Genomic DNA, 141,663 nt, shown 5'->3' with positions numbered 1-141,663 from the left:
TCCTTTGTTCACAAGGTATGTTTTCAGCAGCTTAGTGCCCAAAAACATCTAGACATCCATAATTCTTTGCTTTTTATTGTCTTGCAATTGTCCTAACTCTAAATATGTATTACTCTAATTGTATTAATATTTTTATAACCGTTTTTTATTATTAAACTTTTAACATTTCTAAAAACAAGTGACTGTGTTTTTCACAGCTGCCCCACGGGAACAGCACAATGTTGTCATTCCCATGTTGGAATAGATAAAGTTCACCCCTAAATGCTCTTAAACCTCAGTCTGGTGTCTGGTTTATTGAAACTAAGAGGAAATAAAAAACATGGATAAATTCTAATTCATAGGATCAGCCACAGAATGGTCTGGGTTGGAAGGACAAGCAAAACCAGATAAGCAATATGGGGGCAACAAACACATTGTGGAACATATTCCATCTAAAACAGCAAAAAAAGTAAGTGACAAAAGACAGATGTTGAATAAAAGCCCTGGGCAAAGAAAAGAACTGGATCAAAGTTAGCATTCTGAGGATTAGAGGGCACATCTGACAGACGTGGAGTTGAAAGAGTCCAATTGTACTCAAAGTCCTCTCTCCTTCCTTTTTAACCTTAATTTACACATACATGCTGTGTTCCATCAGGCCCACACCACACTCCCTGCTCCCTCAGAGGACACCTTCTCCCACTAAGAATAAAGATTTATCACCGTAATATATGATTCAGAATAAATTTGTGCTCAGGATACAGCATCCTTTTAAATGGATAATACAGTATCCTTTTAAATGGAACCAAGTGATGGGAAAGAGCAATATGCACAGGATGAATTCTTGTCTCAAAAGATGGTTATTCTGAAGGATTATTCTGTCTAGAAGATGTGCCTTGAAACCACCAGAAGAGGATATTCTAGGGGATTACAGTCTAACAGGATTTCAGCAGAGTATTCCTGGAAAACCTCTGTTTAGAAGCACCAGAAGAAAAGAACATGCACTGACATGTGAAAAAGGACAAAAGGAAGCAGGAGGGCCACCTCAGAATCTCGTTAACTCTAGAAACATATAAAAACAGGATAAAAAACCCCTGTGAAACCAGCACCCTGTGAACTGCCAGGGTTCGGTGCTGCACAGTCCAGGCCCAGTTCACCCAGCACCCATCGCCTGGCTCTTACAACTTCACTTTGATTTAATAAATTCTTTTCATTATTAAATTGACTGATTCATTTATAACAATCACTTACATATTTCTTTTACAAGATGCCCTGCCGTTGCTTCTCTTTTATTCCTTCTCCTCAGACCCCTCTCTGTATCTCTACGTTCATCCCGAGATGTTACCGCTCTGAAACAGAAAAATCCTCAGCAGGACTCAACATTTACAGTGCCTAGAGAAGGAAAGAATTTCTTCTCAATGCTTTGTTTAAATCTTTCACTTTCAAGCCATTCCCACTTGTCGTGTTGTGCAAGAAACAGATTCTTCACCCTGAGAAAAACTGATACCTCAAATATTGTAACTTCATAATATATAGAATTATATATGTATACAATCTTTTGTCTTCATATTAAGATGCCACCTAAGACTTTCAAGCCACGAGGCATGTGGTCATTAGACCAACAAATAGGAAGTTCTGGGAATAACAACATGGTTTTGGATCTGGGGTCAGCAATGATTGCACCCTTTTTCACAGTCATAAAATAACATTTATCAAATTCAAATTAGCAGTCCAGTGTCAGCCAGAAAAATTCATTCTTAAGGCCATTCTCTCCTGGATTTTCTGTGTGCAGTAGTTGATATTCCTTAGGATTGACTAAGCACTGCTCTTAAGGTTTTATGAGCTCAAAGCAACAAAATTATAGACAAGCCCTGAAACACTGAACTCCTCTACATACCTGGGGAAAATTTAGGTGGAAATTACTTTTTCCATCACCACTGTAAATGTTGCAGAAGTGGGTTTTTGTGCCTGGCAGGTTTTGATGACATCAGTGCAAGGCTGATTTAAAGTGCTTCGGTCAGGTTGTGCCTGCCCTATTTAAACCCGAGTGGTTTTAATAAGAACTTAAAAATCCCTCAGTCTGCTGATTCACCCCTTATGGCACCTCTGGTGTTGAAGGTGCTGATGCTTCTTTGTGAGCCAAAGTGGGTCCCATTTCCTGCAAACTGGCTTCTATTTACCCTTGTGCCATCAATTCCATCTGTGCTTGAAATCTCCCACTGGAATTGTCAGCAATTCTGATCCGATTCCTGCAGATCCTCATGTGAATCAAAATATGGGGGTTTTGAGAGTAATGTGTCAAAGGACCTTCAGAAAAGTATCTTTCATGAACAGTTTTGTTATAAACAAGAATAAATTATGGAAATAAGCATTCACACACAGAGCTGGAAGGTGTTCCTGCCCATGGCAGGAGGTGTTCACCAATAAATAAATTTCCAAGACCTCTTTCTGTGTTAAAGAGGCAAAAATGGACTTGTGCATGTGTATGTTCCAAGCAAAGACATCCAGAACCCTCCCTTCCAGTGAATTTAACCCTAAAGAGGTGAACATACTTTTGAAAAATATGCAGTGAACCTGCCAAAAATTCATTGTAAGTTGCAAGTATTGAAATAATAGTGCAAAGGACAAACAGGCCACAGCAAGACATTTGCCTCCACTTTAATGTGTTCTTCTTATGCCTCTGTTTCCCCTCTGAAGGGATAAGAGCCTGTAAAAGTGATTAGGGCCTGTGCTGAAGTGAAGCATTAATTTGGATTTCAGCAGAAGGAAAATGGCCTGCAAGAGAATTGATTTGCTTCTGCTGTGGTTTAACTCAGCCAGCAGCTGCTCAGGGGTGGGGAGGTGTGAAGGGCACAAAAGGTGCTGTGCAAACCCTGCCCAGCAATAAAACACCCTGGAATGGTCAGCACTGCCTCCAGCCCAAACCCAACACACAGCCCCAGACTAACGATGAGAAAAATTAACTCTACCACAACCCAAACCGGCACATTTCATTTAATAATATTTTAAAATAATTATTTATAATGCAAATACTCATCACACAGCCAAATTTCCTTCAAGTAGGCTAACAGTGTGGATTTGACATTTTCAGTGAACCTGAAATTTCTCTAGCGTTACATTTAATTAATAAAGTGCATTCAAAACCTTGACAAGAGGAATTAGCATGAAATTATTTTGGTGCAAGTTTTAACCATTTCAAGAGAGAAGACTTCCACCCAAACCTTTTGCCCTCTTCCCCACTGCTTTCCTTCCTGTCTGAATCAGAAACCTTTTCCACGACAGCCTCGTAAATCTTTCGTGCTCGGAGCATTTCCTTGTCGGTGCTGAAATGCACCATCTGCCTGCTCAGGATGGGCACCACCAGGTTGAAGTTGTCAACTCTCTTGTTTAATTTCCTGATGTCTTCTGCGAACTGCTCGCAAATCCGACCCCATTGCTTCTGCTCCGACAGCGTCATCGGCTGCCCCAGCTTCCTCCTGGAGGCCACGATGCTCTTCCTCAGCCGCTCGATGGTCTCCCGGATCTCCTTCTGCAGCAGGATCCACTCGGGCTGGTAGCCGTTGTCGATGAGGATCCTGTTCAGGTTGTGGGTCATGGGGTCGATGTGGGGGCTGTCCGAGAACTTCTGCAAAGGCTTCCCTTTGCCGCTGAGGTTGTCGAAGTCTCCTTTGGCCATGGACTCCTGGATGAGGTCCTCCACCAGCCGCTCCACCGCCTGAGTTATCTTCACCTTCTTGCTCTGCCGCACGTCCTTGGCCCTGCTGAGGTCGCTGCCGGCGTAGCGGCTCTCCAGCCGCTGCTGCCGGTACTCCAGCACCTGCTCGGTGGCGCGGTCCACGCGGAACTGCATGTACTGCTTCTCCCGCTGGCTCGGCGTGCCGATGCCCACGCCCTCGAAGCTCAGGTAGTGTCTGTGCTGCAGGGACTTGGATTTGAACTGGTCTTCCTCCTCCTCGCCGGGGTCTGCCTTCTGTTTGCCTGCCAGGTCGCTGAGCACGACCCTGTAGGCCTCCTCCACCCTTATGAAGGCACCGGAATCGGCCATGCCAGAGCTGCTGTCCGGGTGGTATTTTTTGGCAAGATTGCAGTAGGAGTTTCTGACGTCATCGAGGGAACATCCTTCCTCCAGCTCCAGAATTTTGTAAGAGTCCTGGACATCGTTTTTGGGTTTGTAACCCGACAACATCCTGCAGAGAAATGGCTTCAGCTTCCTTGGAATCATGGCTCTCCATCCCACGAAACAATGTCCCATGTTGTTACTCAGCATGACACAGGCCACCGGGGATTTCTTCAGATGCAGCTACCTTACAAAGAACCTAGGCATATTTGGACAAAAATCACGGTAAATATCCTTTTTTTATGAGAACTTCCATGGCATTGGTCTTATCTTTAGCCTGATAGATGAAAGAAATCCCTACTAAAATTCAGCAGAATTTTTTTCTTTTACAGACTAATATTGAAATCACAGAATCCCAGCATGGTTTGAGTTGGGAGGGACCTTAAACACCCCACCCAGTGCCACCCCTGCCATGGCAGGGACACCTCTCACTGTCCCAGGGGGCTCCAGCCCCAGTGTCCAACCTGGCCCTGGGCACTGCCAGGGATCCAGGGGCAGCCACAGCTGCTCTGGGCACCCTGTGCCAGGGCCTGCCCACCCTGCCAGGGAACAATTCTTAATTCCCAATATCCCATCTAACCGTGCCTTCCTTAAGCTTAAAGTCATTAATTTACATTTCTAATTAAATACTATTGAAGTTCACAATTTACTTTTTTCTGGAATCACAACAGGAACACAGGTTTGTTTTGCACTGCAGAATTCCCTGAAAGCACTTTTATCACCTTTATTCTTCTATTATTCTTCTATTTTTTTAATTTTATTTTTTATTTACTTTATTTTAGTATGAAATATTTATTATTTTATTAATATTTATATTATTGCCTTTATTGCTTTTCAGCAAACTCATGCCAGTGTAAGCTGGAAATAAGCTTGATGCTGAGCAATAACTGATGAAACAAATCCCTTCCTTTTCCTCTGTACCTATATTTAGCAACAGCTCAATGTCCTACTCCCCTGGATCAATGCCTCAAGACCTGTGACCTGGTACGTTGGCAAAGGACGTCATCACAGCATATTTTGGGTATTTCACAGCGACATCTGGATCAGCACTCATGTTATAGATTCACTAGGTTAGCCCTTCTATCCCAGCAGTGGCCAACTTCCTTCGCTGGTGCCAGGTGGGGACATAAACCTGGAATTAGAACAGATCGATAGCAGTCAGTCACTCCGTCAGCAATTCCAGTGATTCTGGGTTATTTGGGGACACAGCCAGGGTAAAGGTGACAGCAGGTGACAGAGTCAGTCCTTATGAAAAAAATCAAAGTAGAAGTATGTAACACTAATTGGACACACCAGTTACACATCAGCCAAATCCTCTTCATTCATGGAAATCCTTAGGGAAATGCTGGATCAGTGGAGCTAAAGACACAGAGAAGGAAAGATCACTCTATTTTCAAACAAAAAACTAGGTCAAATCAACTCCTCAAGGTTAATCAAAGAATAAGCAGCATTTACATCTTCTGCCCAAATCAAACTGCCCTTCTGCCCTAACCCAGAGAAGGAAAAGAACAAATACTTAGGACTGGATCAGCCCTCCGTGTTTTCAGCTGGCTTTGATCTATGTAAGGCATTAAATCATCAGCTTGTAATAACGGAGCTCATTAACACGTTTTATTTATGATCCAGTGATTTCGCTCCATCTGGGTGGCGGACAAAGATAACTGATTTTCATATGGCCATAAAACCCCATCAAACTACTTAAAGAGAATTATCAATAAACACACTTTAAAAATTAAATTATTGCTCCGACAGTGACTTTCTCCTAAGTCGGCAGCCCCGATTTAAATAAACCTGGTCTTAAAGAACCGCGCTTTGAACCCTCACCCCCCGAGGGGACCGGCTGGGAAAGAAGGGCAGTGGGAACGGAGCGATCCCCGCTGGGGTTTGGGAAGGGGGGATGGAGGGGACCCCAGGACCGGCCCCGCTCCGTCGGGTCCCGGCCCCGGCCCCCGGCCCGCCCTGCCTCACCTGGAGCCGCCGGCAGCCGCGGCACCGCGCCGGTAACGGACCGCAGGAAGAGGAGGGGCGGCAGGAAGGGGAGGGCCGGGCCGCCGCCGTGACCCGCGCTCAAGGACGGGGAGAGCGAGAGCGGGGAAGGAACGGGCGGGGAGGCGAACGGAGGGGGCGAGACAGAGAGAGAGAGGGACGGGGGAATGGGGAAGGAGGGCAGCGCCGTGCCAACATGGGTCCCGCTTGTCTCGGCTCTCCGCCAGGGGGAGCCCGAGCGGCGCCGCGGCCGTGAGGGGAGGGGGCCGTGAGGGGAGAGGTGCCAGGGTGAGGGGAGAGGTGCCATGATGGGGCTGTGAGGGGAGGTGTGCCATGGCGGGGCAGTGAGGGGAGAGGTGCCATGGTGAGGGGAGAGGTGCCATGATGAGGGGAGAGGTGCCAGGGTGAGGGGAGAGGTGCCATGGTGAGGGGAGAGGTGCCAGGGTGAGGGGAGAGGTGCCATGATGGGGCTGTGAGGGGAGAGGTGCCATGGTGAGGGGAGGGAGCCGTGAGGGGAGAGGTGCCATGATGGGGCTGTGAGGGGAGGTGTGCCATGGCGGGGCAGTGAGGGGAGAGGTGCCATGGTGAGGGAAGAGGTGCCGTGGTGAGGGGAGGGAGCCGTGAGAGGGGAGAGGTGCCATGGTGAGGGGAGAGGTGCCACAGTGAAGGGAGATGTGCCATGATGGGGCTGTGAGGGGAGAGGTGCCATGGTGAGGGGAGAGGTGCCATGGTGAGGGGAGAGGTGCCATGGTGAGGGGAGAGGTGCCACAGTGAAGGGAGATGTGCCATGATGGGGCTGTGAGGGGAGAGGTGCCATGGTGAGGGGAGAGGTGCCATGGTGAGGGGAGAGGTGCCATGGTGAGGGGAGAGGTGCCATGGGGAGGGGAGGGAGCCGTGAGGGAAGAGGTGCCATGGGGAGGGGAGAGGTGCCATGGTGAGGGGAGAGGTGCCATGGTGAGGGGAGAGGTGCCATGGTGCGGGGAGGGAGCCGTGAGGGAAGAGGTGCCATGGGGAGGGGAGAGGTGCCACAGTGAAGGGAGATGTGCCATGATGGGGCTGTGAGGGGAGAGGTGCCGTGGTGAGGGGAGAGGTGCCATGGGGAGGGGAGAGAGCCGTGGTGGGCAGTGAGGGGAGAGGTGCCATGATGGGATTGTGAGGGGAGAGGTGCCATGGTGGGGGGAGATGTGCCATGGTGGGGCTATGAGGGGACAGGTGTCATGGTGGGGCTGTGAGGACAGGTGCCATGGTGAAGGAAGATGTGCCATGGTGGGACTGTGCACAGTCACCACGGCTCAGGTGGGCTGGGGAGCTGTGCATCCAGGCAGCAGGGAGTGGGAAAGGACAGACCTCTCCCAGTTCAGGCTGCGCTCTGAGATTGAAGTAGCTGCTGTGAGAGCAGTGAGAGTGTCTCACCTCTGCCAAGCTGAACAAACTGCTGCAAAGAGAGCGCTGATACCCCGCAGTTCCTGTTCCAAAATGAAAACTCTTCACCCCATTGCAATTCAGCAGCTCACGGTTTTCCTTCCTGTGTGTGAACCCAGGGGCTGACAAAAGTCAGGCTGGTCTGCATAGAGCTGCCCCTGTTCTTTTTTCTAACATGAAAAAGTTTCATGCAATCAGGAGAGCACAAAGTGGTTGTTGTTCCTGTGCTGTCCTTGGCTTATCCCTGTTCCAGAACACTGCTGTGTGCACCTTCCTGCTGGAGGTGTCTCTCTTCAATGTCCCAGTGGGAAGAGAACAAATAGTGGGAAGGTGAACTAAAGAAACAGGTGTGCCCAGGAGAGACGACACTGAGCTCTCCCCAGGGGATAACAAGAGTGCCTTGGAGCTGTCCCAAAGGGAAAGGCCACCAAGGTGTCCCCAGGAGCCAAGCAGAGTGACTGGGAGGCATCCCAGGGCCAAGACTACCATGAGAAGAGCTGTCCCAAGAGGAGAGTGACAGTGACAAAGAGGATAACAACAGCAACAGGATAACAGCAGCAACAATAAGCGTTCCCAAGAAGAAGGCAAGTATGACAAAGAGCTGTCTTTGGGGAAGGCTGTAATGTTCAAGTCCCTGTCCCCATGGGAAGCGGATGAGGACAAAAGACTCTTCCAGTGGTACTGAACTGTCCCAAAGGACGGCAAACAGAGTCCAGAGAGCTGCTGCCTGTCTGGGGAAAGCAGCACTTCTGGATCCATCTGTGCTGGAGGAATGACAAAAATTATTGAGAAGATGGACAAGGAGAAGGGGACCCCAATTCTCCTTTCTTTCTCTTCCCCACCAAAGTAGACTCCTGCAATGGGAAAAGGAATTGTTCATGCTGAAGCTGCCCCGTGGGGCTCCAGCCCACAGGAGAGGCCTGCGGGATATCAGGTGTGCTCCCACCTGCAGCTCAGCACTTCATAGCTGTGCCAGGAGTGGAAAAATTGGAGAGAAAACAGATTGTCCAGAACCACACTTGATCTGTCTCCTCTCACTCCCTGCACTTGGAGAAGGTGCTGGAAAAATGATGGAGGGCAAGTGCAGGAAATCAGGAGGAACTCTGATTTTACTCCCCGTGTGCTGCCGTGCAGCCTCGGAAAGGAGAGGAGCTTTTGTGCACGGCTGAAGCGTGCGAGTCCTCCGGGAGTTCCACAGCCATTGTGGAGCCTTGGACCCAGCTGTTGGTTCTTCCCTGATGCTGCTCAGTTTTGCTTCAGTGTGCCCAAAATAAAGAAGAGCACGGGAAACAGATTTAAAAGTTTAAAAATATGATAACAACAGGTAACAAAACTGTGTAAGTATTTTATAGTATAGTTTTTATTTTCTTAATTATTTTCTCAGTAGAGATGTTGCTCCTAACTACTCCTTTATGCCTTTTGAGCCACGTGTATTTCTAATTATACCTTTCTAGTATTTCTTATGATTTTGAGCTCCATGTACAATAGCTTATTGCCATGGAAAGTAGTTTTCTCTCCCGAGTAGCCCAAAGCACTCGTTTCTTGCTCCCAGAGTGAGCGAGCCCCGTGTGTTCGGGGTCCCGGGGCTCAGCCCGGCCCCGGTATCTGCACGGGGGATCCGGCCCGGGGCAGGCGAGCGGCGCTGCTGCCGCGGCCGAGCGCAGCCCCGGGGCCGCTGTGCGGGTGCATTGGAAGGGCACGGACACAATGGCAGCGCCGTGTGTCTTTGTGCTCCAGGTTTGCGCTGCCCGTGCGGGCGGAGCGGGGCTGGCGGGAGCCGCGCTCCCCTCAGAGCCCCTGAGGGCGGCAGCGATGGCGGCGCCGCTCCCTCAGCGCCCGGCCCCGGCCCCGGCGGGCGGGGAGCCCTCGGCAGCGCCCGGCCGGCAGCAGGGAGCGAGCCCCGGCCCGGCCGCTGTGCCCTGGCGCCGCAGGGCCGAGGGGAGAGCCGCAGGAGCCGCTGCCTCGGGCCCTGCCCCGGGCCGGGGGCAGCGGCCGGGCCCCGGCCCCGCGGCAGCGCAGGAGGCTCTGGCGGTGCCGCTTCTCCAGCTCGGCCCGGTGCCCGGGCACGGCCCCGGCCTCGGGGCTGCCCCTGCCCCGCTCGGCTGCCCGCGCCCTGCCCGGCCGCCGAGGCCGCGCTCGCTGCCCCCGGGTGCCGCTGCTGCGGGCAGGGCCGAGCCCCGGGGCCCGGGCACAGCCCTGAGGGACACCCCTGCTCCCCGGGCTGCCGCGGCTCCTGGAGCCGCTGCCCACGAGCCCCCGGCACGGCCGTGCGGCCAATTCCTCGTGCCCTGGGCAGCGCAGCCCGCACGGCCAGGGCTCGGCACTGCGGGGCCGGGCTGCCGTGGGCCAGCGGGGCCAAAGCCTCGCAGGGCTCGGGGCACAGCAGGGCCCGCCAGGACACCGCTCCGGGGATGCTCCCGGCCAGCTCCTGCCCGAGCCCCCGGAACCCGGGCTGGCTCTGTGCGCTCCGGCAGCCACGGCGGGACCGGCCAACAGCCGGGGACTGGGCTTTGCCCACGGCTGAACCTGCAGAGCTGCAAGCTCTGCCCTGCACGCTGTTACAGCCACGGCAGGGACCAGGCCAGGGAGGAAGGAGGAGCCTCTTTTCCTTGAGCTTCCATGGGGAAAGTTTATTCGAGGTGCAGGGAGCAGGATAAAAAAGAGCCCCTCACCCTCGTTTGCAAGGGGTTTTGCTCAGATCCAAGTCAGGCGGTGGGCACAAACAGAAAAGCAACAGGGAATCCTCAGGGCAGGAGTGAGGGGATTACATCAACACTGTGGGACCATCAAGATTGGGGGAGCAGAGGGAAAGGCACAGGGGCCAATGGGGCATCCTGGATTAGGGGATTTCCAAGTGGGAGTTTCAATCAGGGGTTGGCCCTGGGGCTGAGTGGCAGGGAACATTCAGGAAAAAGGGTCAGGGTTGCCTGGACAGGCAGGGAAGGAACTGGGACAAAGGGAGGGGAATAATTGAGGGACACCTTTAAAGGGAGTATACAACTTAGGGAAAAAAAACAACTTGGTGGAAACATGGGCAGTCAACAGAATGTACCACTTAACAATAACTTAATGAAATAAACATAAACCGAGACAGGTTCGGGTGCTGGGGGTGGCCCTTTGTGACACGGCACATGGTGTCACGGCCCTTTGTGATGTGGGCCGTGATGGTGGCCAGAGACCCTTGTGACATCAGGGAGCCCCGCCCGGGCTGAGGGTCTCCAAGGGGCGCAGAGCCCTGGGGTGCCCAGTCCCAGGAGAGCCGCTCTCTGAGGAGGACGCAGCTCCCTGGCTCTGTCTGCGCCAGACGCCGACAGCGACAGCGGCCGACAGCGACAGACAGAGACAGCAGAGAGGAGAAAGCCAACTCCACCTCCCGGTCCCACAGCACCTTGCCCAGCTGGCTGGAAGCCACCAGCGAGCCGTGGTCAGGGGCAGTGGGCAGCTCAGTCCTGCCACTGTCACAGACTGAGGAGGAGGAGAGGACCTTTGCTGACATGGACCGAGAGCTTTCCCGGAGGGAAGATGTGGAAGAGACCCGCCCAAGAGGAGTTCCAGGAGACCACGGAATGTCCCGGGGGGGAGCCAGGAGCAGCCAAGAGCTGTACCAAGGCCAGGTACGTGTGGGAGTTTGGGAAGTTTCCCCATACAGAGGGGGGACACACCAAGAGCTCTATGAAGGGGAAGAAACCATCAGAGCTCAGGAGCTGTCCAGTGGGAGGAGGACAGTGAGATGTACCAAGAGGGGTGGGAGAGGGAAGAACGTGTGACAACCCAAGAGATTTCCCAGTGGGAAATAGATGTGAGTGGGCGGCAGGAGATGGGATGGGGAGAAGACGAGAGGTGCCACGAGCTGTCCCTGCAGAGAGATCTGAGTGTCCCAGAGGATTCCCAAGGGGATGATGCCCAAGAGCATTCCCAGAGGGAAGGTGAGAGGTACCAAGACCTCTCAGCATGGGGACAAGGTGTGCACTCCCACATGTCCCAATGGGAAGACAGGAGAGATCTGGAATTGTCCCAAGTGAGAGTCAGCAGTGGCAGGGAGCTGTGCCAAGGACCAGATGCTGCAGCCCAAGAGCTGCCCCGGTGGGACGATGTGAGTGAGCGAAAGCTGTCCCAAAGGGAGGAAGATGTGAGCAGGCAGGAGCTGTCCCAATGGGGACACAACATCAGCTCTGAGATCTGGGACAGACCCTTGTGCCCAGGGAGGGACGAGGAGCCTCAGCCTTGTCCCCCAGAGGGGCCCAGCTCTGCCGGACCCGTGGGCACAGAGGTGGCAGCAGAGGCAGTGCCTGCCCTGACCAGCTCCTCTCCTTCCCTGCAGAGTCCCACGGAGGCCGAGCCGGCAGCTGCTGCCCCGGCTGGAGCTGCTGAGGAGGAGGAGGAGCCCCCTGAGCCTGTTGTCCCTCAGGCAGAAAAGGCAGCGGAGCCTCCTGCCCCCAGGGAGGAGCTGCCATCAGCAGGGACACAGAGCTCGGTCCCTGCCCCTCCCAGCGCCCCGGGCTGCAGCCAGGCTCTGCTGGACTTGGCCTGGAGCATCAGCGGTAGGATCCTGAGCTGGGCACTGCTGCACATCCAGGGATGGAGGCAGCAGGAACAGAGGCAGCTGGGGGAAAGGGAGGATCCAGCAGGGGCAGCAAGAGGCCCGGCAGAGAGGGCAGAGAGCCCGGTGCCTGCCCCGCACAGCCCCCCCAGCCCCTTGTCTGCCCAGCTGGGAGCCCTGGACCCTGGGGAGGAGCCGGAGTGGTCAGTGTTGGCACTTCAAGGGCCAGTGCTGGCAAAGCAATTCAGCCTGGAGTCCTTGGCTTCATACTGTGTCTGGGCATCTGATAGTGAGGAAGAGAGTCCAGTGCCTGCCCCACAGAGTCTCCCCAGACCCTCATCTGCCCCACTGGGAGCCCTGACTCCTGTGGAAGAGCCGGAGTGGTCAGTGTTGGCACTGGCAGGGCCAGTGCTGGCAAAGCAATACAGCCTGGAGTCCTTGGCTTCGTACTGTGTCTGGAAATCCGATAGTGAGGAAGACGAAGGAGAAATAGAGCCAGAGCTGTCCCAGGGGACATTCTGTCTTGCCCAAGAGCTGTCCCAGGAGGAGGAAGATGTGAGCTCCAGCTCTGGGGAGAAGTCTGTGGGCCCATTGAAGGAGGGGGACACCCAGCCTTCTCCCCCTGAGGGGCCCAGCTCTGCCAGCCCCATGGGCACAGAGGTGACAGCAGAGGCAGCCCCTGCCCTGCCCAGCGCCTCTCCTGCCCCAGGCAGTCCCACAGAGGCCGAGCCGGGAGCTGCTGCCTCGTCCAGAGCTGCTGAGGAGGCAGCAGTGGGGTCAGGGATGGCAGTGCAGGACAGCATAGATGACGAGGATTGGGATATGAAATTTTGGCAATTCATGGATGACCTGGAGCCTTTCCTGCTTGGAGACCCTGAGCTGTCCCACGAAACGTCCTATTGTGCACAATGCACAGAGAAAGATCTGCCCCACGGGGAAGTCACAAGTTATCACCAACTCTTTGACTGGGAAAAATATTTCGACCAAGACCTGTCCCAGGGAGAAGTCAGCAGCTCCCAAAACCGCTCGGACTGGGAAGACTGCATGGAGCAAGTGCTGTGTGGAGGAGATGTCTTCAGCTGTGAAGAACTTTCAGACTGGGAAGAATACATTGGCCAGAAGGTGTCCAGAGGGAATGGCAGCAGACACTCAGGAGTCTCCAGCTGGGAAGACGACAGTGACACGGGGCTCATGCAGGAGAACTGGCCCGAGCACGTCATCTTGGCCAAGCACTTGTGCCCAGAGGACGACGAGTGGGACGATGTGAGCCTCCTGGAGCTGCCCCCAGAAGACAAGAAGGATCAAAAATCGACAGTTTGTGTGTCAGAGGGGCTGGCAGTGCCCGTCCCTCGGGAGGCCTGGGCTGAGTGCCCGGCACAGGAGCCGTGCAGCCGAGGGTCGGCGCCTGCCCCGCACAGCCCCCCCAGCCCCCGGCCTGCCCGGCTGGGAGCCCAGGCCCTCCGCGGGCAGCCGGCTGCCCCCAGGAAACGTCCCTCCCGCTTCAGGCGGGCGCTGCGGGCGCTGCGGGGGCTGCTCTGCTGTTCCTGCCTCAGGCCACGCTCTGAGGAGTGAAACAGACATGGAGAAAGGTGAAGAACAGGAAGAGAAGGAAGGGGAAGAACAGGAAGAAGATGAAGATCACCGCTCCTGACAATCCCGCTCCCCTGTGTAAGGGCAGCAGCTGTCCAGTTCGGCTCTAGGGGCTCAGAGATTGCTGCTGCAGCTCCTCCAAGCCAGGGAAGAGAAAAGCCTTTGGATGGGCCAAGCAAGCCAAGCAAAACCCAACCAGGCAGAGCCACGAAGGCCTGGGCAGTGGGGCTTGGAAAATGCCCACCCAAAGAGCCCAAAGCTCCCCCATCCCTGCCCCGCACACACCCGGCCCCGGGCTGGAAGGTGCAGCAACCATTTCTGGGGCACAAAGCAGAGGCTCCTGGAACAGACTCTCAGCACAAACCGCTCCAGGACAATGGCAAAGAAAAGACAAAGTTGAAGACAGAGACACAGAAAAAAAATGAAGATGAAGACGACCTATCAGATGAAGAAGATGAAGACAGTGAAGAAGATGAAGACAAATAGGATGGAGAAGATAGCAAAGAGGAAGAAGACAAAGATGAAGACAAAGACACAGAAAAAGAGGACAAAGACGACACAGCACATGAAAATGACGACAGTGAAGAAGATGAAGACAAATAGGATGAAGAAGACAGCAAAGAGAAAGAAGACAAAGATGAAGACTAAAAGGACAAGACAGAGAATGTTTATTTAAGAATAGATAGGAGTATAGTAATAAGAATTGAGAAATACTTAGAAGAAGAAGAGTACTAGGAATAGGAATAAGAATTTCAAAATACGTAGAAGAAGAATAGGAATAGGAATAAGGATTTTGAAATATGTAGAAGAAAAAGAAGAATAGGAATAGGAATAAGAATTTCAAAATATGTGGAAGAAGAAGAAAAATAAGAATAGTAAGAAAGAGTCGGAAGAAGAACCATAAGAAGAATAAGAATAGAAAAATTAAGAGAAAATTGAAGGAATAAGTAAAACTAGCAAATAATTTATTTTTATTACATATTGTATATTTCTTTCACAGTTATGAAATAAAAAAATTAATGTACCATGTGTTGTGATCACAATGCATTCTAATGTCCCCACGCTGTTCCCGTGATTGAAGAACCTGTGTGTTTCTAATAAAGTCTGTAGGGCACCAGAGCAGAGTGCCCGGATCCCATGTCCTGTCTCCCCGAGGTGCCGATGGATTGTCCCAGCCCGAGCCCCGGAGCGCCCCGCGAGCAGCGCGGGCTCAGCCCCGGCGGCAGCGGGAGAGTTCCCGGCCGGGCCGGCGGGGCAGGGCTGTCGCTGCTCTCTGCAGGCAAACGGGAGGCGCAGGCTGAGCCCGGCTGGCAGAGAGCTGTGCCGGGCAGCCCTTTGCAGCAGGGCTGTGCAGCCGTGCCTGGAGCCCGCTCCTGGCTCCTCCAGCCAGGGGACTGCAGCACTGACCCAGAACTGCCTCAAGTGACAGAGGACATTGAGGTCTCTCCAGGGGACAGCACAAGTGACCAGAAGCTGTCCAAAGTTGAAGAGGATATTGAGGTTGTTCCAGAGGACAGCACGAGTGACTGTGAGCTCTCCAAATTGGAAGAGGCCATCAAGCTCTTCCCAGAGGAAAACAACAGTGATGAGAGGCTGTCCCCAGTGGAAGATGACAATGAGCTCTTTCCAGTGGACAGCACAAGTGAGCAGGAGCTGTCAGAAGTTGAAGAGGACATTGAGGTTGTTCCAGAGGACAGCACAAGTGACCAGCAGCTGTCCCCAGAGGAAGAGGCCATCATGGTGGTTTCAGGGGACACCCTGACTGATGCGGAGCTGTCCAAAGTGTAAGAAGCCATTGAGGTTGGTCCAGACAACAGCTCGAGTGATCATGAGCTGTCCAAATTGGAAGAGGCCATCAAACTCTTCCCAGGGGAAAACAGCAGTGATGAGAAGCTGTCCCCAGCAGACATCAAACACGAGACAGAGCTGTGGTTTGGGGAAGACTATGATGTCCAAGACATGTCCCTATGGGAAGCAGATGACAACAAGCAGCTGTCCCATTGGGAAGAACAGGATGAAGAGCTCTGCAATTGGGAACAAGATGAGGATGAAGAGATTTCCCAATGAGAAGAACAAGAGGATGAAGAACTCTCCAATCAGAAACAAGATGAGGATGAAAAGATTTCCCAATGGGAAGAACAAGAGGATGAAGAACTCTCCAATCAGAAATAAGATGAGGATGAAGAGATTTCCCAATGGGAAGAACACAAGGATGAAGAGGTCTCCTACTGGGAGGAATGTGAGGATGAAGAGCTGACAAGGAGAGCACTGCTCAGTGGTATGGACAGAGATTGAAGCTCGTCACCTGAACTGCCAGAACTGGAGGAAATGTCAAGGCATCAGCTGGTGCTGGAATGGCTGGAAGCCAATTTCCCCAACCATTATGGTGCTGAGGAGAAGGAAAAGAACGAAGCTGACAGACACCAAGAACTGACCCATCTGAAATCATGCAAGGAGAAGGTGGAGGCTGCATGGGAAGAGCTGTTGGCTGATGACTCCATGCCCTCTCTTGATTTCAATGTTGGTGACAATGTGCTTTCCAAAGGAGTCCCAGTAGTGTGTCAAAGGGATGAAGTCATCCAGGACAACATCTGGAACAAACCCTTGGGCTTGATGGATGACAAGGGTTCCCTTGGAGGGAACCAGCTTTTCCAGGAGGGACCCAGCTCCTCCAGGCACGTGGGCACAGATGTGCCAGCAGAGGCAGCTGGTGCTGATGAGCCCAGCACCTCTCCTGCCCTGTGGAGTCCCACAGGTGCCAAGCCAGCAGCTGCTGAGGAGGAGGAGCCTCCTGAGCCTCTTGGTCTGGAGGTGACAGAGGCACAGAGCCAGGTCTCTGAGAAATGTCCCTCCTGCTTTAGGGGGGTGCTGCGGGGGCCATTCCGGTGTCCCTCTCTTGTGCAGGGCCTGTTCTGGTGTTGCAGTCTGGTGCGGGGCCCATTCCAGTGTCCCTTGCTGGTGTGAGGCCAGTTTTGGTGTCCCTCTCTGGTGCGGGGGCTGTTCTGGTGTCCCTCTCTGGTGCGGGGGCTGTTCTGGTGTCCCTCTCTGGTGCAGAGGCTGTTCTGGTGTCCCTGCCTGGTGGCACAGCTGGAGGAGTAGTGCCCACACCGGCACCAGGCTGGGCCTGGAGGTGGAGGCAGAGCAGCGCTCGCGTGGGACAAACGTCCTGGTTGTGGCTCCTGGAGATCAGCACAACCCAGCACTGCAGGCGCAGGACTCAGGCCAAGAGGTGGCCATGGACCACGAGCAGCAGGGAGCCCCAAAGCTGCCGACCCTTTTCCAGAAGGCTCTGAAGTGACAGACTGTACAAGAGACCCAGTTTGCATAGACGTGTGAAACCCAGTTCAGGGTGGGGAACCCAGCCCATAAAAGGATACTCCCACCAAGCCCCTGACCCTGGACATCCCAAGAGCTGGATCATTGCTGGAACTAGGAGTGATGTCCCCTCTTCTGGATCACTGCTGGAACCAGGAGTGACACACATCAGCTGGATCAAACTGGAACCGGGACTGATGGCCCATCAGCCGGAACCATGCTGGAGCCAGGAGTAATGATCTCTTTTCCCCTTTCTTTCCTTGTCTTTCTGTCTGTTGTCCCTTTTTAATTCATCTTTTCCTTTCTCTCTGCCCTTTCACCCTTCCTCTTATGCCAAACTCACTGCTATGTGTTTTTATTGTAGGTCAGGCATTAATGTAGGGATTGTGTAGTAATAAATCAAATTAACAAAATATTAATACATTGATAAAAATCATCATAAATGTTTAACAAAAGTTTTTTATTATTTTGTAGGTGTTCCAGCTTTTATCATTGCTTTTGTCTCTGAGCATTTATGCTTCTTGGGTGCTTCCTTCCCCTTATGGGTGGGTGATCACAACACTAATAAAAAATGCTATTTTTTCCAATTGTCTGTGCCTGGTCCACCTCAAGAGCAAGGCAGGTGCTGGCAGCATAAATAGTCATGGAATCATGGAATATCCTGAGCTGGGAGGGTCCCCCAGGGATCCCCCAGTGCCAGCCCTGCCCTGCCCAGACCCACCAACCCCACCCTGGGCATCCCTGGCAGCGCTGGCCAAAGGCTCCTGCAGCTCTGGCAGCCTCGGGGCCGTGCCCATTCCCTGGGCAGTGCCAGCACCTCTGGGGAAGAGCCTTTCCCTAAAACCCACCCTAAATCCCTCCAGGCCCAGCTCCAGCTGCTCCCCGGGTGCTGTCAGGTCACAGGAGAGAGATCGAAGCTTGAGGGAAGAGCGACTCATCTGCAGATTTCCTGACTCCACCTCCCTCTTCTCCAGCACTTCTCAGAAATGTGACAGCACAGAGGTAAACTTTAAAAAGTTATTCTTGCATCATTTGCATTTATTCTTGCATCGTTTGCATTTATCCTTGCATCATTCACTTGCACAAGGCCAGTCTCAGCTGTGTCTGACATTGTACAGCCCCACACCAGCACCAGGCCTCACACAGGGGGGCACAGTTTAAGGACTCTTGTTTAATTATACTTTGCCTGTAAACAGAATTGTTTAACCAGGAGTGACTGAGGAAACAAGACATTCAGAGCAACTGAAATAAGTTAAAATTGCATTATGAGAAACAGTACTGCCTGATGCATACCTATTACAAATGCTTTAAAAACCAAAAGGAGTCATCTTCATAGTACAGATATTTTACTGAGGAATAATGAAATGTGCTATAAATGAACAATACAAGTAAATTGCATTTTCTTGAAAGAAAAGGTAACTTTATCTTCTATTGCCAGACAAGTTTTTATATTGCCTTCATAATTTTTAGGATCGTATGAATTCTACAGACAGTAGATTTTTTCTCTGGAGCTGGGATGGATTTCCCTTCCCATCCATCCCCCTTCAGACAGCCAGCCACTTCTGGGGGATGGAGGGAGGGCAGAGCTCCTGCTGCTCACCAAGCTCTGACCTTGCAGCCCTGTCCCTATTTCTTCTTTCTCCCCCTCTCCTGTGCTCAGGGCAGGCAGGAGCTGGACCCAGGCGGGGGCTTGCAGGGAGCCCCAGTTCCCTCTGCGTGCACAGCACTGTCAGATCCCAGAACTGGCCCCTAAATCCAGGGACAGTGACACTTTGGCAGCTTTACAGGCAGCCCCGTGGTCACAGCAGAGCCTTTGACAACTCTATCAAGTAATTAGGGCCATTTGACAGACTCTCACTGCAGTTCTTTATTTTTTTTTAATGAGATCCTAAATACATCCTCCTACATACAGAAAAATAATTTCCTGAGGACACTCCCTCTTTTAAAATATTTAAATGAACAAACAAAACCAGGTGCCTTTAAACACTTTTCTGTGAGATTTACTTGATATTTGACAATGACAACAGAGCTGTATTTTTATACTGTATGTACAATAATCACATATATATCTATAAGCATGTACTGAACTCTGGATACAGCAATGTGCATGTAGGACAGGAGTGGAGAGGCTGAACAAAGCAAGGGCAGATGTGGAATGTATGCACAGAGCAAGCCCTCAAAGCAATTTCTCCTGATTCCCAGCTTCTCCCTGTTTCAAGGGCTTTGAGTGCTGGGTTTGAATGAACTGAGATCTCACCGTGACAAGCAGAGCAGTCTGGAACCAGGCACTGCTGTTGGAGTCAGAGTCTGGACTTGTCACATCTCAATTTTGAGAATATATGAGAGGAAAAACTCCATTACCCACAATGTTTCCCACCCTAATCCTCCTCACACGTAACAAAAAGTGACTGAATTGTTTTTAAAGGATAAAAAAAATTGTAAAATGAGCATTGAAAAAATGCCCTCATAAAAACTCACATTGTGAAAATACTGAATAACTAAGTGCATCTAGGAAAAACCTGCTGCAATCACTCAGCTCTTTGGCTCAGTGTCAGCTCAGAGCTGGGCTCTGGCTCCCAGGTGCCCAAGTCCCTTCCCCAGCTCTGAGCAGCCTCTCCTGGCTTTACAGCCCAGCTCTCCATCAGCTTTGCCCCAGGCAGGCTCTCAGCAGCTCTGAGCCAAGGCCAGCCTGGGGATGGTTTTATTTTACAGCATTTCCAAGTGCTCAGGCCCTGGCAGGGGCTGCCCAGGGAGCTTTGCAGTGCCCATCCCTGCAGGTGTCCCCTGGAGGTGGCACTGAGTGCTCTGGGCTGGGGACAAGGTGGGCATGGGGCCCAGCTGGGACTCCCTGGGCTGGGAGGGCTTTGCCAGCCCCAGGGATTTGGGATTGTGTGACTCCAGGAAGCACAGTTGTGTCTGGGAAGCTGGCAGTGCTGATGTGCCACCGAGCTCCAAGCTGTCCAGGGCATGGACACAGCCTGTCCCCCGTGCACAGGCACAGGATGAGCTTCCCCTTCAGCACTGCATGAGGGATTCCTTGGATACCTGTGAGCCAAACTCCAGCCTTTCCTCATCAGTGTTTGAGTAACCCTGCTGGCACTGGTGGGAGTTCATCCAGGGAGAGTGGGACATCCCAAGCAATGGGGCTGGCAAGGGGCTCCTTCTGTCACAATTCCCCAAGCAGGGCAATCCTACAGGCTGCTACAGCACTTCCCTGGCAGTGCCCAAGGTTGGATGGGGCTTGGAGCAGCCTGGCACAGTGGGAGGTGTCCCTGCCATAGCAGGGGTGGCACTGGGTGGGATTTAGGTCCCTTCCAAGCCAAACCTGTCTGGGATTCTCTGATGTCCATGACACAGGTTGCAATCTGAGCGGGGCCCCTGAGTGAAGGGTCCCCCACTTCCAGCACCTCCAAAACCATGCCCAAGGTTTCTGCATTCCAGCCACGAGACTTTTTTGTCCTGTTGGCCAGTTCAGCTGTCTCTGGAGTTGATGCTGGTGAAATGACACTATTAACAAACAAAGTGATGCTACTTGTGAAACACTGAAGTGACTGTTCACCCTGTTGGCAGCACTGAGTAAAATTAGGACAGCAGTAAAAGGTTAGACAATGACATTTAATGGTACTCCAGTAATAGATTTTATCACTTTTTTTATCCTACCACAACAATGTGTATTTTCATATACATTATATTTAATAAAATGTATTGATATGCAATTAGGAAAGCATGGGTTTAGTACTATTTACATATTTTAATTGAAACAATTTTCTTAACAACATTGAAAAATAGAAACTTAAAGTTCTCTTGATCGTGTTTTCAGCCAGTTAGTGGTAAACAAATGCATGCCTAGGAAGTCACACTCCCTCTAAAACGTGGTCAGTTGAAAGTTTCTAACTAAAGTGTGTATCTCTGTTTTGTTTCAAAAAATACATAAGTATGTCTGTCATTTCTGATACAAAATTCTACACTATCTTCAATAAATAAATAATAAAGCGATTCTGAAAAGTATGAAATGTAAACTTTGTTGTCCCTCCAACATACATTTTTTTTCCTTCCCATTGCTTGAAACATTACAGTGGTCTTTTAGGAAATTATAATACACAGACACTTCCCAGCACAGTTTACACTTATTACCATACTGATCTACCTACCTGTTATGGATATATCCTAATTTCCTAATGGAAACCAATAAGACTTGGAGTGCTAGAGAACACCGCCGACACAGGAGAGGTGGGAACCAGTACTGAAAGGACATGCAAGGAACACCAAAACCTAACAACAGCTCCACGAGAACGTTCACATGCGAATGACACGGGCTGGCACCTCCCATCCGGAATGAAGTCCTTACAAAAATACCAGTGGATGCATGGCAGGGCATGGACGAAAGGAATCCAAGCAGAACAAAGAGGAATTTGACTCTCAGGGATCTTTTGTCCCCCCCCACCCCGAGTCCGGACTCGGCAGGGCCTCACACGTGTGCCTGAGGGAGAGCAGACGTGGAGCCCACCTGGAGCCAGAGCTTTGCCAAACAGGGACTGGGCCTGGACTTATCCATGGAGTGAAAGGGATGCAGAGCCCTGGCACTGCCCCGATGGCTTTGGGTTCCTACTCGGCAGCACCAGCAGGAGCTCTGTGGTGACATCCAGCTCCCCGTGGGAGCGGCAGGACGGGGCTGAGGCTGTGGCAGTGCCCTGTGCCCGGCTCACACAGGGCAGCTCAGCTCAGCTCCACACCTGGGCACCGACACCGCTGTGCACGCCAGGCCCTGCAGGCTGGAGCTCCGCTTCCTGAGCTGCAGCCACGATTGTTTCCTCTTCCCCACGGCGGGTGACGCTCCGCCTGGGAGCGGCAGCCGTGAAGGAGCACCTGGGAGGTACACACGACACCCAGCAGGGCTCTGTGCCTCACCCTTGCCTTCCTGCCCCAGCACTTACAGCCCTGGGGACAGCAGCAACCTCCAAAGGGACCGAGGGCTGGACTCTTCTGGAGTGCAATTCATCTCTGTGCAGAAGGCCTGGACAGCTTTTATCTTTAGGGGCGACACGAGTCATGAAGTGGTATGATAATAGAATCTTCTCTGTTTATAGATATAGACTATTTATTTTCTAAGTCTTTTCAGTACCATCATGAAGATCTTCAAAGATCTTCTTGCTGCAAAACTGCTCCTTCCATTCACTCACATTTACACACCACTCTGCTAGGCAATAGGCACAGAACTCCTGAAGGGGAAAACCCTCAGAAAGCCTCCAAACACACCCACACCGCCTCCTCCACGGGAACCACCGAGCAGGGCAGCTGGAGCAAGCACAGCCACCCATGTGTTTTGCCAGCCATCCCCACTGCAGCACAAGGAACAACAGGGTTGTTTCACCAGCCCAGGAAACCAACGCCAGGTTCCACACAGAGAGATTGAGGGAGATCTCCTCACTAAATTGGGACTCATGTGTTCAGTGAGAATTATCAAGGCACAAAGATGCTCCTGTTTGCTTTGATAACCCTCTGACGTGTGAAGGGCGAGCAGTAGTTTCATGCCACACCAGCAAGGACTCGGTGACACTTCTGCAGACGCCTCCTGCAGTGAACTCTGGCTGAATTCTGACACGGGCCCCTCTCTCCTAAGGCTCATCAAACAGCTGCAGGTCCAGGCGCACCACGATCTCCCCCGTGGGGACTTCGTGCAGAAGGAGACACTTCGTAACTGGTCCCTTGGAGCCCTGATCCTTCTTGATGTCTGCCACACGGATCTCTGTCCTGCCCAAAAAGTCTGGAATGCAGAAACACAGCGTGCTCAGGACAGGGAAACCAGAGCCTGCAGAAGGACCTGAACTTCCACCCACACACAACAAAAGAGAAAACGAGCCTTCGGTCCAACTTTAGTTATGCACTTGAAGAGGGCCAAAGGCTGCCAAGCTGCAAAGAAGGGCATTTAGCCAGACCATGTTAAACAGTAGCAGCATTAAAACTAAATTGGCCCATGAGTGGAAAAACCCACTATGCAATTCACAGCTGCCTTGCTTCAGGGACTTCTTGATTTTATGGCATGTTAGCAGAAGGCCAAAGTCCTCAGTTGAACCTGAGAGTGAACCTGCTGGAGATGACAGAGCCAAGCAGGTCATCAGCCCAGCAACGAGGTCAATGAGCCAGTACTAGTCCTGTCCAAACACTGCCTGAGAGATTGTGACTCCAAAATACACCCTGTGATCCTCCACAAGTTCATCCCAGGTCATGAAATAAGAATGAGAGAGGATGTGGAATCCCCACCCCTGCAAGTGTTGAAGGCCACTCTGGCTGGGGCTTGGAGCAGTGTGGGATAGTGGAAGGTGTCCCTGCCCATGGAAGGAGCTGGAACTGGATAATCTTTAAGGTCCTTTCCAAGCCAAACTGTTCCATGACTCTACTGGGTTGGGAATCCTGGGCTCGTTTTTGCTACTGTTACTGTGTATAAGAGGAGCTCAAAGACATTTCTCTTCCTCCTGCCTGAACCCCTCTGTGTGCAAGCAGCATCCAGAGCTTTCTGGACTCTTAGAATCACAAGTCACATTTTAGTTGTTGTCAACTGCACAAGAAAAGGAACTCTCAAAACCCAGAGGGAGCTGCAGCCTTTTTGTGCCGATACTGGGTGGAGCAAGGTTGACTCCTAAATATGCAAAGAAAGTCAAATCTGGGGTATCTTTAAAGATCATCTCCCAGCCCAGCCCGTTCCCTCTGATTTCCCTTCGCAGGAATGCTGCTCCTCAAAAAAGAGCTTGGCAGGGGCAGCCCCGTACGCACCGTCCGGGGAGAACTGGTCCCGCTCGAACACCGTGATGCACAGCACGTCCTGCTCCAGGTCCTTGATGAAGAACTGGCAGTTGGAATTCCACTTGGGATTGAGGGTGTCCTGGATGGTCTTGGTGATGTGGCACTGGGAGCCCATGGTCACCTCGCAGTAGGGGTTGCTCTTGCCTGGGAAGATGGGAACAAACAGAAACGAGTGGGGCTTTTTTAGCTGCGTGCTCCTGCTCCCGGAGCTTCCTTCTGCTCCAACAGCCAGCTGGGCTGGGAAAGGCTTTGGATCCACCAGGCCTCTGGCCCCATCCAGGCTCTGGCCCCATCCCAGGCTCTGTAATGGGCTACATTAACATTGCAGTGAATAAATACTCTGCTGGGTGCTGAGCACCCTCCACTCTTCCCTTCAGGACTTCATGGCTTGTGTGGTGGAAACAGAGCCAGTCTGAAACAAAGCCTCACGCAGGACAACTGCAGGACCACGGCTCAGCTGCACAAAGTCACCCCTGCCTGTTTCACCTTCATTAAACCCAAAATCATGTCTGGGACAGAACCCCTGCACAGCTAGGCTGGCAAATGGGAATGTCCTGTGGATGGAGCAGAGAAAGCCAAGGCACTCACCATGGGACCTGCAGGGTTTCAGCTCAATGCCTTCAACAACATTCACCATCAGCCTCCCGATGCCTGTTGCTCTCTGAGATCGAACTGTGGTGGAACAGAAGAGCAGAGAGAAATGTCACCAATGGCTTTTCCTGCCCAGGGACTTTTCCACGGAAGATGAGACCCCCACATCCTATGCTGTACCTAAGTAAGCCTTTTCCCTCTTCTTCTTTTCAGTCTCTATGTAAAGTTCTGAGGCAGCTTTGATCTTCTGAACCCAGGCAGTCCTTCAGAAGGAAAGGAGAAAAAAAAAAAAGTTGCAAAATGCCATTTCTGTTTTTCCTTGCTGGAGCACAGCAGGCAAAACTAAAGCTGTCCCTCCTTCCCAGCCAAGGCTCTGGCCCCATCCCAGGCTCTGCCATGCCACAGATGTCTGCCTGGAAGGGATCGTATTGGAATTTCAGCACCTGTAGAATGTAACCACCCCAAGGCAGCAAACCCCAGCACACAGAGAAAGCTCAAGAGAGCCACGAGCAGGAGATGCTTGGTGAGAAAACAAAAGAGGTTTCTAAAGAAGAGGTTTGTTTTCATCCAGCCCCTTGTTTTCCTGAAATAAACTGATTTCTTGGAGCCAGGAGGTACAAGACACTGCTGCTGCTGAGGTGGTCACTGTCCCTGAGATTGGTGCCTGAAATTTCCTACCCAATTCTTCTGACTCCCAGGACTTTAAAAGCATAACCTGGGGAGTCCATGTGTGGTGAATGGGCCCTTCTGGGAAACCATTTCATGCTGAAGAATCACAGAACATCCTGAATTGGATGGGACCCACATGGATCACTGAGTCCACCCCAACAGCTTGTGCCTGAAGGAGGCTGAGGGGGAAGGCTGACAGAGAAAAAGGGTGGCAGTGGGGCTACTAAGTGACCTCAGGGGTTAGAAGAACTGCTGTGACATACAAGGGAGTCTGAGTCAAGGAAACATGGGAGAGTCTGGAGGCTGTGCATCAGTTTTGGAATGCCAGATGAAGAGATGCTGCTCCACAGTTTGGGTTGGGAGGCATCCTAAAGGGCAGAGACACCTGCCACCACCCCAGGTAACAGCAGAAGATAGAATTGCATCTTTTGGCTTCTTCATAAAATGTGAAATGCAGCCTAAACATCCACCCTCAGCCATTTCATCACCAGTCTAGCTGGAATTCAGAAAACGTCATTATTTCTTCCTTCTTTTCAGATCACCATATTCTCAAGAATGAATTTTCCAGTCTTGGAAAATAACCAGCTTGGAAGTGCTCTGCAAGTTTCTATCACAACCATTCCCATCCTACATTTACCAGACTGTTTGAAGGCCCACGAAGGCACTTACCTTTCATTAATGCTTTCGGCCCGGAGTGTGTAGACTCTGTCAATGTGGGAGATGTGGAAGATGGGCTCGTCTCCAGAAGGGTCTGTGGGTAATTTTACCAGTACCTCATTTAGGAAAATGGGCTGTAAAACATCAGCAGAGCTGGAGTTGTACTGCAGAGTTTGCACGGGGGCATTCAGCACACATCAGCTCACAGCAGGCTTCATTCCATGCCCCAAGTATCTCCCCCCTTCTGCCTCCTATATTTCTGCAGAAAATTTTAAAAGCTGACAAAGACAGAGGTGGCTGTATAGCCTGGGGACATTCCTGGAGACAGCCAAGCACAGCAGAGTTTCCTCCCCCAGAGAGCAGCGAACGCCGCTCTCCCTCCGCTCCCTCAAACACAAGAGCCCTCATGGAAGAGTTTTATTCAAGCAAAACCTCAAAAGCATCTTTTCTTATCTCACTAGAGCACACAGCCACCCTTCCTGCCATCAGCCCCTGAACCCCAAGTTTTCAAACTCTTCTCTAGGAAGGCTCTTGCCCACAGCCCCAGAATGGAGCTCCTGAGCTCCCCAACCCCGTGTCAGAGCAGCACTTACAGTTTTGTACATTTTGTATTGCAGGTTGGACTTGGGGCTGAAGACCTTGTCTGTGCCAGAAGAGCCAAGAGGTTTTATGATCTGAGTGAGGAGGAGGAAGTCGTTGAAGAGAAAGCCATACAGCTCCTTGTTACTCTTGGCTTTATAGAGCTTCCCACTGTGCAGGAACTTGCGTGGTCCCAAGCAGTTTGTAACTGAATTAAAAACGAGTTGCTGCGAAAAGTAGAAGAAGAACAACAACGCACTGTATAAAGTGAAACAATCGGGGCTGCCCTGCAAGAGACCAAATACAGTTTTGAGTCCTGGTTCCAGTCCGTGTCACGGCGGTGACGAGCCATGCCTCGAGCACGACAAGCGGCGCAGGTCACGGGAGCCCCCAGAGGGTCCCCTGGAGGTCACAGGGCTGGGCAGGCAGGGAAAGCCAAAAGCATCTGTGCCCCCGGCCACGCACGCCACCTCCAGGGGTGGCACCGAGCCAGGGCACCTGTCCTGGGTGAGCAGCAGCTCTGCCAACGGCCTCTCACAGGCTGAGCTTCCCCAAGGGCTGCATTCTGAACTGGGTTTGGACTTCACCCCTTAAAACACCCCACAGGATTCCAGATGGTCACAACACCCGAGCTAGAGCTGCTCGCCACTGGGACCGGTGCAATCCCAGACTCAGCCAGGCCTGGTTAGGGATCGGCAGAGTCTCGCCCTTGCCTGCAGTGCCATTTTCAGGTTTAGTTTCACCAGGGTTTGGCACAGCTCTCCCCACCCAGGGCAGCTGGCTCTGGAGGGGCTCCTCTGGCAGGCTGGAAAGGCCTTGGACAGAAAACAGGGAGAGGCTGGGCTGTTCCCTGCCATGGCTGGGGCTGCTGCTGGTGCAGCAAGCACCCCAGGCTCTGTCAGGGTGTGGAGCTGCTGTTCTGGGGCCAGGCACCACCTTCAGAAGATAAAAGCAGCCACTCTCCTGCTGGCAGGCAGCTGGATGTGCTGACATTGTCACACCCGTCCTTCTCCGGAACAGTCAGTCTTCCTCAGGTGAAATGCAATTTTTCTACTTTATGAACCAACAAGTGCTCATTATTTTTTTACCTTCTAGAATGAAGGTAAAAATGAATGAAAATCAAGTTGTGATCTGTCTGCCTCTGTTACCTCCACCAACAAGAGGAAGGCCATCAGAATATCTTCCCTCCTTTTGCAGGACATACAAACAGAATATTTCTAGAAACTTATCACGCACCCATAAAAAATAACATTGCATGGGAGGCAGGGGTCCTCTCTGTAAAGTCTCCAGAGATTTGATCAGTATTCTTGAGCTTTCGAGTGTATACAAAGCTTTATCACAGAAAATATTTCTAAAGACTTGGTTTTTGAGGCACTCCATAGAGGTCAGGTGCAGTTTGGAGCGGGATACAGCAGTCCCATAGCCACTGCTCCAGGAAGAACTGGGGAACTGGGAAGTGGTGGGTGCCAATGGACTGCTCTGGAGGCAGGCAGCAGAGCAGGGCTCAGCCCGAGGGGCAGAGCACGAGCAGCAGCCAGGAGGGCGTGCAGGAGGCCAGGTGGAGCCAGGGGATGGGGATGGGATGGGATGGGATGGGATGGGATGGGATGGGGATGGGATGGGATGGGATGGGATGGGGATGGGGATGGGGATGGGATGGGGATGGGATGGGGATGGGGATGGGATGGGGATGGGGATGAGGATGGGAATGGGGATGGGGACGGGGATGGGGACGGGAATGGGGATGGGATGGGGATGGGGATGGGATGGGGATGGGGATGGGGATGTGGATGGGGATGGGATAGGGATGGGGATGGGATGGGATGGGATGGGGACGGGGATGGGGATGGGGATGGGATGGGATGGGATGGGATGGGGATGGGGATGGGATGGGATGGGATGGGATGGGATGGGATGGGATGGGATGGGATGGGGATGGGGATGGGATGGGATGGGATGGGATGGGGACGGGGATGGGGATGGGGATGGGATGGGATGGGATGGGGATGGGGATGGGATGGGGATGGGGATGGGATGGGGATGGGGATGGGATGGGGATGGGGATGGGATGGGATGGGATGGGATGGGATGGGATGGGATGGGATGGGATGGGGATGGGATGGGGACGGGGATGGGATGGGATGGGGATGGAGATGGGATGGGGATGGGGATGGGGATGGGGATGGGATGGGGATGGGGATGGGATGGGGATGGGGATGGGGATGGGATGGGGATGGGATGGGATGGGATGGGGATGGGGATGGGGATGGGGATGGGGACGGGGACGGGGATGGGATGGGGATGGGATGGGATGGGATGGGATGGGATGGGATGGGATGGGATGGGATGGGATGGGATGGGGCTGGGGATGGGATGGGATGGGATGGGATGGGATGGGATGGGATGGGATGGGATGGGATGGGATGGGATGGGATGGGATGGGATGGGGATGGGGATGGGATGGGGATGGGGATGGGGATGGGATGGGGATGGGATGGGATGGGATGGGGATGGGGATGGGGATGGGGATGGGGACGGGGACGGGGATGGGATGGGGATGGGATGGGATGGGATGGGATGGGATGGGATGGGATGGGATGGGGATGGGGATGGGGATGGGGATGGGGATGGGGATGGGATGGGATGGGATGGGATGGGATGGGGATGGGATGGGGGTGGGATGGGATGGGATGGGATGGGATGGGGATGGGATGGGATGGGATGGGGATGGGATGGGGATGGGGATGGGGATGGGGATGGGGATGGGGATGGGATGGGGATGGGATGGGATGGGGATGGGGATGGGGATGGGGATGGGGACGGGGACGGGGGCTGCTCCGTGTCCCCAGCCCCCTGGCAGCCCCGGTTACCTCGGAGAGGCCCTCGCACTGCACGTGGGCCTGGATCCACTCCAGCCTGTCCGAGTTCTCCTTCTCGCGCACGCCCTCGTTCACCTGTGAGCACAGCTCCTCCGCCTTCTCCAGGGCGTGCTTCAGGTGGCTGTGGTCAGGGTGGTTCTCGGGGGTGTTCTCTATGATCTGCACAAAGCAAAGGCAGCCTCAGGCTCCTGGCACCACGGCTCAGCTGCACTCGCCCTGCCAGCCCCACACGGCCATCCCAGTGCCAGCAGAGCCAGCCCCACGGTCATTTTCCTCCTTGGCAGACGTGAGAAATGGGACACAAACACTGTGTGGGAACAGCTGGATTGCAGGCCTGCCTGCACAGCCTTTGCACCAGGACACTGCTGGCTCCTCTGACAGAGGCACACACATTGCAGCCAAACACAGAATTGCAGCTACGACTGCTGAAGGAATCCCTTCAACACCAACATCCAATTCATCATTCCCTGTGAAAGCCTCGGGCCATGTTCCACGGTGTTATTTGGGATGGGAAGTGTTAAGAAACAAGTGGAACTTAGGAAAGGGCTGTAAATCCTCCAGCACCATCAGCACAGGGAACCTGCAGCAATCCAGGCTCAGCCTGTGGGGAGGGAATGGCACTGAGAGAAAAGGCAAATATGAGCCAAAGGTTGTCTTGTTGCTCCTATTATCTGAATTTTAAATTTTCACTCGGCATTCGCTGCCTTCTGATTCTTTGGGTGCAAGCTTCATCTCTGTTTCAAATGGAAATATTGAACAATTTTGCCAAAGCCCAGGGAATGATCCCATTTTCTGTACTGGAATCGAGTATTAAAGGACATCCCACATTCCCCAGCACATCAGAAGCCTCACAGTGACAAAGCCTGACACAAATAAGGAAACAACCCTTTAATTAAGGTGTAAGCAAAGCAGCACCAAACCCACCATGTGTGCAAAGGAACGTACATTTTTAATTATTAGTGGGTATCTGGTTACCCGTTGCATAGGCTTTAGTAGAAAACTTGATAGTGGCATTCCTTTACAGCGAGGATCCATTGCTAACCTCTGAAACATTAGAGAGGTAAAATCTGGTTAGTCAGATGGTTTAAACCCCAAAAAATGAGCTCCTCCAAGAAAGGAAAAGGGAAGGCAATAAATGAGCACCAATCCTCAGCTGAATCTGCTCTGAGGTCACAACATCAGCAGAACTCCTGGTGGGTTTTTACACTTCTTCACCTGCCTTGTCTGGACAAGAACCCCAGGATCACCAAGGCTGGAGGAGCCCTTCAGGATCACCCAGTGCCACCCAGCATCACCCAAACCCTGTCCCCAAGGCCACATCCAGACTCCTCTGCGACAATTCCAGTGACTCCAAACCTCCCTGGGCAGCTCATCCCATGGCCTGACCACTCTGTGACGGAAAAAGGTGTTTCCAATCTCCAACCTGAACCTCCCCTGGTGCCATTTGAGGCCATTTCCTCTCCTTTCCCTCAGGACACGGCAGCAGAGCCCGACCCCCCGGCTGTCCCCTCCTGGCAGGAGCTGTGAGAGCCACAAGGTCCCCCTGAGCCTCCTTTGCTCCAGCTCAGCCCCTTCCCAGCCCCCTCAGGAACTCTCCATTCCCTTCCCAGCTCCCTCAGGAACTCTCCATTCCCTTCCCAGCTCCCTCAGGAACTCTCCATTCCCTTCCCAGCTCCCTCAGGAACTCTCCAGCCCCTTCCCAGCTCCCTCAGGAACTCTCCAGCCCCTTCCCAGCTCCCTCAGGGATCCTCCAGCCCCTTCCCAGCTCCCTCAGGAACTCTCCATTCCCTTCCCAGCTCCCTCAGGAACTCTCCAGCCCCTTCCCAGCTCCCTCAGGAACTCTCCAGCCCCTTCCCAGCTCCCTCAGGAACTCTCCATTCCCTTCCCAGCTCCCTCAGGAACTCTCCAGCCCCTTCCCAGCTCCCTCAGGAACTCTCCAGCCCCTTCCCAGCTCTGTTCCTTGCCCTGGACACGCTCCAGCCCCTCAAGGTCCTTGTCCAAGTGGGTGGCCCAGAAGAGGACACAGCCCTCGAGGCGGGGCCTCCTTTGCTCAGCAGCTCAGCCAGGTGATGCACAGAATTCCCAGGGGCTGCTGCTTCCCCTACCTTGACAAACTCCTTGAACTCGGGCACTTCATCCGTCTTCTGCTGGATGAGGGCGGCCCCGTTGAGCTGGCAGCTGCAGAACCTGATGTAGGGCTGCATGTGGGGCAGCTGGGCTGTCAGGATGTCCCCGATCATCTTCACCGGCATCTTCTCCCCGGACATCTTCTTCCTCACGCGCAGGGCCCTGAGCAGGGGCAGGGCACGGGGTTGGACAAAGAGCCACTCCTCAGTTATGGAATAAAGGGGTGGGTTCTTATTCATTTTGGAAACCCAGAGAGCCAGAAATACATCAGCCACAAGATTACAAGGATACAAGAAATAACCCAGGCTGCACCCCCGGCCAACACCTTTCCCTCTCCTGGTCATCCAGCTGCTGCTTGACTTCAATGCAATGCCAGATCACAGGTGACAGAAAGAGGAGGGTAATTTCCTTTTCTGTTAGTTTAGAGAGTTAATGAAGTGTGAATGAGGCAGGGAAAACCCCCATCACTTAAAAGTTTTTAGCCTGGTTTCCTAAGGAAAAACCTTAGACCTTCATTGTCACTTGTCCTGTCACCACCACAACTTTTCACCCTGTGGGCCATTTTCAAATACATTTTACAAGAACAAAGAGATTACAAAGCTGTAAAATGCCTGTAGGTTCAGTGAAAATTAGCAGCTCAGTAGGGAAAGAAAAGAACTTTATGAATGCTTTTGCTTCTCAAGGTGCAGGTTTAACTGTGCCCTCACTGAGTTTCCCTGGCAGTGATTTGGGGCAGCAGCACCTGGAGCCTTTGGAGAGGGGTGCTCTGGCACAAACCCTTTGGAACCAGGCAGGGCAAGCCCTGGGGAGAGAAGGATTTGCCTTCTGCAGCACTGCAACAAAGTGAGTGCAAATGGCAGAGAACTGCTGGGTTCTTCTCAAGAGCTCACAGCAAACACTGCCCCCAGTTTGCTTTTACCCCCATGGAGAAACCCTTCTGGTGAGGATTTGTGTAAGTGGCAAATGTTTTCATGCAGATAAAAGGAGAAGCAGGGGGAGAGGCCAGGGTTCTGCTTTTGTGAAGACGGGGGGAAAAACCAACTTACTTCAGTAGTTTTATATTGCACATAATCAGCTCCTTCCAATTCACAAAAATCATGGCAACTTCTTTTTCTGTGACCAGCTCAGACTCCATCAGTGGTTTCTGGAAGATCTGGGGAGTCAGAAGAGGCCATTTAGAGTGCACAGGGTAAGTACAGACAGACCCAGCACGCTCCCAGACATCCATGGTGGTCCCTGGGATGGCTGTAACTAAGGAGACCCTCAGGTATGAGGGGCTTTAACAGGGAATACTCTGAATTTGTAGGGGTGGTGGTGTTAATTCTGAGCTGGATAATCTCTTTGAGACCTGGAAATTTTAGCAGAGCTCTCCTGCAAAACATCCCAGCATTCCTTTGATAATGCAACTGAAAATAGGTTTTACTTTGGACTCTTCAATGGAAGACCTGATTTCTCTGAGAGTCCCAAGTTTTGCATATCTTGAACTCTTTTTCAAAAAAGAACTTTGCTTCTCTGTCACGATAATTGTCCATAGTTGTCTGTACTAATTCCTTTTTTTCCTACCTCTAAAGCCAATCACAGGAAGTGATAACTGAAGCCCACTGCTGTTACCACTCAGTACCACTAACCCCTCAGAGCACAGGGAATGTGCTTCATTCCAGAACATTTGTTTAAGCTTCACAGCTTGCACGTGGGAAATTAACACTGAGAGCTGGGAGCAAAAGGACTTTGCTAAAATGACACTTCAAACACCAGCATTTTGGTGCTGGTAGCACAGGGGATTGCCATGGTTTGCACCCACCCACAGCTGCATCTGTATCTGTACCTGTACTTGTACCTGTATCTATCTGTACCTGTACTTGTACCTGTATCTATCTGTACCTATCTCTATCTCTCTCTATCTGTATCTATCTCTGTCTCTATCTCTACTCAATTTCCATCTCTATCTCTATCTCTATCTCTATCTCTATCTCTATCTCTATCTCTATCTCTATCTCTATCTATCTCTATCTCTATCTCTATCTCTATCTCTATCTCTATCTCTATCTCTATCTCTATCTCTATCTCTATCTCTATCATCTCTATCTCTATCTCTATCTATCTCTATCTCTCTGTCTCTCTCTCTATCTCTACCTATCTCTGTCTCTGTATCTATCAATCATCTCTGTCTCTATTTCTATATCTATCTACCTCTATCTCTATCTCTATCTCTATCTCTATCTCTATCTCTATCTCTATCTCTATCATCTCTATCTCTATCTCTATCTCTATCTATCTCTATCTCTATCTCTATCTCTATCTCTATCTCTATCTCTATCTCTATCTCTATCTCTATCTATCTCTATCTCTATCTCTATCTCTATCTATCTATCTCATCTCTACCTCTATCTCTATCTCTATCTCTATCTCTATCTCTATCTCTATCTCTATCTCTATCATCTCTATCTCTATCTCTATCTATCTCTATCTCTATCTCTATCTCTATCTCTATCTCTATCTCTATCTCTATCTCTATCTCTATCTCTATCATCTCTATCTCTATCTCTATCTATCTCTATCTCTCTGTCTCTCTCTCTATCTCTACCTATCTCTGTCTCTGTATCTATCAATCATCTCTGTCTCTATTTCTATATCTATCTACCTCTATCTCTATCTCTATCTCTATCTCTATCTCTATCTCTATCTCTATCTCTATCTCTATCTATCTCTATCTCTATCTCTATCTCTATCTATCTATCTCATCTCTATCTCTATCGATCTCGATCTCGATCTCTATCTCATCTCTATCTCCATCTCCATCTCCATCTGTCTTTCTTTCTCTATCTGTCTATATCTCTGTCTATATCTCTGTCTCTGTCTCTGTCTCTCTCTCTATCTCATCTCTATCTCTCTCATCTCTCTCTATCTCTCTGTCTCTATGTCTCTACCTCTATCTCTCTCTATCTATCTCTATCTCTATCTCTATCTCTATCTCTATCTCTATCTCTATCTCTATCTCTATCTCTATCTCTATCTCTATCTCTCTCTCTCTCTCTCTCTCTCTCTATCTCTCTCTCTATTTCTATCCCCTCTCATCTCTGTCTCTCTGTCTCTCTCGGGTGGCACAGAGCCCCCATGCCAGCAGTGGAAGCCCACTTTGCTCAGCTCTGCGGCCGCTGCGGCCCGGGGCGAGCGGCGAGGCCGCGGCGCTGCCCCACCTCTGTCACCAGCTGCAGGTCGTTGACGTAGTTCTCCTCGGTGAGGATGAGCTCGTGGATGTAGCCCTGCCTCTTCCTCTCGGTGGGGGTCAGCATGTCCAGCAGGTGCAGGTCTGCACACCCTGCAAAACACAACAGCGCCCGCCCTTCAGCTTCCCGGAGCCACAGAGGCCAGGAGCTCTGCTGCTCTGCTCCGCGCTGCCCACAGGGCACAGCCCCACCGAGCTTCCCTCTGCACCCCACGACCCCCTGTGCACCTTCTGATGGCCCACAGCAAAAGCCATCTCCGTGTGCGAGCTCCTCGCCGGTGGCCAAGCCTAAAGCCTCCCTCGCCCGCGCCTGCCCGTTCCCAACCTCGCCCCGCAGGCCCCCGACCCCTTGGGTTGTGTCACTCCAACCCCAGCTGGAGGGCTGGCCATGAGGAAGGGGGAAAGGACTCCATGTGCTGTGAGGGAAATGCAGAGATATCCCAGAGGGAATTAGGGAAGAGCTGCAGTGACCCCAGTGCTCCAAGGGGCACTTCGGAATGAGCCCTCAGCTGATGGATGCTCGATGCTGAAGGTTCACCTTGGCCCTTCTGCTCACAGAAATCCTGCTCAAGAAGGGCCTGCAGGGCCTCCTCACTTCTTCACACTTCAGTTAAAAACTGCTCCCAAATATTGGAAGGGCTTGAGCCAGGACGTGCAAAGATTCCCAGATTGCACAGATGCCTGGGCCAAGCCAAGGGGTGGATTTTGTTCTCCTTCACATTTAAAAGCACGGGGAAAGGCTGGCACTGAGAGCTCCTCTTCCATCAGTTTTGTCCTTTCGTTGCTGCAAACCTCCCTTGCACTGATCCCCTGCAGGTGGGAGGATTTTTATATCAATTCCACAATCTTGAATTTTCTTTTCTACTCTGAATTGGACAGAACATTTAATTCCATTCTTTCTTCTGTAGGCCATTATTTTTCAGCTGAGCTTAATTAAGTTCTTCTGAGACTCGAACATAGAATGTTTTCTTCCAGTTTTTGCTACTTTTCTGCATAAAATACAATGCATTTCAAAAAGCAAAGTTGATTTCAAACAGGTGGGAAATGTTTTGCTCTAAAAATGATCTATTTCAACTATTTTCACACAACCAAAATTTCCCAGTTGAATTCTTTTTCTCACCCCTCAGAAAATTTAGTACATTCCCCATGGAAACAAACTTTCCTCATGGAAACAGCAGGCCCCAGATAACTTTTTCAGTTCTTTGCATATAAAGTTAATACTTAGGGATTATTTCCTGCATTTTTAGCTTCCTGAATGGAGCTCAGACAATGCCACTGGGAAGGTCCAGGTGTATCACCATTATTCCCATGGAATACCAGCAACATCTGCTTTAACTGATCTGTGCTCCTGAAAGGGGAATGATGGATTCGGCTTTAAAAAAACAAAACAAAACAAAAACAACAAACCAAAACCAAAAACCAAACCCAAACAAAACCAAATGGAACAAACCCAGAAAAGGAGATGCAGACAGTCAAGGTTATTTCCTCTGTGGCTGAAGCTGGGAGGGATCGGGTGGGAAGCAGGGTGAGACACAGGATGTCACAGCCTGCACAAAGTGCAGCTGAAACTCAGCTTGGAATGAAAAGCAGATGTGGAGAAATATCATCTTTATGCCAAAACAATGAATTTTGGCCCCTCCCAAAAGCCATAGGTTTCATCTCTGTTGAATAAATGCCTGATTTCAGAGCAGCTTCTTTGCTAGCAAGTAAACCACAGGTCTAAGAAACAGATCCAGTTCTCCCAGTGCTTCACTGGGAGATAAGCAAGTGTTTAATTCCTTTTCCTTGGGGAAGTCCTCGTTCAAAGGTGTTCAGAATCCTTGGCCTGAAGGTGATTTCCAACCGCCAAGCCCTTGGAGGGAGCACTGACATTTTGAATAATGAACCATTTTAGAGGCTCCCTTGGCAGCCAGCTGGGCTGTGAATGGGCTGCTCTGCCCACAGACAAAAACTCTGCTTTTGGATATGAAATATTTGGGGGAGAGAAGCAGCCAAATCTGAGCAGAACATCCCAAAGAGACTTTCCTGGTAGGGGATTTTCTTTGTGAGGTGCACAAGTACAGGGATTTTTCTTGTCTTTCTATTAAGAACACTGCAGAAGAAGTGGATTCCTTTCCAGGTGGAAATGTCTGGCTCGATCTTCATGGATGCCAAAGAACTTTAGTGAACTGGATTGCACAGATGACAGAATCATGAAGTGGTTTGGGTTTGGACCTCAGAGCCCACCCAGTGCCACCCCTGCCATGGCAGGGACACCTCCCACTGTGCCAGGCTGCTCCAGCCCCAGTGTCCAACCTGGCCTTGGGCACTGCCAGGGATCCAGGGCAGCCCCAGCTGCTCTGGGCAATTCTTTGCTTCAATCCAGTAAAGCCAGGAAAGGATGGGGAAATGACAATAATTAATTTGGTTGTTCTCAGGAGAATGAATCCATGAATTCTGCGATTCTGGCTGGACTTGGAGAACCAGCAGACAAATGTTGGAACTGCAAATCTGTGCCTTGACCTCCCAGCACCACAGTCCCTGCAGATTAAGGGGCACCAGAAATGCAAAAAATAATTCCAAATCTCTTTGTGTAAAGATGTTCTTCCTCTTCCTTACAAAGTCAGCCCTGAAGATCTGTGTCTCCCAAGACAAACATTGAGCCTAAAACAAGATGCTGCTTTTTGGGAAGGGAGGTTCTGCTGTGGAAATCACTGATCCACATCCATGGCCACAGCTGCTGATTCCTTTTCATTTGGAGGGGTTCTCCAAGCAGTGCCACTGCCACATTTCCCTGGAAGCCTCGTGCTGGCGCAGGCTGTAGTGACCAGGTCACAGGAGACAGGAATCTGTCCTGCTAGAGGGAACCAGGAGCAGGCAAAAGTGATGTCACAGCTTTCCTCCAAATCCTTAAGGAGAAGGGAACAGCACACCAGGAGAGCACCCTTCACTCAGGGAAATTATCCACTAATCCCAAATCCCTGGGGCTGACAAAGCCCTCCCAGCCCAGGGAGTCCCAGCTGGGCCCCATGCCCACCTTGTCCCCAGCCCAGAGCACTCAGTGCCACCTCCAGGGGACACCTGCAGGGATGGGCACTGCAAAGCTCCCTGGGCAGCCCCTGCCAGGGCCTGAGCACCCTTTCCATGGGGAAATTGCTGCTGCTGTCCCAGCTGAGCCTGCCCTGGCCCAGCCTGAGGCCGTTCCCTCTCCTCCTGTCCCTGTTCCTGGAGCAGAGCCCGACCCCCCGGCTGTCCCCTCCTGGCAGGAGCTGTGAGAGCCACAGGGTCCCCCTGAGCCTCCTTTGCTCCAGCTCAGCCCCTTCCCAGCTCCCTCAGGAACTCTCCATTCCCTTCCCAGCTCCCTCAGGAACTCTCCAGCCCCTTCCCAGCTCCCTCAGGAACTCTCCATTCCCTTCCCAGCTCCCTCAGGAACTCTCTAGCCCCTTCCCAGCTCCCTCAGGAACTCTCCATTCCCTTCCCAGCTCCCTCAGGAACTCTCCATTCCCTTCCCAGCTCCTCAGGAACTCTCCAGCCCCTTCCCAGCTCCCTCAGGAATTCTCCAGCCCCTTCCCAGCTCCGTTCCCTGCCCTGGACACGCTCCAGCCCCTCCAGGTCTCTCCTGCAGGACCAGAACTGGGCACAGCCCTCGAGAGTCCTCAGCAGTGCTGAGTTAGTTAAATCACAGCATTTCAACATTCAACTTTCTTAGCACAACAATTCCCCTTAAATCTCCTGGGATGGACCCTCCACTGTGAGGCTACCTCAGGCTTTTGGTGAGGACATAGTCTGGGATCAAACAGATCTCTCCATCTGCAATGCCCAACCCCATTTCTCAGCTCTTTCCAACCATTTCAGCAGGTCTGGAATTTCTCAAGCAGAACAATGTGTCCAGTTCCTGTCAGAGCAGAGCACTTCCCTCTGAGGTGCAGGGAAGGAGCTGGAAACAAATCTGGGCAGTCCCTGGCAAAACCTGCAGCCCTATTTAGGGGTGGAATTGCCCTCTCTGGAATGTTCAGAGGAGGTCTGGATGTGACTCTGCTCACTGCTGGTGCTCCAACCTCAAGCATTCCATGAGTCATGGTTCTACCAATCCCTTTCCAGAGGCTGCCTGGGGACACTAAAATCCCACATGTGAAGGCAAGAATGCATCCAAAAATGTAAATCACAGAGTTAAGCAAGCCCTGGAATGGCTCAGAACACATCAGGAACCGAAACCTCACCTCTGGATTGTGAGCCAGGGCCTGTGGGAGCCCCTGGGCACTCAGGGCACAGGAGCAGTCACAGGTCTAAGCAGAAGGGACTGCACAGCCCCACTCCACAGGGAATTCCACAAAGGAAGGTGCTGTGCAGGCACTTCACTTGGAACCAGGAATGTGGGAACCAAATGCAGTATTTCAAATGTTCCAACCTCTTATCAAACATTTTATCATTTTTTCACTCTGGCAGAGGCACAGCTCTGATCTCTGCTCCTGTGACCTGACAGCACCCAGGGAGCAGCTGGGGCTGTGCAGGAGGGATTTAGGGTGGATTTTAGGGAAAGGCTCTTCCCCAGAGGTGCTGGCACTGCCCAGGGAATGGGCACGGCCCCGAGGCTGCCAGAGCTCCAGGAGCCTTTGGCCAGCGCTGCCAGGGATGCCCAGGGTGGGATTTTGGGGGGTCTGGGCAGGGCAGGGTGGCACTGGGGGGTCCCTGGGGGTCCCTACAGCTCAGTTCAAGATCTTTGCTCATTGAAGTCCCCAGGTGGGCAGTGAAGTCTTGGTGAAAACCATTTTCATGTTTAACTGCACCAGGACAATGTCCCGGAACCCAAAGGTCACCTCAGCCCCGTGTTTAGCCAAGGAGCTTTGTTACCCTGTCCTCTCTGTCAATTCTCCTGGTGCAGTAATATTTGAGTTACATTGTTCCTGAATCTACTGAAGTTGTCTAAAATAAAGTTAAAAACAAGTCATTTGTAATCTGATTTTACTGCACAGAAGTTGCTATTAAACAAGTTAAATAGCTGGAGTCAATAACCACAAAGAACTAAAAGTGCTTTAAAACCAGAGAACAAAACCAGAATTTCAGTGATTTTGTTTATGGGAATAAAATGTGCTCAGTGAGCTCATGGGGACAGAAAGTGAAGCCACTAAAGCTCCAAAAGAATTGAGGTTTAAATAAAGCTGATCCTGAATATAAAGCAAAATGTTCTTGATAAATCCGCATTTCAGACTTAGAGCTGTCTTGGACAGATTTCAAGTATTGAAAAGAACAAATTCTCTGAAAGAACGTCCATGGGAATTCCTTGTCAGCAATTGAGTACAGAAGGAATTCCCACAAGTGGTAAAAACAGTGAATAAAATAGCAGCACTGGCAGCCTCTGGAATTCCAGTCTCCTCTCCATCCCTCAAGTGACAATTCCCGTGCAACAGGAGAAGGCACCTGGCACAGGGAAGTGAAGACAAAGAACCAGTTCACAGAATGCCAGGATGATTTGGGTGGGAAGGGATTTCAAGGATCAGCCAGTGCCACCCCTGCCATGGCAGGGACACCTCCCACTGTGCTAGGCTGCTCCAGCCCCAGTGTCCAACCTGGCCCTGGGCACTGCCAGGGATCCAGGGGTGGCCACAGCTGCTCTGGGCAGTCACTGTCAGACTCCCTTTCTCATACAGATATTTATATATACTTTTATAGATTGATACCCATACAGACAAGTAAAGCAGCCTTGCTCCCTGCAGCACAGGAGAATCCCTGATGAGGAGGAAGAGGATGAAATGCTCCCTGCTGAGCTGGCAGAGCACCCTTAGGGACTCAGGGAGGAAACGAACTTTTCAGGGATTTAAACATCTGTCACTCAAGCCCCAAGGGAGTGTCTTTGTCTGGGTCTCTGTACATGAGATTTATGTTGCTCTTCTGCCTGAGGAGTCCTGGCACAAGCAGTGCCTCTTGTTTGTTCAGCTGGGACAGCAGCAGCAATTTCCCCATGGAAAGGGTGCTCAGGCCCTGGCAGGGGCTGCCCAGGGAGCTTTGCAGTGCCCATCCCTGCAGGTGTCCCCTGGAGGTGGCACTGAGTGCTCTGGGCTGGGGACAAGGTGGGCATGGGGCCCAGCTGGGACTCCCTGGGCTGGGAGGGCTTTGCCAGCCCCAGGATTTTGGGGATTCCCTGTGACAGAGGGACAACCCCACACTGCTCCTCCCAGTCACTGCCAAGCTGCCCCCAGGAGCCTGCAGTGATTTTGGGAGGCTCCAGGCTCAGCCCTGCACCCTCAGGGCACTGCAGGAGCTTCGTTTTTCCTCTCACTCCATGCAAAGAGAAAGAAAAGAGCAGCACCTGGATCCCCTACAGCTGAAGCACTGCAAATATTTCAATACAGGCTCAATCTGTACTTCTGGCCTGAAGTCACAGGACCCACAATGCCCCTAAGGGCCAGTGCTTTTGGTTGAGTCTGTTTTTCAACCCAGCAGCTCAGGATGGGAAAAGAGGCAGAGGCTCTCGTTCAAATATCAATTAATGCACAAAATATGACAGAGTGGAGTCAAACCTGGCTCCATCCCCTCAGAGAGCACTGAAAATCACAAGTGGGATGTGCTGTTCCATTTCTGCAGTGGCTACAATGGAAGAATTACTTTTTTGTGGTAGAAGATGTATTACTATTTAAATACTGCCCTAAAAAGAAGGAAAATCTGTGCAGTTGTGCATATTTTCACACTTGAGCTTCTGGCATAAAACAAACCCCAAATCCATGGCAAACCAAGAAGGAATACTTAATTTATCTATAAAAAAACCCATCAAAATCCACTGACTGGCACCACACAGAAACCCTGGGTAAGGAATCAGAATCCCAGCACATCCTGAGCTGGAAGGGACCCAGCAGGAGTCCAGGACACCCCATCACTCCCCCGCTGAGGCAGAGGGTGAAAGGCTGCAGAGGACAATGGTGAAGCTGAGGAATTTCAGCGAGAGCAGCTCCAAGAACCCGGGCAGGTTCCCTGGGAGGGGCACAGGGCTCCAGGCTGTGCTGCTGGCAAAGCCCTCGGGGCGAGCTCGGTGGGACCCAGCAACGAGACAACAACAAACACGTGTCGGCCTCTTTTGTACGAAGGATTTAATTCTCTATACATGGAACTAGCTGGAAAGGCTGGATTACAGTTGTTAAAGCTGCAGGGTTTTTATATATTTATATAATTTACATTCATAGTGATGAAATACTGAAGTGCAACTGAATAAGGAGCTTCACTTGTCCTTTGCACCGCAGGACGGGAGCGGGGAGCTGGGCTGGGAGTGCTACAGGTGCCAGCAGGGCTGGGGACAGGGGGACACGCAAAGCAGGACGGAAGTCCGTGGTAAATCATTAGTAGCAGGGCTCTGCTGTGCTCCAGGCGTTGGAGAGGGCACTGCCAGCACGTTTCTGCTAACGCTACGGAGACGGGCACGGCCCAGCTACAGCTCCACTGAAAGCTCCAGCTCGTATTAATTTGTAGAAATCCCACAGTCTAGTTTAAAAAAATGTAAACATTGGAAATTAATCGCAGGGAGATAGTTCTATACATTCGTTCTTGTCAGGAGAATGATTCGTTCGGAAGGCGGTGTTCCACGGAAAGCACAGCTGAGAAGCCCAAGGGCCGTCCCCGGGGGGAATTTGGGAATTCTGGCACCCCCAGGAGGGAACATTCCACCCGTTTCTGACCCAGGAATGTGACAAGCCGAGGGACAGACACAAACCAGGCTGTTTGCTCACTGTTTGCAGCTACAAGGAATGTGCAAAATCAAATGAACAGAGCTGGGTAAGACATCACTCCAGGTTTGCCTGTGGCACGGGAGGAGGGCATTTCCCCTCCCCACAATGGGTTACACACTCAACAACACCACCTGTTACAAACAGTACAGGAACTACAACAAAATCCCTGGAACTGGGCATATTTAAACTTCCTTAAACTGATTTTAACTCCTTCTGTTATTTTGTAATTAAAAAAAAAAATAAAAAAAAAAAATTAAAATAATAATAAAAAAAGAGACACATTGACAACACTGGACAAGTGAACAATAAAAAAGAAAGATACATAAAGTCTCCAATTCATGGACATTTGGAACAATTTTAATAGCACATGCAGCATTCCTTGATAGTGGGTCTTTTTGCACAAACAAAATTGCAATGAAGAAATTAAATTTATACTTTTCCTTTAAAAGGCTAGAATATATCTTTAAAAAATAATTTTTAAAACTACCAAAAGCACCTGTGCAAAGGTGGAAAAATTAGTTTGGTAACTCTGAAAGCCACAAAAGGACCCACTATCCTCTGATTTTTACTTCTTTTTGCGTGTGTGTGGTTTTGTTTTGTGGTTTTTTTTTTTTTTTTTGCTTTGAATAGTTTAATTTTGTCGGTAATTAACTCAGCCATTGCGATTCCATGCAACTAAATGTCAAATGAGGTAAAACTGCTGTGCAGTGTGTTCTTGACTCAGAAGGCAGTAGGTGATCATGCTGGAAGCCACATGATCAAGGCTGCATCTCCCATCATCCCTCTGGGCACTGCTATGGGATAGTGGGTCTCTTTGAGGACTTTCAAGCCTGAGTGGGGGATGGACAACATATGATTCCTAGAAAAAGGAGGAAAACAACACATAAGCAAAACAAAACAATGAGCAAATTCAAGCTGGGGAAACGAGGCAGGCGTGGCGAGGCATGGAGCAAAAACGATGGGTGGGGAGGGGGACGTGCTGGGGGGAATGGGAACGAAACCAAGCAAACACAACGGGGGGACAGAAGGTCTTCGAAGAGCCCGGGGGCGCGGGGCGGCGCGGCCCCGCCATGCCGCACGTGGCACGCGCGGGGACACGAGGGACACTCACACTGCTGGCTGGGGTCCGTGTCCGTGGTCAGCTTCACGTAGTTGGACGGGAAGAGCCCCACGTGGCCGTTGACCTCCCCCTTCCACCAGTCGGGGTCCTCCCTGTTGAGCACGGTGATGATCTGGCCCTTGTTGAAGGCCAGCTCGTCGTCGTTCTGGGCGCTGTAGTCGTACATGCCGATCACCTGGCACACTGCGGGGCACAGGGGTCACCTGGGGCTGCAGCCACGCCTGCAGGGCATCCCCAGGGACCCCCCAGGGCCACCCTGCCCTGCCCAGACCCACCAACCCCACCCTGGGCATCCCTGGCTAAAGGCTCCTGCAGCTCTGGCAGCCTCGGGGCCGTGCCCATTCCCTGGGCAGTGCCAGCACCTCTGGGGAAGAGCCTTTCCCTGACTGCAGCCTGGCCCTGCCCACATGCAGAGGTTGCCTCTGGACATTGCCCATGGCTCAGGACAACTCCACAGAATTCCCAGAATGACCAGGTTGGAAGACACCTTCAAACCCATCGAGTCCAGCCCAGCCCCAGCACCTCAACCCAGCCCTGGCACCCAGTGCCACATCCAGGCTTGGTTAAACACACCCAGGGGTGGTGACTCCACCACCTCCCCGGGCAGCCACTCCAGAACTTTGTCACCATTTCTGTAAAAACTTTTCCCTGATGTCCAGCCTGTATTTCCCTGGGTGCAGCTCGAGGCTGTGAGCTCTGGCTCTGTCAGCTCCTGGAGAAAGAGCCCAGCCCCAGCTGGGCACAGGCACCTTCCAGGAGCTGTGGCAGTGACAAGGTCACCCTGAGCCTCCTGTTCTCCAGGCTGGGCACCCCCAGCTCCCTCAGGGTTCCTCACAGGGTTTGTGCTCCCAGCCCCTCTCCAGCCTCGCTGCCCCTCTGGATGTGCTCGAGTGTCCAGATCCCATCCTGGGGCTCAGTTCATCCCCCCAAACTGACTCCAGGGGTTTAAAAATCCCAAAGAGTTTCACGGAATCCCAGCATGGCTTGGGTTAGAAGGGTCCTTAAAGCACAACCAGTGCCACCCCTGCCACGGACAGGGACATCTTCCACTGCCTCGGGGTGTTCCAGCCTGGCCTGGAACCCCCCACCAGGACTGCTCAGTGGACAGGAAAATCTGGGACACATTGGAACTTCTACTACTGGAAGCTGCATAATCCAAAAGAAAGCCAGTGGTGATGCCCTTGTTGTCCTAGTTAGGTTTTCAGAACAAAAAAATTGTGGAAAATACAAGAGAAAATGGACAGAACTGGAAGAAAGCATCCCAGGCCATCCAGGCTGCTCTGCTGGCACCCCAGGACTGTTTCCAGCAGGGATTTTCTATTTCCCTGCAGTGGAACTCATCCAGTCTCAGAATACACCTGGTTCTTCTCACTTCTGACAAAGCAGTTCCTTGAATTCTCTGCAGCAGCAGGACTGTTTAGTTCAATAAACAATCCCCTCTATTTCTCTGCTGTTTTCTCTTTGCCAGGCCACAGGGCTTCTGGTTTCCCACCAGACATCAGACTTCTATTAATGAGCCTTGCTGGCAGGTTCTCTCCACTGGATTAATTTGGAAATTTGATTTTATTTTCATCCTTGTACCAAGCCAGCAACTTATTTCAATTTGCCAAATAGCTTCTCTCTTTTTGTTAATTACAGTTTAATTAAGATGTTCTGCAAAAAGTGCTAGAATTTTATTCTGTAAAATTTAGCATGTGGAGAAAGTCCCAGATTGTTAAACCTGAAATAATTTCAAAAAACATTACAAAAATCTCATCCTGTTTCCTTGCAAAAGGTTCTGTCTCAGTGCTGAGTTGCCATTCTGAACCTGAATTCCATGAGGCTTTAGAGAGGCATTTTCTGGATCTTTAGAACAACCACCAGAGGGGCCAGTCCCATAAACACAGGACCATGGAATAGGGTCTGGGAAGTCCCTTCTAGCCCAGCCAGGCTGTGATTCTGTGGAAATGTTCTTTTCTGTCAGCTCCTGCTTCTGTCAGGGATGGGCTGGGTTGGGGATGAAGACACATCCCAGAGCTCCTGTCCCACACTCAGGGCTGGGCTGGTTTGGGGATGCAGGAACACCCCAGAGCTCCTGTCCCACACTCAGGGATGGGCTGGTTTGATGATTGAGGAACATCCCAGAGCTCCTGTCCCACACTCAGGGATGGGCTGGTTTGGGGATGCAGGAACACCCCAGAGCTCCTGTCCCTCATTCAGGGATGGGCTGGTTTGGGGATGGAGGAACACCCCAGAGCTCCTGTCCCACACTCAGGGATGGGCTGGTTTGGGGATGCAGGAACACCCCAGAGCTCCTGTCCCACACTCAGGGCTGGGCTGGGCTGGTTTGATGATTGAGGAACACCCCAGAGCTCCTGTCCCACACTCAGGGCTGGGCTGGTTTGGGGATGGAGGAACACCCCAAAGCTCCTGTCCCTCATTCACGGATGGGCTGGTTTGGGGATGCAGGAACACCACACCCGTCCCAGCTGAAGGCCCAGCAGGGGCCCAGCAGCCAGGGAAGGGGTGCCAGGGGCAGGCAGGGCTCACCTGAGGGTGCTGCAGGCCTGGGCAGCTCGGTGGGGGTGCTCTTGCTGGTGCCAGGGCTCAGCAGCTTGACGTAGTTGGCCGGGAACCAGCCGATCTGGCGCTTCTTGCCGCGCGCCTGCGGAGACAGCGGCTGCTCACAGGAGCCTGGGCAGGCACCAGGAGCTCAGCACCAGCCCAGCCCCAGGGCAAAGGGCTTGGGCAGGGAAAACCCAGCTGCTCTGTGGCACCAGCTGAATGTAACAGTGTTAACACAGAATCTTAATAATTCTCATTAAATGCTCATTCATCATTACGCTTGTGTGGCAGGAACATCCTTCTCTCTCTCCCAGGATTTTTCATAGAGCAGCACAGAGAGAAGAAAGAGAAAATAATTTCTGTTTCTGCTCCTTGTTTTCTCATGTGGAATGTGTTTGGAGAATTGTTTCCCTGGGGTGTTGCTTGGTTGGATTCTGGTGAGGATTGTTTGAGCCTGGTGGCCAATCCAACCCACCTGGGGCTGGGCTCAGAGAGGGGCAACCAGTTGTGACTTAGATTTGGCAGTTAGAAAAAGTGGGTATATAGTTTTAGTATCTCCTTTAAATAGTATATTCATGTATTATAGTATAGTTATAATAAAGAAATCATTCAGCCTCTGAACTGGGGTCAGACATCAGCATTTCTTCCCACCAAGTTCACCTACATTTACAATAGGTTTGCTACATTTTAATACATCCCCAGATTGTGACAGTTTAAACAGAGATTAAGAATCCAAATTTCCTCTTTTCTTTTACAGAACCATGTTCCACTATATTGCAAAATTCCTGTCTCTTAGGAACAGGGGCATTCTACAGAAACATATCCAAGCTTTTCAATGCCTTGTGTCACCAAAGCAGGAAACCTCATCCTGTTATCTCCCCAAATCCAATGTCCATTGCAAATCAAACCCAGAAAAACTCCTTACAGTAAGAAAGGTTCTTCCAGAACTTTGAATCCCAGCTTCTAACTCTATGTCAAGGATGATTTTAACTGTTTATTCTGTTTGTGTTAGAATAAGGCTGGCATTTGGGGCAAGGAGAATTCTGCCTCTGAATAACACACTGTTAACCTTGGTGGAAGTCATCTAAAGGATTTACTATTCTTGAACTACTTTCTTCCCTGTCTAAATCTTTACTAAAAAAGAAAACATTTGCTCTAAAGTCTATTTAGATAATTTAAGAAATTTTTGAACACTGCATTAAACCAGCAATGTAATGTTTAAAACATTTGCCTTATTTTCTTTCACTGTGTCCCCCAAGTGTGGAGCAGGAGAATAAATAGAACAGTCAGGGATTGCTAACAAAATAAAACCCAATTGTAAAACCACATGTAAGACATTAAAGCAGCTAAACTTACATAGGAGTATTTACACAACCAAAATGGAATTGTTTCAGGGCCTCCCAGCAGCTGCTCAGTGATAACTATGTCAGCTCTTGACCAGGGAAGTTTCTTTTCTGTCTTAAAATACATTTAATGGAGACTCTTTAAAGCTAAAAGTTACCAACAGCATCAAGGTCAGTGATAGAAAACCCCAGAGGAATCCTTCAAGAGGATTTCTCCACAAAAGATGAAAAAAATATCACCAGGAAAGGCAAAAAGGGCAGGTACAAAGTGTTAAAAATAACTGAATTGGTCTGAGATCTGCACTGCACAAATAAATCAACAGCATTGTCCCATCTCCAATTTCCTTCTAAAAACCCCAAGCCAAACAGAAACTCCTTCAGGGGGACCAAATTGTCAAGTTCTACTCTCAAAAACACCTGGGAGAGTCCAACCCTGCCCTGAGCTCCTGCTGCTCTCCCAAATCCAGGCATGGCAGGTGTGAGGTGTTCTGCAAGGGTGTTTTTTGGGAACTGCTGCACTGCAGAACATTGTCAAATTTATTTGTTATTGACACATTCAGCATTTTCAACTACTAAAAAACAATTTTTTAAATGGGATTTTACTAGAAAAAAAAAAAAAAAAAAAGGAACTAACTTGGAGCTCTCCTTCCCACCAACCACCTGGATTCTTCTTTCTGATGAGAATCAATTGGCCAGGAGCAAGAGTCAGCTGTTCTGGGCCTGTTGCTGTGTAAGAGGCAATAACCTGGGCAATTTCTGTTGAAGCAGAGGAGGAAAGAAAAGGTTAATTTGAAAAAATCTGAGCACATTTTATCCAACATTCATTCTGCTATAAGACTGTGTTATTCCTTTCCAGAAAATTGCTATGGATTTATGAATTTCCATGAATACATGTGGTAATTGTCAAATAAATGAAGGGTTCAGAGCACTACAGGAATAAAGATGTAATAAACCAGAGGTGCAGCAGCTCTATGGTTGAAGATCAAATATGTTTGAAATGGATAATAATAATAGGAACTGTACAGCTTTTAAAATGCAGTGTTTTCCAGTAAATACATCTTTGCACTGAGCTCCCTAAGGAGAGCAGACACATCAATGACAAAATAATGAAGTTGCACCAAGAGGTACAAATTCAGGCTGGCAGAGAATTTCTCAGCCCCTGGCCCCTAAAGAATGTTTTCCAGTGCAGCAAAGAGGATTTCTCAGGAAATCTCTGTTCCATGGAGGCTCTCACAGAACAGGGGCTTTGTCTGGTCCCCTCCCAGCACCAGGGGACACAGAGGAACTGGGAGCTCACGATTCCAGGGAATTACCCCAAGCAGGTGTTGGAGTTTCCTCTGCCCCACAGTGCTTGTGGAAAGGCAGGGAACAATTCTGGTTCCCACAGGGTTAACCCAGGCTTGGATCCAAGTGGAGCTGCAGGAATTCCTCCCAAAGGCAGGCTCAGCCCTGTCCCCAGGGCATGAGCAGGGTGAGGGGGACACACACACAGAGTGGGGCTGGTGCTGCTGGAGCTTCCCGAGGGACCCAGGACATCACTCATCCTTCAGGGATTCATTCCAAGGGCAGCTGGAGGCAGAGGAACCCAGGAACCCTGGGAACTGAGGGAGGCTTTGGTGCAGGGAAGATACAGAGATAGTTGAAGCCCAACATGGAAATGATCAAATGATTGACATGAAATTTAGGAGGAAAGGACCAGTAGGAATATTAAAAATTATCAGAGAAGCAATTGAGATAAAATGAGCAGCATGAGGAGGATGAGGAGCAATGCAAAGAACACAGGGGCAGCTGCAGCAGAACCTCCCTCAGGACCTGGCAGCAGGAGAGGCAGGGACAGGGGAGCCAGGCAGATGGTGGAAAGGCCTGGAGTGATAAAGGTGCTTTAAACCTGGATCTGGGATCAGCACACAAATTCATGGAGTCACGGAATGGCCTGGGTTGGAAGGACCTCAAATCCCACCCAGTGCCACCCCTGCCATGGCAGGGACACCTCCCACTGTCCCTGTGTCCAGCCCCAGTGTCCAACCTGGCCCTGGGCACTGCCAGGGATCCAGGGCCTGCCCACCCTGCCAGGGAGCAATTCCCAATTCCAAAATCCCATCCAGCCCTGCCCTTCCCAGCAGCAGAACTGTGTTCCCAGCCCAACAACTCCCTGGCTTTGCCCTCACCCAGCACTGACTCTGCTCTTGGTTTTTCTCTCTTTAAATCTTCCACCCTCCTGCCAGCACCTCCTGTATTTAATGAGAAATTCCTCCTCCTGTCTTCTGCTTTCACAGCTAAGAAAGCTCGAGAGGGACTTGGGGCAAGGGGGAATGGCTCCCACTGCTCTGCTGAGCAATCCAGCAGGGAGTTCACATTCACTTCTGAGCAAGCACATTTTTATTCTCTAGCTACATGTTATTTAGTGATTGACACACTAGAATGATTAGAGGATGAATTCTTTTATTACATTTACATTATTTATTAACTGCATTTATTCCAGTTATTTTATAATGGTTTTCATCAGTGCAAACTACTCCAAGATGACCAAGAGCAAAGACTCTATTTTCACAGAAAAGGTTTTGTTGCCATTGAATTGAACACTTAGGAACAGAGAGAAGGTGCTGTCATAATATTTGACTCACCAGGTTTCTTCCCTAAGCTTCCTGTTTTCCCAGCTGCTCCTGGAGCCTTGAAATGGAGAACAAGAGGCAAGTTTAGCACTCAGACTTCTTTCTCCAGTACACAAAAATGATTCACAAAGCTTCACTCAACAAACATGTGAGTCAAAAACTCACAAGAAATTCTGTTCTTACAAAAATCCTTAATATTTTAGATGGCAATAATAACCTGGGAATAAATACCAAGCAAAAAGTGGATGATTTGTTGATGCAAAAGTGCAGACTTTTATTCCCTTTCACGGACTGCAAATACCAAAGGAGATCCCATTTGCAGTCCCAAAGGAGATCCCATTTGCAATCCCAAAGTATATCCCATTTGCAATTGCAAATCCATATATCTACATTATGGGAATTCTGTCGAGGCGAGCTAAAACAATAGAAGTTTTCATCCCTCCAAATTGCTGGATTGGAAATATTCCTGAGCAACTCTCTGCACCCAGACAGGGTGAGGTGAGGGATGAACACCTGCATCCAAAGGATTGGAAGCAAAGCCTTTGAAGAACCACAAGAAATTCAGCAAAACCTGACAGCAGTCCAGTTCCTGCCCCCTAAATAATTCCTGCAGTTTCCTCCCAGGCCACTGACAGTTTTATGTCCTGCACTAAGGAGGTCTGAGGTGGATAATAGCAACTTAAATCTAAATTGGACTGTGGCCAGGAATGTTGGGGAGCCATAAAACTCCTCCTGCCTTCAACATTTCTACCTCCCTCAACTTCACCTTCAGGATCCTCCTCAAACTTGGAGCCAACATCAAACCACGTGAAGGCTTCCACAGAATCCTAACTCCTGTGTGGAACAGTTTCCTCCTCCATATTCTCCCTGTCAACTGATGTTTTGAAAACCTGGGGGTTCTGGCAGCAATTAAACTGAGGAGTAACTGAAGAACAGCTCAGTGGCTGAGAGAAAAGGGCCACTCAAAGCCCTGTGTTGGCTGTGAGTCACCTCTAACATGGATTAGCAGATACATCTTCAGCTTGCCTTGATGTCTCAGAGCTCCTTTCCTGTCACAGATCATCAGAGTCACACCCCACAGGAGCAGCAGATCCTCCTCTCCTCCCTGCACTGCTTTGATTGTCCCCAGATCCCCCTTCCCTGCCCCCTGTGAGCTGGGCCATGAGCAGGGACCCAGGAGAGCCCCCAGGGGAGCAGGGACAAACCCCAGTGCAGCTCTGGGGACAGGGGCAGATGGCCCTGACAGCTCCACAGAGGGGGTGAACCAAAGGAATTCCTCCTGCTCTGGAAGTGTCCTGGCAGAGGAACCACCTCTGCCTTCCTCAGCAAAGAACAAGGACCTTCAGAGAACCCCCTCCTCCCAGACATGCCCTGGTCAGCATCCACACTGTTGGATTAGAAGCACAGGGACAGACCAAACAGGCTGGGACATTGCCTGTCTGTGACACAGAGAGATGATTTTAAAACAGAAACTTCAGAACCATCAGACTGAGTCTGAATTGCCTTTGAGGATTCTCTGAATCCTCAGAAGCAGAAGGAACACATGGGAAAGTCCTGCAGCACTTCAAGAAAGAACTAAATTCATAAATAACACATTTAGGATGGTTCCCATTTCTGGCCCACTCAGGACAGGGAGAAGCAATTCCTACTCCTTCTGCTGAGGGAAAACACAGCAGCAAGGACAGAGCCTGTTCTGCCTCCCCTGCACACCTGAGGGCACTTTGTGACAAGGGATGAAGTCTCCTGAGCCAGCAGAGCAGAACCTGCTCTGTCAATTTAATAATCCCCAGCAAGGACTTGCCAATTGTGCTGTACAGCAGGACCCTTCAGATCCCAACTTGATCCATTCAGGGATTATTTTCTGAGCCCCCATGCAAAGTTTTATAATCACAAGTCCTGAAATTGTTGTGTTTTCCAAGACATCCCCACAGAGGGAATTCTCACCAGTGTCCAGAATAAAACCCTGTATCCACCTACCTCCCTCTAAGGAACACCTCAGAATGGGCCACTGTTCCTCTGAAGAACAAAGACTTCCTCACTTTTTTAATAAACTGAACCTTGAAGGAACAGGGAATGGCTTATTTTAGCACCCTGAGGTGAATGGGCACAAAAGAACAAATGTAAAAAATTCTTCTGCTGTGGAAACCATTGAGATTTTGAGTCATTTCTAGAAACTCTGCCCTTGCTGCTGAAAGATCACTCCTGTTTTTCTTTGCTTCTGTCAATAGTACAGAACACATGAAATTATTCCTCTTTTCAGGACATCTTCCAGCCCAGGCAGCTGTCCAAGCACAGCAGCATATCTGAGTGCCCAGAGAGCCAGGACTCTGAAATCCTCTGCAAAAACTGGCTCTGGGAGCAGGCTGGAGAGCAAAACCCAGGTCCCCACTTGGAGGCAGATCCGTGTCCTGCAGGCACAGGAAGCCTGGCATGGACACAACATCCCAGCAGCAGGGGCTCCACCAGCTCTGTGCTCTTTCCTCCCTCTCTCATCAAGATTTGAGCTGAAGGTGGGATTTTCACCAGCACAAAGGGCAGCTCTGGGTGAAGTGCACTGAGCTGGGGCAGCCCAGCCAAGCTGAGGTGACACAAACACCAAACTGAGCTCTCTGACAAAAGGGGGCTCAGAACTGAACCTGAGCTCCAGTGCCCAGTCCCACCTCCCCAAGGACTGCAGCACTGAACATCACTAACCACAAGTTTTAACCCCGGCCCAGAGGACGTTGCTGGAATTTCTTGACACTGAAAATTGCCTCTTGAAAGGTTTCCTACAGCTGCAGATTTCACTGCAGCTGTTACCCCGTGGCTTTTCCAGCAGCAGGAATGGCTTTAAGGAGTGACTCTGCTCAGGCTCTGTGCTGCAGTCTTTCACCCAGTTCTTGTGCATTACCATCCAGACCCCCCAAATCCACTGATTTTTATTTATTTATCTTTAACCCCCCATTATTCCAGAGATATAAACCAGTATCCTTCCCATCAAGAGATCAGTTGTGTACCCAGCCCTGAATCTAAACCAATTCCTACTGGGAGATAAATTATCCTCTCAAGCCATATAAATAACAGAACATCTCGACAAAAAAACACCCCAAAAAACCCCAACAAGGATGTGTTCTGTGGAATTATTTCAAGCTAAAAAGAGATTAAAAAGAACCTCTATTATTCAGTCAAAAACTGACAAATAAATACAATAGTTAGCAAAGTTTTGGTGCAAAATTCGTTCTTGATTGCAAGAAATGATAGGGAAAAATGTAATAAACTGAAGTATTACTGTGTAGATATTTGTTTGGTTGTTTTTTTTTTTTTTTAATAATAGCAGTAAGATGCAGCTCAGGCATTAAAAACTTACCAGGGCAATATAACGACTGTTCTGATCAGTGTCTAAAAAACTGTCAAGTGCACTACTGATGTTGGCATTATGTGCATGGATGATCCCCCAAGTTATTTATGATATTAAATTGTAAAATGCAACTATTGTTGTTACTGTAATTGTTTTTCCTTTCCAGTCTCAGTCAATAAATCCACAATGCATTTTTATTTCCCCTACCATGCCCTGCCTTCAGCTACCACTACAACCCCAAAGAAAACATTTCTCTACCTCAGAATCTTTGAGTCTCACATAATTAGATGGGAAAACTCCTGATTTATCACCCAGCGTTCCCGTCCACCAGTCACCATCTTTCTTTGTCACCAGGATCAGGTCACCTTGTTGGAAAGTGAGGTCTCCCTGCTCCGAGCTCTCATAGGTGTACATGGCAATGTACTCTGGAAAAGGGAAATACAGCACATGGAAAACTCCTGAGACACCCCTGAGATCCCCTGCAAAACCTCCTTCATATCAGGGCTAGGCAGAAGGCAAATTTATTATTTATTACTCACAGAAACATCAATATTTCATGAATAAAGTTGTATCTATCAGAACTGAATAGGATCTATCAAAAGGCTGCCTCGGGGTGGGGGAGTTTGTATACCATTTGCCATTTTAATTAAAATGTACATAATTTATTTAGATATAAAACATTTTTCCCAGTGATTTCTGGGTTGTGCTGATGTGTGGGATTTTCAGAGTTTGGGATGCAAAGTGCACACATCTTAAAAATCACCTTCTGCACATGAGCTTTTCTGCAACCCTCTCGACAGAAGATGTTAAATCCCTGCTTTATTGTTTCTCAAAACCACAGCTTTTTTGAAGTGTTTAAAGAAAAGTTGTGTTCCTTTTTAATACAAACACAACACCTGAGATATCCCACCTGGACAAGACTCTTCATGCCCACAATTCCTCCTCCTCAAACCAGGAAAAAAATACCAGGAAAACCAGAACAAGGTGATCTTGAAGGTCCCTTCTGACCCAAAGCAGCTGGGATTCTATGGAATAACTACAGAGCAGAGCAGCTGTACTTTGAAATAAACTTTTCTCTGCTGCTCCCTCCTTTTAGTTTCTGTGGTGCTCAGGCCAGACACAAATGAAATGCTAATGTCCCTAAAATGTCCCTGGAATTGCAGTTAGAAACTTCAGGTGTTCTGTAGGGACCAGACACAAATGTTCACCTGTAACCTACATTTAGATTAATTGCTCTCCTGTGCCTGTGATTTAATCAACAAACCTCTGAGCTGCCTCTGCACTGCAGGGGATTAAGAGTGAAGGCAGCTCAGGTGGGGATATTCCCCTTCAGCTGAAGGGTGGCTACAGCCAGGAATTCCCCTTTGAAAACCCTTCAGAAAAATATCTGAATTGAGTCTGTGCCCCAGGCCCCACCTTTAAAATGGAGCTGGCCATAAAGATCCCAGTATTCCCTAAGTGACTGGGATCTATTAAAAGCTCTAATGAAACTCTGGGAACCAGCTTTGGGGGAAATGAAAATATTTACCAATTCCCAACACCATGGACACATGGACACAGGTGCTTATTTGGTCCTCTGAGAAAACCAATTCTGGATCAGAAAATGTCACCAAAATAAAGGCAAAAAAAAGAGAAATATTGGAAAAAGTACAAACTACAAAATATATTTTAATATCGTTTATAGTTTGTACTTTTTTCACTATTTCTACTGGACGTTTTCACATCTTTTGTAGTTTGTACTTTTTTCACTATTTCTACTGGACGTTTTCACATCTTTAGTAGTTTGTACTTTTTTCACTATTTCTACTGGACGTTTTCACATCTTTTGTAGTTTGTACTTTTTTCACTATTTCTACTGGACGTTTTCACATCTTTTGTAGTTTGTACTTTTTTCACTATTTCTACTGGACGTTTTCACATCTTTTGTAGTTTGTACTTTTTTCACTATTTCTACTGGACATTTTCACATCTTTTGTAGTTTGTACTTTTTTCACTATTTCTACTGGACGTTTTCACATCTTTTGTAGTTTGTACTTTTTTCACTATTTCTACTGGATGTTTTCACATCTTTTGTAGTTTGTACTTTTTTCACTGTTTCTACTGGATATTTTCATGTCTTTTGTAGCTTATACTTTCCCCAATATTTCTATTGGATATGCTCATTATTTTTGTGATATGTGAAATTATTCCTTCTCTATACACAACATAGAAAAACCGTTACACTAATAATAATAATAATTCTGAATTATTCTAGAGGCAAATTGATTAGCTCTTGGATTTTACCACCACTTGAAGAGCACAATCTGATTGCTGATTTTGGCAAAAAGCAGAGTTCTTGTGTTCAATTCAGAGTAAGAGGCTGTCAGGCCAGGACTCACCTTCCCCTGACACCGCTGCCTTGGCTGCTGGGGATGCTACCCTTTTCAGACTAGCAGGACTTTCTGAGGAACCAGAATCCATGCTTTAGAAGAAAATAATGGTTATTTAAGAAATTCAATCTCTTCAGAAAAATTACTGTTATATTTCAAATATAAAATGCAAGCCCAAGCAACACCCTGGGTTTTAAAAGAAGAGACAGTAAATGTGCAAAAAAACCAAAAAGCTTTGAATCCAGTGATCTGCCATGGTCACATTTAAGCAACTGCCCTAAATACAGAACTTTGTGCATCTCCTTTTTCCTCAGGGAAAAAAAAAAATCTGAAATCATTCCCATTTATATTCCTAATGCTAATGTTGCCTTCAAAATACAAAAAATGAGATTTTAGATGTTTAATCCTCCAAGAATAATGAGAAGTGATTTAGATTTGAGGACTACCTTTTAAATTTGGGCAGAGAGGAGCTCTGACTTACACAGCTGTACTTCAGAAAGTCCAATATGCTCATTTTTCAGTTGCAAGTCACATAAAATTAAGAAGGTTAATTAATCTTTTGTTGGTGAGGCAAGACCCAAGGAGAACTGAGGTCAGTATTCTTATTCTTTTATTCTTATTGAGGTCAGTCTTCTTATTTCTTAAATTCTTATTTTCTTATTCTTATTGAGGTCAGTCTTATTATTTCTTAAATTCTTATTTTCTTATAATTAATTATTTTTTTGATTTCTCAATTAAGAAATTGAAAAATTCTTGAATTTTCAGGATTGGAAGTCGAAACCCTCCAGATAAAAACAAGGTCCCTTTTACAGGGTAAAACTTTAAAATTCAATGGTGCAGCTCTTGCTATTTCCTTTTACCAGCACAGAAGTGAAGGACAGGAAAAGCAAACAAAATACCTCGTGGACTTCCTAATGGGGCCTGAGATGAGCTTGACATAGGATTTGGGGAACCAGCCCTTCTGGCCCTGCACCTCCCCAAACCACCACATGTCCTGCTGCTCCAGCACGGTGATCACGTCGTTCTTGTTGAAGTTCAGGTGGTTGTCTTTCTTTGCTCTCCAAGGATACAGAGCCTGTGCCTGAAGCCCCTCCACTTTTTCACCCTTCAGAAAGAAAAACAGGGGTCAGCCATGCTCCACCTGCAGCAAGAAAGCTGCTTAAGGAATTATATCCTCAGGCTGCTTAGACAGCAACAAATAGAGACTCTCTCAGCTAAAGCATCAGTTAAACTTCCAAAGTAATTCTAGAAATGTTGACAGTCCTCCTGCATTTCTGCCTGTTAACACATCATGAATGCAATGCAAGATTAAATTAATTACTTTTATTTAAGATACACATGTAATAAACCCTTGTGAAGCTGCTTTGGCAGGACTCCTAGTCCATTTTATGGAAAAATGATGCTTTGCTGCATTTTATTCATTCCAAATTGCAATTTCTTTTTGCTCTGAGATAAATGTTTAGCACTTCCCAGAACACATGAGCTCCCAAGAACAGTTTGTTGTTCCACTGAGGAAAAGGAAATGCCTGAAGAGAGGGAAGGAATTCAGCTGGGGAGCTTTGCCATTGCTATTCCACTTAACCCACTTGGGAGTGAAGGTTCTCGGGGGAGTGAAGAAAGCCCCAAGGAAGTGACCCAATCCCACACCACCAAAATCTAAAAAAGCCATCTCAGACCAGCAAACCAGAAACTGCTTTGTGTTAAATCCTGCCCCAGATATTGCCAATGGATCAAAGATCCACAGCATGGCCCGGGTTGGGAGGGACCTCAGAGCCCACCCAGTGCCACCCCTGCCATGGCAGGGACACCTCCCACTGTGCCAGGCTGCTCCAGCCCCAGTGTCTAACCTGGCCTTGGGCACTGCCAGGGATCCAGGGGAATCTGGGAATTCCATCCCAGCCCTGCCCACCCTGCCAGGGAACAATTCCCAATTCCCAGTCTCCCACCCAGCCCTGCCCTCTGGCAGTGGGAGCCATTCCCTGTGTGCTGTCCCTCCATGCTCTGGAAATTGCCTCTCTCCAGCTTTCCTGGGGCTCCTCCAGGCCCTGCCAGGCCACCCTGAGCTCAGCCCAAAGCTTCTCCTGTGCAGGTGAACAATCCCAGCTGTGCCAGCCTTTCCTGCCAGCAGAGCTGCTCCATCCCTCTGCTCATCCTGGAGCCTCCTCTGGGCTCTCTGCAGCAGCTCCAGCTCCTCCTGGGCTGGGACAGCTCTGCAGGTGGACCCTCCCTGCCACCCCTCCTGGAGGTGTTCACTATGTCACGTCAGGTGAGTGTTTCAATGCACAGGCAAGGTTCACACTGCTCTCCAAGCCTTTGTGCTGGCTCAGAGCAGGTGGGAGAGGCCAGGAGCTCACCTGGCCCAGCACGGGGGACGGGGACGAGCCGGTGACAGTGGCGGGGGTGAAGGCCGAGCGCTGCCGGAGCTGCCCCGCGCTGGGCACCGTCAGCGAGGGCTGAGCTGCCCAGGCATCCCAGTTATCACTCTCTGCCTTCTCACTGCTGTTTGCTGGCCACCTAGAAAGAAACAGAAAAGAACCATGTGATTCCTACTGGTTTTAACAGTAAAAAACAAAACAAAACAAAAAAATCACACAGAACCAATATTTCAGCATTCCACATGAATTTCTTTTCCACGAGTATCCAGCACCTTAACTCCAGGTGCAGCAGTATAACTAAACACTGGTTAACCACTTCATGAACTTCACCTTCAAAGGCAACCCCCAAACTGAGCTCCTTGTCCTTGCCACTGAAGGACAGGGTTCTATCTCAATTCTTAGCTGTGTCCCCACAAACAGAAGTTCAAGCAGTGCAAGCTGAATTACGCACAGTGGAAAGAGAAATAAAAACAACTCATCATTATTTCCAAAACTGTTTGAAACCTTCCCCCTGCACATCACTGACCTCTTAAATCCCTTTTTTTTAGACACAGAATCATGGAATGGTTTGGACCTTTAAACCCACACAGTACCACCCCTGCCATGGCAGGTCCCAGGCTGCTCCAGCCCCAGTGTCCAGCCTGGCCTTGGCACTGCCAGGGATCCAGGGGCAGCCCCAGCTGTGTCAGGGCCTCCCACTGAGATATCAGTTTATAAATATGGATTTCATGGTCAAAGGAGAAGGAATTGCAGTTGATAAGTTCCCAGTGTATTAAGACACCCAGGGATGGGCATGTGCTCCAATTCCATTAGTTTTGCTAATGCTCTGATCAGGAATTAAAGCACCTTTTCATGTCATCACTGCCATGAGCATATGATACCTAACAATAAGCAAGTTGGAAGCATTCAATAAGGCTTGGTGCAAACTAATGTAGGAGAAAGGGATTTAGGAGGTGGCAGTATCTGAAGGGGCTCCAGGAGAGATGGAGAGGGATTGTTCATTAGGAAGAGGAGTGGCAGGGCAAGAGGGAATGGGTTCCCACTGAAAGAGGAAATTTTAGTGGCAGATGAAGATGGAATTGTTCCCTGGCAGGGTGGGCAGGGCTGGGATGGAATTCCCAGAGCAGCTGGGGCTGCCCCTGGATCCCTGGCAGTGCCCAGGGCCAGGCTGGACACTGGGGCTGGAGCAGCCTGGGACAGTGGGAGGTGTCCCTGCCATGGCAGGGGTGGCACTGGGTGGACTCTGAGGTCCCTCCCAGCCCAAACCAGCCTTGGATTCTGTGATTCCAAGGAAATGAACACCTTGGGATTTGGGTGTCTCCTGTTTGTGCTGTGCCCAGGCAGGTGTGATGGGAGCAACTCCAGGTCCCACAGGGCTGCAACTTGAACAGATTCCTACAGAAAACATCTTCCACTTCCCAGGAGATGTTTTTAGTTTGCACCCTGGCTGCGTGCTCAGTGCCAGCTCCAAAGGACCCCACACCCTGAGGGGCTGAGCAGCACCCAGACCTACGTGGAGCTGAAGTCTGCCCAGTTGTTGGCTGCTGCAGGAGCCTCTGGAGGGGCAGGGGCTGCCGGGGGGGTGGAGGTTTCCTGCACAGACACTTTGGGAGCAGCAGAGGGCTCGGCCACGGGCTTGGCAGAGGCTGGAACTTCACTGTCTGGAATCTTCTCTGCATAGTTTGCAGGGAACCATCCAGTTTTCCCCTTCAGTTCTCCACCAAGCCACCCTGGCTCTCCAGTCTGGCTTTCATCCACCTGCAGACATAGGAAGTCAGAGAGTTAACAAACATGTCCAGCAAATGGGAATTTTACTGAAAACAACCCAGATCTCCTCTACAGTAATGAACTTTTTGCAATGCAAGAGGGCCTGACAATTGTTTTTTCCTTTTCTTTCCATACTGAAATGACTGAACCATGGAATGGTTTGGGTCAGGTCAAACCTGTCCTGCTCCACCCCCTGCCATGGCAGGGACACCTCCCACTGCCCCAGGCTGCTCCAGCCCCAGTGTCCAACCTGGCCTTGGGCACTGCCAGGGATCCAGGGAAATCTGGGAATTCCATCCCAGCCCTGCCCACCCTGCCAGGGAACAATTCCCAATCTCCCATCCAGCCCTGCCCTCTGGCAGTGTGAGCCATTCCCTGTGTGCTGTCCCTCCATCCCTGGAAATTGTCTCTCTCCAGCTTTCCTGGGGCTCCTCCAGGCCCTGCCAGGCCACCCTGAGCTCAGCCCAAAGCTTCTCCTGTGCAGGTGAACAATCCCAGCTGTGCCAGCCTTTCCTGCCAGCAGAGCTGCTCCATCCCTCTGCTCATCCTGGAGCCTCCTCTGGGCTCTCTGCAGCAGCTCCAGCTCCTGCTGGGCTGGGACAGGGCTGGGGCAGCTCTGCAGGTGGGCTCTCACCTGTGGGACACAGAGGCACAATCCCAATCCCAATCCCTTTCCTGACCCCAGCTGGGGGCTCAGCCCAGGGCAGGGATGGATCCCCAGGCTCCTCAGAGGAGCTGCTGCCAGTTTCCTTTCTCTCAGGCCATTTGCTGACTCTGTGCCTCCCCCTGGAAGTTCCATCCACCTTTCCCCTCCCGGTGCAAACCCATCCCTCATTCCTGCTGGTTTTGGGTCCCCTCCTGTCTCTCAGCCCCTGGCAGCCCGAGGCAATCCCAGAAATGAAGGCACTTTGTGCTTGACCGGTTCCATGTGCTTTCCCTGCAGTGCAGAGCAAAATTTCCACTGCAGCAGAGATGGGAAAGCAGCAGGACGGGAGAGGGAAGGGCACAGCTGAGGGGGGAGCTGGGAAAAAAAGGATTAAAGCACCCAGGGGCTGAATAATCCACACAGGGATCAGTCACCCCAGCTGGACTCACTGCAATCACCACACAGAGGAAACAAACAGCACTGCAAAGGCAAATCTGAGTTGTGGAGATGTTCTAAAAAGTGCATCTCTGAGGTGAGCCACAGGCTCTCAGAAACTACCAGGATTCTTCAGGCATAAGGAAAAACAAACAACCACAAGGTTTTAGACCCATGCAATTAATGGCTCTTCAGGAGGGGATCTGAAGCTGCAATAATTCTAAAACTGCCTGTGAGGATACAGATCTCTGTTTATTCAACCAATTAAGTTCTCTATGCACACTCATGAAAAGGCACTTTGAAGGATAATTTAAACTTTGTAATTCATTTCAGCTCTGGTTTCTTCTTCATCTAAAATACAAGCCACATCTGGTTTTGCATTATCATACTGAAATTTTAAATCAGTTCATTTAAATCTTTTAAAGCTAGTTTGTTTCAATTTCCTTTAATTTTTACAGCCACCATCCACAAGCCCCAACAACAATCCCAGATTATTTCTTCCAAAATACAACCAGACTTTAAATGAACACCTGAATAAGTGAATTAGTGTGGGGGAGGTTGTTTTTATTTATTCAGCTGTACTTTAGAGCCACAGCTGACAACTCCTTAGTTCTGTGGATCACAAAGAAGATTGACTCCAACTCCAACAATCAATAACTAAGAAAACTGATGAGAAACTGTCATTAGAATCCATTGTGGATTTTTCAGGAAGAATATCTGTTCCCACACAAAAGCTTAGTTGAGCTATAGCCAAGATTAAAATCAATCTCAACTTACAGTGGAAGAAATTTAAAGTACATTGAAAGGATAAGAGAATTAAAAAGCCAGAGTAATTGTGGAGCCCTCCCAGACTGGCAAAGCCTTTTCCTTCCTGGATAAATCCTCCTCCTCCCTGGTTCCCTCAGCCAGGGCTCGGGTTGGTGTTACACTCTTGGAAAGAACATTCCCAGGCTCTGGAAAAGGCCCAGCTCCAGTGACAGAATGAGCGCTGCAACCCCATTCCAGGCAGGATCCCAGGCAGGATCCCAGTCTAGGATCAGATCCCAACCCCAGACCCCAGGATCCAGGAATTCCAGCCCAGGATCAGATCCCAACCCAGGAATTCCAGCCCAGGTTCAGATCCCAGTGCTGGATCCCAGGATTCAGGAATTCCAGCCCAGGAATTCCAGCCCAGGATCAGATCCCAACTCAGGAATCCAGGAATTCCAGCCCAGGATCAGATCCCAACCCAGGGATTCCAACCCAGGATCAGATCCCAATGCTGGATCCCAGGATCCAGGAATTCCAACCCAGGGATTCCAGCCCAGGATCAGATCCCAACCCAGGAATTCCAGCCCAGAATCCCATTCCAGGAATCCCACACAGGGCTCTGGTGGCACCTCCTGCCCGCTGCCTGCCAGGACCTCTGGCCCAAAAGGGGTCAGGATTTGAGTTCCAGCATGGGGAAGCTCCACTGGTGTGAGGACAGATATCCAAGGAGCAGGGGTTTGGTGGCACAGGAAGCTCCCAGCTGGAATTCAACTCCACTGCAGCTGCACTGATGCCACCAGGCAGCCTCACCTGAACACTGAGCTTGCAAATTGCTCTTTTCCAAGGAAAGGCACCCCTGGCACCTTTGGAAGCACAGGACAAACACGGGAGGGCCGGGGAAGGAGATGAAGGCAGCACCAAAAGCAAACCCTGGCGCAGGGTGCCTAAAGCACTTTTGAGAAGGAGCTGGGCTGGGTTTATTTGAGCCAAGGAAGTGCAGGAGAACCAGCTCAGGTGGGTCAGTGAGGAGCTCCCTGGCAGCACTTACCCACTCCCTTCTCACCTCCAGGGGAAGCAGGGATGCAAAGCAAGGCATGGTTACAGCACAGCTCACACTGCCCACAGCACTGACCACTGCCCACAGCAGCCCTTCAACCCTCTCTGCAGGCTAGCAGAGCCCCCAGGAACCTGCTGGGATTATGGCCAAAATCACTCAAAAAAAGGCAACAGAGAGGAGTTACCTTGCTGGGGCTGAGGGGGTTAAAACTGAGTCCATAAACAACAGATAACAAGACTCAGATGGCTTCAAATTCTCTATTTAAAATATATGGAGTGCTCTTTAGAATCATATATTTTGGTGGGAAATGTTATTTCCCTGCAAATGTCTCTTCTAAAATTATTTCAGCGCTCTTTAGGATTGTGTATTTTGGGAAAAATGTTATTTCCCTGCACATCTCTACTGCAAACTGATTTCACTGCTCCTTGGAATCCCACATTTGAGGGAAAATGTTATTTTCCCTGCAAGAACAGGGATAAATATGTGCAGAACTGCCTAGAACCACATGTTTTGAGGAAAAATGTTATTTCCTCTGCAAATCTCTGTTTAAAAATGTATTAAATGCTTCTTAAAATCACAACTTTAAGGAAAATTGATATTCTTCCAGTAAGTCTGCCTGACAGTGATCACTCTTGCCCCCAGAATGACCTGTAAATCCAGGCCACCCTCTATTTCCCAGGAAAACAAGGCATCCCAGCATTTCCCAGCAGCCTCCAGAGTCTCCTCTCCCACACCATTTCCTGCAGCTTTACAATCTGTTGTGTCCTCAGCAGTGATGCCAAGCCAGGATTCACTTTGCATTTTCCAGAAGCCCATTCCAAGGCCACAAACACCCAATAAGTAAAAAGCCAAACCAACCCAAAAGGTTCAATTTCCCAGAACAGGTTTTTTAAAAAGCCAATAATTACAATTTATAGGATGCCACAAAGTGTATTTGTACAAAATCCACCATTGCTAAACAGAGCTAAAATGTAAAAGCTCTTATAATCAATTTTATTGGGTAGAACACTGTTGAGAATACATTTCTCCAGTGAACAATATTTAAGTATTCCCCCATGAATTTTCATTCTGCATGTTAAGAACATATTAATGATTAATTAGTATTAACATCCACTTAATCCCTGCAGCCATTAACCAGGGAATTAAAACTTAGAGAGACAAAAGCAAACCTTGCTCCAGAGTTTGACACAACCCACTGAGCACATCCCAGAAAAACTGGAAATTATTCTCTACCAACACACCTGCAACCAGATTTTTGGGATTTGATGTTCCTTTCTTGCCATATAAAATGGAACCATAGCAGAAGCTGAAGGCTTTTCCCAGGGAACATCCCAATCCCTGCTTACCATGACGATGTCTCCAGGCTGGATGGTGATCTCGTCGTGGCTTCTGGATTCAAAAGGATACAGAGCTCTGTAATACACTATTTTTACATCCTCCTGAGCAGAAATGGTTAGAGGAGCTTTCTCTGAGCAAAGGAAACACACAGATACAGAGAGAAGAAATCAAACCACCTGGTTTTTAAACACTTGGAAAATGGGGTGGAAATGGAGACAAGAGTCACCAAACCTGGCAGGGTCTGCAGAACAACTTTATCCCTTTTTTACACAAGGGAGATAGAAAAATTGATTGTCTAAATACTTTTTTTTTTATTATTTTCTCCTCTAAACAACAAGGAAAATCACAGAAACACAGAATGACCTGGGATGGAGGGACTCTAAATCCCATCCAGTGCCACCCCTGCCATGGCAGGGACACCTCCCACTGTCCCAGGCTGCTCCAGCCCCAGTGTCCAACCTGGCCCTGGGCACTGCCAGGGATCCAGGGGCAGCCCCAGGATTTAGTTATTTGCAATGCTTTGGACAAGTATTTAAACCAGTTTTACATTCCCAAACAGTTCTCCTGTGTATCAAAGCACTTAAGAGGGAAGCAGGATTCCCAATAGAGGCAAAAATCAGGATACAGTGCACAGAAAAAGCTCTCAGCTGAAAGTGAATGTGCGGAGAGCAAAAAGGGGGATTAAATATTAGATTTCAGGTCATTGGTCCAGTGAACAAAGGAAAGCAGGAAAGGAAAAGGGTGACTAAACAACATATTGTTCCTACTCCAAAAAATCCCAAGGCATGTATCCCAGACCAAAATAAGGATGACAGAAATAGTTTTGACATCTTGCATCCAGCCCCTTGCAGCTGAGATCCCCCTTCCTTTGCCCTGCAGTCTTAGAGCTGTGCCTGCCCCTCTGCTGCACACCAGCCTTTGGGGAAGAACAGTGATGCCTAACAGAACCAGTTTTGGAGCCTGGAACTCAATCCATGCATTATTCACTTTAACAAGACTCCCAATCCAGCCCTGAGCACCACCTTGCTCTATGTTAAATGGGAGAAGAGAAGTGAGCCATCCCAGAGCATTCCCTGCTGCTGGACCCTACCTGCGTTGGACCACGGAGCCTGGCCAGGCTTGTTGGGCTCCTGGTGGGGCTGGAAGAGTTTACTCAGCTTCTCCTGCATCTCCTGTTTCCCCTTATCCTCACTTTCCTTCTTCTTGGGTAGCTCTTCCCTTTTTTGCTTCTCATCTTCCTGGATTTTTTTTGGCCACTGTGGTTCTTCCTCCGGCTGTCCCCGCTCCAGCCGCGCTTTGTCCCGCTCCTGGATCCGCCTGGGGGACAATGGGGACAACAGAGCCACTCAAACCAAAGCCACCAAAGCTTTTGGCTCATCTCCTGCACCAAGTGTCCTCTTTACGGCTTTCCATGGCCTAACTTCATTTTGGTGAGTTATCAATCACTCCCCAGCATCTCCTTACAATGGCAATGATTCCCAGAAATCACAAATGCAGGGAATTCTTTGGGTTGGAAGGGATTTTAAAGATCCAACACAAGGTAAGACTCCCAACAGGCAAATCAGAAAGAGAAAAGCAGGAATCAGAACATGTGGCCATCCTTTTCCTCTTGCTGAGAGCTAAGGAGGAGAAGTATTTGCAAGTGTTACACAGCAATCCAAAGAATTATTGGGAATATTTCCCATTCCCAACCACCAGGGTTAATTAGTCCTTCCCCTCCACCAGAGGACAAGACACCAAGAAAAGAATAAATATTCTCTCCGGGAAACAATTTGGCCCAGTAAAGGCAGCTCTGAAGAGCTGAAGGATGCCCAGTGTGCTCCAGTCTGCTCCATGGCCTATTCCACTCCTGGAATTCTTTCAGAATTAGAGACAAATGCCTGAGAAGCAGCTGCTCCTCACACATGTGGTGTGCTGCAATGAACAGACCTTGTCCAAGGACAATGTCAATTCCCGATCAAAAACAGTGTGAGGAAAATAACTAATTCATGGAATCCCAGGATCCCTGGGGCTGGCAAAGCCCTCCCAGCCCAGGGAGTCCCAGCTGGGCCCCATGCCCACCTTGTCCCCAGCCCAGAGCACTCAGTGCCACCTCCAGGGGACACCTGCAGGGATGGGCACTGCAAAGCTCCCTGGGCAGCCCCTGCCAGGGCCTGAGCACCCTTTCCATGGGGAAATTGCTGCTGCTGTCCAACCAATCCACTTCCCAAGCATTAGAGGGTGGCACTAGAGGACACAAACCTCATCTGCATCCCTGGAAGTTTTGGGCAGACAGGAATATTTTCCAGGAGATGCCAGGGGAGGCTGGCATTTAGGGCTCCACTACAGCAGTTTGTTACCTCTGAGCTTCTTTTTGCTTTTCCAGCTCCACTGTCTTCCTTTCCTGTTCCTTCAGTTTCAACCTCTCAGCTTCCAAGCTCTTCTGCTTCTGGAGCTGCTGTTTGTTATGGATTTCTCTCAGCTCCTGGATTAAAAAAAAGGCAAAAGGTGTAAAAATCCACTCTGTGAATCAGAACTGGTGGCCCCAAGGAGCTCCCTGTAAGGGCACAACACCTGGCAGTGGTTGGGGATCTCTCAAAGCCACAGTCCTGCCCATGCAGATATTTCAGGTTCATTCCCAGGGTCTATAAGCCACCTACTGTTTTTCTATTTTTATCCATTAAAGGGTTAGGAAACCAGAAAATCTTTAAATGGGATTCTGAAAAATGGACAAAGCTTTATCTTTGAACAGTCACTTGTGTTTTGTTTGCTGGTTTATGGAATCCATTCATTGAATTCCATACACAAATCTCCCCTCTGAGCTCTCACAACAGCAACTCTTAATCCGTTTCATTTGCCAATTATTGCTGATTTACTAAAGAACCTTCAGGGCTGGTTTATACACAGGAGACTGAAATCCTTAAGGAATGTCTTTGGGATGAGTCATGATACAGACACTACTCATTAATATATAAGTCAGTTTTTCTTCAATTGCCTGAAAAAATTAGAATAATAATAATAATAATAATAATAATAATAATAATAATAATAATAAAACCCATAATATTTTCAAGATTTGTTCTCTGCATTAACACCAACTAACAGAAATCCAACCTTCATCTGGAATTTTTTTGCATGACCTGGAATTTTGCATCTGAACTCCTCAGCATTACAGTAGAAAAAGGGAAAATTTACCTATGACCACTGAGGATTTTCACTGAAAATAATTCACTTCAAAAATTGGTATCTTATCATGAAAATATGGTACAGGTAAAACTGAAACAGCTAATCCTGGAAGTATCTGGATGGTTTTTCAGAAATTCACAATCTACAAACCACAGGAAGTTTTCATTCCTCATGCACTGACCCAAATGAGAAAATTGCATAAGAAACAAAACAAAACAAAAAGAAATTAAAGTGATTCCAACCCACTGGATACAGGGGTGAAAATTTCAAAAGGGAAGCTGATCCTTGTGGCCCAGGTCTCAGTTTTATTTTATTAATGCTCCTCAGTTTTAAATTCAATGAAAACTGAGCTCAGCATCATTAAAGAGAATCAGTTCCCAGGGAAGCTGGAATTAAAGAGACATTTTAAGAATCATTTAAGTTTTCCACAGACATCTTAACCCACTATTCCCTCCCAGCCAAGCTGGGTCAGTGTTCTGTGAAAGGCTTTTTCTGTGGCAGAAGTGTGTGTTAAGAAAATCAAACCTAGTTTGTAGTGTTGGCACAGGATAGAGCATTTTTGGAGATGAAAAAATCCCATATACATCCCTTTAGGGTCAGCCAGGAGGAAACAAAGATGTGCTGGGCATCTCATGCAACATTGTTTTACCAAATGGGAGGAAGAGGCAGCATCTCCCACAGCTCTACTGGAAACCAGTTGAACAAAATTCTGCTAACACCTCAAAAGCCAAGACATTCCCAGCTGGATGCTCAGCACAGCCTTACACTCCTGCTGCACAGACACAGCTCCCAGCTGGACATTCCCCCTCCTGTGCTGCAATTCCAAAGACACCTCAAGGCTTTGCTCATTCCTGGACAAGGAGTGTTTTACCTTAAAAGCAGGGAAATTTTTACCTGGCATTTAAATCCAAACAGACCAACAAGGAGGACTTGAGGTGTTAAAACAGCCCCATTCATGTTATTGAATAGGAATTTCAATAGCATTTCAATATTCACTACATACAGCAAAGTCATCTGCTACAAAAAAACCTGCCTGGTAGAAGTGGAGTTGTTTTGGCCCTGATTGTGCCTTTTTGACAGAAAGACAACAGGACTTGGGATGTTCAGGGATTAAAACCCAAGGTTTCCATCAGATCTTCTCCCCCTGAGACAAGCAGAGCATTTGATGCCAGAGGAAAGGACCCTGCAGTTCTGTCAAACCACGACATCTGTGCTCCATGAAGCTTTTCCAGAGCAACCCTTTCCTGCCCCAATCCCCAGCTCCCAAAGCCCCTGCTCTGGCCTTGGCAGACAATTCCTCCCTTCACCCCATCCTCGGGGTTTTTGGGCAAAGGAAGGGAGCTGCCACCCTCTCCTACCTGGAACCACAGATTACAGTGACGTGTAGGGATTCTTCCCATCAGTGTTTGCTTTTTTAAAAATTCTGAAAATCGTGACCAAAACAGGCAATTTACTTAAACTCTTGAAATTCCAGATAAGCAAAAGACAAAAATAACTCACTACAACTGTGCCCAAGTTGCAATTCAAGGCACACTCCTCAGGCAGGCATAAGGATTAGATAAAATCCAATGCTAAACTCTTCTCTCTGATTTGGTTTGGTGCTGGCACCCCTCAGCAAACACTGACTCAGTGAAACACTGCACACTCATCTGCTTAGGGAAAGTGAAGCACATAACTGGAGGAGGCTCCTCACTCAGAGAGAGCTGGGTCCTGCCTGAGCAGGCCATGGAGACCTTTGGGAAGGAGTGTAAGTGCTGGATGCAGCCCAGGAGGAGAGCCAGGCACTGCAGCATTGCCTCTTCCACTGCCACTGACTGGAAGAAAGAAATGCTGAGATGTAAAGAGGGTTGGGAGCAGGAGTGCCCTGCTGACACTGACACACAGGCACCGACAGCCACGGGACACACGGACAGCCACGGGACACTTCAGCCCACTGGGGGTCACTGCTTTGGCCAGGCACTGGGAAAGAGTTCTCAGCACAGCTATTTCACAAACATGAACTCAGTCCTTGTGTGCTTTTGGGCAGGAACAGCAGCAAGAAATTCTGGATTCTGCCATGGGCATTAGGTCCTTGGAGCTTGGAGGGTCAGTTTAGATCCAGGGACACTGGGGAAGAGTTCTGTATCCTGAGGGTGCCCAGAGCAGCTGGGGCTGCCCCTGGATCCCTGGCAGTGCCCAAGGCCAGGCTGGACACTGGGGCTGGAGCAGCCTGGCACAGTGGGAGGTGTCCCTGCCATGGCAGGGGTGGCACTGGGTGGGATTTGAGGTCTCTCCAACCCAGACCATTCCATGATCCTAAAATAAACAAGTGACCAGATCCATTTCATTGATACCTGCATCTAATAATCAATAAAGAGCTAGAGATCTAATAATTATTCTGTGCTCTTTAAAAATCTCAGCCTAGAGATCTAATAATTATTAGATCTCTAGGCTGAGATTTTTAAAGAACACAGAAGTTTCACTCCTTCAACTGCAAGACACAAAGAAATGGCCAAACTTTCAACCTTGTAACAAACTCAGTCACTTCATAGCCAAACACACCCCAAGCCACCAGATGGTTATCCTGCATCATAAAACGCCCCAAACCTCATTCGAAAGGATACCTGAGCAGCCAAACAAGCACCAGCAATCTCCTGAAACCAAGTGGTTCTACCTTAAGATATCCAATACTACAATTCAAATGACCTGATCTGAAATATTAATAATATTTTGCAAGCCTGAAAGCTGTTGGTGGAAATGCACCAAATTGTAGGAATATTTCCTACTCCAAAGAACTAATCAGAAGGAATTGAAATCAGTTGTTTTGGAGAGACGAAAAAGATCCAGCAGAAAAAAAGATCTCATCTCCCTAATCACTCCTACGATATTAAGACACACAGCAAAGATGATGTACTTTAACATTTATATGAATATTCACTCATTACAGAACATAAAAACATGGAGACAAATTCAGAGTATCCTGTAAACTGCTGTGGTTTGGAAAAGTTGTCTGGTAAACTAAATTACCTTGATTAAATCCAGAATTTGCAATTTATTTGTTTGATAAAAATGTATTTTAAAAAGGAAGATTTCCATCCTTTCCATCTTGACTTATTATCCCTTAATTTACAAGAAACCTTTATCATATTTAGAGCTCAGGTGTGGTGGAATCGTTGAGACACAATTTGAAAAATTTCCCATTTCATTGCAAGCATTAGCCAGCTGCCTGGATAATTGATAATCACACAGGTGGCACCACAGGACACACCCAGCAACTGAGAACTCAACAAGTTCTTCTGCTATTTAGGGAAATTATTAATTTACAAGCCAATTTTTACCTATTGTCAATGTCAGTCACTTTTCCAGTGGTGGCTCCTAAAAGTTGTCGCAGATTTTTCATTTTTTTAAGGCAATTGTATGTGAGAATTATGGGAGCTCATAATGACCTGATTTGGAGTGCTGTGATCACTGATACATCATGTGATATGAGAGAGGTGTGTTCCCTGTGGTTGGAGAATACCCACTTCACACAAATCCCAGTAAATCCAGGATTCCAGGAAAGCTTTCACTGGCCTTGGGCACAAAATTCCAGGGTGCTGGCACTGCCCAGGGAATGGGCACGGCCCCGAGGCTGCCAGAGCTGCAGGAGCCTTTGGGCAGTGCTGCCAGGGATGCCCAGGGTGGGATTGGTGGGGTCTGGGCAGGGCAGGGTGGCACTGGGGGATCCCTGGGGGTCCCTTCAGCTCAGGACATTCCATAGTTCCATGAAGAACAGCCATGGAATCACTGCTGCACTCAGCAGCTTCTGAGTGGTTTCTCCACCCCTTCCATGCTGAGCCCACAAAAGTCCATGTGCCTTTTTAGGGTTTTAAATCCAGTTATAAAATCCTTCAGCCTCCCAAAATATGCCTTGCATATCTTGAGAAACTATAAAAGGGAGCAGTCTCTGAATTCAGCTCCCACTGTCAGTTCCATAGTACAGCTGGGGCTGGAGCGTGTCCAGGGCAGGGAACGGAGCTGGGAAGGGGCTGGAGAGTTCCCGAGGGAGCTGGGAAGGGGCTGGAGAGTTCCCGAGGGAGCTGGGAAGGGGCTGGAGAGTTCCCGAGGGAGCTGGGAAGGGAATGGAGAGTTCCCGAGGGAGCTGGGAAGGGAATGGAGAGTTCCCGAGGGAGCTGGGAAGGGGCTGGAGAGTTCCCGAGGGAGCTGGGAAGGGGCTGGAGAGTTCCTGAGGGAGCTGGGAAGGGGCTGGAGAGTTCCTGAGGGAGCTGGGAAGGGGCTGGAGAGTTCCTGAGGGAGCTGGGAAGGGGCTGGAGAGTTCCTGAGGGAGCTGGGAAGGGAATGGAGAGTTCCTGAGGGAGCTGGGAAGGGGCTGAGCTGGAGCAAAGGAGGCTCAGGGGGACCTTGTGGCTCTCACAGCTCCTGCCAGGAGGGGACAGCCGGGGGGTCGGGCTCTGCTCCAGGAACAGGGAGAGGAGGAGAGGGAACGGCCTCAGGCTGGGCCAGGGCAGGCTCAGCTGGGACAGCAGCAGCAATTTCCCCATGGAAAGGGTGCTCAGGCCCTGGCAGGGGCTGCCCAGGGAGCTTTGCAGTGCCCATCCCTGCAGGTGTCCCCTGGAGGTGGCTGGATGTGGCCCTTGGGGACAGGGTTGGGGTGATGCTGGGGTGGCACTGGGTGATCCTGAGGGTCCCTTCCCACCCTGACAGTTCTGGGATTCTGTGACTGCCCTTCCTCAACTCAACCCTTCCAAGAAAGCCCAGGAAGCTCAGCAAGGCAGAAATCCCCACAAACAGCTCCTCCTGATCTGCTCCTCCTGGCAGGCGAGTCCCACAATCTCCTCAGGCCAGAGGAGACCTTCTGTTCTTTCCAAACAAGTGTCTACATAACTCCTTATCAATTGATTGAAATCAATTTTCCTGTTAAACTGCAAAATCATTTACCTTTAGTCAAGGCATTCCTGGCACATGCTGATAAATCTGTGCTTAATGGGCAACTTCCATTTTGAATTATCATCACCTTGTTATCTGGCAAGTGCAATCCTTAAATATTTAAAAGACTAAGTTTTGGGTGTCTGGTTTCTTGGTTTGGGTTTGTTTTTTTTTTTGCTGCTGTCACAATGCCAAGACTGTTCATCCTTTTCCCATTTATGTTTGGGTAATTTATGATCAAACAAAATGCAGGCACTAATTTTAGAATTAATATCCTTTGGTCCAATTTATCACTTTTAAAGGACTTCATAAAAAAAAATAATACCCAAGAAGCACAACATGCTAAGATCTATCCAAAACCCAAATATGAAGAAAAATTAAGTGAGGTTTAAACCTCAAGGATTAATTAAGCAAGGGTTAGACCATTCTATTTTCTTTTACATATAATTTGTGCCCATTTTGTTTGTTCTGTGTCTGACTCTGCAGAGATACTCCCCTCCCATCCTCCCTGTCTCAGACTAGGAGAATCATCTTCAAATGATGAAGATGATTTAATCTTCCCCTTAAAAGAGGGACTCACTTTTAATTTTTCCTGTAATTATTAATAACTCCAGTTGAAACAACCAATTTGTTGCTTCAATTCAACCCCACCTTCCATCTTAAATTGGTTGATTTAATCCCAGTTGATCAACTTTCGTAACAACTCCATTAATGTCTCCGTCACAGTTATTTTCCTGCTGACTACTTTGTAGCACAATTTGTGACACTTTGCAGGAAATTGAGCATTTTTGGTCAGCTTTCAGGAGAACCCACCAGCGGAATTAGCAGATAAAGTACTTAATCATTGGAATATTTATGAAAAAATGAATGCTATTAAAAGTTTGTAACTACAGACTGATTCCTAACTTCTCTCTGCAGAACTCTGACATTGCCAGTGCAGAAATACACAAAAAATATCACAGTTTTAACAAAGACTGAGCAGTAAAGGATGAAACCACAAACCACAGGCAGCTACACTCAGGGACAGGGGACAAGCAGGAACACACAGACAGCAGATAACATTTCTGGGTGGCAGCAGAAGATCAAGTCTCTTTTATTCAAGATTTCAATTTGAACTCCTGATTCCAGCAGATTCGCTGGCCTTGTCCTGCCCTTCCTGGATGCAAAAGCTCAGACATTGGTAATTTCATTTTTGCAATCATGGATTCAGAATCAGGGCTCAAATCTCCTCCTGAAGAGACTCTACAGATTAAATTGATTCAAACCCTGAGTTTGAAAGCTGAGCAGCATTTTCTTAAATAGAATAAAGATTAAATAAAATCCTCAACAAACAGATTGAGAATGCTCCCCAAACTGACATTCTTAATCATTTCAGTTCATTTTTTAACCCCACAATCAGGTTAGAAAATAATTAACTGAACATTCAGGAAGGCTTAACGAGCCCTGGGTTACCTTCAGCTGATTATTGAAAATATCAATTTCCTGCAGTTTAGATCTGGTTTCTTTCTCCACCTCATCCAGCTGGTCCCGGAGCTGCTGCCGTGCCAGTTCCTTGGCTTCCAAGGCTCTTTTGATGGTGAGAAGGGAATCCCCTGGTTTGGAACACATTGTCAAGTCAGTATTTTCTTCTGTGGAACACTTTAGGTCACAGAAAGCAACATCTTCCCATCTGCATCTTGCAACACACAAAGAGCAATTCCAGGGGACACTATAGTGAGGGAACGTGCCCTGCCCCAGCTCAGGCATGCCCCAAAAGCTACTCACTGTGCAAACTGTTCTGCTGGACTTGCTTGAGCTGATCATTCAGCAGCTGCTTCTCTGGAATCAGCCTGCCCAGCATCTGCTGGGACTCCTGGAGCACAGACATGGGCAGGGAAAACAAGAACAGAACAGGCACCAGGTGAGTGAGGGACAACTGCAGCCACCAGACCTAAATTACCTTGATTAAATCCAGAGTTGGTAACTTATTTGTTTGATAAAAATGTATTTTAAAAAGGAAGATTTCCATCCTTCACATCTTGACCTATTATCTCTTAATTTACAAGAAACCTTTCTCATATTAAGAGCTCAGATGTGGTGCTTCACACCTGCTTCACTTCTGCTTTACTTGTTCTCTCACTGAATGATGTGTTACTGCTTGTTTCCCTCCTCTGTATCATTGATCTTATCCAAGCACTGTCTGTGTGATATCCCCACAGATCCCAGACATTCTCTGCCAGTCCAGAAGGGTGAGTAGATGCATGGAATTGATCTGATTCTCACTGAGTATTGAGCCAGGCTTGGAATTACCCAAAACTGAGGGCAGAGACACAAGGCTAAATTGGAGGAAATGTTCAAACAAGCACTTACAAAATGTTTAACTCTGATTTTAAAAAATGAAACGCAGAATCCCAAAATCCCTGGAGCTGGCAAAGCCCTCCCAGCCCAGGGAGTCCCAGCTGGGCCCCATGCCCACCTTGTCCCCAGCCCAGAGCACTCAGTGCCACCTCCAGGGGACACCTGCAGGGATGGGCACTGCAAAGCTCCCTGGGCAGCCCCTGCCAGGGCCTGAGCACCCTTTCCATGGGGAAATTGCTGCTGCTGTCCCAGCTGAGCCTGCCCTGGCCCAGCCTGAGGCCGTTCCCTCTCCTCCTGTCCCTGTTCCTGGAGCAGAGCCCGACCCCCCGGCTGTCCCCTCCACTAATAGTTAATTAATAATATTAACAACAGTGTTAATGATTAGCAACTCAGGTCAGGAATAGTAAGACAAATAGTTACAGGAAGACAAAATAAAGATTTTCCTTTTAAAGGAACATATTCTGGCCAAAAGCCATGAAACACAAGCCCTGTGGGATGAGTGTCCCTGAGTCCTTGACATCTCCATGCTGAGCTCTTGGCAGAGGATTCTCATCTCTGTCAAACTCAGCACGTGTCTGGAAGGTTGTGAACTGCTGTGTTACAGGGGTCCCTTTGGAAGATCCTATTTCCTGTAGAACCCTGGCCCTTTCCAGAGCATGAAGTGCCACCTCACACACTTTTCTGAAGCCTGGACCTCCCAGCTCAAGTTGTCAAAAGATCTTCAGCAGCATGAGGTGAAACAGCACCTGAGTCTCAATATCCCATCTTTCCTACAAACCCTGGAACTTCTCTGAGCAATTCTCTGGAACTGCAAGCTTTTGAGGAATCAAGCAGCTGACAGCTTCAATTTGTCACGGAGGATTGCAAATGACATCATTCAATGCTAAGAATAAATGTCCTGTGATCCCTGAACACCAGAGTGAGCCCCAGGGATGTTGTGGACTCCCCTGGATCTGTGGAAGTGTCCCAGGCCAGATAGGAGCAGCCTGGGACAGTGGAAGGTGTCCCTGCCATGGCAGGGGTGGCACTGCATGAGCTCTAAAGTCCATCCCAACAACAAGTCATTCTGTGATCCCGCAATTCCACAAAAAGTATTAATTTTGGTTAAAGGCAGGACTGACTGCACTGCCGTGGCTTTGGGCTGTCCCACTTTCCACCTGCCAGACCCTGAAGGGCTCTGCAGTGGTCAGCTCAGCTCTGAGCGTTATGCAACAACTGCAGCCTCCTGTGAGCTCCTGATGGTCCAGAAAATACCCTGAGACAGCACACAGCACAGTCAAGCACTTTAGGAATTCACAAGTAGCAAAGCAGCAAAATTCAGATAATACAGATTAGATTATGAGGAGCTGCACGTGTCCCTCATAGCTGCAGGGCCTGACACAGCAACAGAGCTCTCCCAGCCCCTCAGGGAGATCCCAAAAGCTGGATAACCCCCAATCCTCCCCTGCCTGGGACAGCCTCACCCCCAGTGCTGGGGACAGTTCTGGCTGTCTCAATAAAAGGTCAGAAGCTGTTGGAAAGTGCCCAGAGGTGGAGAAGGTCCAGAGGGACCCCCGAGGTCCCTGGGGCAGCTCAGCCTGGAGCAGCCTGAGGTCAGAGCTCCCTGGGGCTGCAGGGACAGCTCCGATCTCTGCTCTGGGCCAGGGACAGCACCAGGGAGCGCCTGGGGCTGGGCCAGGCCAGCTCAGGCTGCAATCAGGGAAAGGCTCTTCCCCAGAGGTGCTGGCACTGCCCAGGGAATGGGCACGGCCCCGAGGCTGCCAGAGCTGCAGGAGCCTTTGGCCAGCGCTGCCAGGGATGCCCAGGGTGGGGTTGGTGGGTCTGGGCAGGGCAGGGTGGCACTGGGGGATCCCTGGGGGTCCCTCCAGCTCAGGACATTCCCTGTCTGCCATCCTGAGACCACTGGCTGCCTGGAACAAATGAGAATCAGCAATATACACAGTATAAAGCCTTGCTCTGGTGGGAGGCTCCCTGACCATGGCAGGGGTGGATGAACTTTAAAGTCCTTTCCAAACACAACCTCTCTGTGTTTCTGTGGCTCTAAGAATGCTGCAGATCAACCAAGCAGCAAAATGTTCATCAACATGAAAACGAAATTCTCCTTCTCAGAGCACAAAAAGCAGCACAGGACAGCATTTGAGGGTGGAATGTGATCACAACATCAGCTGCTTTGTTTGTAAAGGCCAGAACACTTCCAAACATCCCAGATTACTCAATGCACCGAATAGTTTGGGGAGTGTGTAAGGACAGAGAATGCCAAGGCATCCTGAGGGTCAAGTCCTGTTTCCTGCAAGCCCAGACAGCCATGGAATAAGCATCTAGCCAAGAACACCCACCACATGGATTCCACATCCCTGCCTCATACTAAAGAAACAGATGAAAGAAATTAACAGCATCATAAACTCTGGAAACTCCTGCAACAATAAACGGCCAAGAGCTGAGTAATGTCACACGTGGAGGGGAAATGAAAACCCAACTCCTGCCTCTTGGATAAGGGAAAATGCTCTTCCAATCACCAAGGAGGTAAATAATCCCTGCAGCACTGAGCAAGCCCCAGACAGCACAAAGGTATTCCCAGCACAGCCCAGGTGTCTGGAGAGCAGGAGCCCTCTGAGCATCCCTCGAGCAGAGAGCCAGAGAACAGCCACACATCTTCAGCAGCAGCACTAACTGGGACACCACTCCTCCCACAAGTTTAATGGAACTGCATCTTGGAAGTAATTAATAGGCTGAAGAATAATTACTCCTCTGAATTAATTAATCTTCCTACAGCAAGTGTCAGATGGATTAAACTCAACTACTTCCAGTGAAGATACATCACCCTACAAAGATAATGACACTTATTGATTTTTTAACCTATTTGAGAGTTTAGAGGATGAAAATCTCCTTTTCTAAAACTCACTTATGTCTTTGTCTGTTCTCTGCAGACGAGATAGGAAAATTTACAGGATATTTGAAAAAATCTTTTTTTTTCAGGAAAAAGCCTTAAGGATCTCCCCAGACAAAATGTGGCCTTTTCTCCTAAGTAGTGACATTTTTCTGGGAACACAACTGGGATAAAATCACCTCAAGTGACACTAAGGGAAATATCAGTGGTGGAGATCAATGAGAGTAGGCATCACCACACAGCCACAGCTATTGCTGCCAAGCCACCTCAAAGCCCAAAACCCAACAGAACAACTGCCAGGGAAAGCAGGAGTGAAGCTGGGATGGAATTATTTTATTATAATTTTTAGAATAAAAACTATTTCTTAAGTATTATTATAATATTTAAATTTAAATACATTTAAATTTATTTAAATTTTTATAAAAAGCATAGACCCTCAAAAAAACAGTTTCATAATCTGAAGGTTGTGAGTTTGATCCTCACATGAGGCACCACTAAATCTTGGTTTGTGGTTTTTTGTTTGTTTGTTTTTGTTACAGCTGGGATTAAAAGTGTTTGAAATGGTATTTTGTGTTTTGACTTGGATATGTATATTACAGTTTCATAAATTGTGACTTTTATAGTATTTTATTAGTAAGTTATGAAATTGTTTTGTATTTATCTTTATAGGGTTTTTAAAAGAAAAATTATTTAATTAAGAAATCATATTTAAATTATTTTTATTTTTAACTTAATATCTAATTACATTTTAATTTAATCACTAATTTTTATAATAAAACAGCAGGATTAGGTTTTAAGCCAGGTTTTACACCTCAGCTCTGTAAGTGTGAGATTCTTTGTGCTGGTACAAATACACTGAGAGACACAAGAACTAGCCAAGAACTAATTTCAAGCCCTATGAAGTACGTAATAAAGAGAAGAATTCCTGAATCAAACACTACAGCCCATTGAAAAACCCTTACAAATGACAGGGAATATTCTTTCACTGAAGGCAGACACCTCCAGCTCTCATGTGACAGAATTTTACATCAGTAAGAAAGGCAAATGCCAGGTTTAGATCCACAACTCCCTGGTTTCACTGGGAGCTTCAATTTTTAAAGTTCATTATTTTTGAAAATGAAATAAAACCCATCAACAAGCCACTTCACTGCAGTCAGCTCTTTCCCCCAGCACACAAACAGCAACACAGGACAATTTCCTTCTCCTCACCCCCAAAAACCACCTGCAGCCAAAGCATTTCCTGCTGCCCACACCAGGAGCCCAGGAGGATGAAAGGATAACCCCAAACACCTTCAAGTGTAGGAAGCAGTTCCTACACACCTCTGCAGGACATAATTTGTCATTCCTGTAAGTTAAAGTGTGAGGAACAGCTCATTCCAAGTTTGCTCAGGATCCTGATGTTTTTGAGGAGGACAAAATTCAAAGCTAATAATAAAATTAGAGAACGTTTTCTCACCTGTAGCTGCTGCTGCAAATGGGTGATTTCTGCAATTCTGAGTTCTCTGGATTTATTTGTACTTTCAATTTCTTGTCTTTGGGTCGACAGCCGACACCTGATATCCTGGAGCTTCCCCTCCAACTGGTTTCTTTTATCATTCTTTAAAAGAAAAGAAAAATACCTATTTAATAATTTTTTAACCAAAATGTTCAGTTGTGCAAGTCTGGATCTAAAAACTTATTTTAACTCCTTTTCTAAAACTCATTTACATCTTTAGTCTGTCCTCTACAGATGAGATAGAAAAATTTACAGGATATTTGAAAAAAATTTTTTTTTTTTTTTTCAGGAAAAAGCTTTAAGGATCTCCAGACAAAATGTGGCCTTTTCTCCTAAGTAGTGACATTTTCTGCGATCACAATTGGGATAAAAATACCTCAAGTGACACTAAGAGAAATATCAGAGGTGGAAATTCTAGAAAACAACCACAGCAAGGACACAGTCACCACCACTGTGTTTGTGCGTGTGTGAGCTGCTCCAGCACCACTCACGAGAGCTTCCAGTTCGAATTCCAGGGTTTTCTTCTTGGCTTTCAGCACCATGATGTCCTCCTGCTCCTTGTTCCTCTGGTTCAGCAGCTCCTGCCGCCGGTTGCGCTCCCACTCCAGCTGCCTCTGCCTCTCTAGCTCCCGTTTGGCAGCCTGCAGATGCAAAAATCAGCATCTGGAATTTGGGATATTCCTATTCTGATATTCAGTTAGAACGTTGGCACAAATGGGGGGCTGCTCTGGGCTCTACACACACCAATTGCTCAGGGGGTGCTTCCAGCAAATGATGCCTTATCAAGCCTGCCCTGGAGCAGAGGCTGGATGGAGTTCCAGAACAAAGCAGGGATTTATTCAAAGGATCTCCTCCATGGATGCACCTTGGGCAGCACCAGAGCCCAGCCAGGGCTGCACCCAAATGACCCAAAATGCACGAGCGCTCCCGGGGCTCTCCCTGGGATCAGTTCTGCTCCATTGGCACCTTGGAGTTCATCGTCCCATTCCAGCTCCAGCCCAGGCAGTCCCACCCTGCTTGTTTTACTCTCTCTAGCCCACGCTGTTTGTGCTCCTGGGCTGAGATTTGGATCATTTGTCCTTGGTGCCCAGCTGGAGCAGGAATTGTTTTGTGTCCCTGCTCTGTGCACAGAGCTCAGCATCCCCTGATATAAATCCCAGACCCACACACTGAAGCAGCACAGAATGTGAAAAATAGAAAAGCTAAACCTGAGGCATCACAGAAGTGACTGAACAGAAACTCCCTCTGTTTTGATCCAGTTTGCTGATTTAACAGGTTTGTTTAATACTAAGACTGGGAGAACTCTCTAAGACATACCCAAATCTCTTTCTAACCTGCAACATCTGCAGCTTTGCAAAGAACAGCCAAGTGTTTCTGTGCTGAATCTATCAAGGTTTGGCAATGGGAGAAAAGGGGAGATGTTTGGATTAACCAGGGTGTGTTTCCTTTAACAAATCAAAGGCCAGGTTGGATGGTGCTACGTGGTCTGGTGAATGTTATCCCTGCCATGGCAGAGGGCTGGAACTAGAGGATCCTGAAGATCCCTTCCAACCCAAACCATTCTGGTACTCTATGAAATGAACTCATCCCTGGAAAATCATGAATGCTGGAAGTTTTTCTTCATTCATTCACACACCTCTTAACACCTAATATAATAACAACAGTAATCAAAATATTATTTTTAAAGAAGTGAGAGGTAAGGAGCATGTTGTCCTAGATGTCAGTGTCTCATCCATTAATTTCACAGGACAAATGAAGCAAAAACTGCCCCTTCCTTGCCTTTAACACCCCAGAAATTTTAGTTCCTGCCTTAAAAGTTTGCTCCTTACCCTGGCAGCACCACACCGAGTGCCCAGCACTCACCTGGATGCTCCCAAGCTGGGGCACTACTGGAATGCTGTCTGCTGAGAATTTCAGACTTTCTGTGCTGCCAGGCACTGACCCCCAGGAGAACATTGCACTGACCTGAGGCCGTGGAGAAGCTTCCAAAATGGAATGGCAAAACTGGGATTGTGGGGGTGGAGTTTGAATAGAAGTGTGTGATATCACAGCGTGGGAAACTCAGAGTTTAAGGTTTAGAATGCAGGAATAGATATAAAGCAAGATGGAGGTTTTAGGGTGGAGACTGCTCCTTCCTCACCTCCTTCTCCATGGGTTTGGGTGGTTTTGTGGAATTGGATAAAAACGCCCCCATTGTGGGCATGGGTGGTTGGGTATTGGGTTACAAGTGAAAATAATTGAGGTGTCATTTCTTAATTGGACTGTTTATTATTATTAATTTCTACAGGCTTTAAAAGGCCTTGTAGAGAGAGAGATGGGGCTCCATTTTTAGTTTGTTGAAGTGCTGCAGAACTCAGGGTTTGTGAGACTGTAACAGAGACAAGAACCGATAAACACCTGAGTCCCAACAAGAAATTCCCTCTCACACATTTCATCCCAACCTAGGCTAAAAAAAGAAGCCAAGACTCCACAGGGCCCAGCCCAGCTTACCTCTCTCCTCTCAATCTCCTTCCTCCTCTCCTCCTCGCGCTGCCGCTCCAGCTCCCGCTGCTTCTCCAGCTGCTTCTCCAGCTCCAGCTGCCGCTTGCGCTCCTGCTCCTGCCGCTCGCGCTCCTTCCTCTCCTGCTCGGCCCTCTCCAGCTGGGCCAGCCTCTCCTGCTCCTTGCGCTGCTGCTCCAGCAGCGCCTGCCTGCGCTTCTCCAGCTCCAGGTTGCCCCGCTCAAAGTTCTCCCGCTTCTTGTCCTCGAACGTCACTTCGTGCATGGAAATGCAGGGCAAAAGGACAGTTAAACTCTGCCACTGACTTGGAAACAAATAAACCATAGAAACCCAAAGGAATCCCCAGCAAAGTCAATCCACCTGCCAGCAGGAGAGGATGCACCTCCCCACTAGGGATAACGGCTCCACAGGTCAGCCTGGGGTTTAGTGTGGGAAATGGGAAATGGATTCAGTGTGGGAAATGGATTTGTAGAGAGCTCTCAGGGCCTGACAGAGGGCTCACACAGTGTGCGTCTGTATGCAAACCTTGAGATCAGAAATGATGACTTAGAAATGCCATGGATTAGGACAGACATTGCTGAGAGAAAAATGGAGCTAGAAAAAAGTTTCAGAGGATGGCCCTGCAAATAAGACTAGATGCTTTGGAGAAATAGAACTATGAAAGACTGATGTTGCTGATCCCCTCAAAGCCACATCCTCAGCAAACCAAGGAGGGAATTCCCATTTCCACTCCTCAGGCCTCCAGCTTGCTCCACAAAACTCAGCAAGGGAAGTAATTTAGACAAACCATTCTCCAGCTGATCCTCCATGGGGACATGGATCTGACTTCTTCAGCACATTGGATAATAGCAGAAGTCCAAGAGCCATAATTTCCATTAGTGTAGAGCAAAGAATTCAGCTGCTGACATCATCAAAAGGCCATTATGCAAATGACCAGAACTTACTTAAAGTTGCTATTCTCATTAGATTACTCATTACTGTCAGGAAAAGAAATGGTTTAGGTTCTTGAGCAGCTGAGCTCAGAAGTCTGGATTCCTGCAGAACCATATCCTCACCACCTACTGCCCTAAAAGAACAGTCTCAGTTCCAGCACAGCTTCCCTGACATCCCTCTGCAGTCCCAGGGACTGTCCCTCCTTCGCCTCACTCCTCAGCACCTCCATCCAAATGATTCTTTCACTTCACCTTCTGTTCCTTTTCATACCCTCTGTGTGCCACTCCCACAGCCCAAAGGGCAGGTTTCTCTCCCTCGTGTGGCCAGCATGGACATCTTTGGGATGCAAGGCCAGGGAGAGCCCACACTGCCTTCCCAGTGTGCACAGTTGGACACATCAGCCCAACTCCTGCTGAACCAGCTGAATTCTTGTGTTTTCCAGTTTGTGCCCCTTTCCAGCTGCCAATTCCCTCTTCCTTTAGTTCTTTCCCTGGAACTGCTGAAATCTGTATTAAGCCCCACACTGTTACACAGACTCCAAGGAAACAGCTCTCTGTGGGAGTACTGGGATCTTTCACAGACACCTCAGCCAAGCTTTGCTCCACCTAATTCAGAGGATGAAGGCAGCAGGAATTTTTCCCTGGAATGCTGTGCCAGGGCTGCAAAGGGCTGGGTGGGGAATGCAGGAGATGAGGAGCCTGAAGGCTCTTCCCAACCCCAAGGATCAGGCACAGGAATGAGCTGGACTCAGTAATATCTTGGTTGTGCCTTGACCTGTCCCAAATTGTTCTGAAAAGACATTTCTCAGTCAGCCCATGTAACCTCCCAGGCTGTGAGCCAATGGAAAAACCCTCTGGGAACAGCACACTAAATATCCTTGCTTTCCCTTGCTCACCTGGTAATTTCTTTTCCAGTTGCTGCTGTTCTTCTTCCAATGCTGGTTCTTCTGGTAACCTTTGGTCTACAGACACTGAACTGGCAGCAGAAATCCCACTGCCAGAGCGAACTCGTCTGCCAAGGAAACAGGAATTGTGGGTGCTTAACAGAACCCAGGCCTACTCAAACTACTTATGATTTAATGATGAGATCAAATTAAATGGAATGATGTAATGTTTTGTGGTACTCAATGTTCATACAGTGCTGCCCAGAGGGTCTCACTCAGGCATTGCCTCAGGAGAACAAGATTTTCCAGAATCCCAGCAGTTCACTGGTGTCTCAAATTCTTCTTCCAGATGGGTTCAACCCTGTCCCCAAGATCTCTCACTTCAGGGGAGATTTTTCCCTAACCAATCTGAGTTTGGGGAAATGCTGATTTAAACTACAGTAAAAACAGCAGACAGAGGAAGAGCTCACTATAGTCAAGCTAAAAGCAAGATCCCAGGTGGAGTACACAAAAACTGGGAATCTTTAGGAGGATATCTGAAGAACACAGTAAAAAACCACTTATTTTCACTGCTGTTACTTTCTTCCCATCTATTTCTCCACAAAGAAGTAAAATGGAACAAGAGAAGTGATGAATGACTACACAGTTCCCAAACCCAGCTGTACCAAAGGAGGTCTGGATGTGGTGCAGTGCAAATCCACCTTGGAATTCCAATACCTTCTGACTGCTCTACAGGAGTATAAGCCTGAACTTAAATCTAGGTTTCTATGGTCAAACTGAGCAAGTCTGGAAGGTGTGCCAGCATAAACACCCACCCAAACCCTGTTCTCACAGGGCAAAAGGTGAGGGCTCACTGCTCCGTTCCTGTACTTGGCACTCCCAGAACCATCCCAATGACATACAGAACTCAGGAGGGAGACTCCCAGGGGATGAGCAGTCACCTGAATGAAGGTGGGATGTACTCTGGGGGCAGGGCAGGAGGCAGTGGCTGACCAGACATCGCTACATCAATGAGGTGCATAGCCAGGATAAACTCCTCAGCTGTCAGCTTCCCATCTTGATCAATGTCAGAGAGAGTCCTTGTTAAAGGGGAAGGACAAAGCAAGGGAATTATTAAATATTAAAAAACATTGTTCAAAGGCATATACAGTTCCAATTTCATTCACATTTTTCACTATTTTTTCCACACTACTTGATTTTTTCAAAACAAATGAAAAGCAAACCCCAAAAGCTTCCCTATTTTCCCCATTTCTCATGGCTGTCTGTCTGAAATCCAGCCTTGAAGCCACAGCTTCTCCTTCACCTGCTCTGAGTGCTGCCAGGAACTCATGCCAGAGAAGAAATTTTAACCAGTGGAGTTCTCCTGAACACCCCGTGAACACCAGAAGAACCAGCTCAGGTGTTTGGCAGAACTTTTAGGTTTGGTCTCCTTCTTCCCTAGAGGCTCCTATCTCACATTCCAGGGCACCCACTGGCAGTGAAATCAAAGCCATTGGTGTTCTAGTCCTGACAAGCACCAACCCACCCTGGCATTATGCACATATCAAAAATTAGAGTAATGTCTCTGGATGGCCCCAAAGCAGAGCTCCAACAGAGGCACAAAATGCTTTTACTCCTGTTAAGGTGGTGTTGGAGAAAATTAACAGCCAGGGACAGCACCCAGGGAGCAGCTGGAGCTGGGCCTGGAGGGATTTAGGGTGGGTTTTAGGGAAAGGCTCTTCCCCAGAGGTGCTAGTACTGCCCAGGGAATGGGCACGGCCCCGAGGCTGCCAGAGCTGCAGGAGCCTTTGGGCAGCGCTGCCAGGGATGCCCAGGGTGGGGTTGGTGGGGTCTGGGCAGGGGTGGCACTGGGGGATCCCTGGGAGTCCCTTCAGCTCAGGATCTGTTTCTCCAGTGTGCTGCACTCTAATAATGCAGGGAAATCTCCCATGATACTGTGAAAATTCAATGGAAGTAAGTGATACATTCTTCTGAAGTCCCAGGGCACAGGACGTTGCCGATGGGATTTAAATTTGGGAGACAATCACAGCCTCACTCAAGCCACACCTGTGACACTGAACTCCTCAGGCTGGAGCACAGGAACAAGCCAGGAGACTGGGAATGCAGCATGCACAGAAGTGACTGATCAGCTGGGTCCACACCTGGGGCAGAACTCCCAGGACAGCCCAAGGCTCAGCATCAACTCTTCCCTTTGAGTGTCTGAGTCAGGGATTCCAGCCCCAGCACAGGCTGACACACCTCACCCCAGAGCAGGGCCCAGGAAAGGACCAGCAAGAGCTGGAATATCCCCTCCTTATCTCAGTGCACTGGCAGCTCTCAGTGCCCCCAGCTGAGTGAGTCCTGTTTGCAGCTCCTGCAGTGAGCTGGTGGCAGCTGCCTGCCCACACAAGCACTCCAAGGCTGGCAAAAGCAGAGCATTTCTTGGTTAATCATCTGCTGGGGGACTGGGCTGATTTGTTTTTATCCCTTTGTTAGGAAACAGAGAAGGAAAGAGTGGTTTTTAATTTATAACACAACTCCCAGTGCTTTGCAAAGAGAACAAGTGCAGTTGAATGGCCTTGTCAGAGTGACTGCACCACTGCCATCCTCACACTGAGCCCCTGGGCCAGCTCCAATGCTCCTCAAGCAAACACTCCTAAAGGACAGAAGTTAATTAGGAACAACTTCCCATGGGGCAATAAAAACATAATAAAGTTCAGCAAACAACAAGTTGGAAGGCAAAAGGGAAGCTGAGACAAATGCTTTTAAAATCCATTATTGTACAGGTCTGTAAGTCCAGTCCCTGGGAAACCAGCCCTCCCATAGCCATGGAAAAGGCAGAGAAACCCCACAGAAAGTGTGGCTTGGGTTAAGCTTCCTGTTCTACCACCTCTGCAAAGGTAAATGTGTACCTGGTGCTCAGTCAGGGGATGTGGAAGGCACAGGGTGCTGAACATCTGCTCTGCCTAAAAACCCAGCACTGAACCACAACTTTCAGAACATCACACAAAAGATGCTCCTGGTGCTCTTGCGGAATAATATTAGTAAAGGCATAGAAGTGCAGGTTTTGTTTATAAAGTTACACATAACAAAGAGCAACGTGATTTATCAGTGAGACTGAAAATGGAGAAAACCCCATGGGCTCCAGTGCAGAGGTTTCAGAACAGTTTGTGTTTTGATGGAAATGGAAACATTTATTTTACCATATTGTAGCCAGCTGAGCCTGGGGTAAACTTGACTGCATGAGAATCGTTCTTGCTTGGGGACCTAAAAAGGAAACAAATATTAACAAAATAAGCAAGAGATGCAAACCAGAAGGAATTTGGCTCCCCAAATAACCAAGAAATAATACTTCACTTCTGCACAATAACCACAGAATCCCAGACTGGTTTGAGTTGGAGGGACCTCAAATCCCACCCAGTGCCACCCCTGCCATGGCAGGGACACCTCCCACTGTGCCAGGCTGCTCCAGCCCCAGTGTCCAACCTGGCCTTGGGCACTGCCAGGGATCCAGGGCAGCCCCAGCTGCTCTGGGCAACCAAATCCCTCAGATTGAAATCCAAGAAAGCTCTAAACCACAAAGACATGCGCACCAGAACTGGCAAAATCAAACCAGGTGACCAGTTCTAGTCTCTCCCTGGAACTGGACACTGCTCTCAGCAGTGGGTGAACCAAGCACTGGAAATGGCTGCACAAGTTTTCACAGAATACACTGTGCCCTTTTCCCAGGGTCAACTTTGCAGAAAATAAAGGAAAGATGGGGATAAAATGATCCCAGTGGCAATGAATATTTGCTTCTAAACAAGAGCATTAAGCACCTGGGAGATTCAAACAGAAAAATGCTGACGAGCCTCTTACTACATGAACAACACCCTCAGTGGCATTAACTTGGCTCTTCCAGCTCCAAACAAGGGGACAACAGAAGCTGTGCCAGTACCTGTCAGGTGTCCACTCATGGTTTTGTCGTGGCTGTTGAAGAGCTGCCGGTACTTGAGCCGTGAGGACTGAGGCACGGCCCACTCTGCCACGGCAGGAGAGCTGCAAGGACAGCAGGGAGAAGAGGGAGAGCTGGAGATTGCATCTCATAAAGGCCATGAGAACAACCACAGAGTCATTAATCACAGCAGGGTTTGGGCTGGAGGGACCTCAAATCCCACCCAGAGCCACCCCTGCCATGGGGACACCTCCCACTGTCCCAGGCTGCTCCAGCCCCAGTGTCCAGCCTGGCCTTGGGCACTGCCAGGGATCCAGGGCAGCCACAGCTGCTCTGGGCACCCTTTGCCAGGGCCTCAGCCCCCTCACAAAGAGGCTGAAGTGCTGCACTGAGATCAAGTTTTATGCCTGAAAATGTTCTTTCCTCCAGTTTTGCTGTGAGGGTGGGGAGGTCCTGAGGTGTCCCAGACAGCTGGGGCTGCCCTGGATCCCTGGCAGTGCCCAAGGCCAGGTTGGACACTGGGGCTGGAGCAGCCTGGCACAGTGGGAGGTGTCCCTGCCATGGCAGGGGTGGCACTGATGAGGTTTAAGGTCCCTCCCAACCCAAACCATTCCATGATTCCATGATCTAATATTCCTTGCTATTCCTGAAACCACCACAGGTTTGACCACTTGTTTGCCAACATTTATCCCAATTCAGTCTCTTGGAAGATGGTTTGTTTTTCAAGAGTTTTGCAGGAACCTAAATAGTTCAGAGAGCTACAGGATTATACCTAAACACATAGCAGGAAATGCAGAATAACATTTTATTCCGCCTTTAACTGCTTCTCTTAGCCAAATAGAGCTGATGAAGGAAAACAAATGTAAAATATACTGGAAATGTAGAAAAAAAGGTGTGAAAAAGCCACATCTGAACGTAAAGTTTCTCATAATGGAACAAGTGAGGAATGTAATATTCCCAGTTCTAATCCATTCCCATAACAGGCCAAGTTGATTTGCAGCTCTCATTTCCCAGGCTTGATGGCTGAGAAATCCTAATTCTGAAAAACAAGGAGCAGAGTTTTTCTGCCTTTAGGCACATTCAAACTTTATCCTTTTTTTGACCTTATAAAAAGGACAAGACACATGACAAGACACAAGCCAGTATCTCTATTTCTATTTTTGATTTCCAAACTCTTGAGCTTTAATAATACCCCTTCATGGGAGCAAAGCAAAAACAAGCTGTCCCTTCAATAATGAAAATAAGAAAAAAGGCCAAATATTTAATTTTTACCCATAAGAATTCCTCCTCAGTTTTGCTGGATTTGGGGGTTCCAAACATTTTAATTTCTGTGTTACACATAAATTATACCACAGCATCCCTATTCTGTTTCTGGCCAGTTTAGCTTTCAGAGAGATGAATTGTTTTGAAAGACTTTTAATTATTTCCCAGTACTGAGTAGTATCAGTTATCTAATAGCAGGGCAATAGACAAGCCTGCAGAAGGAAATGAAAATAAAACCAGATCATTTAATTGTGTCCCAAGCTATTTTCCTCTTGCAAAAAACCTGTGCCATAGATCCGTGAGCCAGATGATTTATAAGTACTTTGGGAAATCACTCTCTTAACTCCTCTCAGGAAGTTTTATTTGTTAGATCCATTTTTTTAAACCACAGTGAAATATTTTTTGCCCAACCACATGTTTTTCTAGGCCTCGGAATAATCTAAAAGCCCTTAAAGTGATTTTTCACACAGAACTTGAAGAATATAGAAGAAACAGTGATGTAGAGTGCATTTAAAATATGAGACCTATTAAATATTTTGCTTTTAGCAATTACCCTGCAGTTGCTAATTTTAAGTAATGCATTACTTGTTTTGTTTTCCCAGTACCAGGAGTGTCTGTGCACGATGCAGATTTTGTTTATAGAAACAAAATCTATAGAACAGCAAATTCTGTTCTAAAAATCAAGTGAAGATAATGTCAGCAGTGTCAGTAGTTAATAACTTTATTTCCATGATTCCTGCTCCTGGAGCATTAGGAAGGTGGAGTAAAGTCACAGCACCCCACAGAAAACTGAGGTGGTACCTCTGCAGAACTGATTTCTGCCAGAACTATTATTTCAGATGACCACTTTGGAAAGGGAAGGAGTTTTTCCAGCCCTGGGGACCCAACCCCCTGGCCCAGCCCCACCTGGCCACGTCGAAGGATTGTGCCTTTTGCAGCTTTGCATTGAGCTGAGCTCCCGGCCCGGAGCGGCTGAAGGAAGAACTCTTTGGCAAAGTGGCTGGGAAGAGAGAAAACAGGGATTTATTGCTATTCACAGTGAACTAGACAATTCCCATGACATTCATTCAGCTCCTACATCAAGTTACAAGCACTGTCTGATGGGAACTTTTTAACAATATACAGATCAGAGAGTCCAGCATGACGGGGAAACACAAGGGCACTTCCCTCACATCTTTTTACTTCCACAGCTTTGTGGAAACCCTGTTGACACCAAATTATATTTAGGTACATGTTAGAAACCATATGTAGTTCAGTATTAAAGTCACCCTAACAAAGAGCAGTACTTCAGTAGCTACAAGGAGACAGGAGAGGCCCGATTTCCAGGCAACAGCTTCCTGGCAAGTTCATCTCTCCAAGTGCTGTTTTATTTTCTCACCACGAGGGACTCCTGCGGGAGGCCATGTCCACATTCCTTCTTTTAGCTCTTCTCCAAGTGTGCCAAGTGGGCTAAAGCAAAGCACAGTCCTTCCCCAAAGGCATCACTGGAGTGGCTAATCCCATGTGTCCCGAGGAAACGCGGGGGAGCTGTTAGGAGCAGGAGACAGAAGTGAGAGCAGCGTACCGGGGTGAGCGAAAGCAGGCAGGGGCTGGATGACAGCAGGAGCTCCGTTAGCCAGGGGAGGGACGGCGGCAGGGACAGAGGACACCAGTGGGGGGGACATCCCCACGACTGGGATGGATGCCATGGGCACCGGGGCCACAGTGGTGAGGGATGGCATGTTGGCAATGCCCCCGAGACCTACGGGCGAGAAAAGCACAGGTTGGTTTTGGCACACCCGACACCTCCAGGGGCAGCTCCCACCCCTGGGATACCCTCCCAGCCCGGGGCAGGGACACAGGGCACAGGGCCAGCCCCACGGCAGGGACAGCACTGCCCCAGCTGTCCAGCAGCCTCTGCTGTGAAAGGAATCGTGTGCCTTGACCTGAGTGAGGAGCCCCCAGGCTGCCCCAGAAGCTGCAGGGCTGGTGCTGCAGCCTTTGGCTGGGATGAGACAGGGCAAAGCTGATGGGAGAGCAGAGGAATGAGAGGCTGAGGGTAAGCACAGCTGCAGGGAACCAGGGGGGTTAAGGAGGGCCAGTGGTGCCAAGGGAAGAACGAGGGGTGTGCACACAGCTCATATCAATCTACAGGGAATGAGAACAGGGGAATTACCCATTTGGCTGGGTTTTGTGGGGGTTCATTTCACTTTGCCTTTTCTCACTTTACCCTGTATTGGCTCTGCCCAGTTTCACTGTCTTCTTCCAAAGAATTTTACTTCTGACTGTAAAACTTGTGGGGGTTACAGTGCATCAAACCACACTGCTGCAAGCAGTTTATCAAAGGCACTGTTCCCTTTCCTCAGGACATTTAGATGGAATACTGCGAATTAGGAATTGTTCCCTGGCAGGGTGGGCAGGCCCTGGCACAGGGTGCCCAGAGCAGCTGGGGCTGCCCCTGGATCCCTGGCAGTGCCCAAGGCCAGGCTGGACACTGGGGCTGGAGCAGCCTGGGACAGTGGGAGGTGTCCCTGCCATGGCAGGGGTGGGATGGGATGGGCTTTGAGGTCCCTTTCATTCCAAACCATTCCATGATTCCCAGGCACCAATAATCCTGAGCCACAGCCAAGACTAAAGCAGAAAGGGAAAGAACCTCCCATGACAGGACCAAGGTGTCAGAGGTTTGGCTTTATTTGGTTATTTTCCTCTGCCCATCCCATCTTCCCTACTCTTTTCCTAGAAATGATGGTGACTTTGGCAATACTTCATCCCAGCAGCTCCTACCAGAGCAGCACTGCTCATCAAAGCAGAAGGTGCAGGGATTGTAAAAAATCAAGAACAACAGAGCAGAGCTTGCCAAAGTTGGAGATCCACTAATGCCAACAGGTTAAACTACAATTCTAGCCCTTTGGAATGCACTAGCCCTGCTACCTGAGCCTTGTTTTGTTTGGAGCAGTGCAAACCTGAAGCAAACAGGAGCTCAGCTCAGGTAAAAGCCCAGTCTCAGTGCATGTGCAACATCTGGGTTTCAGTGCATGTGCTTTCAGAAGCACCATTCCCTAAAATTTTCCTGGAGAAACTGCAAAAGGCCAATGGAATTGCTGCAGTCCCAGGTAACAAGGAGGGAAATGGAGGAGAACAGGGATCTTACCAAATCCTGGGGCACCAGGCAGGGCGAGGGGCGGCTGCTTCATGACGGGCGGCAGCGCGGCTGGGAGCTGGTAACCCTGGAGCTTCAGTTTGATGAGTTTCATAGCTATGGAAAACTCCAAGGGATCCATCCTCCCATCATTGTTCATGTCAGCTAGAGCCCTGCAAAACACAGTGTTCGCACAGTTACACCCTGCAGTTAGGAACTTCAGGCCTTGCACCAGGAGCAGGCTCACATGAGTGTGGATATTCAAGGCTGACAAAGGGGCTGGAGCCCCAGGAGGGGCTGAGGGAGCTGGGAAGGGGCTGGAGAGCTCCTGAGGGAGCTGGGAAGGGGCTGGAGAGTTCCTGAGGAGCTGGGAAGGGGCTGGAGAGCTTCTGAGGAGCTGGGAAGGGGCTGGAGAGTTCCTGAGGAGCTGGGAAGGGGCTGAGCTGGAGCAAAGGAGGCTCAGGGGGACCTTGTGGCTCTCACAGCTCCTGCCAGGAGGGGACAGCCGGGGGGTCGGGCTCTGCTCCAGGAACAGGGACAGGAGGAGAGGGAACGGCCTCAGGCTGGGCCAGGGCAGGCTCAGCTGGGACAGCAGCAGCAATTTCCCCATGGAAAGGGTGCTCAGGCCCTGGCAGGGGCTGCCCAGGGAGCTTTGCAGTGCCCATCCCTGCAGGTGTCCCCTGGAGGTGGCACTGAGTGCTCTGGGCTGGGGACAAGGTGGGCATGGGCCCAGCTGGGAATCCCTGGGCTGGGAGGACTTTTCCAGCCCCAGGATTTGGGATTCTCACTAATTTCCACCCAAAGCCATGCCAGGCTAAAACTAAGACACTATTTAAACTTAAGAGTTCTTTGATTTCTTTCTTTGGGTGATTAATAAATATTTTTGAAGTTGCTTTTCAGCCCTTGGAGGAATTACAACGAAGCATCCAGAACAAATGCAGCTGTACAAAAACTGCAAAATCACACCAATGAAAGCACAGGGTCCTAAAGCAGCACCACAAGAGAAGCAAATCACTGAGTCTGCAAATCTGTACTTTAACTCCACTTAGAACATTCTTTAAATCTGTGACTCCCCTCAGCACTGCTCCATCTGCGAGTGTGCAAATGTGTTTTCAATTAAACAATAGCACTCAAGATGAAACATTGAGCCTAGGCCTTGAATAGGCTTTCAGGGGAAGGAGTCTGACTTAAACAGTCTGCTTTTTGTTCCTTGCCTTGCTAGCTAAGAAAACCCAGCTCAGCAGGGAATAGGGGTGGGAGCCTGGGGGGAGAGAAGCAGGAAGAAGAGTGTCAGTTCCTGCCACTGCACACCAAAAACTCCTGAGCAAATGCACATCAGAAATAGCTGTAAACTTACTTTTACAGAAATAGCAGAAACTTACTTTAACAGAAATAGCTCTAATCTTACTTTTCAACATCATGCTTACTTCTTTGCATCTGTTTGAAGAGTTAAGTACAGCTTTCAGCACTGGGGTAATACAGATTTTTAAATCCATGTATTTACTTCTATGTCATGGGTGTGGTTGAACCAGAGCTTCATTTCTCATCAAATTCCTCTCAAAGACAGCTTTTGTGCAACTAAGTGAAAGTTAACCCAAAATTATTTATAGCTGATAACTATCAGCTATTTATAACTGATACACAAGGAGACAGCCAGGCATAAGTAGTGGCAAAATGGAAATCCTCCCACTCCAAAAAAAAACCCCTACAACTGGAAAACCCCCATGGAGTGGCAGATCCCAGCAGGGAGCAGCACAGGTTTAGATCCCCAGCAGCATCAGACACTCCAAACCCCTCCAGAACTCCTAAGAAAGGATTTCCAGTGGTGTAGCTGCCTTAATCCACCAGTTCTGATGCCATGGGGCTAAATAACAGAATTAAAATCTGGGAGAAGCATTTAAAGAAAGTCTGGAGAGGACACTGAGACACAGATACTGATATCCTTAAAAAGCATGTGCTGCACCTGTGCCTGGAAGATGCTGAATCCCAGAATGCCAGGCTGGGCAGAACCTCAAGGCTCATTTCATTCCCACCCCTGCCATGGCAGGGACAGCTCCCACTGTCCCAGGCTGCTCCAGCCCCAATGTCCAACCTGGCCCTGGGCACTGCCAGGGATCCAGGGGAATCTGGGAATTCCATCCCAGCCCTGCCCACCCTGCCAGGGAACAATTCCCAATTCCCAATCTCCCACCCAGCCCTGCCCTCTGGCAGTGGGAGCCATTCCCTGGCTCCTGTCCCTCCATCCTTGTCCCCAGTCCCTCTGCAGCTTTCCTGGAGCCCTTCCAGGCCCTGGCAGGGCTCTGAGCTCTCCCTGGAGCTTCTCCTCTCCAGGTGAGCCCCCCCAGCTCTGCCAGCCTGTCCCATAATAGTCTTACCAGTAGCCTCTACACCTGCAAATACTTTGATTTATAAGATAAAACCCCTTCTATTAATAAGCACAGACAGACCCTCAGTGGGTTCTATCCCTGACCAGGAAAATACAGGAAGAGTAAAGATCACCCTGTAGGAACTTTGGCTCTCCAGGCACCATTTCCTGCTGGAACACAGCAAATCTTTGCATCCTATATGGGAAAACATTCACTGCCCAGCAATCAGAAAATCTGATGTGCACCAGTGTCACTGCTCTCATTGAACTCCAATTCACATCAGCAGCTGTAGCTTTTCATTCAACATCTGACCTTCTGTGAACTCCTTTACTCTACACCAACAGCTTAATTACTGAAATTATCAGCACAAATATCAGTGCAGAGAGTTGTATGTACCCCCCAGAATTTCTCCAGTTTTACAGAGTGCAAAGAAAAAGCAGCTTTTGTCTGACAAACTCTTCCTGCAAAAATAGGACACATTTCCATTTCTAGTTGCAGAAGTTGGTGTCAGGCTGCTGGATTTTACTGTGCTGCTATGGAATAAGCAGCACCTGAAATGCAGGGAACCAGCAAACACCATCTAATTCCACTAATTTCTGCTCCTAATGAAATTGGGGACAATGTGGTGCCCTTGCATTTGCTTCATTTGTGGCCTGGCCGGAACCAGTGCAGAGTAAATGGATTAAACATTGGCTAAATATTTATTATCTTCTGTAGGCCAGGCCTGTGTTTGTATCTAATGACAAGAGCAGCAGTGGGCTCAGCACCACCCCAGGGCTCAGGTGCTGACAAATCCTTCCCCATGGATCTTGTCCTCCTCCTTTCTCTCATCCTTTCTGCAGAATAAAAAGCCAGCTTGATTACTTTTGCATGTATGAGGTGCAGAAACTGAATACAGGCACTTTTCCCACCAAACATGCTGTAATCAGCACACAAACCACCTGTCCATGAAAGCAGGGCTGTGTTAAAGCAGGGATCACTGTGCAGTTCCCAAAGCTGGACTGATTTAGCTGGACATTCCCCCCAGGTTGCACAGTCCCAGATGTGTCACAGCCACGAGCATGAGCAGCTCTCAGGTGTCTGTGGATGCCTGGGCAGGAAGCCACAGCTCCCAGAATTACCCCACTGTGCCCACCCTTGGACACAGATTTAGGAAGGCTGGGAGGGATGCAGATGTCAGGAACAAGGAGGTCACCCAGCCACTCTGTCCTGATAAAATAAGTAACTCCAAATGCATGGAGAACGGCTGGCATTGATTATTTCAGTTCTCCTTTCATTCCAGGGGCCAGGCCACACAGGAGATGCTCTCTGAGGCCCCATTCCTCAGGGCTCTAAAAAAAGGCAGATTATTCTGCTTAAGCACAGTTATCTCCCAAGCCACTGCAGGCCCAGCTCAAAGCCCAATTAGAGGCTTCTTAATTGATCACCAGCCTGGAGAGTCTGCAGCTGGTGAAGGGCACAACAGCACCGAAGCTGTCATGGCAGACCATAATACTTCACTCCTGTGCTCACTGAGGTCCCAGAGACTTCTTTCCTTGCATGAGGAGTACAAGGGACACAGGAATTCTCACTGCTAATAAAAAGTGCTGTTTCAAAGGACTGAATCCTGGGGAAGCTTTTAGGGGCCCAGAAATGAGGGGAGGGATTGATCAGATTTATTCCTCGTGTCCCTCCAGCTGTGAGGGATCCTTCAGCAAACACAGGCCAGGCTTTTCTCCCATTATTCCAGTCAAATCAGGAGGATGATGAAGAATAGGAAAACACTTCCAGAACAGCACACCCAGACAGACAGACAGACAGACACTTCCTCAGGGACTCCCCTGGATCCCTGGCAGCACCCAAGGCCAGGTTGGACACTGGGGCTTGGAGCAGACTGGGACAGTGGAAGGTGTCCCTGCCATGGCAGAGGTGGGATGGGATGAGGTTTAAAGTCCTTCCCAACCCAAACCAGTCTGGGATTTCTCAGATCACAAAATTAATTCCAGAGTTTTACAATTTGATTTAACTCAGGGAAGGAATTACTTTCCTTCCTTGAGGAATCCTGTACCTCCCCTTCTCTCCCAGTAACAATCAAATGCCACTTCCACTGACTATTCCAGGAGCAAACACTGATGGAAGAGCACTTTCCTGCAGCTCCCATCTCTCAGAGATTTTGGGCTCATTACTCCAGAACTCCCCCTCCAAAGTACTCAAGGATCTGCATAAAGATTTTTACTGAAATATTTACTTGTTTTAATTCAGAGATGACTGAAAACAAAACAAAACAAAAAAGACAGAAAGGAATGTCCATGAGCTGCTTTATGATTTAGAAAGGCAGCTTGAATAAGTTTTAGTTCAGCTTCATTAACAAAAATGTGCAGGTCTTGTCTCTATGACAACTCCAGAGGGAGTGGAATGATTCCCTTCCTCTCAAGTGCCTGGAAAACTGAATAATTCAGAGAGGAAGAGATCCTTAGTCAGACTATTTACAACTGTTTGGATTTGTTAACACCTATTTAAAGCCAAGGCCTATATAAAATTTTTGGAGAAAGGATGTCTTGTTTAAGAAAAAACTTCTTTCCTTGTTTAATTCAGAGGCAAGAGAAGTTCCAAAGGGACATTTGAACACTCACTGAGGCTTCAGCAAATAAGACGACCAGTCCAGCTTTGACATTTGTAAGATGAGGATAATCAGAAAAGAAAATAAGCTCTTTATTCAAAAGCCATGTAGGCCTGGGCATGCAGATTTCCAAAGCAATTAAATAATTCTCTTTCTCCTGACAGAGAAAAATTCTGCCTTTAACAGTCCTTAACTGCACCAGAAAGTTTCTGTAACGGCAGGAAAAGGGAACAGGTTTCCCCAAAGTTCTCTCTCTCTCTTACCCAATCTGGAATGAAAATCAGTTTTAATTCTCTGTCTCACACCAATATCTGTACTGGTAGTAATATTATTAATGCAAACCAAGAAGAATCATGGATTCCTGGAATGGTTTGGGTTGGGAGGGACCTCAAAGCTCATCCCATCCCATCCCAACACCTCCCACTGTCCCAGGCTGCTCCAGCCCCAGTGTCCAACCTGGCCTTGGGCACTGCCAGGAATCCAGGGGCAGCCACAGCTGCTCTGGGAATTCCATCCCAGCCCTTCCCATCCTGCCAGGGAACAATTCCCAATTCCCAATCTCCCACCCAGCCCTGCCCTCTGGCAGTAGGAGCCATTCCCTGGCTCCTGTCCCTCCACACACAGGTGCAGGCCTGGCAGGGCCAAAGCATTTGGAGCAGAAACACTTTCATTCCTGCAGGAAAATCTGGCAGTGTTGGAATGTCTGTGCTGTGTAAGGGACAGCAGATTTGATCTGGCAGAACTCACCAAGGAGTGACAAAAATTTCCAATTTCAAGCTTGGACTCCAACTCCAGACTCTGTCAATCTTCATTTTTGTAGCTAACACTCCAGGTGTTGCCTAGGCTCTCCCATTAGCAGATTTATTATTAATTACTGGGCTTAGCAATTGCATAATTGTATTGTAGTCAGTTTTAACAGAGCTGAAAGCATTTAGAAATTTGAAATGTGGGTTTGAAACTGCCAACTTCCAAAATGCCATTTGCTGGGACAGCCCAGGGCCATCGGCCTCCTGCCCACCTGGGCACCTCGGGCTCGTGCCCAGCCACTGCCACCAGCACCCCCAGGGCCCTTCCCAGCCCCTGTGCCCAAGGCTGGAGTGCTCCATGGGGCTGTGCTGACCCCAGGGCAGGAGCCAGCACTTGTTCCTGTTGACCCTCACCCTGCTGACCCCAGCCTGCCCAGATCCCCCCGCAGAGCTCCCTGCCCTGGGGCACAGCCACACCACCCAGCCTGGCACTGCCAGGGAGCCCTGGATGCAGATCCCCACAAAGAGCCTGAGCAGGGCTGGCCCCAAGCCTGGGCCTGGCAGCCCCAGGAGAGCTCAGCCCCAGCTGGACTCAGCCCTGCCCCAGTGTGCCCCACACACAGCCTGTGCCCACCCCACACTCACCATATCTGTGCTAGCACTGGCTGAGGTAACCCAGATTGGAAAAAAAAGTTCCTGGCTTGATCACCTGTAAAATAAATAGGACATGGCTTCAGCTTCAGCTCCAAACACCTGGCACAGGGAATGGGGAATCAGGAGGCAAAACCATCTGCAACAGAAGCCCAACCCATTCCATGACTGATGATCATGTACAAAGCACTAAGAAAATCCAAGGTAACAAAACAAAGTAATGAAGAGGAGGCCTCCTATTGCTTTTAAGACCAAAGTTTGATGAAAGTTTATTAGGATCAGTGCAATTCCTTGATTTGGAGCTTTGCTTCACACTGCTTCAATCAGTTCTGCATTTAGATCTTTCCAAGAGGTCAACCATGCTGATGTCAGTGCTGTACAAACAATTTCTAAACCCGATTTCAGTTAAATAGACACACCTTTATTTAATCAGACCTTTTATTTATCACAATATTAGTGTGGTGGGCTGACCCCAGGCACAAAGAACCCATCACTCCCTTCCACTGTAGGATGGGGAAGAGAAAATATCAGAAAATAACAGAAAAGTTTGGGCTGATGTGGCAGAATATTTGGACAATGGGACATAAAATAAGAAATATCTGTTCAAATTTTCTAATTATTTCCCCATATGTCTCCCAGGCAGCTCTGTACACATTTAAGCTCACTAGTTAAGATTTAACTAAACAAAATTAGAAGTGGAAATTCTTTGTTTACCAGTGATAAATCCAGCAGTTGGTTTCAGACTATGGAACTGTTGATCATGTTTTGCTCTCTCCTCCACAGTAATAGCCCAGATATCCAGGTTGCCTGGTTCAAAAGAAAAGGAGAAATGACATTAAGAAACATTCCCTAAAAAACACCCTCTTTTATTTCTGAGTGTAATTATCTCACAGCATTCTGGGCCTCCTCAAACAAGCCAAGGGTGGGAGGTCATTTGCCCCCAGAGCACAGAGAGGTGAAATTCCAGCTCCTTTACCTGCAAAGGCACCTCTTCCCCCAGTATCCCTCCTGACCCTGCCCAGAGAACAGCCCTCAACACATGCTAAGTGCAACCAGAGCAGCTTCTGTCTCAGCACTGATATTTCTCTTTTGTAACCCTTCTGCAGATCAGCTGCAGAACTCAACTCCCAAATGGATTCCCAGGATCTGAAGGGGCCTGCAAGGAAGAGGGACTGTTCATCAGGAACTGAGTGACAGGGATGGGTTCAGACCCAAAGAGGGGAAATCTGGGTGAGTTATACAGCAGGAATTGTTCCCTGGCAGGGTGGGCAGGGCTGGGATGGAATTCCCAGAGCAGCTGGGGCTGCCCCTGGATCCCTGGCAGTGCCCAAGGCCAGGTTGGACACTGGGGCTGGAGCAGCCTGGGACAGTGGGAGGTGTCCCTGCCAAGGCAGGGGTGGAATGGGATGAGCATTCCAACCCAAACCAGGCTGGGATTCTGTGATTTCACGTGAGTAGCAAAAATTCCTGTCCCTACTGCACTGCCAGGGCCCATCCTGGATTTTTCACTGCATTTCCAGATGCTGCAACTTCCCCTGCTGTAAATGAAGAGCTAAAAAATGTGTTACTTTTGTTCTGACCTAAATGTGGGTGATGGGACAAGAAGGGAAAATCTGGAAATGATACCACCCAAAGGCTGGACCTTTCAGCGACAAACAAGTCCAGGAACCCTGAAAGGAAAAAGCATCTGCACTTCTCCAGTGCCAGTGGAGCAGAATGAGGTGGTGCCACTGCCTGAGCAGCCTGGTGGTGTCCCTGCCTGCCCTGCAGGGACACAGAGTGGGGCTGGAAGGGATGGCTGCAGCACACAGGGCTCTGTGCTGTTGGCTGGGAGGTGTCTGCAAAGCCACCACAAAGCAGTTCAGAATGATGCACGAACATTTCCCTAGAGAAAGCCCTTGGAAAGGAACACGTTTACGCCAAGTTTTTGCACACAGGAACAGTGCAGAGCACATTAGAAACCACTTACCCCCAAAAGCTGTTGGAAACTGAGCCATGGTTCTGTCACTTTTAGCTTGTTAATAGATGCCTGAAAAAAAAAAAAAAAAGAAATATATATTTGACACAGTATCTTCAATTTTCCATATGATTTTCTGTATGATTAATTACTACAGGAAAAAAAAGGCAGTGAGGAAGCAGGATTGTAACAATACTTCCCACACCAGCTGGGACTCACAACACTCAGCGTCTCATTTTTGCACTTCCCTGTGTATCTGTGAGGGCATCTTCCTACCAGCAGACAGCTACACTGCTTTAAGAGTGGCCTCAAAACCAGCCTTTATTTATAAATAGCCAGAGATGGAGTGAGGGCAGAGCTCAGTTAGATCCCAGGGATGCTGCTCCAGGCTCCATGACTTTCCTGAGTGTCACAAGCCCTGCTGTTGCTTAGGAGGGAAATTGGCTCCATTTCCAAGTGCTGCAACCCAACGTCAGTGATCTGGTTTTTATTCCTGACAGCAAATGCCCTGCCTTGCTCAGGTCCCTTTGTTTTAAACCACACACATGATAAAGATTAAACCCCATGTCCTGCTTTGTCCCAGCGCAGACCTGAGGAGCACCAAGTGCCCAAGGTGGAGTGGAGCCTGCAGGAGAGCACCACTGGCTCTGCCAACAAAGCCACCACACAGGCTCCAAATTTCATCGGGACACAGAAAAGGAAAAACATTTTTCTTGCTGCACACAAAGGCTGACATGAGCTGCCTGAGCCAGGGGACAATGAGCAGCACCGGAGCTGCACAACAATGAGCCATGGCCTCTTGTCCTGTGAGATTCCACTCGTGTCTTCCAGGCAACAGCAGAAAGGCAAAGGGGAACAGAATCAGGAGAATCATTTAGGCTGCTTGAACGGCAGCAGAAATTTATCAATATCCCTAAGAAAAGGCATTCACTTGCACCAACAATTTCCTTTTGTCTGAATCACTGTTTGCTCCCCTCCCCATCCCCCTTTCACACTTCCCACATTCTCTTCTGGCTTCCAACTTGGGAACCTCCTCTGTATCCCCTGCCCAGATGTCCCTGCACAAACCCCTGGCACTTTTGCCAGCTAGGCTCCCCAGCAGTTGGAATTTAGGGAATGATGGGCGCAATCCTGGCTTTTTCCTCCTAATTCAGCCAAGCAGGTGACTCCAAAGCCCTGTGCCCCAGGCCAGGGCAGGCACCTGATGCTGCTCCCTGCACAGCAAGCGTTATCCCAAAAATTTCAAACTCCAGGTGCAGAGATCCAAGGGTTCAGAGTGAACCCCCCGAGCTGTGGGGCTCTCCCAAAAGCATTCCTGAAGTGCTGAAAGATCAGCACTTTTATCTTTGCCTATGTTTTCTTATTGTTCTCTGCTGTGGGAAAGAACTCAGTGATGCTGCTGGGTTTTATGACTGCAAAGAAACCTTGAGGAAAAAATAAAAGGGGGGCAAAGGAAGAGGAAAAAAAACGAGGAAGAAATAAAAACAAAACAAAAAACCCCAAACAAGCCAAAGGAAAACTAAAACAAAATGAAACTTAAAGGAAAAAAAACACAAACCAAACAAACAAAAAAACCAAACAAAAAACAATCCCCACAAAAAAAAACACACACAAAAAAAACCCCACACACACAAAAAAAAAAAAAAAAAAAAAAGGAGAAAAATCAGGAAAACCCAAAAGCAGAAGTCCCTGAAGTCCCCCCTCTCAGAGCCCAGGCAGTTTCCATATTATCTGTTCCTTTTCAGCACAAGGGGAAGCAGCAGAGCATTTACAGTGCTCAGCCCTTCAGGGAAGAGCCTCCTCCACAGACTGCCCAGGATTCCAAAGGAATTGTCTTCCCTTTACCTTGAACACAGGAGGAAGAGGAGAGGCAGTGGGAAGTCTGAACACCAGCCCCATGCTGGATGCCAAGGAAAGCAGAAACTACTCAAAAGAATTTCCAGAGGGTACAAAAAAAAAAAAAAAAAAAAAAAAAAAAAAAAAAAAAAAAGCGAGAAAAAAAACCAAAAAAACCAAAGCCAGCTGGGGGAATGGAGAGAAGGAGCACAGAACTGTGGTTAAATGTGAGAGGCTGAAACCCAAACCAAAGCTGACTGCAGACAGAGACAGGGAAGCAAACTGAGGATAAGGCAAATCTCTCTCCTGCTGGAATATGCTGGAGTTTGCTGCTCATTGCTGATGGATCACCTCAGTTCCACAAGCACAGGTTTCACTGGGCATCACTGAGGTGACACCAGGGGCCCCAAGCCTCCCTCCCAAAGGTTGGACCAGATGATCTTTTGAGGTCCATCCTGTCCCAAGTTGCTTTGTGATTGAAGGGCTCAGAGATGGAGAACAGATATTATTTATGCCCAGAAACATCTGGCACAGTTGTTATATTATAAAATATCATATATATGTAAAGTATTGTGAAGCAAATAAACCAGCACAGGATCCCCAGGGCTGGCAAAGCCCTCCCAGCCCAGGGAGTCCCAGCTGGGCCCCATGCCCACCTTGTCCCCAGCCCAGAGCACTCAGTGCCACCTCCAGGGGACACCTGCAGGGATGGGCACTGCAAAGCTCCCTGGGCAGCCCCTGCCAGGGCCTGAGCACCCTTTCCATGGGGAAATTGCTGCTGCTGTCCCAGCTGAGCCTGCCCTGGCCCAGCCTGAGGCCGTTCCCTCTCCTCCTGTCCCTGTTCCTGGAGCAGAGCCCGACCCCCCGGCTGTCCCCTCCTGGCAGGAGCTGTGAGAGCCACAAGGTCCCCCTGAGCCTCCTTTGCTCCAGCTCAGCCCCTTCCCAGCTCCTCAGGAACTCTCCATTCCCTTCCCAGCTCCCTCAGGAACTCTCCATTCCCTTCCCAGCTCCCTCAGGAACTCTCCAGCCCCTTCCCAACTCCCTTCCCTGCCCTGGACACTCTTCAACTCAGGTCTCTATTGCAGTGAGGGCTCAGAACTGACATCCGAATTTCCAATCTTATTTTGAAACAGTAACCAATTGTTTAGCTGTGCCTTCCACATTCTCCAGTCTCTACCAGTTCCACAGGAGCACTCACTCCACTCCTCTGCCTTCCTTGTCTCTCCCAGCATACCCAAGAAAGAACCCACAGTGGGATAAAATAAAAAACTGTGAAGGAACCAAACACCCAGAGAGCTGCCAGAAATCTGGGCTGGATAAGCTGAGCTCTGTGCCAATCCTTCCCTCAGGAAAGCTGTGATTTCACTCCAACCACTGAGATTTGTATAAACCTGGACACCTCAGCAATTTTGGGAACCCTGCTAAATTCAATTGCTGCTGACCAATGAGTTCAGGAATGATTCAAAGAGGAAGCAGGGGAGACGAGCAGGGGAAGCACAACTGCCCCGTCAGTGGATTGCACACAGCTCCCTGGGGAAGGCAGCCCAGAACGCCCCTGGCAGCAGAACCATGCCAGCAATGAAACGTGACCAACAGAGCCTCAAAGGGAGTCTTCTGCACCAGAGGCATGAGATGCAACTGATAATTTATCCTTTTTTTTAGAGAGCACAACAGGAACTTTGAGCCTCTCACCTTTGCCCTGTCATCAAAGAGCATAAGCCACGGCTGCACTGGGATTTGCCAAACCAATCCAACATTAAACAGCTCCTTCCTACATAAATCCCTTCTTCCCTGAAGAGCAGAGACCCACATCTCATCCACAGGGTAGAAACCACTGAACTGGGGTCATGACAAGTTCTGTACTTCCCAAGCCTCCAGAAACGGCAAATATTCCAACTTGCAATTCCCAGCATGGCACCAACAGCAGCCATCCCACAGTTCCTCTCCCCAACAAGGATCCCCGGGGCTGGCAAAGCCCTCCCAGCCCAGGGAGTCCCAGCTGGGCCCCATGCCCACCTTGTCCCCAGCCCAGAGCACTCAGTGCCACCTCCAGGGACACCTGCAGGGATGGGCACTGCAAAGCTCCCTGGGCAGCCCCTGCCAGGGCCTGAGCACCCTTTCCATGGGGAAATTGCTGCTGCTGTCCCAGCTGAGCCTGCCCTGGCCAGCCTGAGGCCGTTCCCTCTCCTCTCCCTGTTCCCTCTGGCTGCCCCTCCTGTCAGTCAGATGATCTTTAAGGTCCCTCCCAAGCCAACCCATTCCACGATTCTGGGATGCAGAAGTGACTTCTCAGCAGTTTGGTCATTGCCACAGCTGTTGAAAAGTGTCTGCAGTGGGGAGGTGCTTTGTTAATCTCTTCTGGGTACTTGGAACAAAATAGAAGAAATGGCAGGACTTGACATTTGTGATGGTTTTTACTTTCCCAATCATTCCTGTAAGGAACAGAAACCCTGCAAAGTTTTGCTAACTGGTGACTGAGTTAAAATGTGATCTCCAAAGAGCAAGGCTCAGAATTCCCTGAATTTCTCAAAATGCTTTTGTTTTCCAGCATTGATGCAAACTTACCAGGCTTTGCTAAAACTCTCAGTCCCTTGACTGATCTTGGTCTAGAGGCTTTCCCATGGGACATCTGCAAACTCCAAACCCTACTGTCAGCCTGGGACACTCATGTGATGTCCTGCTTGGGGGGATTTTGTTATTTGGAATTCTTGGAGGATGTTGTGACTTTATCTGGTTGGGTTTGTCTCCTTTTTTTCCTGTGGGAGGAGGAATGTGACCGATAAGTGGCCTCAGGAATTAATTCTGGCATTCAGATCAAGAATTATCTCAGGAGGAATTGTTTAGGAATAGAAGTGCTGGGTTGCATTTTAGGAAAAACAAAACCAGGATCTTTCTTGTGTAAAACGTATCTGTATAAAGACACACAGCACTGAAACAGCTCAATTGTTCTTAATTTATACCTCCTGTGGTTTTATTGCAGTTGTCTCTGTAAACATGGCCTCAGCAGAGCACAGATAATTTTAAATAGAAACTCTAATAAAGTTCTGAGCCATATTTTTAAAGTCCATATATAATATACTGTGAAAGGAATTTTCATCTTTGTCTGACTCCTATGAATAAATGTTTTTACTGGAGTTATCTTAAACCTACTCATTTTTTCAAGGTAAAAGCTTTAAATATCAGTACTTAAATTTAGATGTGGTCTGGGATTTTATATATGTGGAGTTTTCTCTACATGGTTCAGTTTTACCTTTAGGTGAACAATTCTGGGGTTGCTGTTAGGTTATATATTTTTATATACATATAACCTAATATGTATTATACATACATAACTTACTATATATTATGTATATATATAACTTAATAGATATTATATATATTCTATATATATTGTATATAGTCTATATATTATATATAACCTATATATAAAAACTATATATATTATATATATATATATAAACACTGCTTGTGTAGAGAGTATTGGTTTATGAGAAGTAGTAATTTGGAGTGAGAATCAAGAATTTAGGTATTTCTGAGCTTAGCTACAGCAGTGCAAGGTGGAAGAGAGAGGCCTGACAGCTGAGCTGGCTGGGCAGGGCCTTGTCTGCCTCACTCAGAGCTGGGGGTAAGCAAATGTTTCTCGTTAGTGACTGTAAAGATAATGGTGCAGGTGATAAAGTTCCAGTGTTACCTAATGTAGAACTGGTGCTGCTGGAATAGCTCCTTACTGGTGTTTCTTGCTCACTTTCCATCCCTGTGCCTGGGGACATATCATCCCCAGGTCAGGCATGGGGAAAGGCTCCCTGTGCTCTGGCTCCATGGGAAGCCGTGGATGGGGAGGTTGTGGAGTTTCCTCTGGTGGAAGGTGTCCTTGACAAGGGACAAGCAAAGGGGTGGAACTGGATGGGCTTTAAGGTCCCTCCCAACCCAAACCACTCCATGATTCTGATTTCACTGCCAGACTTTTTGGGCTTTCCCCCTCCCAGATGACACAGAGGTCAACCCCAGAAGCCAGGAGATGTTCAGTGCAACTGGAACAACTTTCACAACCAGGGCTTTTCTGCCAGCCCAGAACAGCACAGGCCAATGACCCCGAGCAGGGGGAGATCACAGAGAGCAGCTGTGGAATGGTCCTGTGAGCATTTCACATTATTGATCCCCTGCAGTGTCATTGATCTGTCACTGCTCTCCCTGACCTGGGAACCCAACACACTCCAGTGCCCCACAGACCTGCCAGGAGGGGACAGCCGGGGGGTCGGGCTCTGCTCCAGGAACAGGGACAGGAGGAGAGGGAACGGCCTCAGGCTGGGCCAGGGCAGGCTCAGCTGGGACAGCAGCAGCAATTTCCCCATGGAAAGGGTGCTCAGGCCCTGGCAGGGGCTGCCCAGGGAGCTTTGCAGTGCCCATCCCTGCAGGTGTCCCCTGGAGGTGGCACTGAGTGCTCTGGGCTGGGGACAAGGTGGGCATGGGGCCCAGCTGGGACTCCCTGGGCTGGGAGGGCTTTGCCAGCCCCAGGATTTGGGGATCTCTCACATATGGGCTCCTCTAAGAACTCCAGCCCCACGTGAACTGTGACTGGACTGCAACACCCTGTCCAAGAGATGACTGAGTCTCATTTTTAAAAATTTAACACAATGAAAAGCCACCATATTGTTCAACTGTTTCTAAACTCCTTAATAAGAAATAAGTATCTTGTTTTATTTTTAGTTTAATAGCTGTTGGCTTCATTCAGAACTACCAGACCATGTAAAGCAGGAATTCCAGGAGTTTCTCAGTGCTAAAATTTTTTAATTTTTTAAGTTGCCTTTACTCACACAGGTGCAGCAGTGACTTGTTTGCTCATTTTGTTTGTTTGGATGAGTGTGTTAAAAACCCTCATTAACACAATGGCAGTGGGCAATTTCTGACTCTCCTCCTTCAAAACAAGTACTGAACCCAAAAATCTGGAAGACAAGAATTAGGAAGCTGGGAATACTTGCACACCTACAACAACCTTAATGGCAGCCTGACATTAGCTTCAAGAATGACCTGGAAAGGAGGACAAGAAAGTGCAGGATACCCTGCTGGATGTGAGTGTTGTGTGCCCTTGCATCTCCAAGTCTGTTTTGTCTGACAGATCTGGAGCTCCCAGAGCAGATCCAGCAGAGCTGAGCCAGGGCCTGGAGCATCCCCGTGCCCAGGAGAGGCTGAGGGAGCTGGGGCTGCTCAGCCAGGAGAGGAGCCCCAGCCCTGGCTGTCCCTGTGTGTCCCTGTCTGTCTGTCCCAGTCTGTCCCAGTCTGTCCCAGTCTGTCTGTCCCTGTGTGCAGGAGGTCAGAGCAGCCCCAGAGCCCCGGGCAGGGGCTGAGCCCAGCAATTCCCTGCACAGGAGGCACAACTCCTGCCCTGGGCAGGGACTGAGCTGGAACAGAGCCAGAGAGGGGCTGGAGGCTCCTCCCTGGGATATTCCAGAGCCACCTGGACACAGCCCTGTGCCCTGTGCTCTGGGATGGCCCTGCTGGAGCAGGGAGGTGGCACCAAGTGGCCACTGTGGTCCCTCTCAACCCCACCCATCAGGTGACTACATGAATACCAAGAGAAGCAAGTAAAGCAGATGGGTTCTGATATTTCCATCCCATAAACTGAAGACAGTTATGCTTTATTTCCAAGTTGTCCATCCAGCTGTGTCCATGGCTCTAGGATCCCTAAGCAGTGGCACTCAGGAAACTCTTGGAACCAAAGAGAAGAGTGGCCAATGCCTGGAGTTCAGCCTTGGCTGAGTCTGAGTGCTCTGTAACCCCTCAGTGACAGTTTTATCCTAATTTTATGGGAGTGCATTATTCTAAGAGGAGTCTGACAGTCACATCACACCTTTAACCTGGCCACCCTTAACTCTTTAACTCCAGCTTTCAGAAGGCAGAGCACAGCTGCTTTGAAAGCCCAGTGCAGCCTGGATCATTTCTGTGGGCATTTTCCCCTTGCCACATTTCTGTTCTCTCCAGTCCTCACCTTGCTCCTTGCTGCAAGAACCACCCCAATTGGGTGAGAGAATAAAGAATTACATGGCTTTTTGCAGATTATCCTTTTCCTTATTCCTGCATCCACTCTCACACTTATTCCACCTACCTCAGGGCACCTCCTGTAGCAAGGGGAACAATGCTGCAGCACATCCAATTCAAGAAGATCATGGAAATACTCTGGATAGTGGCTCATAAACTTCTTCCCCCTCTTTCCTACAGATGCCCATGACACAGCTCTGCAGGAACTCCCATGTTTCAATCCAGCTGGATGTTTTTACAAGAATTAGGGCAGCCAAAGGAATAGTTCAGAGCTGTTAAGTCTGGCTTGGACAGCAGTGGTGCCTTCCAGCCTGAGATTTAATCACTTTTAGGCCTGACCTAATCCCACATAGCTATGCTGTGAAAATCCACGTGCTTGTCTCAACTTTAGAGCTGCTCCTTTGAAATGGGGACAATGAAGAAAAAAAAAAAAAAGAAAATCAGCTATTCTTGAGTTGTTTCACTTCACCTTCCCCATCTCTGCCACTAAGTAACAGCTCTGCTGGAGGAAGGGTAGGAAGGAAGAAAAAGGCCTGAGTCAGCACAAGTGCTGAGTCAGGGAGTTCAGGATGTGCAGTCCATTCCCTCTCCCCTGCTCAGAGGCACATCCAGCAGATAAAAGGTCTGGCAGGGCAGGGAGAGGCTCCAGCTGGTGATGAAAGCAAAGGTTCTGTCCTCTGAAGGACTCGGGGAGGTCACTCTGTCCCCTGCAAGCAGCTGCTCTCCTGAACTCTCCCAGTTACATAAGTGCAGGGCTCTGCTGGTGCAGATCTGGGAAGCAGATTTTCTAACCAGTCATTTAATAGGAGAATTATTCAGCATCTACCAGGTCTTATCAGCATCTCAGCAGCTGTGTCAGCCCACATCACCACTGCCTGAGGCAGCTCCTCTCTCCCACCCAAGGACATGGGGCTCTGAATTTCTTCCAAGCTCTGTTTTCTCAGCTCCTGCAGGACATGAGAAGCCCTTCAGATGCACAAACAAACAGACTTTAATTGTGGCATTTAGACCAGGCTTTCTACCCTCCTTCTGGTCACACCTAGCCCTGCTGCTCCAACACTGGTTGATCACATGTGGCCAAGAGGAGAAAATGTCCAGCAGACAAGAAACAGCAGCTTTATATGGAAGAAATGCAGACATTGGAGAAACAGAGAAACTCATGAGCTGTTTCTCCCAGGGACAGGACAGGCCCTTGGGCATTTGTAAAATCAAGGGATTTCCATGCACTGCAAAGGGGGCTGAGCAGGCACCAGCTCATAGGGAGGGTCAGGGACTCTCACATTGCCAATGCAGAGGCTGCATAAAGCCTAAACAGGGAATTAACCATGGTAAAGTTCCATTGCCCCTGTCTCCTATTTAAAATACCCTTAAGCACTCTCTAAAGAAATGAAGCAAAAAGGGCTTCACTGCATGAGACAGGGAATATCCCAAAGCATGGGTTTCCTGGTTCCATGAGATCAATTCCCTTCAAAATGCTTAGAAGCAGTTTTCACACAAGAGCAAAACCATCCCAGGTGTGACCACAAAACCAGGCAAGTGATACATGCAATGGGATAAGGGAAAGGACAGTCTGCAAGCTAAAAACACAAACTGTAAATACATATAGAACAGAGACACATACATTTTAAAAGGCACAAACCAAATTAAAAATCCTCTTTCTATATTAAATAAATTATTAATTGACTGCAAGTACATCTGAATGGCACAAAAAAGTTGTGCAAAGGCATGTGCCAAACTTGCTTTCCAGGTGACAGCTGTGCTTTCCCAGCAGTTCCACATAAACCAGGCTCCTGCATCTCAACAACCAGAAAAATTTCAACCCCCAGCCAGGGTAAAGGAATCACTGAATGTTCTGGGATGGGAGGGATCCTAAAGCTCATCCCATTGCACCTGGGCAGGGACACCTCCCACTGTCCCAGGCTGCTCCAGCCCCAGTGTCCAACCTGCCCTTGGGCACTGCCAGGGATCCAGGGGCAGCCACAGCTGCTCTGGGAACCTGTGCCAGGGCTGCCCATCCTGCCAGGGCAGTATCCCATCCAACCCTGCTCTCTTCTAATGCTGAGATACAAGGCCAGGAATAATCCTGCTGGATGCGTTACCAGTGGTAATGCCAAGTTCAGACACAGCAAAGAAATGAGAAAAATAGACAAAACAAGGGAAGACTTTCCATGTATTTCACGGGACTTGAAGGGTGAGGATTTAGGGAACAAGATTTCCCCAAAGCAAACAGAGTGAGGTTCAGGTTTGTCTCAACACAAAGCCACAGGTCAAGGCAAGAGTTTACTGGGAGAACAGCCAGATTTCAGCTCTAGCTCTGCCCCACAGCAGCAGCACTGAACCACTGAGGTTCTCTCCAAGTGACCCCAAGTTCCAGCTACTCTGCATGTCTGCCAAGGGCTGGGAATCATTTCAGGCCATGCAGGAGAGAACAAGGATATGCACACAAAGCCAAGAACTCCAAGGAAAAATCTAGATATGGAAGACAGGGTCTTTTTTAATAAAAACATCATGTATCAAACAGTTAAGGAAGAGATGCTCATCCTCACTGTGTAAGTACTTGGAGCTGTTCTGAAGGATGCAGGCTGGGGGAGAAGTACCATGTGAACAGGCATTTTCCATGCTGGCTCTAGAAAATTTTGTTATGCTCCTTCTCTAAATGACTCAGGAAGTCTGGACAGTTAATAACACTGCAAAGAGTAATTTTCCTGTCCTCAAACGCTTTAATACGCCTTTCCAGGATAAAAATTCCTTTCCTGCAAGAGGATAAGAACATTAAGGCTGTTGTTAGTGCTAATGGTTTATTTACTGTAAGTCACAAATCTGTGGCATGGGGAGGTTTGTTTACTGTAGCTCACAAATTTCTCCCCTGTGGGTACTTCAAAAGTAGACTGCCTTGCAGTTCCCTGTAATCAGGAAAATTTGCTACAAGGTTGTGGGGCAGCCTTGCACTAGGAAAAAAAAAATCCAACTGCAAAACTGTAACATGATGCTGATTTCCCAACATAATAGATCTGAAAAACCTTTCAAGTTTGATTCAAGAAGAAAGCCAAGGCAGCTGTGAAAACAAACCTCCTCCTTAAAACCCTCACAATTGCAAGTTTTTAACATGCTGATTGATAATCAGTGCCCAAGTACACCCACAAATTGTTCTCCTGGGATGTCACAGCAGGATCCTTACCCACTGACAATGTGTGCTGGCAGCAGGCTGGTTCCTACAGAGCCACCCTGAACTCTGCATCCCCAAGAGAGAATTCCAAATCCTGGGGCTGGCAAAGCCCTCCCAGCCCAGGGAGTCCCAGCTGGGCCCCATGCCCACCTTGTCCCCAGCCCAGAGCACTCAGTGCCACCTCCAGGGGACACCTGCAGGGATGGGCACTGCAAAGCTCCCTGGGCAGCCCCTGCCAGGGCCTGAGCACCCTTTCCATGGGGAAATTGCTGCTGCTGTCCCAGCTGAGCCTGCCCTGGCCCAGCCTGAGGCCGTTCCCTCTCCTCCTGTCCCTGTTCCTGGAGCAGAGCCCGACCCCCCGGCTGTCCCCTCCTGGCAGGAGCTGTGAGAGCCACAAGGTCCCCCTGAGCCTCCTTTGCTCCAGCTCAGCCTCTTCCCAGCTCCCTCAGGAACTCTCCATTCCCTTCCCAGCTCCCTCAGGAACTCTCCATTCCCTTCCCAGCTCCTTCAGGAGTTCTCCAGCCCCTTCCCAGCTCCCTCAGGAACTCTCCATTCCCTTCCCAGCTCCCTCAGGAATTCTCCAGCCCCTTCCCAGCTCCGTTCCCTGCCCTGGACACGCTCCAGCCCCTCCAGGTCTCTCCTGCAGGCCCAGAACTGGGCACAGCCTTCGAGGGGCCTCTCTGAGCCATCACAGAGGGACAATCCCTGCTCTGCTCCTGCTGGACACACTGGGGTTGATCCAAGCCAGGATGTTTCCTCAGCAAAGGCAGGGAGTGAAGAAAGGTAAGTGAGGAGACGAAAAAGAGTAAAGAGAGGTCAGGGAGAGAAGAGCCAAGGAATGATGAAGAGCAGGAAGGGCAGGATACAGCAGCTCCATGGTATAAACACAACTCATGCCTTTCCTCCCTCCAACTCCCACAGCTCTTACAGCACTCCAGTCAAACCTCCCAAAGACTTAGCTTTCCAAGGTTCACACCTCTGGGCAGAGATGAAACCTGCTCAGAAGATGGTGCTACACCCACCACAGAACAATGATCTGAAGACAGCAGTTTCCTTTAGGGTCTGACTTGCCTTGACAGCAGCTTTGAAAGAACTTTTCCTGATCTCGAGCCCAGACCTCCCTGAGACAGCTCGAGCTGTTCCCTCAGGTCCTGTCCCTGCTCACAGGGAGCAGAGATCAGTGCCTGACAAAGACAGATATGAAAGGTTTGAACAACTTACAGCACAGGAGGAACAAGTGGCACAATTTATAGCTCACACTTGCAGCAGTGGATTAAACTCAACAATCCAATTCACCCAGGTGATTTCAGAAGCTGCTGTCAGTCCTGACTGTGGCTCAGGATTCCTTTATTTCTCCATCTGGCTTGTTAAAAATAGGGGCAATTTGCCTTGGCAGCAGTCTTGTGACTCCAGCAGGAGATGGCTCGAGGGCCACTTGCTGCAGCACAAACCAAGGCCCCAGCAGGGCTGGGGACAGCGTGAGGAGCAGAGGCTCTCCCAGCTGGCACTGCAGTCAGCAGGAACTGCTCAGCTCCTGGCTCCAGCACAGCACAGCATTCTCCACGAGCTGGCAACTTCCAACATCTCCAAAATAAACTCTGCATGCTAAAAATACATTCCTGGTTATTTACCTTCTGAGTCGAGAGCTCAAAATGAAAATTGGCATTCTAATGATGAATCCACAACTTCATCAATCATTACATTCTGAAACAGCAAGCAAGAGTTTATGGCAGTCACTTGGCTGCAGAAGTGTAGCCTAAAGATATTTTACAGGAAAAATTAAGTTGTCAATATTTCAACTATTCAAAACCACCCTGTACTGAAGCACTTACAATCAAACATTCATCAGTCAAAAAAGCCTTTCTCAAAATCAACAGTGAAGTTGGCAATTCTCCTGAAAAGTACCACAGGTGTTTACTGCTGCTTGAAGTGAAGAGAAAACACAAAATGAACTTGCTGGGGTGAAGAGTTGCCTGCTTGCAGAGGAAGGAATCTGAAATTTACCCCAAAATTAAATTCCACGACTGGGGAAGGGAAAGGGTAATAACACTCGACCACCACTGACACCAGGAAAATGAATACACAGAACCAGAGAATGGTTTGGAAAGAACCTTAAAGCTCACCCCATGCCATGGGCAGGGGCACCTTCCACTGTCCCAGGCTGCTCCACAACCTGGCTTTGGGCACTGCCAGGGATCCAGGGGCAGCCCCAGCTGTGCCAGGGCCTGCCCACCCTCAAGGGAGGAAGTTTTTCCTAATATCTGATCTAAACCTGTAATTTTTCACTTTGAGGCCGTTCCCTGTGCCCTGTCCCTCCATGTCCTGGAAATTGTCTCTCTCCAGCTTTCCTGGGGCTCACCCTGAGCTCAGCCCAAAGCTTCTCCTGTGCAGGTGAACAATCCCAGCTGTGCCAGCCTTTCCTGCCAGCAGAGCTGCTCCATCCCTCTGCTCATCCTGGAGCCTCCTCTGGGCTCTCTGCAGCAGCTCCAGCTCCTCCTGGGCTGGGGCAGGGCTGGGGCAGCTCTGCAGGTGGGCTCTCACCTGGGGGGCACAGGGGCACAATCCCAATCCCAATTCCAATCCCAATCCCAATCCCAGTCCCTCTCCTGATCCCCAGCTGGGGCTCAGCCCAGGGCACGGGGGACTCTGGGCTGGGGCAGGTCCAGCTCTCCCAGGGCTGCTCCATCTGCTCATTCCAGCCTGGATTGATCCCAGAGGTTGTCCCGACCCCAGTGCAGCACTTTGTACTTTCCTAATGCAGAACCAACAGAGGCACTGAACTTGCCAAGGATGATCCACAGCATTTTCCAGGTGATATGTTCAGTTTCCAAGCTGTGACCAGCCAGACCAGGCCCCAGGGAGCACCAATTACATCAAATCCACTTTGCTTTCTCACAGAAATGAATAATTCAGTACCCTTAGAGATAAAACTACATGAACATGCCTCAGTTCTCATCTGATTAAATGCTGCTGCTGACAGTTTGAAAACCCAAGCACTCAGCACTCCTCCAAATGTTCAGCTGGATTGGTGCAACTTTCAAGCAGGAAACCCCAAATTACACAAGAAAAAAAAAAGTCCAGTAAAAAAAAAAAAAGCCACTTCATATGTTTAAAGGAGGAAACAGCAGCAGCAAATAATCCTCAGCTAAGGCCCCCAGCAAGAGATGCCCTCATGCTCTACATTGAAGAGGTCATTTACTCACACACTTCTGCTCTTTTCCCTTTTTATTTGTAATTCTCCAGCAAACATTATCCATGACAACTTTCAAGCTACAGGAGCTCTATATAGCAACAGCTCATGGCTTCCAGGCCTGAAGAATCTCACTATTTCAATGAAATGAGGACAAATGAAGGAATAACACAAGTATTGGGGTATATGTTTGTCTATGGCCCTTTTAATCATTGCTTGGACAGCTAGGAATGCTCAAGGAGTAGGAAGAAAGGAGGAAAGAAACCCAAGCAGCACCTCTTGATCCTTCAGGACATGAACAAAGGAGAAAGATTTTTGAATTGGGCCCAGCAGAAAAATCACTATCTTCCAATCCTGAGATCATTCCCTCAGCCTTCTGAAAGGTTCCTGTTTAAGAACCTCAAATGAGGGCTTGCAGAGGCCTCCCAAATCCTGGCTGCCAGCAGCCAGGACAGGGTCAGAGCACTGTTAAAATCCTCCAGGAACTGGAGGTACCAGCTGGGACAATCAGGTTGGAATGAGACAAAGAAACTGGGCAACAGAGCAAATCCTGCAGGCTGAGAAGGAAATGCAACACCTCGGGACAACGTGCACTAGAACCTGTCAGGGAACTCTGGGGAGATTCCCAACAACCACCATGGAAAAGGAGGCAAAAGTTCCTGAAACACAGACAGGCACAGCAGAGCTGAAGCCAGAAATCCCAGAATCACAGAAGGAGTGCACTGGGAGGGACCTAAAGTTCATCCCACCCCACCCCTGCCATGGCAGGGACACCTCCCACTGTGCCAGGCTGCTCCAGCCCCAGTGTCCAACCTGGAACTGGGCACTGCCAGGGATCCAGGGGCAGCCCCAGCTGCTCTGGGCACCCTGGGCCAGCAGCCCAAATCAGGCTACCAGAGGTCTAAGTGCTCGCTTTGCTCACCTACTTCAGAACTTGGAGAGTGCTGTGAGCCTTTCTTTGAAATTCATTTCATTGCTGACAGTTCAGGAAGTTGTTAGACCACTTCTAAATAATACATGCAGAATATTAAGACACATCCAAATACACCTGCCTGAACAGGCAAACACCACACGTGGCTTCCCCCAAAGCCTGGAGAGAACATTCCTAACAAATCCTGCAGGGATACAGGATGAAGGGCATGAAGCACCCTGCCCACATCCTGTGTTTCAGGCTGGATTCCCCAAAGACTAAAAAAGCTTTGATTAGATAGGTAAAACCTTTAGATTTGATATTCCAGGGGGCTGCACATGGGAATTCAATGAAACTCTGGAAAACACTGTGTGACAGAAGAATTGATCTGCTTTGGAAAACAGCAGTTGCAGAGTATCAAGCCCCAGTAACACACAGAAATCACGTGTGAATTAAGCATTATTAAAACAAAACAAACAAACAAACAAAAAAAAAAACCAAACCAAAAAAACCAACCCACACAGAGAAAAAGAACCTGAGGGGGAACCATGAATGTTCCAATCAGGATCTCACAGTTCCAAGTGAGATTTAATTTGGTTTCAATGCGAAGTTCAGTGTTTGAGACTCATAACAAACTCACACAAACCTCATTTTTAAAATGCTTCTCCCTAGACTGGACAGACTGAACAGATACACAGAGATCTAAGGAAAAAAAAAAAAAAAAAAAAAAAAAAGGAGACATAACAGTAAAATGTAACAGCCTGGCCAAAAATATGAGTAACCAGATCCACAGTGCCAGAGGTCAGAGATCCACCAGCACTGCTCCTGCCAGCCATTGAAAACCAGGAATAAAGGAGTCCTGCAAGGAGGCACTAAGCCAGCACCGTCCCCAGGGACAAAGAACTTCACACATTTTTTCAGTTACCTTGCCAATAACTTCCCCACTGTATCCAACACTAACCATTGAATCTGGAAGGAATATAATGGTTCTATAGCAACCAGCTGTGGAGATATTTTTTAAACAGAACAAATTGGATACAAATGCCAAATACTTTCCCAACCAATTTAGCCTATTGCTAGTGGGAGGAGAAAACTCTGTTCACTGCTGTGATCAAAAACACAGTGTAAATCTGAGTTCTGTACAGAACTCAGGCAGTTTAAAACAAATCTGATAACCAGGAGCAGATAAACAGACACCCAGTGTGCACCTTTTGTTAATCTGCCAGGACATCATTCCAGCAGCCTCTCTCCTTGGGAGCAGCATTTCCATGAGACTTTTCCACACTGGTTACACTCTCCCCACCAACAGGCCAAGTTTACTAATATTTCCATGTCCCTCGGAAGACTTCATCAGGGAATCTTCTGGGGAGGTGAAGCAGGCACATAACACATCAGCTCTGCAGTGGCACCTGCACATCAATCACAGCAAGAGAGGCTGAATAGTGTTCAGGGCAGGGAATGGAGCTGGGAAGGGGCTGGAGAGTTCCTGAGGGAGCTGGGAAGGGGCTGAGCCTGGAGCAAAGGAGGCTCAGGGGGACCTTGTGGCTCTCACAGCTCCTGCCAGGAGGGGACAGCCGGGGGGTCGGGCTCTGCTCCAGGAACAGGGACAGGAGGAGAGGGAACGGCCTCAGGCTGGGCCAGGGCAGGCTCAGCTGGGACAGCAGCAGGAATTTCCCCATGGAAAGGGTGCTCAGGCCCTGGCAGGGGCTGCCCAGGGAGCTTTGCAGTGCCCATCCCTGCAGGTGTCCCCTGGAGGTGGCACTGAGTGCTCTGGGCTGGGGACAAGGTGGGCATGGGGCCCAGCTGGGACTCCCTGGGCTGGGAGGGCTTTGCCAGCCTCAGGGATTTGGGGATTCTCTGTCTGTAACCTGGATCCTGTGAGCTCCCAGAACGATGCAGTGATCTGGCTGTCACCACGTTTAGTTGAAGCCACTCCTGCTCTAGGTTTCCTCATGTGCAGAGCCATAACAAGACCCAACCTCCCTCCTGTAGGCCAACAAGCACCTCTGTTGAAATTTTTATCTCAGCAAAACAAAACCAAGATACCCTGAGAATTCATGTGTGTGCTTTCCCCTAGCTCAAATATAAAAATGCAAACCTCCATGTAACTTGCAAAAATAAGGATAATCAAGGCTAATATTAGGTTCGTGTAAATCAACCCAAGTGCACATCCTGAGAATGCTTGCTTTAGAAGTCTACAAATTTCCTTCCTTCTATCACAACAAGGCTTTGTTTCTATTTAAATCTTCACAGAATAAAGTTTTTAATCTTTAATGAGAGACAAAGCCAAGCTAATCCAAGATAGAATTATTGGCAGAATGCATTCACCTGGTTTCATAACACTGCACAGGGATAACAACACAACTCAACAGGCAAATGTTCGAAATCACAGGATGCTTTGGACTGAGAAGAACCTTAAAGCTCATCCACTGTCCCAGGCTGCTCCAGCCCCAGTGTCCAACCTGGCCTGGGGCACTGCCAGGGATCCAGGGGAATCTGGGAATTCCATCCCAGCCCTGCCCACCCTGCCAGGGAACAATTCCCAATCTCCCATCCAGCCCTCCCCTCCTTCCTCTTAAAGCCATTTCCCTTTGTCCTGTCACACCACGCCCCTCCAGGGACTGAGAAGTGCCTTAGCTGAGACGGATTCCATTCCCCTCTTTGGTTGATTCTGCTCACCTGGTGTTTTCCCAGCTCCCCTCCCCAGCTCCAGAGCCTGGCTCCTCCTGGGAGCTCCTTCACAGAAGTCCTGGAGAACTGGCACAGGGTGCCCAGAGCAGCTGTGGCTGCCCCTGGATCCCTGGCAGTGCCCAAGGCCAGGTTGGACACTGGGGCTGGAGCAGCCTGGGACAGTGGGAGGTGTCCCCATGGCAGGGGTGGCACTGGGTGGGATTTAAGGTCCCTCCCAGCCCATTCAGGGACTGCCAGAAAAGCCAGGGCAGCCCCTTGTCCTTGGCTGGTACAGAACCAGACACTGCTGCTGCCACCTTGAACTTGTTCATCAGAGCAAAGCCAGCCTGGGAAACTGCATCCTGCTGTACCCAAGCCACCTGCAGCCTTGTGCCCCTGTATTTACTGCCTTTCCAAACCTCTCCAGCTAAAAGCTATCTCAGATGGAGAGGAACTGCACACAAGGGTCTCTGGGGAAGATTCAAGGAACTTTTGTTTAATAAGAATTTATTTATTTCTCCTCTTTTCCTTTTTTTTTTTTCCTCCCTTCTGAAGCTGGGAAAGGAGAGTAAAGTGCAATAAACCTGCCCACAAAAGGAAATGAAGTGTCACCAGAATTTCAGTGCTCAAGTTCCCTGGGTCTCAGTGCACAAAGCTGGACTGAGTCAGCATTTTTCATTCATAATGCTGGCAGGATTTTGTAGGGGGTGTTTTAAGCACAAGCACTCAATTTCTGTCGCTAGTTTGAACTTCCCAAGCAGAATGTCTCATTTTAACATAACAATTAAAGAGATTCAGCATGATTATATTCCCTGCACACATGTAGCTGCTGCCCTGCCCCAGCTAGACTGTGCTTTGCTTTCCCTGAGAAACCCTGGGTGGTTTAATCCAGGATTGCACCAAAGTAATCCCGGGAAAGCCGGAACTTGGCATTACCATAACAGATTCTAGAAACTCTAGGAATTGAGCAACTCCAGCAGGACAGCCTGATTTCCTTGGAGCTACAGAGTAACATTTTCCTGGCTGAAATACGGAGCAGGAAAAAAAGCAACATTATTTCATCGGCTTCCCGTGATTCCTGATTGCATCAACTTTACCACCCATCAAAAGATCCTCCCTGCCTCTTCCACCAAAGTCCTTAAAACACTCAAAGACACGATGGGCACAAAGTTTATTATTCAACCACGTGCAATCCCTCCCTTCCTCCTAGCTCCAGCTCTCTTAGTCTGCCTCCAAACAAGGTGGGAGTCGAGCAAGGAAAAAGCAACCCTACAGACCCCTACTCTTTTCAGTCCTGCAGTTCTCCTTCCCTCTCAGCAAGGACTCCAAAGTCTGTCACGAGAGACAAGCGGGAGCAGAGTGAAACCAGCTCAGATCCCACCAGTTCACCTGAGAAATTCTGAATTCTCCAATGGAAATCTTCAGAATTTGGCTGCAGTTTGACCAAGAAGCACAACACAAACACAACGGCATTGCAAAGAGCTGCCCAGGGAGCTTTGCAGTGCCCATCCCTGCAGGTGTCCCCTGGAGGTGGCACTGAGTGCTCTGGGCTGGGGACAAGGTGGGCATGGGGCCCAGCTGGGACTCCCTGGGCTGGGAGGGCTTTGCCAGCCTCGGGGATTTTGGTATCCTGGGAAATGGTGATGTTTAAAGGCTCAGAATTTGGCTGTACAAAGAGTATATTCAAATTAAAAGTGTGATTAACAGAAAACTTTGCCAGATTTCCTAAAATCATAGAATCCCAGAATATCCTGAGCTGTAGGGACCCACAGGGATCACCCAGTGCCATCCTGCCCTGCCCAGACCCCACCAACCCCAGCCTGGGCATCCCTGGCAGCGCTGGCCAAAGGCTCCTGCAGCTCTGGCAGCCTCGGGGCCGTGCCCATTCCCTGGGCAGTGCCAGCACCTCTGGGGAAGAGCCTTTCCCTAAAATCCAACCTAAATCCTTCCTGGCCCAGCTCCAGCTGCTCCCTGGGGGTGTTCCTGCTCACCAGAGAGAAGAATAGGAATGAGCATCACATGTTCACAGAGAGCTGGGGGGACAGGAGAGGCACTCAGGGGTTTGGTTTTAAGTTCTGAAACTCTTTGGGTTAAATATCGCCAGTAGTTAATACAGATAAAGTGATTTTTTGAGCCATACAACAGCATTTGTCAGCAGCTCAGAATAACATTGAGAGCACTTGACTCTAAAGGATGCAGCTTTTTCCCGCCTCACAAAGCAAAATTGTTCTGCTTGCAGCATCTGCAGACAGCACGAGTTCGAAGCAATGCCCTCAGATTTAGATGCTGTGTTGAAAGAGCAGCACCAAACAATCCATGCTAAACAATCCTGCCAGACTGCAGCTGGAGAACTTCCTATTCCTGTATCACAAGAGCTTTCCAGTCACCGCGCAGAGCTCTGGGATTTACGGGTCATCCTTCACTTCTGACTCTGCAAAACGATGACTAAACAACCTAAAAAGCACAGAGCTGGTAAAGTGAAAATGCTGCACAAGCTCCAGCTCCATTTGGAACACTCTGATAACAGCTGTGATAAGGAAGCACATTCTGAGCGTGGATAAGGCCTCAGCTTCCTGTCAGCTCAGCAGGTTGGGGTCAGAGATCAGGAAGCACCAAACGGGAGGATCCACCTGGTTCAGCCCCACGTCAATTGAGGACCTCCTCGTCAGGAGCCCAACGTGCTCTTTGGTCCCACCAAAGCCACCTGAAGGGCTCTGGGCCCACAGGAATTCCCAGCCCTGAGAGACCCCCTGATCCCAATGGAGCCAGAGACTGCTGGGCACAGCCAGCTGGAGCTGAGCAGTAATACCCCCAGAGCATCCAGTGCTACACCACCCAAAGAAAGAACTGCATTTGCCTTCCTCCCCTGGCCATGTCAGCAGTGTTTGACAACATTTCCTCGAAGCAACCTCATTTCTCAGCAGCAAATATCCACAAAAACTAGATTTCAGTCACATTTCTTAAAATCCATGCATTGTGCTATTAAATAGCAGGTTGCTGACTGTTCTTTAAAAAGCACATTATATTAGTGTGGTTTGAGAACAGAACAGCAGAACACGCAGAAGTTTCCAAGCTGGATAATGGCTGTTTCCAAACTTTGTCCTTAGACACTTCAAAAATCCACCATGTCCTGCCATGAATTTAAGCATAGATGACCTCACGTGAAAACATATTTTAACACTTATATGCTTTGAACTCTTCCTTTGAATAGAAATTTTACAAACCAGAACTTAAAAAAAAAAAATAAAGGAGCAGTTGGAAAAGAACAGGGGAAAACCTTGTTACACGTCTGCTTTTAAATTTAGTACTTCCCTGAACACCTACAGTAACTTCATGCCACACTACTTTATTCCAACAAAAAAATCTGCCCTCTTCTCTTTGATGCTTATTCTGTTGTTTGCAATTCAAGCCCACACAGAAGAATAGAGGTGCTAACAAGGAAGAAAATTTTTTAAGTATTTCAGATCTCTCTACAACCCAGTTCCAGTTACAAAGCTTTTCCTGGTTGGGATTGGCCCTTACAATCCCCAACAGAAGAAAACCCATGAACATAAAAATACAAAGGGTAAGAGGGAGAGAACACCTGCCAGCCTTCAGATAATGCTGAAACTCAAGAGACCATTAAAAGAAGAAATACAGATGCAGGACAAAAGGGAGAAAAGAAGAACAGGTAAGAATGGAGATGGCTGCAGGCAGGGAAAGCAACCACAGGCACAGGCAGCAGCTGCAGCAAAGGTGCAGGGCAGAGAACTGCCTCTAAAAAATTGAATTACACCAAATGTCCATGCAAAACAGCCAAGCAGCAACCCTACACAGGAGCCTGTCTGTCTGAGAGCTCCAGAGAGCTGAGTTCATCCAGCTGGGGCTCACATGTGACTCAAAGGAAAATGTCAGGATTTTTGCTGAAGAAATTCAATGATTACATCACCCCATTTGGTACATGACCAGATTACTGGCATTTTATTACAAAACACAGCTCTCAAGCTGTCAGCTCTTATGATTTTCTGTAAGAATTAACTGCACTTCCCCAAAATACCCTGAAGATTTATGAAGTCATTAGAATTTGCACTGGGTAACTGAGCTCCTGGCTGCACCTCCTCACCAAAAGCACAGGAATCCCCACACAACATGAAGGCCATGTGCAAAGCTTACTCAAAAACTATTAAACATTGCACCTTGCAGTTCACAGGCCATCCCACAGCCTGGTGTTTGGGAATCTGAAATTTAATATAAATGAAAAAAATGTATTTTTGAAGTGAGAATAAAAGGCTTTATCACCATAAAGAGATGATTAACATAGTTCTGTGTTTCATTTGTGATTAACACAAAATTGGCTCAATCGTGTCTTCAGTTTTCACATCAGTCTTGTGAACACTTAAGATACAAGCAGCAAGTTCCCAACACACAAGCAGAGGTGTTAAATTGTACCACAGTATAAAGACTGCCATGGAGAGAGCCCTCCCAAACTCACCCTGACCTCTGGAAGCTGAATGTGCAGCTGCCTTTCCCCAGGCTCAGCTAGCTGGGCAGCTGAGGCTGTTCAGGCTGCACAGCCACAGCTGAATTCCCTGCCCAGCAGCCAAGGTTGGATCTCCCCTCCACAGTTCAGCTGGGAGGGCAAGGAACAAGAGGTCCGTGTGTGCTTGGCAGGAGGAGCATCAGGCTGCAAACAAGAGAGGCCTCTTCTCCTTCCCCCCGAGATGGGTGGGGGCTCTTTTGCAAACACAAAACCAGACATCATTTAAACATTTCTCTCATACACTGCTTCGAAGGGCTCAAACAGAGAGACCCAGAGGTGCTGTCAGGAAAGACTAGAAGTTTTTGTTTCCCCAAAGCAGCTCTGCCATGGGCACCCTCTGCATCTGCTGGACCCCAGAGGGAGGCTGGAAAAGCTGGACTGCCACTCCCTGCAGGTGGGATTCTAACACAGGGTGGGTTGGGCTGGGAGGGACCTCAAAGCCCATCCCATCCACCGCTGCCACTCCAGGGACACCTTCCACTGTCCCAGGCTGCTCCAGCCTGGCCCTGGGCACTGCCAGGGATCCAGGGGCAGCCACAGTGCTCTGGGAATTCCTTCCCAGCCCCTGCCGACCCTGCCAGGGAACAATTCCCAATCTCCCATCCAGCCCTGCCCTCTGGCAGTTTGGATTATTTCACAGGAATATTTAAATGCAGTAAATATTTGCAGTTCTGTGTGGAAGCACAGAAACCCATGTGCTCCAGAGCAGGTTCATTCTGAGTTGTGTTGAGAGCTGCCAACCATCCCAGGTGGCTCCACGGGAACCTTCCTTCAAGAATCACAGGTTTAAATCCAGGTGTTCTGTGCATTTTGTATTATTTGTGAATTAATATCTATTTCTTACAAACTGTGCATTTCTGTGGAGCACTGCAAAGCTAAACCCCTGTCCAGTCATTTACAGCTAATTAGTCATGCCCAGGTCTAGATCCTTCAAAGATACTGAGGGAGAGAACCCCATGGAAATCTGAAGGGCCAAAACACAAAGGAAAACCTGAATTTTTGAGACAACGTGTCTGCACTGGAATTGTTTTAATAGTGTCATAAGGATTTGCTAATCCACACTATTAGTAGCAATATATTTACCTGTAATATGGAATATACCAGCAGGACCTTGATTTTCCAGGACTGCCATCCCACAAAACCTTGCTCTTACAAACTCATAGGATGGAGAGGTCAGCCCTCACAACTGTGGGCACACACAGCTATGAGGGACAGTGCAGGGAAATTAGTGATTATTTCACAATTTCAGACTCAGATTTTACCACACAACTCATTGAAAAGCAGAGTTCACAGAGAAAAGATGTCCATTGGGATACTAAAATGAATTAATTTGATTGCCTTAAAAGCAACACCTGAAAAAGTAAAATATAATATCCAACACATGCAAGTTCGATATGAGAAAACCAAACCATGGATGTACTATGTCAGTCAAATTTTCTGTTTTCACTGATTGCAATGAAGGGAATGCTGTAAAAATGCACCTTTGGCAGCAAAAACAGAATAACCTTTCTTCCTGAGAATGCCCAAGGATACCTCTCTTCACTCCTTCCCACTCAAAATTGTTTAATTTCTATTAAATAGAAATTTTCTATTCTTGTCAAGAAGCTGATCCTCGAGGGGTCAGACTTGTTCTATCCCTATTCACATAGGAGAGATTAGTTTCTAATTACTATCAGCAATTAGTGCTTTCCTGCAGCTAAAGCTGGAATTTCTCTGTCAGGAACCTGTCCACCTCCAGCCCTGCCACACACAGAGCTCCAGAGAGATTCATTCCAGACAGGTGGATGCACCAGACACCTCCATCAGACCCAAACCTCACAGCTTATGTTTGTTGGATGAGGGCAATACTGTTCTAAATCCTTCCATCTGCAATTAAAATCCTACAGAGACAATGCCAGCCAAAAATAACCAGTGTAATCAAGTAAAAAGTGCATTCTTAAAAGAGGCTAACTCCTTGTGCCACAGATCCCACTGAGGTTTTAGCACCTCTCAGTGAGTTTTCCTGTGCACAAGTCATTCATCACCAGATCTCAGCCTGGAGCCCATTTCTGATTGTTCACACCCCCTGCCCCCCCCCAATTTCATGCTTGGCAAGTAAAAACAAAACCGAGTTGCTGTGGAGGGGGCAGCCCAAGTTCAGCAGCTGTGTCCAACACAAGAGCAACGAGCACTCAAAGCTCCCAGCACGCAGCAGCAGCTGGGGCAGCCCTTGGGTTATTTGATGGTAAAAAGAAACCAATACCCTTCACATCTCCTGGGTTCCAAGCAGGTCAACTCTGAGACACCCCAGCTGAGAGGTGCCCCACCAAACCAACCTGCTGATGGTTCATCCTGCTCTGCTACTGCACACAGCACAGGGAAATGTTTGTGGCTGGGAACTCCTGATCCCAGAATCCCAACTGGTTTGGGTTGGGAGGGACCTCACAGCCCATCCAGTGCTACTCCTGACACGGCAGGGACACCTCCCACTGTGCCAGGCTGCTCCAGCCCCAGTGTCCAACCTGGCCTTGGGCACTGCCAGGGATCCAGGAGCAGCCACAGCTGCTCTGGGTGTTCCATCCCAGCCCCTGCCCACCCTGCTAGGGAAAGGTTTCTTACAGAAAACTTCCACCCCACTGATTTCCCCATTCCTCAACCGACTGCCTGTATTTTCCTTAACTTCTTTTTCTTTATTCTTCTACTCCTCTTTTCCCTGGTGTTATCCTGCTAAAAGCTAAAATTACAATCCCTGATTACAGCACAAAGACACACCATAAAACGCTATCCAACGTCACAATTCAGAAATATTTCACTGCTAGATTCACATTCCTTCCTGAATCCAAATCTATCCTAATTGCAGGATTAGAGGCATTAAGGAAAGGCCTCACAGCAGTGAGAGAGCCAACAGGCACTGCAGGTCATGGCTCTGAGACCCCAATTCTTACTTGATCTAGGAACCAGGACATAATGGAAAAATATCAAGCACAGACAGCTACTCCACAAAGGATCTTATGTGGAATGAAAGGCAGTGGGACACCAGAGAGGGAACACAGGAGCTGAGAGAATGGAGTGTGGTCTGTGAAGCAGCAAGTGCAGGGTGCAGCCCACTCAGCTCGGGGGAAGCCTGCGCCTCAGACACTGCAGAAACTGTTTGGAAACGCTTGTCTGCACGAAACACAGCCCCTGTCAGGCTGCCAACACAAGGCAGGGCACCCCGGGGCTGAGCAAGCAGCCTGGCTGCCTCAGCCTGCTGGCATTTACAGCCCTGAGCTCCCAGGGAGCAGAAAACGCAGCTGGATTCTCTACCTGTGACACCTGCTCACCCCCACAGGCAGGTACCCCCGCTGCAGCTGGGCACGGGCATGCAGACAGGCAAGACTCCTCCTCCCACGCCTCACACAGGGCTCTGGGGGGAAATTTTAACAGAGAGATAAGAATTTGGTATGTCCTGAGCTGAAGGGACCCACAGGGATCACCCAGTGCCACCCTGCCCTGCCCAGACCCCACCAACCCCACCCTGGGCATCCCTGGCAGTGCTGCCCAAAGGCTCCTGCAGCTCTGGCAGCCTCGGGGCCGTGCCCATTCCCTGGGCAGTGCCGGCACCTCTGGGGAAGAGACTTTCCCTAAAATCCACCCTAAATCCCTCCTGGGCCAGCTCCAGCTGCTCCTCAGGTCCTAAGGAAGTCTCCTGCATGAGAACATCACCAGGTCATATTCAGCAAGGGAAGTTACAGGTGAGTACAACAAAAGGTAAAAGCAAGAAGGAAAGACGGCGTGAAGGAACACTCTGCAGAGCCATCAACACCCAAAATACCATTTGGCTTTTTGATTTAAGAAAATGAATCCATTCAGACCTTGGCTCCAATATGTATTCAGTTAATATGCACAGCTATTGCCTTAAATATCTACTGCCATATAAGCTCCAAACAAAAAGCACTTTGGAACTGAGTAGTGGGAAGAGGTAGAGGAGGACTTGTTTTAACGAGGGCTATGCTATCCCACCTGGAATGCCTTACTAAACAATTCTCTCTGATGAGCCGTGGAAGCGTTTTCCCTTAACGGGGCTGTAATTCACAAAAAATATTTTCTACAAGCAAACCCCGCGTTTCACCCCAAATAAAGCAGCAGCTGAAGCAGAACAAAAGATACCCAGAGGGAATATCATCCACAACCTTGCCTGCTCACCCGAGGCAGGGGCACACACACAGGGACAGCACCGCATCCTTCCCTGACACCCCGACACCATTCCCCGTTTCCCGCGGTGCCCTTCGCCGAGCCGTGAGGGACGGCGTTCCCAGGGGCTGGCATTCCCGGCGGAGGGCTCTGCTCCTCCCCGGGCGGCAGCGGGGCCGGGCTGGTTTACCTTGGATCCTCGGGATCGCCGCGGTGCCGCCGCACGCTCCCCTCGCAGCCAGGCAGCCGGCCCGGCGAGGGGCGCAGCATCACCCGCCGCGGCTGCCGAGCGCGGCCGGCAGCGGGACGCGGCCGTGGCACCGCCCGGGCACCGTGAGGGGCTGAGGCGGCGCTGCCCCCGCGCCGGCCTGGGCTGAGCGCCCGCCGCTCGCCCCCCCGCTGCCCCCCGTCCCGCCGGGCCGTACCTCATGTCTGTGCGGGCCCTACTCACAGCCCCGGCCGCGGCCAGGGCACCGAGGGGCCGGAGCGGCCGGAGCGGCGCCCGCAGCCGCCGCCGCCGGACGCGCCATCGCCGCCCTCACCCCGTCTGAGGGGAGCGGGGAGGAGCCCCTCGCGGCCGCCGTACTGACGCGCGGACGCGGCCCCCGCGTGATTGACATGGCGTTTCACCAATCAGAGACTGGAAGTGAGGCAGAGCCCCGCCCCCTCCAGCCAATCAGAGCTCTGACAGCCCCTCTCTGACGCGCGGCTTCGGCCCGCCTCCCGCATGACGAGCGGGGCGCTGCACCAATCAGAGGCCGGAACAGCGGTAGGACCCCGCCTCCCCGACCAATCACGGCGATGCCAGGCTGAGAGGTCAGCGCTCGGGGGGCGATGAGGGGCCTGCACTGTACATACGGACCTAATTCCTGAGGCAATCGCAGGCAGCGTCTTCTCCCTCCCCCCGGCCATGTCCCTGAGGTCGCGCCGGGCGCAGCCTCCCTCTTCACCTTATTGAATGAGTGACATCCGCGCAGACCAATCGCGTCTTGGCTTTAACGGTAAATGGCGGCCACCATGACCAATCGCGAGCGCTCACGGTGCAGCCGGGGACTGTGATTGGTTGCAGGGCGGGTGGGGCGGTGCCTGAGGCCGAGGCGGAAGTGAAGGGGTGTCATGGCAACCGCGGGCGCGTCGCGGCGCTCGGGAGTCCTGCGGAGCCGGAGCCCCTGAGGGCTCCCCGGGGCTGTGGGAGCCTCTCGGTACGGGCCGGGTTCGCACCGAGCCCCTGAGGGCTCCCCGGGGCTGGGGGAGCCTCTCGGTGCGGGCCGGGATCGCTCCGAGCCCCTGAGAGCTCCCCGGGGCTGTGGGAGCCTCTCGGTGCGGGCCGGGATCGCTGTGGGAGCCTCTCGGTGTGGGCCGGGATCGCTGTGGGAACCTCTCGGTACGGGCCGGGTTCACTCCGAGCCCCTGAGGGCTCCCCGGGGCTGGCAGGGTGAGGGTCTCGGGTGGTCCCTCAGGGGTTCGAGCTGCAGTAATGGTCCCGTGATTTCCTGCCTCTCTACCCCTTGCTTTCCTTTTTCCTTGCTAACTCAATTTACTGTTTGGTTGTTTTTTGGGTTTTTTCCCTTTCTAAAGGTTCGTTGAGGACGAGTCGGGAGAGGAGCTGGAAACCCGCGTGGTGATTTTTGGTGAAGTCACACGTACGTTTCGCTGTATTCCTGCACAGGAGTTCCCTGTATTCCCTGTGCAGTGCCCTGTGTGAATTGTGTGGTGGGTGGCAAAGAGCCCTGAGCTGCCCGGGGCAGGTCAGTAAATCCTGGCTCCTGCAGGGCCTTTCCTGCTGCACCTGCCTCGGGACCTGAGGGGCTCCAGGAGAGCTGCAGAGGGACTGGGGACAAGGATGGAGGGACAGGAGCCAGGGAATGGCTCCCACTGCCAGAGGGCAGGATGGATGGGAGATTGGGAATTGGGAATTGTTCCCTGGCAGGGTGGGCAGGGCTGGGATGGAATTCCCAGAGCAGCTGGGGCTGCCCTGGATCCCTGGCAGTGCCCAAGGCCAGGTTGGACACTGGGGCTGGAGCAGCCTGGCACAGTGGGAGGTGTCCCTGCCGTGGCAGGGGTGGGAATTGGTGGGATTTTGGGTCCCTCCCAGTCCAAACCATTCCATGATTCTGTGATTCTCAGTCCTGTGGATTCTCTCTGTTATGGGCTACTAAACCTGCTGATCTGGCTTAGAGCTTCCATATCACAAAGCCTCAAATTGCCTGCAAACAGTGTTTGTGATTCTTACAGAGTGGTTTAATTAATTTAATTTAATTTAATTTAGCATGGCTTTAGTGCCTTGTTTGCCCACAGCCACTGCAGATGTCACAGTTTGGTTGCTGTGTTTTTCAGGTCACTATGAAGGCCCTGTATGGTCAGCAGAATTCTCCTGGAGAGGAAATGACATTTGTGCTGCAGGAAAGAGTGAGTTCCCTCCAGAGCAGCTCTGTCCATCAGGCAGTGGGACAGGAGAGTTTGGCTGAGTGCCACAGGGGAATTGAGGCACAGAAATCTTGTGCAGGCTTGGGAAAGGACTGGCAGGATCCTGACACACACAGAGGGAAGGGGAAGGAAAGCAGGGGAGGTGCATTTTGTCATCAGGCAGCACTTGCCAAGACCAGTGCTCTGCAGTTTTGGTGTCCAGACTTTGCAATCAGGCTTTGCAGGCATGAAAAATGAGCCCTGGATCCACATTTCCTGCCTGAATTTTCTAGTCCCTGAAAAAATAGAAAGAAAACTTGAGGAATCTATCAGGTTTGGGGTAAGAACACCAGTTCTTACTGGGGTTGGTATTTGACATCGTTTGGATTTCATTTAGGACTTGAATGTTGGTCTCAGTGGGTTTGTCAGGATTTGTGCCTCAGGTAAAGTGAAAAAAAAACCTCAACAGAAAAATAACATCAGTGGCTGATGAGGTTTAGTAAGGTCTAGTGGTCAGTTTGCAATAATAATATCATAATATAGTAACATAATAATAATAAGTAAGGCCTAGTGACCAGTTTGCAATAATAATGATATAATAATACCATAATATAATAATGTAATGCTAATGGTGATGATGATGATGATGATGGCAATAATAATAATAATAATAATAATAATAATAATAATAATAATGTTGGAGATGTACTCAGAATGGTGTTGTAAACCCCTTTTCACTGAAAAAACCTGCATGTTTTCCTTACAAAACAGTCTAAGAAGTGGAGAAGTGCTTTCAGGAGCTGGAGAAGCTCCTGGGGGCACATCCAGTGTCTAACCCAGCACCTGTAAATCTGTCCTAGGAGAACCTTCCTGCCAGCAGTGACCACGATGTGAAGGTGCAGGTCAGAGCCTGTGCTCTGAGCAGGGTGGATACAAAGGTATTTGCTTGGTGTTGTGCAGAGCTGGGGGTGTCTGTGGTGCCCTTGGCTGGTGACTGGCACAAGCTGAGCTGTGCCTTTGCTGCTGGCAGTGGGCACAGGACTGGGCTGGGCTTCTTGCACAGCTCTGATTAAAAAACATCTGGAATGGCATTCCTAATTCATGGAGACAGATCAGTTGTCAGCTGTGAGATCTCTTGCACTAAATCCCTTTTATCTTCATCTGACTCTAAGTCACAGGCTGGCTTGGCTGTTAATAACTCCCTGCTTTTATTTTTTAATACGTTTCTAAATTTAAACACAGAATTCAGTGCCATGGTTTAATACTGCCTGAGGAATGTGTGCACTTTCTTCCCCTGGATAACATTTTGGTAATGGCCCAAGCTTCCTGTGATGATGTAACACTGTAAGGTGGTAATACATTTATAAACACAGAGCTTTAGCAAGAATGCTGTCAGCATTGTTTTCATTTAGCTCCTGTCAGAAATCAAACTGAAGAAGGAACTTGTGCCTGTTGGGCGAGAAATTTCGGGAGTTGTGCTGGAAGGTGAGTGAGTGTCAGTGCCCAGGGAGGGAGGGAGCAGGGATTTCCCCAGGACAAAGAGCTCTCTTTGGGCAGGGCACTTCAGGAGCAGGAGCTCTTTGCTCCCTTGGTTGCTGTCCCAGTGCTGGTGTCACCCCTGAGGTGGCATGGCCAGCCTGGCTCTCAGGCACCACCCGTGTGTTCCTGCATGGAGCTCCTCGTGGCTGAGGTGCCAGAGCCTGGGAATTCAACTTTTGGGCTTGGCATGTGTGAACACCAATGGAATTGTGGGTTTTTTCACAAGAAATATGTATTTTTAGTTTTGTGAGCTAGTGATAACCAGGGCTTCCAAATGCACATTCCATTAATCCCATTTCTGCTATAAATATTATTAAAATATAAATATTATATAATATTAATATATAATAGAGTATACATAATATATAATATATAATATATAATATATATAAATATTATAAATATATATAAGTATCTTCTTTCCTTCTTTTCACCTCTCCATGGTGAGTTGGAAGCAAGGTGACCTTTTTCCAGCCAGATGATGAAGTGGTGGGTAAGTTAATGCCTGTTTGCCTCAACTGACACCAATAGTCATCTTTTTATAATGAATGACTGAGGTTAGCATAATTGGTAAAGCTAAATTGACCATATATTTTCAAAATTAAACTGCTGTCAAAGGAATAAACTTATAAATGGGAATTGTGTTCTAAGAATGTTCCCTTAGGATTTGAAATATGATGTTGTATTAACCACCAAATTGTGAATAATGCCTTAGGAGAGAGGAGTTATTTCTTAGAGCCTTTCTGTTCCACATGTTTATATTTTGTGTGCTGAATGAAGGGATTAGAGGAGGACTGAAAGTAGGACAGAGTGGAGAGTGATGGGGGAGAGTGTGTCTTTGGGCACTGTGGTCCTTGCATTATTCCCTCATTGCACAAAACCTGCTCTGGGCTGCTCCTGGAGACTGGTTATTCCCTGGAGAAAGCCTGGAGACAGCTCCAGGTGTGCACAAGCACATTTTTAATGGGAGCTGTGAAAGACTGGACACAGCAGCTAAATTTACAAAGCAAAGACCTTTGTTTTAAATAGAATGTGAGATTTGTAGGGGAGAGGGAAGAGAATGGTTTTCCATGGGATAGAGGGGATGTTAATTCAGGAGTTGGAGCAGGTACCAGAACCTCCTGTTCAGGAGATTCTGTGGCCAGTGAAGGTTAAAAGCTCAGTTATAACCAGGATGGAGGGTTTTTTTCTGCCTACTCTGCTTTTGCTTTCTCTGCCTTCCCTGGGTAGTTTGTTTTTCCTGCACTGCCTTTTTTCCTATTCCTGCTTTTTAATTCTTCCACATTCCTGTGTGTTCATCCTCTGCTTCCACAGCACTCTGTGGTGTCCCCATTCTTTCTCCCTCCATCCCAAAATGCTGTAGAAGCACCTCTGGAACTGCCTCATGCCCCAGAACACCCCAGGCTGGGACCTGGCCAAGGTCTCTTACCTGTCCTAAACCTGCCAAGAGGGGACTGAACCCAAACAGGACCAAGGAATTCCTTGGGAGAGTGCTTTGGTTGGAATGATTGCTTTTGTGAAATTCAAGGTCTGTGTTCCTTTTCTTTTCAGGAATTCTGCCCCTGGATTCTGAGGAGTCTGGTGTCTGTGAAGTTATCCTGGTCCACGAGCATTATTTGGGTTTGTAGATTATACAGTTTGATAACAATAATTTTTACTGTATCTGTAGACTTTGTTTTAGCTTTTCTAAAAGGGAGCCCATTACCTTGGAGCTCTGGGCACACTCCTTCCATTCCAACATTCCAAAATTCCCCACTAAATCACAGAAGTTTGAACACTCTGTCCACTCAAGGGCTTTTTCTTTGCTGTCACCATTTCACAGTTCATGATGGCCTAAACCAAATGAGCTGACCCTGTTTTTTTCCTTTTCCTTTTATTTCCCTTCTAGCTTCCCATTTTGTTCCTTCATTGTTGTTATACTTTTTCCTAACCTGTCAAAAATTTAATGGGGAGAAATTTGCTTTCTTCTTCCATTTGACTCAGTCCAGAAATATCACTTGGGACCAGCCTAACAGATGGGGTGAAACAAGGAGACTGAAATTTTCAGGGAGGAGGGTGAGGCAAAGCCTAGTATTGAAACATTGTTTTCAAGTATTGTGAGCTTCCAGTTTTCACTTTCTGGGCATAGATTACTTTAATGAGTAGGATACTAAATGTGGGAGTCCTGTTCTTCTTCCAACAGTTTGTTACCTTGAACAAGCTATTCTTTTGTTCAAAATTTGTTCTTCCCAAGGAAAGTGTGGCTGCCCCATCCCTGGAACTGTCCAGGGCCAGGGTGGACAGGGCTTGGAGCAGCCTGGGACAGTGGAAGGTGTCCCTGTCATGGCAGGGGTGGCATTGCATGGGCTTTGAAATCCTTCCAACCCAAACCACCCTGAGATTCTAAAAATCTATATTTGGATTGTGTTATTTCTGTGACTGGCCATGAATTCCAGCTGAGTAGTTATGAGGTGGCTCCCTTAAACTTGGTTATATCAACACTGAATCTCTAATTGAATTGTGTAAAATATGGCAAAATATCCTCTCCATGGCTTCTTAATACAAGAGGGAAACAGGAGTCAGTGGTGTTGACCTGTTTGCAGGTGGAGCCTTCCTGACTCACTGGGACAGGTCGTGCTAAATAAACCCCAGGGAATTGCTGGGGTTTTTACCATCTCTTTTTTGTGTTTGTTGGTGTGTTTGTTGGTGTGTTTGGTGTCTGTCCCCTCAGTTCACAAGCCAGAGAAGGTCTGTTGGGCAGAGGCTGCCGGCACGGTCCGGGACGGGCTCCGTGCATACACAGCCCTGCACTACCTGGCCCAGGTGTCCCCTGGCACAAGTGTCCTCGTCCTGGATGGAGCAAGTGTGAGTAGCAGCTGGGCAGTGGTCACAGATTGTCCCTTAGCACACAGCCCCTGCATTTCTGGGAGTGCTGGCAGTGCCCAGCATGGTTTCATGGGTTTGCAGGCAGGGCTTTCCCAGGTGATGACCTGACCAGGAATATTGTCCTGCCTGGAGTGTGGGGGCAGAGAGGGAGGGTGTTCTGGTGTCCTACAGTAACACAGTTTTGCCCTGAGTCCTCAGGGATAACTGCAGGAAAATGCCTGATTTTTTAGTTCTCTCCCACCTCTGCTTTTTACCTTTTCTTGGATGTAAGTAATTTGATTTGAATCTTGCAGTTCTTAGTGCTAATGAAGATGTGGGGTTTCCTCAGCCAAGGTTCTGTAATATAAACATGGCTTTTTCCTTGGAGCTTTTTTCCCTATAAACTCTGAGTTCCGACTGCAGTGAAGGTGACTGTGGTAATTAAAGTAGAATCTGAGCTATTTTGTTGAAGATAAAAACCATTTACTGACTAAAAGTTCATTCACTGAAGAGTTGTGTTGGCCTCACTTAAGACAGAAGCAGTTCTGTGAATATTCAATTCTTGGTTCAGCTGTGGGTTTTTTGCAGCAGTAAGTTCATTTCTGGGTACTCTCCTGACTGGCCTTTACAATATAATTGTTCTTAAACAAGATCAAATTGTTGGTGTAAATAAATGAAGGAATTAATTAATAATTAATCAGGAATTAATTAATTTTCCCTTCTCAGCCATTTGGTACCATCTCAATTCAGTTGGCCCAACACAGAGGGGCCAAAGTCATCTCCACTGCCCACAGCCTGGAGGACAAGCAGTACCTGGAGAGGCTCAGACCTGCTGGGGGTGAGTTTTATCCTTCAGTGCTGAAGTTTGGCCTAAAGAATGTCTCAAAATATTTTTTTTCTGTCAGGTCTAGAGACTTCTGTAAAAATGAAATACAAATTGATGAATAGTTTAATAAAATAGTTTTCAGGTTTGTTCTGTGCTCCACAGGTATTTAATTTCTGGTTTAGGTGTACTTAATGGCATTTTTGTTCTCCATTTCAGTTGTAATGACTGGCAGTACTTCCCAGTAGTGCTGAGTGCTGGCTTTTGGCCTAAGTGCTCAGGAAATCTTTCCATGTGATGAAATTGCTGCTGTGGAAGGAAGGATTGCTGACTCTCCACTACCCCAGTGTGTGCCAAAGCTCACACACCTGACACTCAGCAGCCTCAGATTACTCCTACAAGTGTTCAGTCCAGTGTCAGGTAGTGCCACAGCTGGAGCTGCACATGCACAGGCTCTGCATTCTCCTGCTTTCCAAAGGAGCTTGGCCTCACACACAGCACTTGCATTCTTCCCTGACTTCTCTTTGATACTTCAAGTTTGGGGTTTTTTCCCCTCTGAAAATAACACGAGAATATACTCTGTGTAGGAGCTACTGGAATCTTTTCTGACCAAAATTTCGATGGTGTTTTGTGGAGGAAAGTGGAATATTCCTTTATTCTGACAGTTTTAATCTGGCTGGATTGCAGCAAAAGGTTAAAACTGGTGCCTGCTACTTCCTCCTGCAAATACCAAGTGCTGCAGTGTGATTGCCAGGTTTATTTTTCAGAGTATGATTTTTGTTGGCGTTCACTGGAATGACAGAACAGCAGCTGTACAATGCCTTTGGGGAGAGCCTGGTGCAGCCCCATCTGTGTGGTTACAGCTGCACCCACCAGAGCACCCCAGGGCTGCCACTGCAGCACCTGCCAGACTGTTTCTCTGGAGCTTGATAGCACTGCTTTTTTTTTTTGCAATTTGACCCAAAAAACCACTATTTTTTCCAGATTTATCAGCCTTTTTTACTGTATCTATGTTTATGTTTATTTTACTGCACTAGCAGTCATGACAGACATCAGAACTGGAAGATTTTTGGGACTGCTGTTGCTATGCAGAGCCTTATTGCTCCAGCTGTTACAGGGCAAAGAGGAAATACAGAAGACCTAAAACTTCCTTTTGTAACATTTTATGGGTATATTTTGCTAATTATATGAAAAATTTATGAGCTGGGAAAGGATTTAGCAATTTTATTCTCACAGTCCTAAGTTACTTTTTACAGCATTTTAAGTTCTTTAAATGTTAATGTCAAACAGATCCTAAGTAAGCCAAGCTCTAAGTGCCTTCTTGTGTGTGTGGGTGGAGAATTTTCAATTTTGTGCTTGTTCAGTGGGCTTTCGGTTAGTTTTTGGCAGTTTTCAGTGAGCAGCAGTTTGTGTTATCATTGTTGAACATACCAAGCTGCTTCCTGGAATGGCTGAGGGGCAAAAATGATAACTGCAACTTTATTTCAAATAAAGAAATAGAATCTGGGTACAGCATTAAAGAGAGAAACTGTTGGAGTGCAAAAGCAAAAATCTTTTAAAAGTGTTGAGACTTTCTAATTTGTTTGTTAATTAATGTGATTCCAGAAGTAGAAGTTCCTGGTAATGTTTCAGAATTTGTCTTTTTTTGCCAACAGGATGGTTTTTTTTTTGTCTTAAGTAATCTCTGGAGTAAAAATTATAATAGAATGAAGGAGGGGATTTTAACAAATGTTGACATTTTAATGCCTGTGTTTCAGGCTGGAGACAGAATATTCCATAAACAATGGGATGAGTTTCTGTTAGAGAACCCAAGGAAAAGTATCTGTACATATACAGATCTTTCCTCTGCTCCAGGGGCACCTCCTGCTTTTCTTTTAGTTTGCTTTGTGAGGTTTTATTCTGTGCCACCAGCACTGAGCTCTCAGGGGATGCCTCTGCTTAGAGCCCCCCAGAGCAAACTCTGGGAACAGGCTGGGGAATCCTGGTGTGTCTGTGCCTCCCAGCAGTGGAGGAGGAGAGAAACTGGAGCTTGCCCAGTCAGAAAAATGTTACTTTGTGCAAGTCACAGCAGAAGAAGCTGAACTCATTTACCAGTATTTTGTGAGAAATATATAAATGACAAAGGATTATGGAAGGTTATATTACAGTTTGTTGCTTGGACTTTTCCACAGTGCTGAGAATGTTTCCTTCATTTTTTAGGAAGGAAGTTGAGTAGGATTTTGATAAGTACTGTTTGAGCTATTGTACTGAGTTAAGGAACAAAACTGGACATTTTTGCTATACAGAAATGAGAAAATAGGCAAACTGGTAGAACTCTGGCCTTTTTTTTTTTTTTTTTTTTTTGATTATGAGGCTTTAAGTCTGTGAAACCAGAATTATTTTCAAAAAGTGAAATTATTTCCAGAAAAAATAATACCATGTCAAATTGCCCTGGTAAGAAAAACATTTTAACTTCTTGACTGAAGGAAACGAAGAAGAAAAGGATATTATGGGGGCTTATTTGCATATAGGGAATGTGACTATAATTAATAATTAATTATTACCCCATCTTTAGTAAATTATGGCTGTGTGGTCTCTCCAGTGAAATCATTTTACATCACTGAAAAAAAAAGAGAAAATTACTTGGGATTTGAATGCATCCTATTATTAGATTGGGGGTTTAAAGGGACAAAAAGAACCAAACCCAAGGTATTTATTGATGATTTGTTAATATCCTTAATGACCAACTCCTTGTATTTTTTCTTCCCTCCCTCCTTCCTTCCCTCCCTGTGCTGGGATCACATTCCAGGAGTCCGACAGCCTTTGGTGGGTAAGTGCAGATCAGAGCTCAGGCCTCCAAATCTGTTTGATGTTCTTTCAGTTCTCATTTTGCTGTGAAGTCTTTGGCCTGTTTAGTTTATAAATGTTTGTTCTGCCTCATAATGATGAAATGAAACTTGTGGCTGCTCCTTCTCTGTGTTATTGCTATAATATTAAAAATGGCTTTTACCTGAAAGAGAGCAGGGATGGATGGGAGATTGGGAATTGGGAATTGTTCCCTGGCAGGGTGGGCAGGGGCTGGGATGGAATTCCCAGAGCAGCTTGGGACTGCCCCTGGATCCCTGGCAGTGCCCAGGGCCAGGTTGGACACTGGGCTTGGAGCAGCCTGGGACAGTGGGAGGTGTCCCTGCCAACCCAAACCATTCTAGGATTCTCTCATTCCTGATTCTGTGCTTCATCTTTATAGCCAGCCATAAACAGGGCATCATAGATGCCAGGACAGGAAAATGTGTTGGTGGCTTTCAGTTTAGCAATATTTCAAGAGCAGATGTAAATTCCTTCATCTAAACATTTAATTAATGTTAAGGGAGCCAGGGCTTGGACAAAATAGCAAAGAATGAACTTAGAGAAGGATTTCTAACCTTAGAGTGCCCCATTTTATCCTTTTGGGCCAACAAACTCATGAATTAATTTCTGCATTTATACTTTTTGTGCTGATTTTGCACTGTGTTGAAAATGAAAAAAATAAAAAGCTGTGCCAGGTTTTTTTGGGCGTAGCTGCAAACCCGTTTGTGGCACCTGCAGAGAGCAGAACCTGCGTGTGCTGCCTGGGACCCGAGTTCTCAGTTTGAGCACCTAAACCCCATTTCCGTGGATCTGAAGTGGTTTTTGCTGCTGTCCTGCTCTGGCAGCCCGAGTGATCGACGTGTCCCACGGCAAGATTGACGTGGCCGAGAGCTGCCTGGAGGAGACGGGCGGGCTGGGCGTGGACATCGTGCTGGATGCCGGAGGTACGGGAGCATCCTCCTCCTTGGAAGGGCATTCCCTGTCCCGCAGGGCTCCTCTGTCACCCACTGCTCCCAGCCAGTGCTGAAAGGGGCTGAAATCTTCCTGTTTGAAACTGGAATTCAAAAATGCCTCTAAAGAGCAGAGCTGGGACATCGTTGGTTATGCTGCCTTGCTTGAATACAGAAATTAACCCTGATTAACCTCTATCGGAAACCAACGCTAATAGGTGAAAACTCATATACTCTACTATAATATGTAATAACATAGTAACCTCAGTTACTATTCAGAGTTACGTAAACTAAATATTATTACATATTATTATACCACATATTATATATATTACTATGGTTATATATTGTATAACACACTGCTGATATATATTTATATATAATAGTATCTAAATATATTATACTATCTAGATATATATTTATATCTAAATATATAATGCTATCTAGATATATAATTTATACATTTAAATTATATATTATATATACTATCATATATATAATAAACTAATTTATAGTTATATACGGTGCTTTATACAGTATGCATTATGTTATATACTATATATTATATATGTTATATCTTATATATACTATATTATGTATAATAGACTATATTATGTGTAAGATATACTATTATGTTATATACTATATAATACAGGCTGTATTACAGTCTATATTGTTGCTATATAGTATTATGAATATGAATATAAACAAAATATTGTTCTGAATAGTAACTTCAGAGCTAATATAAAACATTATTCTGAGTAAAGTATCTAAAATACTCAGCATATAAGTAAAATAATAAATTCAGAGTTTTTCAATGATTTGTAGCTGAAACAACCAAGAACCTTAGAGTTCCACTGAAAGGTGTGGAAATAAATACATATTGAATTTTCCACATTTTCTCCTGAGCTCAGAGGAATTTATTCTCCCTCCCCAGTGAGGTTATACAATGCTGAAGATGAACCAGCCTCCAAATGCCAGCTGCTGCCTCACAAGCACGACATCATCACTCTGCTTGGGGTCGGGGGACACTGGATAACGACAGAAAGGAACCTGCAGGTAAAGATGCCTGTGGCAGGGATTAGTTTGTCCCACAGAAAATCGAGATACAGACACATAAAGATGTTGTTTCAGCCTGTCACTGTTGCTAGTTTCCTCTCTTTTAAAAGTGGGCAAGGAGTGTTTTTTGTTTGGTTTAGCCATCTCTGTAAAATAACCATTTTACCTTTATTTGTGTATGGGAAAACGTAACCGAATAACATTTTTCTCCAATGTGCTTCAGCTGGATCCTCCAGACAGCCATTCCTTGTTCCTTAAGGGAGCCACAGTGTCCTTCCTGAACGATGAGATCTGGAACTTGTCCAATGTGCAGCAGGGGAAGTATCTCAATATCCTTTGGTGGCCCTGTGGAATTCTCACTGCTCAAAGGAGTGAAAATACAACTGGGAAATCCCACTGAGAGGTTCTCCTCTGCTCAGTGCTGCAACCCCACTGAAAGGTGGAGATAACATGTAAGAGACACTCAGGCTTTAATGTATTCTCTGCATTCCTTTGAAATACATTTTGGAATCCCAGCTGGTTTGGTGGCAAGGACATTAAAGCTCATCCAGTGCCACCCCTGCCCTGGCAGGGACACCTCCCACTGTCCCAGGCTGCTCCAGCCCCAGTGTCCAACCTGACCTTGAAAATGTCTCTACAAGCTTCAGTAAAAGCAGTGCTGCAAAACACCCATTCTGGGAGAAAAAAATGCAGTATTTTGGTTCATTATTGAACCAATTAATTGAAGATTTGATTCTATATGTTTTTATTGTATGAAATTAACGTTTTGGATTTTGTTTTGGTTGTTGTGCTTTTGGACATTAGATGCATCACTTGTAAACTTAATGCACTCATGTTCACTGCAAGAGTGGAAGTGTTTTGGCTTCCTAACTTTTCCTTTATTTGCAATGTGCAGAAATATTATGTACAGAAAATGTACTGATTTATTTTGTACCTGCAATTTATGGAGGGAAAATGTGGGTTGGAAAGAGGAAAAGGAATAACTCCTACATTTGGGCTGATGCAGCTGGACTGAGCTCCCTGGGCAGGACATTTTCAGCTCTGGAAGGTGTGGGTGCTTTTGGCTTTAGGAACTTATGTATCTTGTGAAATTCTGGAGCATCTGGCATTACTGTCATCTGAAGAAATCACAGATTGATCACTTTTTAAAAGAAATCGAGCTTCAAGTAGATTGCCCTTAAAATGAAGGATGAACCTTGTTATTTGAGTTTCAAACAAAGACTGAATACAGCCCCATGTGTTGTGCTGGCTTGGCTGGTGGTCATTAACTCACAGACCCCTCACATGGCAGTGTGCTCCAAGAATTTCCAGCCTCTGCTGTGTTCCCAGCTTCATTTGGGCTTTTTATCAGGTGCCTGTATGAACAGTCACAACAGCTACCTAATTCCAAAATCTGTTCTCTTCATCCTGCACAAAAAATGCCATTGATTAATGATTGATTGATGTTCTGGTGCAGGCTACGCTTGTATTTCATATGGAAATATGGAAGATTTTCATATTGAAATAATTGAAATATCCCATATTTCATTTATGGATCCTATCTCAGGAAAGGAGGTTTCTGATATAGAAACAAGTGCAAAAATCTGATTGAAAGCCTGGAACTGAGGCTCATTTTAATTTTCCCTTGATCTTGATGAGTTTGTATCAGTACAGGGCTGTGGCCAGGAAATGTGATTGTAAAGAGATTTCTCTCCAGCTCTATTGTTCCTTAACAGTCCTCTTGGATACCCATCCTGGAAGATATCATGGAGAAATTATCAAATAGAATTTTCAGGTGAGAGATGTGGAGATTTTTGTGGGGTTTTTAATTCAACATTAGAAGTAGAAAACTCTTGCCAGCACTAACACTCCTGAGCAGTGTTTCAGAAGATAGGAAGAGTCCCATAATAAGGTGGGAATGGAAGATCCCTTCCCTTAAAGCAGGATAACAGCTGCTGTTGAACAGAACCCTCCCCACCACCCTCTTTTTCCCCTGCAGGAAGGATCTCTTCATTCACTTGTGGCTCCTGTTTGCTTTTGGGGCTTTTCCCTTTTTCTGTGCACTGGAGCAAAGCCATAAAACTTTTACTTTGTTTGAGGAGGGAGGTTGACACAGTGAAAGTAAAGTGTGTCCTGCGATATTTCTGGTGGCCTGAGTGTGCTCACCAGCACTTTTTACTGTTTCATTTCAGGCCTCAGCTGGATGAACCGATCCCATTGTATGAAGCCAAAGTTTCTATGGAAATAGTTCAGAAGAATCAAGCAAGAAAGAGACAAGTCATCCAGTTCTGACACACAGCTTCTGATTGCTCAGCCTGGGGAAGAAAAAGAAATGTATTTGTGGAGTAAATCAGTGTACACTTGCAGGCAGCAAACAGAATTTAAACATTCTTTGTACCTCAGCTCAAATGGTCTCTGAAACTTCCATGACTTCAGAGTTTTTAAGTTCCCTTGAGCAGAATGTTCCCATCAGCAGCTTCTAAAGAAACAACCTTGACATAAAAATCTTGTCAGCCCTACCACAGTTAAAAATGTCAGAAACATTTACAGGCAAACTTGGTCATTGTTGGTTTCCAACTCTAAGAAATTAAAGATCTTTTTATTATCTTTTGTCTCCAACCCCTACCAGTAGTTACCTTTATAGTTACCTTTTGCTTTTGAGTGGACTGTGACTGAGTGCTACACTTAAAGATCTTAATCCACATATAAAATTGTTATTTAGTTGAAGGACAGGCAAAACTATAGAGGTTGGCAAGGGTGCCAGATGGGAAGGATGTGCTGACAGCAGGAGTTTCCCCCAGCTTTTTCCCTTCATTTCAGCACTAAGGCAACAAACCTGGTAAATCCAGAGTCCCCAAGCTGTTGGAATTGTGCGAGTCAGATGTTTGAGGCACTTTGTGTAGCTTGTAACCTTTGGTATCTCTCTGTGCTGTGCATATTAACCTCAGCACAGCCCAGATCTGTCTCTCCAGCATTATACATGACTGTGGCCTGTCTGAAAGTCAGCAGTGGGGAAGGAAATGCATTTTGCTTTCCTCAAAGCATGTGCCTCCCTACATGCTGTGATTCAAGAGCAAAAATACTTTTTCAGCCATGTTGCTCATTTTCACTGTGGATCACTCAGACCATGGACAAGGTCACTTCAAAGCTCTGTCAGTGGGAGAATTGGAGAGAAAACA

General features: G+C 48.4%; 3 protein-coding genes across 19 annotated transcripts; 1 reads left to right on the top strand and 2 right to left on the bottom strand.

Moving 5' to 3' along the window:
* Positions 1-2,955: 2,955 nt before the first annotated feature.
* On the bottom strand, positions 2,956-6,200 carry DNAJC28 (DnaJ heat shock protein family (Hsp40) member C28). 5 transcript variants are annotated; one of them, XM_085587610.1, is made up of 4 exons: positions 6,062-6,140; positions 5,387-5,452; positions 5,015-5,225; positions 2,956-4,292 (listed from the first exon to the last, which is right to left on the bottom strand). In XM_085587610.1, exon 4 carries the CDS (start codon positions 4,241-4,243, stop codon positions 3,146-3,148), a length of 1,098 nt encoding a protein of 365 aa, XP_085443736.1. In that variant the 5' UTR covers positions 4,244-4,292; positions 5,015-5,225; positions 5,387-5,452; positions 6,062-6,140; the 3' UTR covers positions 2,956-3,145. The 5 variants fall into 5 exon arrangements, with proteins under 5 accessions (XP_085443736.1, XP_085443740.1, XP_085443743.1 ...); XM_085587614.1 differs by having other exon boundaries at positions 5,068-5,225; XM_085587617.1 differs by having other exon boundaries at positions 5,075-5,225.
* A 14,342-nt stretch (positions 6,201-20,542) lies between these two features.
* Positions 20,543-126,943, bottom strand: ITSN1 (intersectin 1). Of its 7 annotated transcripts, XM_085587503.1 has the most exons (40): positions 126,484-126,607; positions 99,592-99,651; positions 98,337-98,429; positions 97,617-97,680; positions 91,273-91,433; positions 89,707-89,883; positions 89,049-89,142; positions 86,883-86,983; positions 86,149-86,212; positions 83,908-84,045; positions 82,979-83,094; positions 81,142-81,404; positions 79,143-79,292; positions 78,613-78,753; positions 73,697-73,784; positions 73,385-73,524; positions 68,761-68,841; positions 66,202-66,326; positions 64,953-65,179; positions 63,871-63,992; positions 59,383-59,627; positions 57,849-58,008; positions 56,394-56,599; positions 55,504-55,586; positions 53,384-53,550; positions 49,801-49,846; positions 47,811-47,932; positions 45,819-45,933; positions 43,281-43,472; positions 34,447-34,568; positions 32,296-32,402; positions 31,228-31,411; positions 30,068-30,166; positions 29,114-29,281; positions 26,258-26,470; positions 25,677-25,798; positions 24,519-24,601; positions 24,336-24,419; positions 23,718-23,891; positions 22,020-22,710 (listed from the first exon to the last, which is right to left on the bottom strand). In XM_085587503.1, exons 2-40 carry the CDS (start codon positions 99,617-99,619, stop codon positions 22,562-22,564), a joined length of 5,214 nt encoding a protein of 1,737 aa, XP_085443629.1. In that variant the 5' UTR covers positions 99,620-99,651; positions 126,484-126,607; the 3' UTR covers positions 22,020-22,561. The 7 variants fall into 7 exon arrangements, with proteins under 7 accessions (XP_085443602.1, XP_085443589.1, XP_021394411.3 ...); XM_085587476.1 differs by lacking the exons at positions 68,761-68,841; positions 126,484-126,607 and adding an exon at positions 126,921-126,943 and having other exon boundaries at positions 20,543-22,710; positions 26,258-26,530; XM_085587463.1 differs by lacking the exon at positions 68,761-68,841 and having other exon boundaries at positions 20,543-22,710; positions 26,258-26,530.
* Positions 126,859-141,103, top strand: CRYZL1 (crystallin zeta like 1). Of its 7 annotated transcripts, none has more exons than XM_021538744.4 (15): positions 126,859-127,059; positions 127,637-127,701; positions 128,396-128,467; positions 129,325-129,402; positions 129,877-129,949; positions 130,452-130,496; positions 131,555-131,623; positions 132,714-132,847; positions 133,574-133,685; positions 136,459-136,479; positions 137,342-137,440; positions 138,384-138,505; positions 138,729-138,834; positions 140,234-140,279; positions 140,677-141,103. In XM_021538744.4, exons 3-15 carry the CDS (start codon positions 128,402-128,404, stop codon positions 140,774-140,776), a joined length of 1,071 nt encoding a protein of 356 aa, XP_021394419.2. In that variant the 5' UTR covers positions 126,859-127,059; positions 127,637-127,701; positions 128,396-128,401; the 3' UTR covers positions 140,777-141,103. The 7 variants fall into 7 exon arrangements, with proteins under 7 accessions (XP_021394419.2, XP_021394417.2, XP_077637845.2 ...); XM_021538742.3 differs by lacking the exon at positions 126,859-127,059 and adding an exon at positions 127,153-127,260; XM_077781719.2 differs by lacking the exon at positions 126,859-127,059 and adding an exon at positions 127,153-127,319.
* Positions 141,104-141,663: the final 560 nt, after the last annotated feature.

The sequence above is a fragment of the Lonchura striata genome, chromosome 1 (genome assembly GCF_050655825.1).
Source record: "Lonchura striata isolate lonStrDom1 chromosome 1, ASM5065582v1, whole genome shotgun sequence".
NCBI classification, from domain to species: domain Eukaryota; kingdom Metazoa; phylum Chordata; class Aves; order Passeriformes; family Estrildidae; genus Lonchura; species Lonchura striata.
The sequence above is the reverse complement of the archived record's forward strand: the minus strand, read 5'-3'. Positions and strand labels throughout refer to the sequence as shown.

Excerpts from the sequence above, each read along its gene's own strand:
- DNAJC28 (XM_021538718.4), bottom strand. The coding sequence starts at position 4,243 with ATGCTGAGTAACAACATGGGACATTGTTTCGTGGGATGGAGAGCCATG.
- ITSN1 (XM_085587503.1), bottom strand. The coding sequence starts at position 99,619 with ATGGCTCAGTTTCCAACAGCTTTTGGGG. Across the intron at positions 86,213-86,882 it reads CATGAGTGGACACCTGACAG|GTCCCCAAGCAAGAACGATT; the intron begins GTACTGGCACAG and ends TTTCCTTTTTAG. Across the intron at positions 79,293-81,141 it reads AGGAGATTGAGAGGAGAGAG|GCTGCCAAACGGGAGCTAGA; the intron begins GTAAGCTGGGCT and ends TTGCATCTGCAG.
- CRYZL1 (XM_021538744.4), top strand. The coding sequence starts at position 128,402 with ATGAAGGCCCTGTATGGTCAGCAGAATTCTCCTGGAGAGGAAATGACA. Across the intron at positions 132,848-133,573 it reads TCGTCCTGGATGGAGCAAGT|CCATTTGGTACCATCTCAAT; the intron begins GTGAGTAGCAGC and ends TTCCCTTCTCAG. Across the intron at positions 137,441-138,383 it reads CATCGTGCTGGATGCCGGAG|TGAGGTTATACAATGCTGAA; the intron begins GTACGGGAGCAT and ends CTCCCTCCCCAG.